This window comes from Sceloporus occidentalis, unplaced genomic scaffold (genome assembly GCF_023333645.1).
Source record: "Sceloporus occidentalis isolate IW3139 unplaced genomic scaffold, rSceOcc1.0.p SCAF_15, whole genome shotgun sequence".
Lineage (NCBI taxonomy): Eukaryota > Metazoa > Chordata > Lepidosauria > Squamata > Phrynosomatidae > Sceloporus > Sceloporus occidentalis.
Window position 1 is genome coordinate 8,993,967 of NW_028316995.1, and position 121,526 is coordinate 9,115,492.

Consider the following 121,526-nt stretch of genomic DNA (forward strand, 5'->3'; position numbering starts at 1 on the left):
CCCTCATGCTCTCTCTCACAATATCTCAAGCTCTCTCTCAATGTCTCTCTATCTTCTACGATAACTGCTTCTGTTTCCCTGTCTCCATTTATGCAGCTCTTCTTCTCTTGCCTCTTCTTGTTCTTCTAGCTTCTTTCTTCTGTCTTCTTTCATCATCTACTATCCGCTCCGTTTACCAGGCTTTCCAGGGTGCACCCCGCAAAAGGGCGCAGCCACGGTGGGCACCCTGTCCCACGATTAGAGGAGTAAATAGGAATAGTTTGCAATGTCAGTCAGCAGCTGCAAAGGCCAAAAAGATATTGGCGTGTATAAAACGTGGTATTGATTCACAGGAGGAGGATATCATCTTGCCTCTTTATAATGCAATGGTAAAATCTCAACTTGAATATCCATTGCAATTCTGGGCACCGGTCCTTAAAAATTACGTTATGGAACTAAAAAAAGGTGCAAAGCAGTGCTACAAAACGTTGATTGGAAAATCTTATAAAGAGAGACCAAAAACTCTGCATCTATATTCGCAAGAAAAATGGCATCTTAGAGGGAATACTATAATATTTTATAACTTATTATTATATTTTATTTATAATGCGCCGACAGATTCCGCAGCGATGTACAAGATTACAATTTTACAGATAACGACAAGTACAATGCAGCAATTGACATTCGGATACAAGAGGAATGAAGGGCCCTGTTCCCGCAGGAACTTACAATCTAGGTGGATAAGGGGTGAGAAACAGGAGGTGAGGACTGTTTGGTAGTGAATGATGTTAATGGAGGGCGAGATAAGGGTTGTAAGTGGGTGAGAGAGAAGTTTTGATGTTTATGTCAGTGATAGGCTTCCCTGAAGAGAAATATTTTTAGGGAGAGTTTGAAGGAGGGTAGAGTTGGTGAGAGTCGGACAGCACGGGGAAGAGAGTTCCAGAGGGTTGGTGCTGGCAAGAGAAGTCCTGTAGGCGGGCGTGGGAGGAGGTGATGAGTGAAGATGCGAGGAGCAGGTCATTGTTGGATCTTAGAGGGCAACATAAAGACCTCACCAGTGACCTGTTCATTAACAGAAGCGTACGAAGAACAAAAGGTCATCCTCTGAGGATGGATGAGTGAATATTTCATATACAACAAAGAAAGGGATTTTTTTACAGTATGGGCAATAAAGGTATGGAATTCACTGCAAAGGTGCAACAATGCAAGCCTTCAAAAAGGGTCTGGATATTTTTCACAAAAGCAGAACATGAAGGGTTATAAATCATAGAATAAACATTAATATTTTAGAGCTTTTTGATCCAAGGAGAAATCTGATTGTCTTTTGCCTTCTTTTGAATCAAAAGAAGGAAGGGTGAGTAGAAGGGTTGAACTTGATGGACTTATGGCTACTATTTTAATAAAAGCAACAAAATGCAAATGAAAATTTGGAGCTCTCTGCTTTGTTTTCATTTGTTTCACTGATTGTCTCTCCTCGTTTTCGGGATGTTCATAAGAATTTGTACTAATACAAATTTACAAGTCTACTAATAAATGCATTTTTATTGCATATTCTAATTCATTTTTTATGAAGTCCATTTTGGCTTCAATAAGAACTCACACACTTGCAGACTGAGTATTTTGTGGAGTTCACTGGGTTTCAAGTATACTTCCAAGCATATCTCTTGTTCCGTTTAGCTTAATTTCATGAGGCAAAGAAGACTGGAAAAACAAGTGCTCAGTTTATTGACAGTATGTAATAGCAGGTCTCTGATAGCTAAATACAAAACTAGAAACATGCATTTATATATAAATATATTTAAGTAAGTAACATATTTTGTACATTTTACCTTTGTTAAGCTATCCAGGATTTTGCCATAGAGAGTGAAAATGCTTCTTAAAAGTTTCTGCATTGTTTATATGTGACTAAAACAGCAGAAAATATTTGATTTCATTTGAAAATTGATGTTTTATCTAAGCAGAATATAACCCTTAATACAAAAGTCTGAAATAGATCTTCAGGAAAATCTTCACCCTAAGTTTATTATTTGTTTTATTGGTTAAACTGTATTATTATTATTACCATATTTGCTCGATTATAAGATGTTTTTTTCAGAGAAAATGCTCTGAAAAGTAACCATCATCTTATATTTGAGGTCGTCTTCTAATCAGACCTCAAATAGAGGTCTGCCTACAAGACTAAGATCCAGATGCAGGGGTCCCGTATCCTCCTCTCTGGCAGCACGATGCGCGCAGACAACCTCTGCTGCTGCCGGCACTTTTATGACGGCATGCCGGCATCACATGACCTTCCAGTGCTGATTCATAGAAGCTCCGGGGGAAGTGCCGGTAGCAGCAGCGAAGGTTGTCCACCAGCTGCCCCCACTAGTAACATAGTAACATAGTTCATAAGGTTGAAAAAAGACCAAAGTCCATCAAGTTCAACCTATATACATATTGTGTCCCTACTGTGTTGATCCAGAGGAAGGCAAAAAAAACCCTTATGAAGCAGATGCCAATTGCCCCATACCAGGGGGAAAATTCCTTCCCGACTCCAAATATGGCAATCAGAATAAATCCCTGGATCAACGTTCTGTCCCTATTAATCTAATATCCATAACTTGTAATATTATTGCTTTCAAGAAACACGTCCAGGCTCCTTTTGAACTCTTTTATTGAGTTTGCCATAACCACTTCCTCTGGCAGAGAGTTCCATAATCTCACCGCTCTTACTGTAAAGAACCCCCGTCTGTGCTGGTGTAGAAACCTTCTTTCCTCCAACCGTAGAGGATGTCCCCTTGTTATAGATACAGTCCTGGGTATACATAGGTCCTGGGAGTGATCTCTGTACTGTCCCCTTATATATTTATACATAGTTATTAAATCCCCCCTAAGCCGTCTTTTTTCCAAACTAAATAACCCTAATTCTGATAATCTTTCTGGGTACTGTAGTCCTCCCATTCCCCTTATTACTCTGGTTGCCCGTCTTTGAACACTCTCCAGCTCCACTATATCTTTCTTGTACACTGGTGCCCAGTACTGTACACAGTATTCCATGTGTGGTCTGACTAGTGACTTGTACAGTGGTAGAATTATTTCCTTGTCGTGGGCATCTATGCCCCTTTTGATGCACCCCATGATTTTATTTGCCTTAGCAGCAGCTGCCTGACACTGGTCGCTACAGGTAAATTTACTGTTAACTAAAACTCCTAAGTCCTTTTCCATGTCAGTCGTCCCCAGTGTTTTCCCATTTAATACATATTCCCAGCCTGGATTTTTCTTCCCCATGTGCATAACCTTACATTTATCTGTGTTGAACCTCATCTGCCACATCCCAGCCCAAGCCTCCAACCTATGCAGATCCATTTGTAATCGTGCACTGTCCTCTATTGTGTTAACCACGTTACAGAGCTTAGTATCGTCTGCAAAGATTGATACTTTACTATACAATCCCTCTACAAGGTCATTAATAAATATATTAAAAAGAATAGGACCCAAAACTGACCCCTGTGGTACCCCACTAGCAACAGTAACCCACTCAGAGTATGTACCATTAATAACCACCCTCTGCTATCACTGAGCCAGTTACTTACCCACATACACACATTCTCCCCCAGCCCAAGCATTCTCATTTTATGTACCAGCCTTTTATGTGGCACCGTATCAAATGCTTTGGAAAAATCAAGATATACGACATCCAGCGATTCACCCCGATCCAGTCTTGAGCTCACCTCCTCATAAAAGCTGATCAGGTTAGTTTGACAGGACCGATCCCTTGTAAACCCATGCTGATATGGAGTCATACACTTATTTTCATTGAGATACTCCAAAATAGCATCTCTTAGGAAACCCTCAAACAGTTTACACACAACAGAAGTTAAACTAACAGGCCTATAATTCCCCGGGTCACTTTTTGTCCCCTTTTTGAATATTGGCACAACATTTGCTATGCGCCAGTCCTGGGGAACAGACCCTGTCACTATAGAGTCCTTGAATATTAGAAATAGGGGTCTGTCTATTACATTACTTAATTCCCTTAGAACGCGGGGGTGAATGCCATCTGGACCTGGTGATTTGTCTATTTTGATTTTTTTTAGGCGGCACTGCACTTCTTCCTGGGTTAGACAGGCGACATGTACTGGGGCAGTTATCTCATCCTGCTGTATATTACCTGGCATTTCATTTTCCTCTGTGAATACAGCAGAGAAGAATATATTTAATAGATTAGCTTTTTCCTGATCCCCGTCTATAACTTCTCCCTCATTACTTTTTAAGGGGCCAACGCTTTCATTTTTAACCTTTTTACTATTTATATAGTTAAAGACATCAAGGAATCTGAAGCACGGGGGACAAGTCTAGGGATGCACTGGTAAGTCGGGGATGGTAAGAGTGGCATATGGGGGGTATAAGGGCTTTCTGGAGGCAGAGTGGCATATAGGGGGTTAAAAGGAATATCAGGGAGGCAGAGTGGCATATTGGGATATAAGGCATTTCTGGTGGGGGCAAAGTGGCATATAAAAGGAAATAAAAACAAAAAAACAATTTTTCTCATAATTTTTATTAAATATGAAAAAATTGTTTACATGTGAATTAATATTTACTAGTAAAACTTTTTTCTTATAGGGTAGTTATAGTCAGGCTTTTTTTCTTTTTTCCTAAATTAATATTCAAATTTGGGGGATGTCTTATAATCAGGGTCATCTTATAATCGAGTAAATACGGTATTATTATTATTTCCAACAGTTACTTAAGTTTATCATCGGAAAGAAAACAGCTTACCAAGGTTAATAGTTTTTTGTAATATAAGTAAAATTCTAAGTACAATGGTTCTTTTACAGCAATGTATGAGTACTATATACAACAGAATATTCTGCAAGGGCCTGAATTTAGATAGATCAACAGAGTAAGACAGCAATGTTCCCAACAGAACCGTGCATTTATTTATTGAGGTTCTTTTCCAGTGACAAGTGTTAGTGATTGATAATGATTCATTGTGAGTATGAAAACATTTCCAAGTCTGTTCTTCTCCATGTGCCAATTTCTTCAGCTGTGGAATAGCTGGACCTATGCCTAGAGTTCATCAAGATATAATACCATAGGGCTTATAAATAAAACAGTTACTTAACAATAAACTGTAGAAGATGTAAGAACAAGGTAAAGATTTCATAAAACTGTAATATTTTTTAAAAAATTAGCCAGCAAAGCCTGCTTAAAAGCCATATAAAAATCTATGCCCTGCTAGAGAATAACGTTTAAGAACAGCGGCTTGATACATGCATTTATCATTTGGCTATTACTTAAAGATATAATCTTTCTCAATTAACTATGAACTTTCTTTTTACTTTGATTTTTCACCAAATTTATCAAAACATAAGAAAAATATTTTTTGTATAATTTTTGATACTGAAAGGTACTTATTTTTTAAGGCATTTTTTTTAATGCATATGTATAACTGTACATTTTTATGTAATTTTAAGTTGTTTGAACTAACTTGTGTTAGCAATTGTAATGATTATTACACAGTTTAATGTCTATACAAACCTTATGTAATATTTCTTTTGCAGATGAAGCAATCTATGCCAGCAGTTTCCCCAATATTCTAAAGGGGCTGATTGAACTGGCCCTCAAATACTGAACTCCTATGTACTTTACTTGCCTACAACCAAGTGGTGCCCAGCAGTAAGGATAATTCATACAGTGCCCAAATTAAATTTAAAACAATGGATGCATTGTACGATCTCCTGGGCATCAATTGTCAATGTCACATAAATAACATATATATAGATTTAACCCCTTCGTGACCTTTGCCGGTTCAGGACCGTCATAACAAGAAGGTCACTAAATGACCTTTGACGGTCCTGAACCGTCAAAAAATTAAATAAGCTTAGAAAGTGATCAAGGATCACTTTCTTCGCTCAAACGGCCTTGCTGCAATGCCTCGATGTCGAGGCATTCAGCAAGGCCGAGATCGGCATCGGGGGCCATGTCTGTCAGTACAGACTGACCAAAATGGCGAAAAAAAGCGCACTTCCCAAATGTGGCATTTTAAATCTGAAACAACCCGACAAACCCATGCATGTCGGGTATCACTGCATTCAGGAGATGTTCCTGAACACACATTGGCGTGTTGTTTGACAGTGGCATATACCAGGACCTGTATATCTATAACTAAAGTACAATTTGTGTGAAAAAAAATAAAAAAAATTACTATTACAAAGTTTGACAAAGTGTAGTTCTATAATTGGTGCATGGAAAGGGTTAAAATAACAGCATTTGGAATACCCTGGGGTGTCTAGTTTTCAAAAATATATGGTTTGAATGGGTTAAATTGAGTTAACCGGCTTCAAAGATATTCCAAAGAGGAGAGGGAGGCACAATGACCAAATGACCACCTGAATTACGCATGCCCCAAAAGTAGCCTTTTACCAGCCAAACAATCTGACAAACCCATGCATGTGGGGTATCGCTGTACTCAGGAGATGTTGCTGAACACATATTGGGGTGTTGTTTGACAGTGACATATACCAGCACCTGTATATCTATAACTAAAGTACAATTTGTGTGGAAAAAAAAAATAAAAAAAATTACTATTACAAAGTTTGACAAAGTGTAGTTGTATAATTGGTGCATGGAAAGGGTTAAAATAACAGCATTTGGAATACCCTGGGGTGTCTAGTTTTCAAAAATATATGGTTTGAATGGGTTAAATTGAGTTAACCGGCTTCAAAGATGTTCCAAAGAGGAGATGGAGGCAGACTGACCAGATTTGTTAAAAAAGATTTGGAAATCATAAAACGCTGCTTGTACTTATTGCCCTATAACTTACAAAAAACAGCAAAAAAACATAAAAACATTGGGTATTTCTAAACTCAGGACAAGTAGTAGAATCTATTTAGCTAGTTTTTTTACTTGCTTTTTTAGTTGAGTAAAAGATTTTTCAAATAAAAGTCATAAAATTTGTTTTTTTTTCAATTTTTCACCATGTTTTTTTAATTTTTTTATAGTAAATAAGATGATACGATCAAAATAATGGTATCTGAAGAAAGCCCATCTTGTCCTGAAAAAAACAATATATAACTTATGTGGGTACACTAAATGGGTGAGGAGAAAATTACAGCTGAACACAAGCACCACAAAAGTGTCAAAACAGCCTCGGTCCCACAGGGTACAAAACGAAAAATGAGCCCGGTCCTTAAGGGGTTAAGCAGATAGCCTGGTAACCAGGTTCTATTGCAAACAGTTTTTGTAGGCAATGGGGATAGGGGGTCCTCTGATATACCCTGACTGGCCCAGGGAGCTGTAAAAGCAATAGAGGTCTGTGCATTTGTGGTACAGACCTAAATTGAAGCTCTTAAATGTCACCTTATGATGCTCTGCAGTTGAACCCAGAGGTTTGGCTCAGGTAATGTTTATGTTGAACTCTTCACCCACTTCCAGCACTGGCCTCACTTCTTCTCACTTCTAACCACAGCCCCCAAAACATGTGTCCCCAATTTGGACGCCTAAAATGTTGGGGGGTATGCTATTGCATTCCTGTAAATACTTACTGAGATCAGGGACATGACATTAGCAGGTTTAGTGATTTTTGGAGACAAAACGACAACACTAACATAAAATTCAATTGAATCTAACAATTAAAGCAGAAGAAAAAGACTCTTATTCAACCAATTCTCGCTTTTATTTTCTATTGTAATGTAAACAAAAATGACAATAGCATTAATTTGGTACGGCAGTTCTTCTACAAGTATAAAACCATATGATCACTCAGTATAAAGTTGAGGATCCATCAGCAATAAATATGCCACTTAATACATTTATCTAAATGATACTTATTAGTAAATAATTTTTCATGACACTATATAAAATTGTTAGTGTTTTGTTGCATATATCCTGGGTAATGATTTTAATGAGTGATGTAATCGGGGTTTATTCACTAAATTGATAGCTGTGAGGAGAGTTTGTAGGGCAGTTAACTGGTGTCATCCAGTGTGGGCCAGAGAGAGTTGTGCTGGCCAATGTATAATTCATAATTCAGTTTGTAAGGATACTCTGAAGCCATTTTACTGATAGTCAGTAACAGTGATACAACACAGCTCAGCACAGCACAAAAGTTATGTTTACTATCTACTTGACATGTGCATATGGGTCAACAAACAATTTGTATACATTTTTCAGTAAATTATTGACCCAATCATTTTCAGACAACAAATTATGTTTCCGTTTTAGCCAAAAATCAGGACCCATTTAAATTTCGGGAACGAAATAACCGCATTTATTCTCACTCTCTCACACTCTCTCAGGCTTTCAATCTCTTACACTTATTTTCATTCACACTCTCTATTATGCTCTCTGAATGTGTCCCTACCTTCTCTGCCGACCACTTGCTTCTGTGTCCTGCAGTTCCGCTTTTGTGTCTGATATCTTCTTGCTTTGCATCTTCTTGTTTTTCTTTCTACTATCTTCTCTTTTCTCTCTTCTTTCTTCATCCAGATCTCCGCGGAGATAACCTCCCAACAAACTTCAACCAAAATGGCGGAGTTTTCCAGTGACGTCCTCTCCCAGAGGATGTGACGAGAAGCCCCGCTATTTTGCTGGTTGTTTATCTAAGGGTAAAATGGCGGAGCTTCTAGTGATGTCCTCTACCCGAGAGGATGTCACCGGGAGCTCCGCCATTTTGGAAGAAGTTTGCCGGGAGATTTTGTCCGGTGACGCAGATGAAGAAATAAGAGAGAAGAAAGAAGAGAGAAGTGAGTAAACAGAAGAACAAGAAAATAAAAAACAAGAAGATGCAACACACTAGCAGAGCTCTGAGACATGGAAGCAGAGCTGCTGGACACGAGAGCTTAAGTTGTCGGCAGATAAGGTAGGGAGACATTCATAGAGTGAGATGGGGGACTGAAAGAGCCCACGAATTTGGATGGGGATCTGACCTCGATTTCAGAGATTTGTACAAATTCACAAAATCTGAATGCACAAGTCTACTATCTACAATCTAGAACTTGGGTAAACTATTTGCCATCATTCAGCTGACAACATTTAGCAAGTTAACAAGTCTATCCAAATCTCCATAAGCTAGCAAACCTTGGCATAGAAGGTTCTTAGGAAAGAGCCTCTAAAATGGAAATAGTAAGTGGGTAGTTATTAAAAATGTGTAGATCCTATAGATATTAAGATGATCTAAAGACATATGCGATACCCATCAGTGGAGCAATTTTCATAGAGTAAGATATACAGCCACATAAGCTTTCAAAGCCTTAGCGGTTCTTTCTTCATGTTGAAATGTGAAGAGATGACCTCTGAGGTCTTCAAAGTTTATTTTACTCTATGAATGCTGCTAATACAGATATCACAAAATTATTGAGACTATCTTCTATTGTATCAATTCAACAATATATATTTTTGTGATAAATATTGTTATTGTTATTGTATGATAACTTTTTTGATTGTAGCATATTATTTCCATTTTAACAATAACAGTAATTCTGCAAGTATTTGCAAAAACCGTCTGAAAAATATCCCCTAGCGGTGCATCTCAAGTTATTTTATATTATATTATATACATATATTATAGTGCAAACTAGTTTTAAAGTTAAATGTATGATTTATAAAACATGTCAAGTAGCTTAATTGTTTCTGTATACAGATTTATGTCACGTATGTATTTTCCATGAAAGCTGCAGAAAAGCTATAAATTAAAAAAAGAAGCATATGGCTTTTTGAAATTTGCTTAGAAAAATGTCCAAACTTTGGATTTTTGTAATTAATCATCAGACCATTCTGGCTGACCTCCCCAGTTTGTTATTCTGCAGAGGTATGACCACTAAATAAAATTAAATTATATGTCCTTTTACTCTCAAACTTGACATATTTTGTTCTCATTTATGTTAATTTCACTCCTTTATAGTATAGTTGATTTTAAAATGTTTTACAAATTGAGACTCACTTCATGTCAACCACAGAGTAATCGGTTGGTGGTATATTATTGTATTATTAATCTTGTTCGATTGTCTTTCTAGTGATGATCAATATTTTATGGGCTAACCGACCTAGTAATGTTAAACTAGTAGGTCTTTATTTAACTTTTTAACTACCGAGCGTGTTCAGCCTTGGACAAATATATGTGTGTGGGTTAGGAGTAAGTTTATTTCATTGATGAACTATATAAAAAAACGCAGAAAGAAATGTTCAATTAAAAAGAAAACCTCACAATGAGAAAAATAGCATTTTAGTCTGGTATAATAACTGTAGCTTTCAAATAAATCTACGTTAGATGCGGTTAAAAAAAATGAGATTGTTTAATTATTTCTGCTCAATTTTTAAATTGTTCTTAGTTGAATTTATAGAGAAGAGGGTGTAATTGACATGTTAGAGAGAAATATGTAAATAGTTTGAGATCAGATTATAGCAATTATGTTTCAGATGACTTAGATCCCAAGTGACTATTAACTGGTTCAAAACATAGGGATTGTTTTATAATAAGATATGATATGATAATTGTCTTCTGTTTACCAGGCTCGTCTTTGAAAGGGGGAGATTTGCATGTAGAAATCTACACATTGAACTTTTAACATACACACTTGGACTGATTCCTATAAGGGTCATGCCAGGTTGGCAACCCATTTGCGTTTTCTTCAGTTTCGCCTAGATGGGACTAGGACCATTGGCATGTCCATTTGTTTTCAGAAATTGAGTTTATGATCTTTATATATATATAAAAGATAAAGCATTGTTGAAATTATGTTTGTTTACTCATGTATCTTTATGCGTTATATGAATACAGCACAATAACAATAGCTCGGGCTGTCCTCTGGGAGCTCTTAGATCTGAAAGCACAGCTATACACTTGGCTGGGTCTGATTAAACAAATGTTCAATTTTATAGCTATGTACTTATGACACTTAATTATATCCTGCTATTGTTTGTGGTTACTTTCTAGTTCATTTATATCATTATTATGTATATTTCAATACAGAATATTAATGTCCACCAACCATCACTCTTTTTTTCTGCAAATAAATGTGTGCTTTTTAGACCTTAGCACCTGTCTATCCAACTATCTATATCTTTACAATGATGCCCACGGGGGTGGGGCAGAATGGGCTATAGTGGGCCTTGACTGTTGTGCTGAGGAGGGGTAGGTTTTTCTAGCTCTGGGTGTGTATGGAGTTTGTCACAGTCTAAGGGGTGGCAGCTTGCTAGGTATACAGGGGGTTAATGTGGTGGTAAGAGAACTGTTGGTAACAACCGGTGAGAGGTTCTTGGCTGTCAGTGCTGGGAACCTCAAATTCGGGTGAGACATCTTGGTATGGCTCTGGTACCTGGATTACTTGGCAAGCCTAGTGGTGTTGTTGTATATATTTACATGTTTGTGTTTTGAGTCATTGTCCTTGTTAACGCACCTATGTTTATTGTTTCAGGCTTTGATGTGACAATGACTCTAATAAATAAAATTGTCTGTAGCCTTTTCTTAGCCAAATGTAATTGTGTGTGTTGTCATTGTTGGTGTTAAGGGTGGTAAGCCTAGCCCGGAAGTCAAGGCTACAACAGTCAAGAAAAAGATAGTATAGTGCTTTTGGAAAAACTCTATACATGCTGGAGCAGCATAATGTACAGCTTGTCATATCCAGCCATAGGCCCTGCTTATGTCATCAGCCTTAAAATGCCAGGGCCAGCTCATTATCCCCACTCCGGCCCTCTAACTTTGAAAACACACACCTTTTTAAATTAACAGAAATAACTGTTTTAAAGGGTATAAACTGAACCATGTTCTACTCAGAATGACCTCATTTCATGTTGTGAGCCATTAATAAGCATTCTTTTAAAATAAGGTGGGACTGCTCAGCGGAGAATATGGTTCTCTAGAATTGTGGGTAGCCGAGGCACGGATAAGAGTCATAATATTTTTCTTTTCACAGATTTAATAATATCAAAATCGTAACCATAACTTAACTACAGTCTAAATAACTACAATATAGTGGCAATGTTATTTCATCATTTATATTTCAGTTCTTTTTTTTATCAAAATGGTTTCCAGAAAAATTAGCCTTGACAGTTTTGAAAATCCCTTTTCAAATGTAGCTTCATTCTTTCAGTCCTTTGATTATTTTTTTTCTTAAATTAATCTCTAGGGATCTTTGTTTGCTGACCTTATTCTTTCCTTGCCATTCTTTTTTTTTTTTTTTTGCTGAAATGAAAGTCATGGAAATCTTTACTGGAGACTTTTCTAAATGATAGAACCATTATAAACTAATGGTAAATATTAAAACTAGCAGCAATAAAGGTTGGTCAATTTATCAACAATCACATTGAAAAAAAAAAGAACCACATGCTAGGTCACGTTCAAGGCACCCCTGCTTCCATGTTCACTTAAACCTGGGAACATCTCAGGGCCTCCACCCCACAGCTTTCCTTCTCCTGATTTCTTTTATATAGCAGGAAGGTAGTGTGCCTGCAATAAAGAGGCAGTTCCATCATAAAGGGCAATGGATTGGGCAGAAGATGGTGAGGATTGTGTGGAACCTCATCAGGAATGGCGTGACCAGACACAACTCTGCCACCTGATGTGCACTGAAGGACTCTGGACCTTCTTTTCAAACTGTCACAAGGAAATAGCTTTATTTAGGGTGACCACATTTTTCTTCTGCCATTCAGGGACGCACTTTGAAGCAGATGAGATCACACACACAGGTGTATATACCGTATTTGCTTGATTATAAGACGAGGTTTTTTTCAGAGCAAATCGGGGTCGTCTTATAATCAGACCTCAAATAGGTCTGACTATGAGACGACTAAGATCCAGATCCCCTCGCAGCTGCAGGGGACCTGGATCCTCCTGTCTCCCCCCCACACCCATCGCGCAGACCTTCCCCGGCTGTCAGAGATCAGAGACAGTCGGAGAAGGTCTGCGCGATGGACGCAGACAACCCCCACTGCTAGCCACACCTCCTTCCGGCTGCAGCGTAAGTTGTCTACGCGAATTGCGTAGACATCTACACGCTGCCCCGGCTGCATGACAGGGGAGTCAGAAGCACCGGTAAGTTTGGGTGGGGGCAGGGGAGTGTTAAATGGGGGACATAAGGCATTTCTGGAGGCAGATTGTTCTATGAAATGCCTTTTAACCCCCTTAATGCCACTCTGCCTCCAGAAATGCCTTTTTTAACGCTCTATACGCCACTCTGCCTCCTGAAATGCCTTAAACCTCCCTATATGCCACTCTGCCCCATAATATGCCTTTTAACCCCCTTAATGCCAGAGGGGGTATAAGGCATTTCTGGAAGCAGAGTGGCACATAGGGGGTCAAAAGGCATATCATGGGGCACAGTGGCATATAGGGTTAAAAGGCATATCATGGGGCACAGTGGCATATAGGGGGTATAAGGCATTTCTGGGGCAGATGTGCATAACTGGGGGGGCAGGTTGGAAAATAGAAGGAAATAAAACCAAAATATTTTTCTCAATCATAGCTTTTATTAAAAAAAATAGTTTACATGAATGAACATTTACTGGTAAAACTTTTTTCCTATAGGGTTGTCTTATATTAAGGCTTTTTCTTTTTTTCCTAAATTAATATTCAGATTTGGGGGGGTCGTCTTATAATCAGGGCCGTCTTATAATCGGGCAAATACGATATATATATACAATATATATATATACACTGATTCACATATGCACACTGTCACATACACATAAAATACATTTTATATATACATATATATATATATATATCTATAAAAATGAGTAGATATAGAATGTTAACCCCTCTAATACCAGGCATGAGTAGATTCAGAGAAATAACTCCTCTATTACCAGACATTACACACACAGTCACACAAACAGACAAACATAGTCTGACAGACAAACACAGTGACAAACACAGTCACACCAACAGACAAACACAGTCACACAAACAAACACTGTGACAAACTGACAAACACAGTCACACACAGAGTCAAACACACATACCTGGTGCTGGCTGCAGCTTACTCTGAGATGGTGTGATGGAGGGACTCAGCCTATCAGAAGAGGCTTCTGAACTCTCAAGCAATCAGGAGAGTTGAGAAGTCTCTCCTGATTGGCTGAGACCTCCTTCACTCAGACTCCTCATTGCCTTGTCCCGGATTGAGGCTGCTCTGGACCCGGGACTTAAAGTCCCATTGCGGGACTGTCCCGGGCAATCCGGCACATGTGGTCACCCTACTATCAATAGAATTGAACACATTATCTACATGTATCCAAAATTGCATTTAAAGTGACACTCTATCCATCATATGCAATTTAATGCATATTATAGCTGAGAGGTGACTTTAAATGTTTGTGAGGTTCCCATTGCATACACATGTGAGACTCTGCAGGATAATTCCTTATTCATTCCCCCCTTTCCTCAACCCACAGCTATATGCCATCCAAGAGGTGTGTTCGGCCAAATATCTTCTGACAGATGACATAGTTACTGCCAGTCAGCTCCCACACTGGCTCAGGACCCCCCTGGGCAGTTTATATGGCCCCAACTGTCAGCATATGTGGAAAGCCGTCCCATTGATTTCAATGAGAGCACTTTCCTGCTACTGATTGGTTGCTTCCAGTGGCCAGTCAATGGCTCCAAACTTTGGACAACAGAGGAGGCAGGGAGTTGGAGCCTCTATTAAAGGAAATATTTTTTTTATTTTTTTGACAGGTGTAATGAATGCATTTTAAAGTATTTACAAAGAACAATGAAGTGTCCGTTTCACGTTTTAAGAATATAGAAAAGGAGTCAGAAAAAGGTTATTGTCTCTGCATCCAATAATTTTAAAACTTTGAACCATGTAAATATTAATAGGAGTCTTATATAGGTCAGCATTCTACCAATTAAAGCAAAGGGATTTATTGTATGCATTTTGAGATTAAAAAAATATATATAATAGGCATTTGAAAGTTTAAATTAAAAGTTTAAATCCATGCATTCCATGCTGAAAATCAAACAATATATAACAGTTTTCCCACCCACATTATCATTACATGAGCAGCTGTGATCATTAGCAACACAGCTTATAGCGTGACAACGTTGTTCTTTATCTTAAATATACATTAACAAATATATACATATAAGTATAGTATGAGCCATCTGGTTAGATAATAAAGCAAATCATATGAAATTAATTCAAACACTTAAAATACCGTTTCATATTCTTTGAGGCCAATTTAAAATGACTTGAAAGAAAATTGTTACCCAGTGTGATGTTGTCAATGGCTGTTATTTAAAAAAAAACATTGTGGTTTGCATTTAAAATCTGTAAAGAGTGAAATAAAACATACAATGCAATGCCTAACTCTAACTGAGCAGAAGATGAGTCAATGAATATATTTAGTTTAATTTCGATTACTGTCGAAAACTCCTTCTAGTTTGCTCTTGTCTTCTGGGGATATCCTGGCTTTTATTACAATTATTGCTCATTCTGTTATTTCTTTTGTAATAATGCTACTTGTCTACTTCGACAATGGATAGGTTCACCCTTGGGCTCTAGAGTTTTTACACCATCGCTTCTGTATCCATTATTACGTTTTGGATATTTGGTCTTAAATGTGTTACGATTGCCTGAAGATAGAGTAAAAATTATCCCTAGATATTAATCCAGAATTAAGTTTCCTAACTCCATAATATATTGTAATTAACCATGTTTTGGGCTCTCGGGTAACATTTTGTCAATATCTTTAAAAAATGTATATTAAGAAATGCAATATTAATTTGAAACTGTACAGAACCTCTTTAGTAATACTTTATTATGTATTTGTGTTACTGATAGAGGCCATACTATAAAAGTGATGTATTGTATACATGAGGAGTAACTGTGGTAGGTTACATGTGGTTATTACAGGTGGAAAAGATTCAACACAAAAAGTTAGAGCAAAGCGTTCAGGGCTAATTATATCAAGTGAGCTAATGTAGTAACCAAAATTGTTAAAGTTAATAATAATAATAATGGTGCTATTTCAGAATATTAAATAAAAATCCATTCACGTTGTGTGTTTAAAATTATTCATTGAATGTTACTTCAATGTCTACAACGTCAAAGATCTAGACAAAGAAGGTAACCTAAGGTGGAACTCAAAAGATTCTCTCTTACTAATTGACCTAGGCACCTTGTTTCCTAACATCTGTAATAACATATTTTTTATACCATAACTACCATTGTTTACGCTGTACTGCCATGTCATTAATGAACCGAACACAGTGGTAGACCTTATTAGTGGATGGACTACGGTATCATAGCATCACAATCTGTCATGACCGGGAAAGGCTTGAGTGAAAACATCAGGCAGTGAGTGATAGTAAGTATGGTCTAAGTGAGATATCCAAGGAGGAAATAATACTGTGCAAGATTTAAGACCAGGCAAAAGACTGGGGAGCTTTACCTCAGCCACTGCTCTCCCCTTGGGATTAAGGAACCTATTAGGGCAATCTCTATGAGATCTATTAAAGAAGCTACTGCAAATATACATGAAACAAGGGGCAATTGATTAAATCAAGGAAAAGGTAGCTAAATAAAGTGTAAAAGGAAGAGAAAGTTGCAAGCTACATAGAAATGAATATAATAAGACAAAATATAGGACACTAGGTTTTTCTCTCTGCTAGAAGAGAAGGAAAGAGAGACCAAGACCAAAGAATAAACGAGGGTCTCTAAAACAAGGTTGAGGCTAAGAAACCCGAGGCAAGGAATGGCTATTACCTCAGTTCAAACCCTAATAATCAAAGTAAAGACCAAGATAAAGCATGAATATGTTACAGAATAGCACTCCTGAAATGTGTTGGCCCCTGGGCTTTACTATTAGTCTAATGGCCCAAAATTGGCGATTAGCAGGACAATAAGGAAATGGCCTGCAATATATTGTGTTTTTGTTGCATTCAGTCCGAGCAGTCCAACTCGTAACCATATTAGTTTATTTTTTTCATTTTAGTGTTCTTTGTGCATCTGCGTCCACTGTTACTCAACCTGTCTTCCCATCAACATCCCAGACTTGTTTGTGGCACTGCATTAATCCCAGCACCCCATCCCAATAAAATATTTCAAGAGCAGTGTTTCTCAAGTCCTCAAGGACCACTAACACAACTAACACAACAATTCAAGTTATATTTCATACAAATGTGACCATTCGGAGACTGGAAAATTTGTTTTGCTATTTACTTACACACGTCAAACAAGAAAAAGGAAGGAAATCATATGATGAGAATGTCCCTTGGTACAAATAAAAGTACACATTGAAAAACAAGCTTACTTATCTCTAGGTTTAACATTGTCGGAGGGTGTTGATATTGTACTGAAGGACAGATATTATATGTATTGTATTGTAGTCACCTAGCCAGAGGACTAATGAACCTTTGTGATAAGCCACAAAATGTGTTACACAACTTATTGGTGATTTGTAAACTCTGCTGATTGTCCACGGCAACTTTATTATTAAAAAAAATACATAGGTACAATTTTTTTAATATAATTTCTGAGATTGGTCATTTTAATTTGCCTTTAAAACTGCCCAGTTGTGTTTACATTTAAAAACTAAAATATTTTGAAGATTTTAAAATGTCTTATTAGTAACCTTTTACAAGTGTATTAGCCATGCACTATGACCTCACTGCTCTTTTCGATGTTTATAAGTCTGTCGAAGAGGCTGAATTAAATAATGCAGGGTACTAGGTTTGTGTGTTTGTGTGCGTGTGTGTTTGTGTGTTTCTTCACTCTATTTCACTTTGTCATTTAAAGGTTTAAGTACGAGAGAAAGAGAGAAGAATGCAAATGAGAAACTACAAAAAGTGACCCACTTCAGTCTGGATGTGAGCCCTTGAGGTGACATTGGACCCCGTGTTTCGCACACTAAGCACATCACTACTTACAGCAAATCACCTGCCAGAGAAGACTCGGAAGGGACATCACACTCTGTCACATAGCTTGTATCATCAATCATTTCTTCATCCAATTATATTCTATTGACATTATAAGCCTCATCTTTTGTAAACAGACATGCTTTATATTAACAATATTTTTAACATTAAATATAATGTTTATATTTCCAAATAGAGACAAATTTAGCAATAACAATTTTGCTTCAAATAATTCTTTATTACATTTTTATTATATTAGAATACAATTATTAGGGCAATAATGAAAATTAATCTGTTCTTTCTAATTACGATAAAAGTCCATACATAACAAGTGGCATTATCTCCTGCAACACCTTATTCCTATCAATATTTCAAACGTACACAATGGAATTTTTTAAATGCCAGATACTTCAGAAACAAAAATGTCCCTGTGCCTTATGGGCTTTAATCTACTTTGAGACGGTTAAAAAAATCAATTATTTATTATAGGATATAAAATTCAAGAATAACCTAGAATCTTAATCTTAATTGAGGTGGTATACATTGAAACTATAATCAAGCTTACCTTTTAATACACTCATAAATTGTATTTTATTGCTGTTATTCTAGACAATTACATGTTTCTGTTTACGCTCCATGTTGGACACATTAATGTCCTGAGACAGATTTGTAAGATTCATTAATGCAAATCAATGATATGATCATGGCTTTTATTGGAAAATAATGCAGCACAGGGTCACTGGATACATTAAACTGATTATGTTGATGCAATATCAATGTCCATGGTTGCATCTATTAGGATATACTGGAGATTAGATGCATATAATGACATGTGCAATTAGATTGGATTCTAGAAGTGAATTACTGCGAGAAGCTACTATTATTGTATGTAAATCAGTTGCCTAAAATTAAAAACTTTGATCTGAGCTAATACTTTTTTGTTTTTCTATATACCAATTAGTTTAACCCCTTGATGACAATTGCCGGTCCGGGCACGTCACGGAAAATCATGTCGTTAACGACAAATGACGTGCCAGGACCGTCATTTGTTAAAACGGGTAAAAAAAAAAAATCGATCCGTGATCGATTTTTTTACCCAAACGGCATTGCTGTAATGCCTCGACCTCGAGGCATTCAGCAACGCCATGATCGGAATCAGGGGCCATGTCTGTGTCAACATCCGCCATACAATGTATGGCGGCGGACGCCCGTTTTAAAAGCGTTTAGGAGGCGATCAACGATCACCTCCTAAACTTAAATGGTGTCGCTGGAATGCCTCGATCAGGAGGCATCCAGCGACACCAAACACTTACCTCTTGATGGACTGTGACCGCTCCGGAGAGCGGTCACAGCCGCAGCTGCCGGTGATCTTCGCCATCAGCAAGATGGCGGCGGTCCAGGAAAAAAAATAATAAAGACAAAAAAGTTCGCTAGACGGTCTCCTGACCCTCTAGAGAACTCTGGCTCCACTTGCAGGTTGAATACAGGTACTGCATTCAACCATGCAAGTCAATGGAGCTCAGCTTTCTAATCACAGATTTGGAAAAAAAAGGCTTTGAAATAGCAAAACGCTACCTGTACTTTTTGCCCCATAATGTGTAGAAAAAAGCAAAAAAACATAAAAACATTGTGTATTTCTAAACTCAGGACAAATAGTAGAATCTATTTAGCAGGTTTTTTCATTACCTTTTATAGATGAGTAAAAGATTTTTCAACTAAAAGTTAGAAACAGTCATTTTTTTCTACATTTTTCACCATATTTTATACTTTTTTAATAGTAAATAATATGATACAATCAAAACAATGTCATCTAAAGAAAGCCCTTCTTGTCCTGAAAAAAACAATATCTAATGTGTGTGGGTTCAGTAAACGGGAAAGAAGAAAATTACAACTAAACTGTTAACTTTTATAACAATGTTAAAACGGCCATTGTCACAAAGGGTACAAAAAGTAAAATCAGCCTTTGTCACGAAGGGGTTAAACATAATGTGGCACCTTTATTTGAAATGAGTATCATTATATCAACACGTAGCATCTTCCTTTGGAATGGGTATGTTCAAAATAGTAGGCCCAGTTGGATTGGGCAGTTTGGCCAAGATCCATTTTCAATTTCTGTAAAAAATGTACTTACTTTCAGTAGGGTCAGACCAGCCTCGAAAAATGGGTCCCTTTAGACAACTTGCAATATTTGTATTTGAAGGTCGATGCAATAAGTTTTTATTGAGATTTTCAGAAAAATTTTTTTAATATAGGTACAGAAAGAAAAAGTATAATACAATATTAAATCCATGAAAAATATCGAAGGATACGAATACTGTTTAGTCAAAGAGAATAAAAAAAAAGAGAGCAAAGTAAAAAATAATAAGAGGATATGGAGAGGTAGAGAAGCCGAGAAAACAAAAACAAAAAAAGGGGAGGGGCACCAAAAATTGTCAATATTATATAAATTCCATAAGAATCCAATAGACATAACAGTATTTTAACATGTACGTTAACTGGTATTACTAACATCAAATAAATATTTAAATATTCAAACCATTTTGAAGTAGACAAAGAGCCAGTATAAGACATTGGTACAAATACAGACCTAAATAAATAGGTTATTGAAAATGTATTCAATAAGAAGATAAATACAGTGCATCCGTAACACTGACACGTATTTGAAGGTCAATGTCTTTCTTGAAACCTAGTTTGAGATTGAAATGTTCTCCTTATAATGCCTCATACCTGTTTCTACATGGATCATCATATAAGTGGGGAACATAAGCCTCATCGGGGCTACCCCAATATTGGGCAATCTGGCACCTTTTTTTCACGCAGAACTATAACAGAAAATCAGTCCTTCCAGAATGTGAAGACACTGACACACAATCAATGACACAAACCAATTTTGTGCCAATGCACAGTAGGCATTGACAGTGTCCAGCTGCCGAACACACAGAAAAATACCCATTATAGACTGTGTACTCCCTGAGCCTCTTCGTTCTCAAGTATAAAAGAAAATAAGTTCCATCATTCAATCATTCCATTGGTCTAGATGCATAGATGTGCAGAGAGAAGTGCAAGCAATAGTGGAAAAGGGACAATTACACCTGAACTCCACTGGTGTAAAAAAATCAATGACCACCAACATTTTTTTCCCATGTCAGGCAAGGGTAGGCTGGTCCGGGGAGCAGGGGGGTTGGTCCAAAACTCATTTAAAAGGGCTGGTCCAACATGGACCTGCGCACTCGCAGAGGCATGCTGTTACATGACCCCGCAGTAAAAGGCTGCCTAAAGTGAATTCGTTGTTACACACATCAAATTTTGCATCTCAGTACACATAACAAATCTAATGGTGCCTACAGATTGCAATGAACAATATTATTTATTATGACATTATATAAATATACACAGGGCCAATAAAAAGCTCTCCAGTGACCGGTTCACTAGCAGAAAGGTACAAAAAGAAGAGAGAAGATTTTACAGACAACAAAAGAAGGGATTCTTTACAGTAAGAGAAATAAAGGTATGGAAGTCATGAGAGGTCGTTCTAACAAATGCAACAGATGTCTGGGTCTGGATACTTTTTAGGAAAGCATAACATGCAGGGCTATAAATGATAAAATAAATATAAATTTTTTATGACTCCTTGAACCAAGGAGGAATCCCATTGCCTTTTGGAGTGATTCAATCCAAAAATATAGCTTAATTAGGGCCTTTTTTTTGCCTTCTTTTGGATCAAAAGCCTATAAAGATGGGTAGAAGGGTTGAACTGACTGAAAAACAGCTACACTGACTGAAAAACAAAAAGCATGTGTTGGGTAATTTTGATAAATATGTTTACTTATGCTTAATGCTGTGACAGCGACAGTTTCTCCGTAAGCTATTAAACTAGTGAAGGCTCTTTTAATTGCGTTTGTCATATACACCTTTACACTATTCTTGCCTGTCGTATGATCATTTGTGTTGCAGAATTCATTTGTTGTGGTTTACAGCTTCACTAACATCCATCCTCTTTTCACAAATATAGATTATATCTGTGAATATACAACAAAATAAGGAAAGTTTTTCAGTACCCATATATTTTGTCTAATGCAGGACAAAATACCATTAATCAATGTGAAGTTATAAACAGTAACAGACATCCACTACAAGACTGCAGAAATAACTGGATGTGTTCCAAAGAATATTGATGCTTTAGAATAGGTACCACATTTTATAATCTAGAACAAAAGTACGATCTAATTCTCCCCCATGAATATGAAGTCAATGTGGGGAAAATGTACCTGAAAGTAAACATTGAACCTTCGCTGTACATATTATGCAGCATAGGTATACAATCTATCAAAGGGAAACTATAATAAATAAAAAATACAAATTTAGATGGAAATTAGGGAAAACTAAATATCAATTATTCAGAGAAGGCTTTTGGGAACAGTAAAATACTCAATGGGCATGTCTATAAAACTGGAAAAACTGCAAATGTCAGTAGTTCTGCAACAGAATCATGCAAGCTGAACAAATGGGTTCAAATAAACAAAACAATGCAATTCCACTTCATCAAAAAGTTGCATTCTTGACAAAATTATCTATAGCACTGCAAGGCCAATTTGATGGCTTGGAAAATACATTAAAGAAATAATTTCCTGGTTACACTTACTGTTTGTGATTGCTAATCATTTATCTAAGTTATCAAGACTGAACATGGATGACCATCCTATACACATTTTTAAATATGAAGATTCCAACATTATCCTGCCCCGCATCGATACATCATCCATAAATTATCTGAATCCTCTAACATTTAAAAGGCAAATGGTACAAGAGCAGCCAACGTACTACTCTATGTAAAACATAGCAGTTTTTTTTCACAAAAAGGTGGCTTGGGCCCTGTTGGAAGCTGAGTGGAGTTGAAAGGGGGATCAAACTTGAAACAGAACTCCATTTAACTCAGTATGACTCATTGAGATCTATTCACTAAACTGCAAATGCTTTTGAGTTAAAAATGTGAGTTTGCAAATTCACTATTGCCAACACACATTTACACTTCCTTAAAATGACTTTCAACATGTATACTCTTGACTGCAGGAGAGTTGAGCTAATGCTTATTGCAACTGTGTGTAACAAAATTACAGCCGCACACAACCATGGCAGCACTAGCTCCCTGCGCCTTCTCACTCTAACTGAAACCTGGCTAACCTCTTGTAACACTGTTCCTCCTGCTGCACTCTCCTATGGTGGCCGTCGACTCACACTCCCAGACCTGATGACAAGAAGCGTGGTAGTGCAGGCTTCCTACTCCTATTCCTATACTATCTGGCTATTCAATCCCATGTCTTCATGCTTTGCTGTTGCTTACCATTCCTCTGACCACTTCTCATTATGGCTTCCCCACTTCCTCTCCCCTGATGTCCCGGCTGTCATCTTTTGAGACTTTAACATCCCAGTAGACAACCTTTTGAGTCCTGTGCTTTTTTGCAATTATTTTCCATTACTTCCAGCTTTGATGTGAGGTTTTTGGGTTTTTTCCCTCCAATTTATTTAATTTGGGGGGGGTGATTTTTTCACTACTACAGTTTGCAAATTTCAGATGAGGGCATGGAAGTATCATTCAACTTGCATGTACTCACCTAAAGCTACAAAACAAAGTTACAGGCACTCGCAAAACTCAAAAACCATTTCATATGCAAGTTGTTTTGAGAATGTTATCATCGTTAGTCCAGTTAACCCTTCATTTGAATGACCACTCTATGTGACTCAAAAGACTAAATGGCAAATTTGACAGGGACAAACTTGATCAACAAGACAGCAGTCAAAAAGAAGACTACAGCTCTCCAGTTAAAGAAAATAATACTGATATTGAAAAAATGATTAAAAAACATGGGCCTTCTAACACGAAAGGGTCAGTTTCATCATTTTAAACTTAATTAGGCTTCTTGTGAAGTTAAATTAGTCTATAAACACAATAATGATATGCACATTGCAAATTACCAAACACAATTTTCTTTGAGCTAAAATAAAACTAATTTACAACTCCTAGTTTGGTAGCAGAAATATTTTCCTTTTTATTTTAAAAACTGTAACATTCATTAACTCCACAAACTGATGAGATTGTTTTTTCAAACCCATCAGTGTGTATTACCATTTCAGAAATATTCTAAAAACAAATATTTATTTCTTGAAAAAAAAAAGAACATGTCACATAAAGTGCTTGGAATGACAATAGATCCATATGACATGCTCACCAAGAACAGACAGCTGCTTTATAGCCTGCCTTACAATGCATCCCCGCTCGGGAGCATCTCATATTTTAGCTCTCTTGTGTAATTACAGAGAAAAAAATCTCCATCTACAAATCAGTCTGATCCCACCCAAAATGGCAGTCGAGAATCCAAAGGAGATGTATTTTTCCTCTGCATGAGGGAACCAACAACCCCAGACTTACATTTTGGCCTTCTTTGGCCTACTCAATGGGCTATAGTTGGTATCCCTTTAGGCACAAGAGAGCAACAAGGTCCACATCTGGACTTACCTTTACACTTGGGGTGAACCCCAAGAGATCCCTTAATTGTGAAATGCCATACAAAAAAGATTCTTCTTTTTATGTGCTTGTTTTTATTATTATGATTTATTGATTTATGTACCACCATCATATTTTTCAGCAAATTGTACAATATAACAAGTAGTGCATAACTTAATAATTTTGTCTTTTAGAAACAAAAGGGGAGTAGGGCACTGCTAAATTGAGCTTACACAGTGTTTTAGGTGGACCAGCTGTATCTTAGTGTAGATATTTTTAAAATACATGTTATTACTAGGTATATGTACAGACTGACTGAAGAGTAAAAAAAGTATGATATGAAACACACAGGTCAGGTGGAAGTCTCTGTGCAGCAACATCTAAAGGCTCTGGATCCTTCACAGAAGAAGACGCAAGAGCCACTCCGCAAATGATTGTCTGCTATAGTTCTAGCTTTCAATTTGGGCACCATTTCCCTACAAGCCTCAGAACCAGTTGGACGAGGGGTTGGATGGATTAGGTCTTTAAATAGTCCTCTGTGTCTCTGGTTAGAGAGCAGGATTCTGCATAGGAGACAGTAGCAAGGGCAGATACACCACAGTGGTCTGTGACGGTAACTGTGAGACAGCAGCAGGAACAGCAGGGATAAAAACAAGCTCACTGTAGCACGGTCAAACACAGTGGAAGCCAAGACACAACACAGAAGGGTAAACGGTACGGATAATCAGTCCAGGCCTAAGGTCAACTTCTAGATGGTGCCAAGAACCCAAACGAGGTAACCAAGAGTAAAACAAGATTCAAAATTGTGGTCCAATCTGGGTCAAACAAATAGCAGAAAATTAAAAAAAATATACCAAGAAAGACTGGAGAAGTTGTGTTTTTTTACAGTAGACAAATAGCATCTTTAGAGAGGATAATATATCATTATACAAATGCAAATCCGTCTCTGATTATCTGTTCAGTTGTAGGACTATGAAAACAACAACCGGTCATCCACTCAGACTTGAGGAAAGGAATTTGGAAGAAGTAGAAAGCGTTTTTTTACAGTAAAACAATAAATATGTGGAATTCACTACCTACAGCGGATGTGCCAAATGTAATTCATGCCCTTAAAAACAGACAGAAGAACATACAGGAATATAAGACCCAGTAGTCGGAAAGGATTTTTTTTTTTGAGGTACACATTGGGACATTTCTTTACTGTGGGGTTTTCTTATGGATAAGCTTTTTCCAAACTAAATTACTTTTCTGGGTGTCAACTACTAATCCACCAAAAACGAGCATAGGGGGATGATCCAACCACCATTAAAAGTAATATTTTAACAGCTGTTTGTTACGTACCTGGCTGCTGGTCCCTCCGGGTCCTCGGATCAGCAGCCGCCGCGGAGAAGGGAGAGACCCCCCCGCCTCGTCACAGCAGCCTCAACCGCCGCGGAGAAGAGGGAGACACCCCGCCTCGGCACAGCAGCCTCAGCCACCGCGGAGAAGAGGGAGACCTCCCGCCTCCATGAGACAGCCTCCGCCGCCATGAGGACGGGGAAGACCCCGCACCTCTACGCGGCAGCCGCCGCCTATTGGAATCAGTTCCGGTCCTGCCGCGTGCACACGATCTTCTGCACGCCACCTAGTGGCGCCAGCCGGTACTACCGCTCCTTTTAGAAATTTGCGATCTCACCAATCACAAGATGGCCGCGGACCGGAAGTGACGTAACGGACTTGTTGAAAATTGGCGGGAGACTCTATTTTGGCGCCAAATTGATCCTTCTATTTAAGGGACTCAGAAACCTTCCAGCTGCGCCTTCTGATGGTCGTACCTATCTTGATAGTGTCTATTCCTCAGTAAGCGTTCCTGTTTTGATTCCTGTTACCGACTTGGCTTGTTCCTGTTCCTGTTTTCCTGGCATTGACTCTGGCTTCCTCCCCGACGATCCGGATTTCTGGCTTCCTGACCTCGGCTTATTCCACGACGATCCTGACTTCCGGCTTCCTGACCTTGGCTTGTTTTTCGACCATTCTGCGCTGGTTACCTCTGATATCTGTCTATTGGACTTTGCCCGTGCTGTTCTACCTGACTGCAGGTTCTATTGTACGCTGTGCGTGACACTGTTCCATTAATTTGACAAAAGATTGAATAAACAAAACACTGATGTAGTACCATTCTTCCTACAACGACCTGTAATTTTTAAGATGAGGCAAGAGACGTTTCCCATGTTTAGGTGCGGAAATGTTAATCCATCTCCTCATATTTGTGGCATGAATATCTGTAGATCACGACTGCTGAGTAGAAAACAATATTGAATGCAGCAGATAGCAGAGTACTTAAACCCAACGTTTATTTCAGAATATCTTGCTCATTCGTCAATATGGTTTAACTAGTTTCCCTAATTGTTCTAATTTCAAAAGATTGCTGAAAAGCTTGAATGCATGGTGTTTAGATCTAGGATCTATGCTGGGGTCCATTTATTTTAACATTTTAATTGGAACACACTGTGCCTTTTGGTATAAGGTTTTATAATAACATAAATATCCCACTGAGAGCAGAGTTAATGCAAAATTACTTTATTAAATAAAAAAAATAGACCAAAGTATTAAAAAGAATTCAATATGAAAACCTACACAAAAATAATTACATTTTTTAACAGAAGAAAAAAAGTTTGCTTAGATCTCACTTTCCTTAGATGTCCTGTTTGTATCTATTGGGTTATTTTACATGTTCCACCCATTAATTATAGTTTCCAGAGTGCCATTTCACTCTATAAGATGGCAGAATACTGTAAATACACCTACAGGCACAGTGTCTGGTTGTCAAAACAGGTGGGGCAATGTGGTGGTAAGCATAGCCCGCTGACTACGTGGTTTGGTCAATGTTTCTACAGGGCCAAAGAGATGGCTACCTAAGGTTCTGCAGTTGTCCCCGTAACCACTGTGCTATCTGGAGTGTTGTATAATAATAAGAAAATTCTAAAAGACAGAGGTAAAAGTATGAAACAGATGTATGCCACATCAGAATGGCTTTAGTGTCCATTAACTAAAGAGAGTATTTGCAGAAGAGTTCTGTTTAAGCCTTCACTATATATATTAGAAGGTCCAACTCTAGTGAAGGAAGAGCTTGGTTGGCCCTGAATAATCTGTAGTTAAATATGTGAGATTTCTTTCATGTTTCCTTACATATTAGCTTATACATTATACGGGGCCAGCTGAGCTCTTCACACTGGAGAAACTTGCTGGTGTTGGCTTTTCATACATAATGGTGTAGTGAAGAAGTTAAAACTGTAACTCTCCTGCCAACTCTCCTTTTAGCAAATAACCCCCCTTGGAATTTCTTGCATGCAGTGCTTTGTCTCAGAAGCCCAACTTCTGAAAGACCAGATGACTTGGTACCCTATCGTTATACAGTAATTGGCTAAAATAAATGCACACAACTACAGTCTCGCACTTTAAAAAGTATTTGAGAATGCAGTTTCAATTTATATATGCTTTCTCTTCCATTAAGTTGGAGATTGACCGATTGGGTAAATAAGGGTAAATAGTATTGCTTCCTAAAAATACACATATCACAGAAAATATAAAAATATACAATTCAAGACTCGAAATATGATAATTTTATCGCAGTGTATGTTGTATAGAGAGCTTTTCAATTTGTCTTGTAATTCCCACCATGAAACATTTACCACCTAATAAAAATATTTTAGCAAGCAAAATACAAAATTGTTTAATATTATGTGTTATATTTTATTTATAATCCACTAGTTATAAAAATGATGAAGGCTTCCTATGCTCAGTTTCAGTTTGTTTTAACAAAATCTCAGAATATTTATTTCAGAGCATATGGAAAGTTGAAGGTGACCGAACAAACACATCTCAGAAAAATAAATATAAGAAAAATCAATATAATTACATTTTTACAGTTTTATAATGTGTTTGATTTATATTCTTTCCATTGTGCAGAACTGCAATGTAGGTGTTTATACTCTCCCTGAGCTTAGGGAATACCACATGCCCTTTATAGCCAGAGTATATAACAATATATTTTATAATGTAGCATGTCAGACCGTGCTTTTTTAGAATATTATATACCTGTATTACTTTACATTGACCGATAAAGCAAAGCGTAATTCATATTCTCTCTGCGTTCCAGCCCAACAGAGTCTGCATTAACTCATCGAAAGTGTATTTCTATACATTATTGTGAATTGTGTTTGCTGTAAATAGAAATGTCCTTTTCGTCCGTAAAGGTATTTTTTCATGATTTGTAAATGCCTCAGGTTGATCAAATTCGGTAGCCTAAGATCAATAAAGCCGGCTGATTACTGAGTGCCATTAAGAGAAGGAAAATTCCTCCGTGAATCAGAATGATCAGATAGAGCTAGATACAAAGAAGAACGATTTCTGCTGCATGCCATACACCACTGCTTCCCGCAAGGTTGTTTTTGACAGCGATGAAACTGTCAAACAGGACAAAACTATTACAACTTAACATAGTATCTAGAGAATCTAGAGAGTCTGCATTGACGTTCCTTGTGAAACATATATATATGTTACTGAAAAAAAGTGAAATCATCCACTGTATACAATGTCTATAAAATCCATGAATACAGTGATTCTTACAATCCAGGCAAAGACTATTTTTGATCATTTTTTATTACTGCCAAATGTTTAAGCACATTCTAGTGACCTTTTTCGTATTTTACAAAATCTAAGAAACTCAAAACTCAAAAAGTCAGAATTACAGAATTTTACACTTTTTCCAATGATTTATTTTTTTCTGTGTCTTATACACTTGTTTGTGTTTAAGTGGTGTTTTGTTCTTTTGACGCCTACCCTGAAGGATAGATTTGTGTATCTACAGTACGTGTTTCTTAAAAACATCTTAAAAAGCATTTTTAAAGTACCATAAATCCAGTTTTTATGTTTTCGTGGCTTTTACATAACATTTAAAAAATATCAACTAGACCCAGTCTCAGTAAGCCGAGGACAATGGATATAACCCTAGACCAGGGTTCGACAAATCCCAGGCGCCAGGTTGCCATAGCGACTCAGAACAAGTGTGGGGACCTGACACAACACCCCCCTGCTGCCTGATCGCTCCATGAGAGCGAAAGTGCAGCGATAACCCCTTCAATGCCGCGGCATTTTAGGGGTTAATTCCCGTTTTGTACGGGGCTCTGCTGCTGGTGGTCTGCCTGGAAGCCCAGGCAGGCCAGCAACGGCAAAAACGAGCCCCCACAAGCCCTGTGATGACGCCTGTAGGCAGCAATTAGACCAGCAATTGCATCCCAGCTGCCAGAGGCAGATTCAGGGACAGGGGGAGAGGGTTCTTCGGTCTCCACATGAGTGTGGAGAGCAGCCCCAACACCCCCCTGATGCCTGATCGCTCCCTGAGAGCGACAGTGCAGCGTTAACCCCTTCAATTCCACAATTGTGTATAACACATTCGTGGCATTGCAGGGGTTAACATTTGTCCCCACAAGCTTGTGGGGACTAAATATCAGTCAATGCTGTGCTCCAATGGAACATCAGCATTGAAAGTGTTAAAAAAAATAAAAAAATTATAAAAAAACAACAAAAACCAGCACTGACCTGAAAGTCCAGGGTGCTTCCAGGTCAAATGCTGTGATTTTAGTAAGCGGGCTGATGATGATCAGATCACTCCTGACCAACTGTTAGTTTAAAAAAAATCCTGGCTCCTAACTTTTTTAGCTGGCGCCTAGATTCACAACAAATTTGTCAAGCCCTGCCCTAGACAATCACAAAATCCATGAATTTTGGCACTCATCCCATATCTAATGAATGTAATATTTTATTAACGAGGAACTTCACGCTATGAGTTTCATAGAACTGTTATAGTTTTCTTCCAATTCCCTGCTACAATTAAATGTTATAAATTCCAACTTCTTTCGGACAACTTCTTATAAATTTGGTTTACTCAGAAGTCTTCTAGTATGAAATGCTGAGCAGAATATACAGTCACACCATCTGTTCACATTAATTCTCCTTATGTTAGATTCTTATCTTTTAAAGAGGGCACTGTTGCCAAACAAAACGAAATATTTTAAATCTGTTTGGTGACCTCCTTCAATGATTGGGCCTATTATAACCCAAATCCAAGCTAGTTAATCATAGGATATGCATACAGAATCAGAACATCTTTACGGTTAATGTGTGCTGAATTGGGAAACTAAGAATAACCACAATTATGTAGGCTCGGATTTGGCAGAAGTAATTTATTGCAAATTGCATAATTCTGAACTAGCCATGGTCAAGAATGCTTGGGATAAAGGGATAAATACGTAAAACGTATTTAATGTGTTTCTTAATGTGTCTTACTGTGGTCAACTGGTGAATTGTAAGAAAAATTGTAGAACAATTTAGTAAGGAGCCATTCTGCTGCCATCAGAAAGCCATTTGGTAATGTATTTTAAATACGGTGTTTTGACTGTTCAGGTGAAAAGAGCTTATAAAAGTATCCTTTTAAATGCGGATAAGTCCAAACATCCAAACATTTATTAACATGTCAGTCAACAATTTTCTGCCAATCAATTACACACATTATTACTGGTCCCCTTTATAACTTATGAGATGGCACAGCAGTTCTTGATACATGGAAATGGAATACTGTGCTTAAGTGGAAATAAGTCATAATCAGAATGTCTGTTTTCTAGCCAACCTGAAGCATCTTTTGGGAAAAACACTACTTTTCCAGCAATGTGTAAACTTGGAGGTCACTGAGAACACACAGATCCCTGATTTATATGTCACTTTATGAGAACATGTCTATCCTGGACACATATTTCATGGAAAAAGGATCTGTATACTTCTGTTTATTTGTATTTCCCTGTGTATTGGAACGCTACAGCCAATTTGGTGATGGAGGGATGTCAATGTAAGGATAGCAGATCTTAAAAATATTGACCGCATGGGAAGCTGATAACATTCATATTGTCAAATTGTCTACTTTCATGCAGAAGCCTATTGGTTCCATCTGGGAGATGAAAAGAAATAAAATAAATAATGTGTGCTTACTAAAAAAAATCCTTTGTAAAAGAGAATATGTCTAGCATTACTTACATTATGTGCAATTTAATCAAGTATAGGTTGGCAAAAAGTAATTGAGAGGGTGGTAGGGAAGTGGAGCCCAATTACATTTGCACCTAATTAGTTGTGCGTTATTACTGGGCTCAACCAGCTCCCAAAGGTAATTGGTAATTTTTCACTTCATTACGAAGGACCTCTGAAAGGGCTACATTGGCCCTATGTAAAGTATATTTAAATCAGTGAGATGACCTCAAAGAAATACCCTCATATTAACTATTAACAATCCAAAAATGTGTTTACATATATATTGTGCTTACATTAGCCTATCTGTGCTTCTTTTTCATAGTTCAGTTATTTTATAGAAACATTGAAACGTAGAAGCTGGTGGCAGATAAGAACCATTTGGCCCATACAGTATGCCATTTTTCCCGTGTCATTTGTCCCTCTCATCTGCCCCCTTCATCTGTTCCTTGCTGCATAGCTCTGTGGCCGTGGACTAGTACCCTGTTTGACTTTGAGCTTGACCTCTGCTTGATATTCTCTTCTTCGATTGATTGACCATTTGGACTGTTCCTGATAGTGTCTATTGCTCAACCTTATGTATACATTTGATTAATGATGATGAAGTCATAATTTCTATCAAGCCGATGTATGACAGTGAGGGTACAAATATGTTTAAAATTGAATTAAAAATATTTATTTTTAATTGCATGTATCGAAACTCCTATATCCTTAAATACACAATTAAGATTGTTCGACACTACCTGACATGATGTAATCAATTTATACTGACAAGTTTAGAACCATAAGCAACACTTAACTGTATCAGTTCTCAGCACCAACCTGCTGCTATCAACTCAGAGCAAAGACAAATCTATTGGAGATTGCTGATGCACCAGTTCAGTATATAAAGCTACAGAGTCGGAATTAACTGCTGAATCTTTGAGGAATGCAAAAGTTAAACTTCAAGGAGCTAATCTATTTTACTACTAGTCCCAAAGCGCACTTGCTTTGAAATGAGAAACAGAAAACGCTGACTGCACATTGTGATACATTAAGGTCAGAAAACTCACAGAAAGCAACTTTCAAATGGAATTCTTTCACATACTTTTGATGGCAATAAAATGATCAGCCATATCGCAGCACACAAACACCACATAGTATTTGTGTTATATGTGCTTTGCATGCCACAAAAATTAAGTTATTATGATAATAATAATAATATTAATAATAATAATAATATTAATAAGAATGCCTAGCAGGCAAACATTCATGAGCTACCTGCCAGGCTAGAGAGTTGGCTAGAAAGTGGCAACGTGCATTCTGCCAAACTCTTCTGGACTCGGGGACAGAGTATTGTGCCACCTGTTCAGTTTGATAGTACAGCAGCAGTCAGCTTCTTTGGATTTGATAAAATATCCAGGCTAAAATCTTGGAGGTGATAACATTGTATTGTTTTCTCTGCTTTTGGTAGATTTAAAAGCACGGGAGAGTTAGGAGACAATGAGTCAAATTTATATTTCCTAAAAACATGACCAGCTGCATAGCGTAAAAAGGAAGCAAAGGTACATTCGCAATAAAAGTTTTGTAATTCAGATTTTTTTGCAAGTTTTCTCTCTTCTTAGTTTCTCACTCCTGGAGTTCCAGAAAAACATGAAACGATCTCACATGACCAAAACACAGAGCAACAGGAGAAGGCTTTATGCACTGGAAGGCAAAGGCCTAGACTGCGAGGCTGAGTAGGAATTTAAGGGGAAAGGTCAATGCCCATGAAACCGGGTGATAAGGTCATAAGCATGTGGTTCTTCTGTTCTGACATCAGATAAACACAGGCTTGCAAGGTGGAACCCTGACACCTCCTTATGTGCCGCCTGGGCACCGGGATATGACATCATATCCTGTCACGCCACACTGGCAGGAGATGCAGTTGTGAGGGAGGAAGTGCTTTGTGGGGAGATATGTGCCAACAGTTGCAGAGAACTTTAGGAAATGATGGCTGATGTTATATTTAGCAATTTGTTAAATTCCATTTTATAATAAGGACTCTGTCGCGTCTGCTACACCTGAGGCAATCACCGCAGAAGTTATTCTGCCCGGAGAACAGCTGAAGAGAGAGGGGCCCTCAACAGCGATAATCCAGGACTTAGATGATCCCAACAGTGAGGAGGCCTCTGTGTAGGCAGAATGTAGGTATGCACTGAGTTCTATGCAAGGTGAACAGCAATATGCGGTATACCAGCGGATCAGAACAGAAGGGGTTAATCCCAGAAGAATGGTCAGGGTAGCCAGGTCAGTAACGAATCAGGTAGTCAGACAAGCCGAGGTTCAAAACACGAGGAGGTAGTCAGCCAAGCCGAGTCGGTACACAGGAATCACGGGCAGAGGTACAGAATCGCAAGGCACAGCGTAGTCAGGAAATGCAAGGGTGAAAAACACAGATCAATTCGCAGCAAAACACAGGAGCACTAAAATAGACCACAACAGGGTGCCTGAGAGTAGCACAGACTGGCTTTTAAATCTGGCGCCACTCTCAAGCCCCACCTCCAGCTGACATCATGGCCGCGCCTCTCAGCCGTCCATCAATTCCCCGGGACCTGCCTCGCTGCACAGCTGCGCCCCCAGAGGAGTGACGGACGACCGGAGGGGAGGTAAGTGTAACTCCCTGGGAACTCGTGAGCTGAGGAGTTCCCCAAACAGCCCCTCCTTCTCCTGGCGGGAGCAACCAGCGCCTCGTGTATCCGTGCACCGCGAGCGGGGGAGCGCCCGCAGCCCACGGAACCCGGGGTTACAGTATCAGGTCTCCGCGAGCTGCGGACAGACCCCCGTCCGCCAGCGCCAGAACCCGCGGCAGAGACATCGGGTCTCCGTGAGCTGCGGACGGACCTCCGTCCGCCAGCAACGCGACCCGCGGCGGTGACAGACCCTAGATGTAAGGATGTTTTATTTATTATTACTGTATAAATTGAATTGTGCCTCTAATTAATACATTGAAAAATATGGCAGTTGTCGCACTAATAATGTGTTCTGCCCTTGCATATGGTTATTTTACATTCACCGTTCTTACCTTACTGTTTAAAGGGCCATATAACAGGCTCATTATCCTATTATTTTAATAATGATTGAATCACATCACACAGCTTAAATATTTAGATATATATAAACTTTTGCAGTTATCATTATTATGTTTTGTATTATATAGCACAGTTGTTGTTATGCTTTTTAATATTTTAATTGCATTCTTTTTTTCATGACAGATGGAAGAACAGCATTGAAAATATAACATCCAAGGAGTACTTCATTGCCTACGCTCCCACTCACAAACATCAGTTCTTCCACCTAGAAATAAATTCAAACCACTCTATCTTATTAGTTTTCCCTGTAATAAAGAATTAAATCTTCTTTTGATTAGATTTATTGATTTAATTGCCAGCAAACACAATCTCATGATTAAAGGAGATGGCTAGAGCTGGACTGTTAATTGAAATTTTCTCAAACTCAAATAATTACTTTTAGAGACAAAGTTTGACTTGTCCCTAAAGCTTCTAAGACTGAGGGAAAACCAACTAACATTGTGTGCATACATGTGTGAATTATAGATTCTAAAAACTACTGCTCATCAAACACCTTCCTACAGATTTATCTTATTTAGAAACTTAGAAAGTAGCCATAGTTTTTTATAACTTATATTTAGGCAATATGCCTAGTATATATATAGATACCGGTATATGGTTCTTAATACAGTGGGGCTGAAGAATGTTTGCAATAAAGCAATAAATCTAGAACAATCACCATGGAAACCAATTAGATATTCCTCCTTTATTTCAAATGTAGCATTTTGCAACAGAATAAGTCCAGATTTCCCTGGTTTAAAGAGGTACTGATCCAAGAATGGAGTATTATTTTTTAATCAGGAATTGTTGGATGACTATTTTCTTGACTTCTTTTACAGTATATGTATAAAATTCTTCAGTTTTTTATTAATTGATAGAAATTGAGAAAGTCCCCATGAAGATGGAAAGCTGAGATAAATCTCTGTCATGAAATTTTGCTAATTGTGATTCCCATAAAAATTACTTTTGTGTGCCAGATCAGTATAAGTACACACAGGAATATGTAGTCTATATAGAAGCATGTTTATTAAGCTTAGCCATGGCTTGTCTGTCTGTCGAGAGAGAGAGAGAGAGAGAGAGAGTGCTGCATGAACAATGAGCAGGTTAATGTATAATTGCCTTATCTGCTTCTTTTTGGGTTTTCCCTCATGGTATCATGGATTGTTCATCACATGTTTATGGCCTACAGGTTGTGACATGATGTGCCAATATAAGAATAAGTAGACTAATGTGGACCAGGATATTGCAAATCTGGACAAGAAAATATATATTACAAAGACCATCACTAGCTTTACTTTGCAGTAGAAAGTGTGACCCCATGAACCTCTCCTGTAAGAAAGGCCAAGTTGCTGCAGTATATTGAGGGGTGGCACCTTCTGGCCCAGGGGCAAGTAAAGCCAAGAGGCCTCATCAGCCTCTTGCCCCCCCCAACATACCCACTGGCACACTATGTACACACACTCACACTAACACCACTGGTTCAAAATTGTTAATAATGGGCCAGCCCTTAGTGAACTATTTTGGGCCGACCTGGTAGAAATGTGCCCCCTCCACCGGGGTACAATACCAAATGGCCAGCCCACCCCTGTGTATAATACAGGGTAAATGTGATATTTATAAAATGACATCTTACTGGTTTAACAATGCATTATACAGTGCCAATGCTGTTGATCTTACATTAGGAACTCAATGGCTTTTTATAACACACATTAAAGTTGATGAAATGAAGTGTTAAACAGTGTTGTTTGAAGAGCAACTATAACCAAAATCCCTGAATGATTCCCTGTCCAATCATTATCCCAAGTAGAAATGTCTGAAAGAGATCAATAAATAACATGCTTTTAGCCTCATCGTAAATATTTGCTGAATATAAACATATATATATATATATTATATATATATATATATATATATATATATATATATATATATATATATATATATATATATATATATATATATATAAGCATTCCTATCACTGTTGAATGGCTAGACTCTATCCTGGGTCACATCCTTTCATATGTAATATTTTATGATAATGTAAGATGTGATTAATGTTGAATAGGAGATATCACTTTAACCTAAAAGGATTCTAACATATGCAGCTTTGAACTTCTTTGCCCTGCAATGCAGCCAATTTTACCTGCAATGTCACTCTTTATGGTCATTACTTGATCCCAGCGTGACTTTTCCCCCTGAGTTTCACACTCATCTTGTGTTCTACTTCTTATTAAAGGAGACTGCACCCAGAGCAAAAATAATTAGAATGATTCATCCTACTCTTTCAGCTAGCTGAATGACAGCGGATTCTATAAAGGCAAGAAATAATTGGAATCCCCTTAACTTTTACTCCCATCAGTCATGTTATACTCAATTTTCAGTTGTTAAAATGTGACTACTTCTGGAATAGTGCAATATCTAGTTATTAGTCTGCTGAAGCCATATACCGCTATGTGCCTGGGGTACTATTCATTCCATCATATACACAATTATGAAGGAAAGTAGTGTCAAAGTAATAAAGATTAAGTTATTCCAGAAAGGGTTTACAGGGTTAGATGAATCGGAATGAAAACGTGTACTAACAGGTATAAGGGTGAAACGCATTTCGAATTTCACATGGAGAGTCAGTTATTCCTAGTAACGATGGTATATTACAACCTTTGAGGTGTAATGTGTTACAGCGATTGACACAGACCACCACAAGGTATCCAATCTGATAATTCCCATGCACCGAGAAACATCTGTTGGCAATTTAACTCCTGCGGCTCTCCAGAGCTACAAACCTTCGGTTAATAAAGATACGTCCTGGCAGACAGAGCTGCAAGCAGACAACTGAGATACCGTTATACATAAAAAGAGCCATTATAACCGTTCAAAGGGCTAGTGGATTTATGATCGCATCCTGGTTAAAATGCTATTATTTTTACAATTATTGGTATAATGTTATCATTTTCTTTTTAAGTGTAGACTTCACTAGCAGTAAGTGTTACCAGCTTTATCGTCATAGGTTTAGGATAACCAAAGCTAGGACCACTATTTTAATAAAGATAATTAAAGATCCACAAATGCACAGTTCTTACAAATCGGCAAATCTAGCTCATCTTGTAAAGTCCAAATTTACAGAAACATCCACAAAACTTGTCTTACTTATTATACATTAATACGTCGAAATAACCATGTTCTGCAAGCAACTTAATGCATAGACTTCCATAAGTGCGTGTGCATACCACATAAATCATGTAATGTATAATTAATATGGTATGTAACTATATAAAAAGATGGGGGCAGCAAGGGGTACTGACACAGTGGAAATGCTAGTATATCCATGAAGATTATGCTACACTCTTTTACATAAGATTAAGTAGCACACAACGGTAATAAACAATTTGCCTTGCTACAAGCCACTTGCTCAAGGGGACAATACTAGTTAATGTCAATACTCTCCAGTTATTTTATGATACTGCTGAATTTTAGAATAGGTGAATACATAATCCTATGTGAAATAATGTTTTCTTTTACAGGAGACTTTACTGTTCTTTCGCTGTAAAATAATAGGTTATGACAACAAAGATAAATTTACCATTGCATATAAATGAGTCAAGGTTTCAATTCACCTACTTCAAAACCGACTAGGGTTGCATTTCAAAAAATGATCATTTATATTGGTATTTGTGAGACATCTAAAAGACATCTAAAATGATATTTTTACACAATAGAATTAAAGGAGAGTTTATTTGGCCTATAGGAAAATTTATATGTATAAGGTTCAGCATGAAAACAGCTGTTCCTACAACCTCAATATAGTGGGTTAATTATTAAAGTAGAACGTTTTAAAGTTAATGAAAAGTCACTTTTTAGCGAGGCAAAAAAAAACATACTAAAACGTTGAATAGCAAAGTAAAGAAAAAAAATCAGAAACCAATGAGGAGCAGTAATCACCTAGTAGCTTAATAATGAACTTATGCTCCCAAACCTAGCATGTTTATGTATATAGTACACTCTTTGGGAAACATAATGTCCCAAATTGCAGTGTATCATCAACACATCTTGTCCGCCATGAAGGCTGTGGCCACTGGACCTTGATAATGCCATAGAGACACTCCAACTACACAGTGAGTAAATAGAGCACACTTTAATAGAACGTCTATAGCCAAAAAAGGTGGACCCTCAGTGCTTTAAGAAGATGACAGACAAGAAACCAAATATAGAGAAGGTAGCATAGTAATTAATAATACAGACCATGTTGTTGTGATTGATGGTAGGAAATGCATAGCAACAGAGGCATATATCTATACATTTCCATATTTGACAAAATACTACTACAAGCATGTTGATTTAAATTTTAACATTTTGATTAAATTAAGAACAAATAAACACATGTATTTCTTTATCGTAATTGTATAAACCTTTTCGAGATATTAACATTCTCCATGACTAGATATCAAAAGCATAGGATTGAAAATCCAACACTTCTAAAATTCATCAACATGGTCAAAAGATGGAACACTTTATGATATGGATCTGACAAAATAAAAGAGACAAATGAACTATATATTTATTTGCTGGCGAGACGGTGGTATAAATATATATCACTGCTGAAGCAATTTTAAAAAGCTCAGCCTGGGGCTATGGCTCATAAACCTCACACCTCAAATAAGCAAATATTTCACTACAACAAAGGTCCATTCTAGGCAAAATGGAATTGATTGCTCTCTCAAAAATGTTTCGTCTGCTGCAGCTAAAATGAAAATATCTTGCAACGTTGTAAAGTTTAAATGCTAATCTTGATATTCAGAGGTGACCAGGCTGCGGTGTCAATGAGTTCTAGAACAGTGATAAATCCTACTAAGCGCATTCAAGTAAAATGTATGATAATAAAAAGTTTATTCTAACATCTCAATTGTTTTAATATTCTGTAGAAGCTGATGTCTCTATATAAACCAATAAATAATAACGATGGTTGACTTTTTGTGTACAGATCATAAAGCACAGTTCTGGATTAATCCTCCCAAAGGCCAATAGAAACATGGCTGCCCCCAAAAACACTCACAGATTCCACTTACACAAACAACCTTCCACTTATCTGAGAGGTGTCTTACACTACTTCTCCTAGCATGTGGTGCAATCTGCTGTGAGTGGCTACTTCAGCTGCAGTGTTAAAGTATGACCTGTACATGGCTACATTTAATAACATAGCACCTTACTCAAATCTGCAAGCCATGTATGGGTGCTGGTGTTTGCGTTGACAAATTTCGCTAAAATTTAAATTCACTCTGACACACTTTTCCATGCTCTCTCACTCACTCTCTTTCATACTCTCTCAATGTCTCTCTACCTTCTTCGCCAACCACTTTTGTAACTCTGTCTCCTTCCACGTAGCTCTGTTCTTCTGTCTTCTTTCTTTGCCCACTTCTTTTCAGTATCAGCTTTGTTAACCAGGCCTCCCGGATCACTCCCACAAGAGTTCCACAAAAGGGCAGAGCCATGAGGGCAGCCTTTTGTGGAAGTCTTTTGTGGAATAGGCCAGAATAATGCACAGATCTGCAGAGAAAAAGAAGTGCAGAAATGCTTCTTTCTCCTTAAATCCATCTTCATTATTCTGTCCTCTCTGAATACTTTCACGAAAAGGTGAAGCCATGAAAACTTGCGGCAGAAAGGGTGTGGCTGGAGGATCTGCCCTTTTGCAGAAGGGGAGAAGCAGGTAAGAAAAGACAGGAGAACAAGAAGAAGCAAGAGAAAAAGCAGAGCTGAGTGAAAAGAAGACAGGGAGGCAGAAGCAGTTGGCAGAGAAGGTAGGGAGACATTGTGAGAGAGTGTGAATGAGAGTGTGAGAGAAATATAGTGAGAGAGCATGAGAGAGTGTGAGAGCGTGAGTGAGGTGAGTGACAAATTTATTTTCCAATGAAAAAACCTTTTTTTGTCTTAACAGAAAGGGCAGGACGAAATTTGAATGGACCAAAAACAAAATCAGACCTGTGCAACATTCAGGATGAATTTTAGAAGATTCTTTGTTACAAAACTGCTTCAGCTTAGCCACATTAGGATGTCTGGTGTGAACGGTTCTCTTGAGGTCATTCCACTGCATCTCCACGTTCAGGGCTATAATTGGGCCACTCCTACATTTTTTCCGTGTGATATTTTGATAAACTTGGGAATTCATTGTCCCCTTGATGATGGCAAGCTGTCCAAGCTCAGAGGCAGCCCTAAATCATGATGCTCCCTCCATCGTACTTTACCGTTGGGATGATGTTTTCATGTGGGTATGTGGTGCCCTTTTTATGCCATACATAGTGCTTCGTGTTCTTCCCAGACAATTTAACCTTAGTTTTATCAGTATACAAAACATTTTCCCAGGAGAGGAGTGTCAACGTGTTCTTTGGCAAACTATAGATAGTTTTTTTGGAGAGCAGCCAGGGGTGTGGTGTCCTGCCAGGGACTCTGCCTGTTCAATGTTTTGCGTACAATAGACTTATTAATAGAGATATTAATCATTTCCAATAACTCCTTTAAGCCTTTAGCTGTTACTCTAGGCTGCACTTCAGCATGCAAGCAGCAAATGGGGGCCCCCTGACACCAGGGGATATGGGGCAATTGCCCCATTTTTAATCCACCCTTGGCAGTAAAGTGATCTAAAGTCAAAATATCGTAATTGACGCAACTATGTGGCATACTGGAAATTAACCACAAGAGGTCAGTAATTGTCCAACATATATTTAAGAGGGTTTTATTTTTTATGATAACATTAGCATATATTATAGTAGTCTCCTTTATCAGCATATGGTAAAATGAATGACGTTTTGGTAAAATTCATGCAGAATTAATTTTTGTTGCATATACTGATTTAGCCATGTTTTGTGACTATAATAATAATAATCATGACTACAAAGAATGTATTAAAGTAAAATGATCTTGGTCCAGTCAACTAAATCTAATGATCCAGTCAACTAAATTGAATGATGTGTTAATAAGGAGGATAAACAGTATAAGCTATATATATTTGCAATTAGATATACATACTGTATGTATTTGTATACACATCTCCCATAATATACATTATATAGTTGATCTGGGCAGCAGTATGTTTATTTACATGTCAAAATCAGCAGTTCTGCTTTCTAGATCCTCGTAATGTAATAAAGCAAGGTCACTGCTGTGTGAATAATGGCGGACAAAGACTTTTGTTTCAAGTTACAACTATTGCCACTCCTCATTTTTTTCCTCATGTGACATCTCCTGCATGGGTGACAGGTACAGAAACAGTGCATGTGTAACAGGGTTACAGGGTTACAGGCCCTAGCTACTCTGTAATAGATACCAACTCAGTAGCCAGCTCTGCATGCTATGTAATGATTTACTATTTCCTAAATAGAAGAGGTGAATGAACCTGAATACCTGTAAAGTAAGAACATTTAAACAGCACCAAATGACTCAAGGGTTTTCAATAAAACATTTTTATTTGGTTTAGCTTATCCCATATACTGCTATTACAGCCTGCTGGCCTGCCATATTATTAGGATTAGGAACTTTGTGTCGGAATTAGCAAATTTACCCAAGTGCCTATTACATAAAAAAAAAAAAAATTCAAGCAACAATGCCCACTGAATAACTTTTGTGGATTAATACTCCATATTTATATGGTCCTATAAGCATACCTGGGAACTCTCCAGATTTCACCCAGAGACTCCGGATTAAGAGCTGCTTCTCTGGGTCTCCAGGTCACTGCAGGAAATCTCCAGGTCAAGGGAGTGGCATTTAGGAACCCCCCATCGCCAACCATTTTCCTTCCTATCTCTTATTTTTTAAATGCGTTTGGGGCTAGTCCTGGTGGGCAATGTTATCAGCCCCACCCACTCCCATCAGATGGCCCATCTATTGATGTCAATGGACCTGCCCGCCAGGGAGGGCTCCGAGTTTGCCAATAAAGTGTAACTGAACAAAGTAATTCACACAGTTAGTAGGCCCTCAATCTTAAAGGGAAAGTTACAATATGTTCGCCGGGGTATTTTTCTTTAATATTTAAAGTTCATAAACGTCATCAAGATCCAGTTTAAGCAATGATCAAATTTAAGGGGCGGCTTTGGGGTTGGCTTGAGCACATTTTTAAAAAGATTAGCACATTTTTTTTCACGCTTTTATGATTACAAAAATTTATAGAGGATAAAATATAGCTTTTTAGGAGTTTAGCTAAATTTTTCAATTCACATAAAATGCATGACAAAAAAAACTATTTAAATCCCACAGGCTGGTTATGCAGCAACAGAGCTTAAGTAAAAGAGAGAGTCACCTCCAACTGCCAACAAAACTGCTAAACCCTAAACCAGCTCATCCGTTATGTGTCACATATACGTAGCATGGCCATGGGTAGGTAACAAGGCACAGACAGGACTTCTGTATCGCAAGGCTGATTAAACACTCGTACTCCATATCCTTAATGAAAATTAGGAAGTAAGTACATTTTCCCAAACATTTTAAATGGCTCAAGAAGGAAACTTTTGTTCTAAATGTTTGGTTTGAAGGGCAGTTGAACAGTGAGATGTTTTTTGCAACTTGGTGACTTATTGAAATCTATATATAATGTAGGGAGTTATTAAGAAGCATATCATATATATATATAATGACATGGAGTTAAATGAAAAGGGAGATAGCAGCTCAAACTTGACACTAAACTGCTAACCACTAAATTATCCATTATGTTGCCCATGAACATAACATGGCCACCCATAGGCCCTCCATATCGCAAGACACGGACAGGCCTTTTGTCACACAATAACAGATCCTCTGTATCTGGAAACACTCAAATCCCGCGCCATTCTGTGTCCAACCATTGAAAATGAGGACCCTAGTCATTTCTTCCCAACATTTCAAATGACATGGGATGGACGCTTGTTTGGTTTGAAGTGTGGTTAAAGAGCTTTACTGAAACTTTGTATGCCTCTTCGTAACCTATTGTTATCTATATGTAAAAGGAGTGAGGATTAAGAAACATTATGAATTTTATTTACACATGTACAACAGACACATTTTATGCTGTTTATATATCCTCTGTATAAGATATAAGCATCTATTCAAGCCCTCCATATATCACAAAATAGAAACATAAAATTTCAGGAGAGCCATATACTTATCCCATGCATGTTTAAAGACAATTGTGATACGCAAAACCTTTAAGATGATTTATACCCATCATTTTGTATGGTGCATTTTAAAGTAAAAATGTTTCACTTTTATTAAATTTATCCTCCATACAAACATTAAGAGTTTTCTCTTAGCTCTGATTAAATTATTATACTTGCAAAACCTGCATAACTGATTACTTCCTACACATAACTTCACCACTTTCTGCTTACTGCCCCCTCCTTGGGCTGCCAAAGCCCTAGCACATAGCCAGAAGTTGGCATGGAGAGGTATAATCTACCAAATCTTTGGCCAACGCTTAAAAAGGCTAACACTCGCAGGCGTACATAGATGAGGGATTTCTAAAACATGCTTATTGGTTGTTAATCCACACGCAAATACTTAAGTTTATTATGCATATTAAAATGAGGAATTTAGGACTATGACCAAATTAACTGCAGTCATACAATGCTCCTTTACCACAGTGGGATGCCTCTTCTATAGTCTGTTTAAGGGTCAGTGTTCTATGTGTTCAGAAATAATAGTCTATGAGACATTTTCCTCAATGTGGTATATAAGTAGGGGTTTGCAGCTTCACCTTCATTATTAATTATAACCAATCCCAGTGAGCTTTTCCAGTAACCTTGGTAGGTTTGGTCTTCCTCTGGAGCCGCAGATCCCAGAAAAGGGTCTTTACAAGGACAGAGAAAGTCGGATTGCTGCCATTGAAAAGACTTTTGAAGACACCAAGAAAACTGTGAGTACACCGGTGGTATGGAAGCAATGCGCAGAATTCAGTCAGCGAGGTGCCATGGAGGGGTTTTGCAATAGGATTGGGGGCATGTTGCTGGGAGTGAGTTGCAGGGTATGGATGAATGAGATAGAGTGTGGTATGTTTTAACTCTATTTATGTCTTTTCCTTTCCAGATTACCAGACACTACCAAAAGCCTGGTGTCACCCCGGTAGAAGTACTGCCCGTGTTCCCAGACTTCAAGGCATTTTCTACATACTTGTAACTTATTTGACTCATCTATATACATTTTGACTTGGTGGATGGACCAGAATTGTCCCTCAAAATATATTTTTTCCTCTTCTGCAGAATTGGATCAATCCATGTGCCCATGTCATGTTTGCCTCCAGCTGTAGAGAACGTGAACAAATCTACGTTAACACAAATGATGTCCCAAGCGATTAAAAGGTAACATTTATAGACTTGGTGGATTCCCATATATAAAGTGCCGCTGGATGGTGTGTATTTTGCAAATTAACCGAAGGATTCCTATAGCTGATTGTTGCTCCAAGATTTTGTCTGTATTTAAGCTGTAAAATAACACAAACATGGCACCAAATCCTGTTAGATCCCTTCTTGTAACCAATTTTTCTTAAAATATGTTTCTTGTGTCTTCTGTTTTGACTCTTTCAGGAGTATGACAGACAAAAGGGGCAAACAGGTTGTAGGCTACTTCCTTTCCCGTGAAAAGACCATGCAAAAGCGAAAAAGGGATCAAGACGAGGGTCTGGATTACACTTCAGATGAGACGTGAGTGGTAAAAGCTGTAGACTAATTAACAACCCTTTCTCATGAAATATTCTGCAGCAAAAGGGGGAGGTTGGGATAGTTTCTAAACATTGTCCAAAAATGTTGTTTACTCCCTTGCTCTGGTCAGCTGTCCACTATATATGCACTTTCCCCAAACACACTATTTTTTCAGGTTTTCAGGAAATCTTAACTTTCCTTTCCTGCTTTACACAGATATGAGTATTATTTAGCAGGACAGTACAGCTGGTTAGGTGGAACATAAGGGCATGGAGGGATTTCAAACCAATTATCTTTTCAACTTCCGGGAGGGTGATGGCGTGTACTACAATGAGCTGGACTTCAGGTAAGATGCCTTCATGATACCTTCCAGTCAACACCTTTCTTGACTGTTAACCATGCCTTGAAAGCTATGCTTCATCCTCTTTCAAGATTGCGCCTTCGTAAGAAGAGGGTTAAGATCGAAGATGGGGCTGAAGCCAAGACTGTGTTAGCGGTGAAACACAGAGAACCGAATGAGAAGGAGCTAGAATATCAGGTTAATAATCAATAGACAACAGAAGGTGATTTCCTCCATATTCCTATAATATAGAATGAGCTCCGTCGTACCCTCATGCCACATATCTGTCTGACTTCTTTTTGTACATAGCTGGCCATGTTTTTGTTTTGCAGGAATTCTGCAAAGATCGGCTGAAGAATCCAGAGCCAGAGGAGGAAGAATAACTGATTAGACTGGATTTGGTCAAGCAGTGAAATAGTGTGATGATAGAGACTTAAGCACCCCTTTTTATCCCAGACTTCTGCTTCCGATAAATACATTGCTATAAAATATCTAATTAAAGAATGGTTATTTTTTTTCTGTGTGGATTGGTATTAATTGACTCAATGGCCTATCCAGTCACTTGGTATCGGCAAGTGGATTGATATGCTGACCAGTACCTAGATATGTCACAGCAAGTGGCTCAGTAGTGATTATTTTTTCAATGCCCTGACCAGTGCTTCGGTATTCAGTAGAAGCTCAATGTGCTCTATACTCACCACCAGCCAGCTAATGTTTTGGCACACAAGAGAGTTGAATATATCTATATATACATATATCTAAAAAACATACTAAAAACATGAGACATCATTGATGCCTCCTTCTAATGTATGTCATGTTTGTACTGAAATGTTCTTAGAAACTAAGTTAGTTTTGGCATCCAGGCAACGGATGTCCTCAAGAATACAAATTGACACAGGTAAAGAAAACAATATATCATTGTTATTATAATTGGAAGAATAACTGAGAATCAGTCATTAATTTGGATATAAATGCTTTTGGTGATCGTCTTGAGGTTACTAAAATATTTATATACCAGTACCAGTATATATCAATGTGGTTAGCCAACAACTGTGAAACAGGACAAAACAACATAGAATTATCATGTAGATGAGTTTTGAGATATATTATATACCATATACAAAACAGATTGCCATATGCCATATTAAGGCTGCAGATCTGGAGCTGCAGCTTTTCCTAGAGGAAAGTTATTTATTTTTATTACAGATTTAACCAATGCATTTTTAAATACTGACAAAGTACTTTAAAAAGCATTAACTTGGCGACTTTTCATCAGACATCAGTTTTAAAAAAAAATCATGATTTACAAAATATTAAAATGCATTCATTTTGACTGGTTGCTGGGCTCCAGCTGGCTACCTACACGGCCACATCCACATTGTAAGGGCGCCTGGAGCTGAGTATGGAGGCTCTGCTGGCTACACACAGTCCCTTATAGAGTAAAAAGGGAGATCTCCCTAAGAACCCATGGAGCAGCGGCACATCAGCTACCCTGATCACCGAATAGGGCGATTTGTCCCTGGTTGTGAGACGGGGGTCAGCCCTGAAAATGTGAGTGCAAATTTCAGTTGGTATACGTTAAATAACATTAAAGCATTTCATATACTATCCTTCTGTGAGGCATTGGTCATTGGAACGGGTGCATGATTCTGGGGAAGTTATCACCGAGTTACACCATTTTTTTGGTTATAAAGATCCAAGCTTTACTGCAAAACTCTGAGGTGTACTCAGAAAACCGGCTTATAAATTCTAAAAAAAAGAAAAATTGTAATTTTGTTAATTTTCAACCAACTCTGTGAATTATGTATCATGAATTATTTTAAAGGTCAGAGTTATTAGCTGATCAGTAAATGTGTTTGCCATTTCACATAAATCCAAGTTTACTTTGAACTCTGAGAACGCTGCTTTCTACTAACTAAAGCCATAAAATAAGGATGATCTTTTTTGTGCAACATCTTGTTCTTTGAAAGGGACGCCTTTTTGGAGATAATTGAATAACTACCTACCTGCTGCTAGAATGGAATGCAGGCTATATACGCCTCCCATAAAAATTGTAATAAAATAATAAAGCATGTGATATTTACGGCAGCCACTGTAACTCCAATTTTAAAACATTACTTTTTTATTCAAAAATATTTACATAAAGTTTGAAGCCACTTATGAGATCGTATTAAATGACATTGATACCAGATCTCAGCATAAATTATTCTTCACAATGAAAGAGTATATGTAACTTTTACCCTGGCGAAATTTCCCTACCAGGCGAGCAAATCATGCTAAAACTAGTAATTAATCTACAGTGCGTAAGTATAAACACCGGAATCAATGTTGTTTTATATGCCCATTGTCCCGTTTAGAACACACATAGGTTCCGCTACTTCACCAATTTGTCTAAAATAGTCTGGCAGCTACAAAATTTGCCACATTTGGATTAAAAGAACCAGTATGGAAATACCCTCCTTATTTTAATGCTGGGGCAGACTAGCAGGGCCTAACGGTTTGCATTTGTCGTCACTTTCTATGTAAGAAACACGCACTAGTAGCAGAGGAAATAAATATTGTATATACATGAGTATAAAAGCATAGCATGTGGCCACACATATCCAGTGGGCCACCTCGTCATTGCCAGAATGGCTCTGAGGAGAACTCTCCCAGTTTAACATTGAGTCTCTGAGCCACTTCTCCCCCTGTTCCAGGCAGGAGACCAGCATGTGACCATGCACACCATTTGCCCATGTTCTACCCAAACTCCCCTGACCCCCCCCTCCCCGTTTTCCCCACTAAATGCCTTCTTTGGCTTCTACCCCATCTGAAGCCACTGACGAGGGAGACCTCGGAGCCTACCATGGAAATTCTGAGGTATAGGAATTGGAGAGTTATATAGGAGAGTTGTCACCTGACGTCTATGAATATGCAGGGGCAGATCTCAGGATAAGGGAGATTGGGCGGAGGTTTTAAGATTGGGCTTTTTAATTTTTTTTACTTTATTTTAACGAATTAGTCTGTTGAGTGGGGTTGGTAGGTTGATGAACATTGGGGGGCTTCACCAAGACTGCAAAACAGAAGGAGAAAGAAATAAGGAGAGGGAGAAAAAGAGGAGAGGGAGAGAGAAGCAGAGGGAGAAATAGAGAGAGTGTGTGTGTGTGTTTATTAGTGATGTCCGGATCATGAACGAATCGTTCATTTGATCCGGTTCTTTTTAGTGATCCGGATGAGTCGGTTCACTAGACTGAACGATTCGTTTGTAGCGGTTCAGTCTGTGAATCATGCAGCTGTAACCTGATCCTAGAGCTGTGAGTCATCTGCAGAGCACTCTGGGGTCAGGTTACAGCTCATTAATTCACACAGGAACGATGACTCATAGAGTCGTTCAAAGAGTCGAATGATCCGAAGAGTCGAATGAACCGAAGAGTCGAATGAACCGAAGAGTCGAATGAACCGAAGAGTCGAATGATTCGAATCTTACAGGGATCCGGATCTTACAAGGATCCGAATCTTACAGAGATTCGAATCATTCAGAGAATATCACTGATACCATACTTTTATAAATAAATACATTAATAATGTTCACACTGCCCCCAGGATTTAGATTCCCCTGAGTTTGCCCCCCTTTACCTATAACTGCACCTACAGTTAACTTTATTAAATTAATGAAATTAACCCTCAGTCATCAGCATAAAATTAACCCTTATACCCCATCAACCATAACTACCCCTGAAATTAACCGTAAAGATCCCATTAACCATAACGGCCCCTGAAATTAACCCTAAAGACCCCATTAACCATAACGGCCCCTGAAATTAACCCTAAATACTCCATTAACCATAACTGCCCCTAAATTAATTGCATGTACTCCAGATAAATTACCTAATAAATTGGTATGGTTGATGGGGTCTTTAGTGTTAATTTGGGGGCAGTTATGCTTAATGGGGTGTTTAGGGATAATTTAGGGGCAGTTATGCTTAATGGGGTCTTTAGTGTTAATTTAGGGGCAGTTATGCTTAATGAGGTGTTTAGGGTTAATTTGGGGGCAGTTATGCTTAATGGGTCTTTAGTGTTAATTTAGGGGCAGTTATGCTTAATGAGGTGTTTAGGGTTAATTTGGGGGTAGTTATGCTTAATGGGGTCTTTAGTGTTAATTTAGGGGCAGTTATGCTTAATGAGGTGTTTAGGGTTAATTTAGGGGCATTTATGCTTAATGAGGTGTTTAGGGTTAATTTGGGGGCAGTTATGCTTAATGGGGTGTTTAGGGTTAATTTGGGGGAAGTTATGCTTAATGGGGTCTTTAGTGTTAATTTGGGGGCAGTTATGCTTAATGGGGTTTTAGTGTTAATTTGGGGGCAGTTATGCTTAATGGGGTCTTTAGTGTTAATTTGGGGGCAGTTATGCTTAATGGGGTGTTTAGGGTTAATTTGGGGGCAGTTATGGTTAATGGGGTGTTAAGGGTTAATTTTAGGGGCAGTCATGGTTGATGGGGTGTTAAGGGTTAATTTTAGGGCAGTCATGGTTGATGGGGTGTTTAGGGTTAATTTAATGGTGAGGGTTAATTTAATTAATTTAATAAAGTTAGCTTAAGGTGCAGTTGCAGGTAAAGGGGGATGTAAATCCTGGGGGCAGTGATTATTAATGTATTATTTATAACAGTATGGTGACATTCTCTGAATGATTAGAATGCCAATGAAGGCAGAGAGTCGTTCAAAGATCCGGATCTTACAATGATCCGGATCTTACAATGATCCGGATCTTACAGTGATCCGGATCACTGTAAGATTCGGATCCCTGTAAGATCCGAATCTTTGAACGACTCTCTGCCTTCATTGACATCACTGGAGGCAGGGGGGAGGATTCATAATGAAAGGGGCGGGGCCAATCGTTAGTGTGCCTGCACGGAGTTACTGGAAAACAGTAACTCCGTGCAGACACACTGAGTGATCCGAAGATCCGGATCATGAATCGGATCATTTCAGTGAACGAATCGAAATGATCCGATTCACTTTAATGATCCGAACTTCCCATCACTAGTGTTTATAGACGACACATTTGGCTCGCATGTAACTTCCTCATTGGTTACTGCCATGCCTGTATGACATGGTGAGTATCAGGCAGACGTGTTCCATGGTGTTGCAATATCAGCAACCAGGAAGTGAGTGTGATTGTGACATTACTTGTAGTACGTGTAGTGCTCGTTACCGTCTATCAGTATGTATTATAGGAGAGACCGGAGAGCTACCGCCATCTGCAATATGTGCATCAATCACACAGTTAAGAACCTGACTCACTCTGCGAGTAAACCTTTTCTATGTAGAGCTCTGGCTGCATGGCTGCCCCCGGGTACAGTGCTGGGGTTACAGTCGGTCCAGGGAATCCCTGTGTCCGTTTACCTTCCAGCAAACCCTCCGCGCCGAGCAGACGGCTGGTGACTCAGTTGTTGATGGAGTCAGTCCGTTGCCAGGCAATCTGCCTTCCGGAGACCTAAAGGTGTGCAAAGGTGATCGTTTTAGGCAAGGCATGAGATCTGGGATAAGGAAGGGCTAGTCCACCTCCTCCGGGTCGCCCCACCCTATTCCCCTGGCTGATCCTGACATACTGGTTAGATACCTGGTGCTCTGGGTGCTTTTCTCTCTATCTGCCCCTGCTTCATGACTGCAGCCAACTCTCTGGCCCCGATGGCCGATCCCAAGCACGCATACTGCAATGGCAACCACACGGTGCATGCGAACCACGGCAAAAACGGGCTGTCCACAAGAAACGGGCTGTCAAAGACGATCCAGGTACGCGGGGCCCCGGCTGCTTTTAACCCTTTATGTGTTCGTAGGGGTATGATCAAGCAACAGCACACCAAGGCTTTGCTTTCCCTCTGGCCCCCGTAGCACTTGTATTCGGAAACTTGTATTATTACATTTACGGCTAGATCTGGTAGCAGCAATGTTTAGAAACAGAGTCACGTATAAAAGTTTCAAAAGTGGAACCCTTCTTGCTATGGTTGCTATGGAGACTGCTCCACTTTTAGGACTTGCAATATACACAAGTGAAAAGTGTTTACTTTTTTGGCAAGTGTTTCTTTGTGAATCTCATAACCTGGTACTGATTTCTTCTATAATTAAATGTTTGGGGTTCCTGTATTTTTCTGGTTTAGGTATTAAATAATGAAGTGCTCATAGAAACCCCCTGGATACCAGATAGGGCTGCGAGATATATTCTTTAAAGACCGGGGGTTGCGAGATATATTCTTTAAAGACCCGGGGCTGCGAGATATATTCTTTAAAGACCCGGGGCTGCGAGATATATTCTTTAAAGACCCGGGGCTGCGAGATATATTCTTTAAAGACCGGGGGTTGCGAGATATATTCTTTAAAGACCGGGGCTGCGAGATATATTCTTTAAAGACCGGGGGTTGCGAGATATATTCTTTAAAGACCCGGGGCTGCGAGATATATTCTTTAAAGACCCGGGGCTGCGAGATATATTCTTTAAAGACCCGGGGCTGCGAGATATATTCTTTAAAGACCCGGGGCTGCGAGATATATTCTTTAAAGACCCGGGGCTGCGAGATATATTCTTTAAAGACCGGGGGTTGCGAGATATATTCTTTAAAGACCCGGGGCTGCGAGATATATTCTTTAAAGACCGGGGGTTGCGAGATATATTCTTTAAAGACCGGGGGTTGCGAGATAGAATATATCTCGCAACCCCCGGTCTTTAAAGAATATATCTCGCAGCCCCCGTTCTTTAAAGAAAGAATATTTCTTTAAAGAACGGGGGCTGCGAGATATATTCTTTAAAGACGGCTTGTGTTTCTTTCCAGATTATCTATAAAGTTACATAAAATTCATACTAAACTTTTTGAATCTTATACTAATTATTAAATGAGTTGACAGTGTCGGCAGGTGTTTTCTTTGGTTTTGTAACAATTAGCCATCATATTCATTATATCTAGGTCTCGAGTAAAAAATACGAGTCTTCAGGGAAATAATCTAACTACAGTTTTACAATTTTGCTAATTAAAATTATATAAAGCAAACAATTTAAGGAATGATTTAAATGTGAGATTAAAAATTTTGTGGCTTTAATGCCCGGCAAGATCTACTCTCCATATTCTAGGCCAAAGCCTGACTTAAAGTAGTGGCACGCATTTAACTAATGGCCGTTGCCAACGTTACCATTTTATGGCTAAGTCTTTAAAACCTATAAAAGTTAAGACACCAAGGCTATCTTCACTGGAGATCAGTGTTGTAAATGAGAAAGTATCGACATTTACGTTTATGGGAATATTAATGTTTAAAGCTGCAGCGTTGGAAGTATTTTAGTGAGTTCCCTCTCCTACATTAACACAAAGCTGCGTTTAACAGATGTATAGATTGCTATACAAATAGGACTCACCAGCAGCTGGACTTCATGCACTCACACTCACCGTCTTGAGGTACAGTGGCACACAAGTCTACTCAACAGGCTAGTGTGTTATCAGTGTAAAGGGAGCAGAGCTTTTCAGAGTATTTCAGCATTCATTATCTGTTAGTTCTATATGTCTGTCTTTGGTGGGAAGGGTCCTTTTGCTGGGACGCCCAACTCTGAGGTTGACCAAGCAGTCCTGGCACTCGAAGGCTGATGGGTGCTACGTAAGTGCCTCCAATGGCTGTATTTGAGAGGCAGCACGTTGCGTTTTTATGCTGGTGGCCGCACAGTGTGGAACCAGATCAGCATATAGGGAGTGTATAGCATGGTTTAGTAGCAGAGCACTCCTGCATTTGCTTGTGTGCCAAATGTCCAGTCCGGGTCTGGCAGTGCCTGATTTTGGCATTATGTATGCACGCGTGCCAGCAGTCCTTAATACAGGACTCTCGCCGGAACTAAAGTCTAGTTTTTGGGACTACCACCGTAAATTTGGGAGTGTTAGTAGCAACTGTTTACTACTGCAACTCAGTACACTATACTTTTGATGTACTGATCAAGGCTGTTTCCGAATGTTTTAGTATATATAAAATCTCTTAAGGACTGATGTTGGATCCTGTTTGGGGATGTCTAGAAGTGTTTGTCTCTGGTAACTGTTACCCGAGATACTTACTGGAAACATGTGAACTGCAATCCAGTTGAACCTGCTTGATGATCTTAAAGCTTTCCGTTGGCCATTGTGATTTACTGGCTTTACACTAGTCATTATGCTGACAACAAAGGCCATTGTCTTTTATATGGAATCCACCATGTTATAGAACAAAGGGCCATTAAATAATGCGATATGTTTCCTATGGACATGATGTCCACCAAAGATAACGTTGTACCCCTGATCACACAACAATTATTGTGAATAAAGAGTAACTTTTTATACTGACTTTGCACAGTCCTTCATGAATCGTTTAATGGAAAATCTAAACAACGTATATAAAACATATATCAAATCTAGAGAAGGATTCCTTGTGATTCTTGACGTTATCATGAAATGTGTATCTTCTGACATCGGGCTGATTCTGATCTGTACGGTAAAGCTAATTTTAGATTAGTGTGACACGTAAAATAGAAACTTTCGTAAAATAGAAAGGTGTGATATTTTTCTGTTTACTTTAAACTTTCCCTTAGGTCAAGGGTGTCCAACCTGCGGCCCTTCAGTTGCTGCAGGACTACATCTCCCATACTCCTCAGCCAGCCCCTTAGCTGAAAGAGCATTATGGGAGATGTAGTCCTGCAGCAGCTGGAGGGCCGCAGGTTGGACACCCCTGCCCTAGGTTTATAGAAAAATACAGACCCTCATACTGAAGCCCTACTTGTACTTTTTGAATGAAAACTCTGTAAACTATTTTTCTAGTCAAGTATAGTTTGCATACTATGGCACACTTTTTTTTAGTTCCCGCAGCCTATTAAAGGACCTTTTGGGTTTCATTTTTGAGCTTCCTTGATGTCCAGATGGAGTAGCCTGGCTGTAGGTTTCTTCTTCTGGATACAGGACGTCTAACGGGGAACCGTGGCATTAATGCTGACAAGTTCTTCCTTACACATGGCAAGAAAGTTTTAACTGGAATGCATGGAATCCCTTCAGGTTTATTCTCGCCAAGTATACTGTTTGCCTTTGCAGGTCACATTGAATGTGAGTACTACTCTATAAGTACTCCTGGTTATTTGCATATTCTCCCACCTAAGGTGTTTTGGATTAACTGTGCTGAGAAGGACGCTCGTTCAGATTTAAGTAACCCTTATATTTTTTTTCCCTGGAAAATACAATAAAAAAGTCTTGACAGCCAAGTGCCCAATGTTTATAGAGTGTAGTCTCAAAAATGGTGTAGAACAAAAATGTCTTTTGAGTTACAAAACATAAGGTGACAGGTTTCAGAACTGTTTGCAAGATGTGTGCACATGTTTGTTATTGTGCATATGTATGTATGTATGTATATATATATTTACTAGTAATTGGTATAAATCCCCTTGAACTATATTGACCATGAAACTGACCGGGTTTGTTTCTAAGAAAGATAAGACACAGTTTCCGTACCGTTTCTAGTGACAGATGTAATAACGATTGTTGAACAGAAATGAGTGTGTAAGACAAACACAGAACGTATGTCACTCATTACTTCTGAGGTTGCTCCCTTTTCATATTAGGATGTAGGGCTGCAACTAGCGATTATTTTAATAATCGATTAGTTGGTCGATTATTTTTTCGATTAATCGCATAAAAAAATTATTTTTTTTTTTTCAATTTAAAATAATGTAATAAAAAACGTACAATTTACACTTTCATCTCTTTATCGCAATGGCCTCTCTCTATTCACCTTCTTATTTTACTGACATAATAATAAAAGCTACAAGAACCCAAACACAGTGTTTCTAAAACTAGGTTTTAATACAAAGTTATTAGTAAATATTAATTCATATGTTAACTATTTTTCATATTTAATAAAAACTATGAGAAAAAAGCCTTGTTTACATTTTTTTTATTTACCAAACTGCCCCCGGTTATGCACATCTGACCCCCAGCTTGCCACTCTGTCCCCATATATGCCTTATACCTCTTATATGCCAGTGATATGCAACTGAGCCCCCTGATATACCTTTTACCCCAGATATGTTTTATGCCCCCCTGATATGCCTAATATCGATATGCCTTATACCCCCTATATGCCTCTGAGCCCCCCTGATATACCTTTTACCCCAGATATGTTTTATGCCCCCCTGATATGCCTAATATCGATATGCCTTATAATTCATAATACCCCCCACACACCACTATAACTCACCCATACACAACTCTGGCTCCTCCCCCTCCCATACACCACTCTGGCTCCTCCCCCTCCCATACTCCACTCTGGCTCCTCCCCCCTCCCATACACCACTCTGGCTCCTCCCCCTCCCATACTCCACTCTGCCTCCTCCCCCTCCCATACATCACTTTGCCTCCTCCCCCTCCCATATACCACTTTGCCCCCTCCCATACTCCACTCTGCCTCCTCCCCCTCCCATACACCACTCTGCCTCCTCCCCCTCCCATACACCACTCTGGCTCCTCCCCCTCCCATACACCACTCTGGCTCCTCCCCCCTCCCATACATCACTTTGCCTCCTCCCCCTCCCATACATCACTTTGCCTCCTCCCCCCTCCCATAATCCACTCTGCCTCCTCCCCCCTCCCATACTCCACTCTGCCTCCTGTCAGCCACGGAGGTTCACAAGACACCAGGGAGCCGGGTAGAGAGGCAGAGTGCCGTATGGGAGGGGGAGGAGCCGGAGTGGTGTATGGGAGGGTGGCTCCCATACACCCCTCTGACTCCTCCCCCCTTCCATACACCGCTCTGCCTCTCTACCCGGCTCCGTTACTGACAGGAACTTTCACTGCTGCTTCATAGAAGCCTCAGCGTAAGTGAAGGTGAGTATCGGAGGCTGTCTGTGCGATGCAGACCCCCACCGGCTGACAGAGAGGATGATCCTCTGTCAGTCGGTGGGGGTCTAAACGATGCGCACAGACAGCCTCCGTTACTGCCCTTCACTTACGCTGAGGCTTCTATGAAGTCAGTAACGGAGCCGGGTAGAGAGGCAGAGTGATGTATGGGAGGGGGGAGGAGTCAGAGGGGTGTATGGGAGGGGGAGAGAGACGGAAGTGAGAGACCGGCCGACAGTGAGGGGAATCCAGGTCCCCTGCAGCGTTGCGGGGGATCAGGATTCTAGTGTTATAATCCGATCTCTGTTTGAGGTCGGATAATAATTTTTATAATCGATAAAAATTGATTCGATTAATCGATAATGTAAATCGTTGACAACGATTTTCATTATCGATTATTATCGATTTTATTGATTAGTTGTTTCAGCCCTATCAGGATGACTGATGTCAAATGTACTAGAAATCAATCTGCTGCCCTCAACTTTAACTCATATAGATAATCATAAACTCAGCAACGTCAGATGGAAGAATGTTAAACGATTATGTCGAGTCTAATGTAGGAACAGATTTAAGACAATGAAAATAACCCAATAATCACACATGATAACAAAAAGAATTCAACTCCCACCCCTGTGTTGCCGTTATTGTGTTGGGGAGGTTAGAATGAATGTATCGCTGTAACAGGTTGATGGAGCTTTATTAGCTTTTTATTAAGACAAAAGGGCAAAGACACTGCAAAGGACCAGAAAAAAAACTACTAAACAGGAGTACTGACTATATTCATCATCCTAAAATATAAGGTGGGCTGTTGGAAATTATAAACCAAATGGCTGCCATTGTCTTTGGGCTCAAAATGATGCCAGTTACACATATGCATTTTAATTAGACAGTGGATTGGCTCTTTATTGGCGTTGGATTAAACATTTGGCCAACACTCTACGTTCTACTTCTCCTTGCATATCAAATGCAATGGTATGAGTCGAAGAAACTGACTAACCCCCGCTCTGTTTATTATATCACTGTTACAAAAGAAACCTGGTTATTGAAGAAGTCCTCTTTAGAATTTACTCTCGGAGATGTTTTTGTGGCTTGTGAAAATAGTCAACATATTCTTTAGTGGTTCAGCAAAGAGGAATGGGAAAGAAAAAATATGATTTGTTTTGAATTCTCTCCATTTAAAAGATTAGCTGCCATGGGTTCCCAAGGAATGCAGTCTTGATGCTTGATGTTACTGAGACTTAATAACATGATATAATTAAAGGCATGGTATCACATGATTATTTAAAGCTCTGTTAATTGACTTTTCATTGGAAAAGGAAAATTTAAGGTTTACCAAAAAAGCTAATGTAAGCTTTGGTCAAAAAGTCGATCGGAATTTGACTGGGTGAGATCATAATGTAAGGAATTGTGAGATGACACACGCATTGTGATGTGCTCTTCGGCTTAAAAAGTTTCCAAACGTTCTCAAACTATTATTTTAACTATTATTCTAAAGTACCGTATTGGCTCGAATATAGGCCGCACTTTTTTCCCCCACTTTAAGTCTCTAAAGTGGGGGTGCGGCCTATATTCGGGGTCTAGCGCCCGACGCCCGGGACATACAGTCCCTGGCGCCGGGCAGGCAGCGGGGTTAGGATACAGATCCCCCGCAGCGGTACAGGGGACCTGCATCCTACTCTCCGATACGCTCAGACAGCCTCCCCTGCCAGCACTTTCCACGCACGTCGTGCGGACGGTCACCGGCTGCGGAGGTTGTTTACCCGCATTGCCGCAGCCGGTGACCGTCCGCACGATGCGTTTTACCTCTGCCCCCAAGACCTACCAGAGCAGACTCCCGGGTGTCTTGCGGGGCCGGCGGGGGACACCTACGCAATACGCGTAAACAACTTCCGGTGCCGGCACATCCGCTGAGTCCCGGCACCGGAAGTTGTATACGCGTATTGCGTAGATGTCCCCCGCCAGCCCCGCAAGACACCCGTGAGTCTGCTCCGGTAAGTCGGGGGGGGGGGGGGGCAGAGTGGCAGCATATCTTGGGGGGGGGGCAGTGGCAGCATATCTCGGGGGGGGAGGACAGTGGCAGTATATCTCGGGGGGGGGGAGGACAGTGGCAGCATATCTCGGGGGGGGGTAGAGTGGCAGCATGTTTTTTTGGTGCTTTTTTTAAAGAAAAAAACTTTTTTTCTTTAAAAAAGCACCAAACTTTTAGGGTGCGGCCTATATCCGAGCCAATACAGTATTAACAATGGAGGAAAAGAATCACAAGAGTCTTGTGTTTGTAGGACAACAGCTGTAAAGTAGAAGTAGGATAGAGCGATTGTTAAATGTTCCATGGACAACTGAGGGTACAAATCATATGCTTTTTGGTAGTGCCACCATTGATCTCCTACGATTGTCAAACATGCAATGGTTTGGCCATTTTATTTGTATTATCTACTATTATTACAGTTTGTGATTTGGTTTTGGTTTGGTATAGCTAAATACTGCCAGTAGAGCATCCAATCGTTTCTGTATTTAAAAAAGTGGCAGGCTTTAGAACATTAAAAAAAGCTTGTATGGTCTGTAATTAACCACCGGCCATCATAACCGGTTAGTTACGCATTGAGAGGAGTTTAAGGATTTATTTTTACTACATGCTTCCTCATCTCCCTGTTACAGATCCTTTACGGAACGATTACGTTTTCATTCAGCAAATAGTAGTGAAAGTCTTAACAGATCAGGTAGATCACGAGGCCTTCTATCAGGAGACTTGCTTTTGCTAAGATATGAGTTCCACTGGAGATGCAGTGAAAATTATAACAAGTCGGTTTCTGTGATATGCTTATCAAGGTGTCTACCTGATATTTATTGCCTGGAGCAACCAGGAGGTGACCTTGTTATCTGTATATCTTTATAACTTTCCCTAGAGCTAATGATCCATTCCTGGTATTTAATATAATCGCATGCTTACTGATTATTAAAATTACTACTTGTCACAGCATTCAGTGCGATCATAGAAAGAATAGTGAATTAAAGGGCCAGGGCTTTCTTAACACTAATCAGGCGCTACCTCCACATAACAGATAGTTGGCAAACAGTCTTTACTAACACTTTAAATATCTTGATCTATTGATAGCTATTTATGTAAGGTCTTTCGAAGCAGAATAGTGTATTTCATTTAAACAATTACCGTATTTGCTCGATTATAAGACAACCCCCCAAAATCTGAATATTAATTTATGAAAAAAAGAAAAAGCCTGAATATAAAAGACGACCCTATAGGAAAAAAGTTGTGAACAATTGTTTGTTAATAAAAGCTATGATTGAGAAAAATATTTTGTTTTTATTTCCTTTTTTTTCAACCTGCCCCCCCCCAGTTATGCACATTTGTCCCCAGGCTTGCCATCCTCTGCCCCAGAAATGCCTTATACCCCATATATGCCACTGTGCCCCATGATACGCCTTTTAACCCTCTATATGCCACTGTGCCACATGATATGCCTTTTGACCCCCTATGTGCCATTCTGCCTCCAGAAATGCCTTATACCCCTATATGCCACTCTGGCATTTAGGGGGTTAAAAGGCATATTATGGGTTAGAGTGGCATATAGGGAGGTATAAAGCATTTCAGGAGGCAGAGTGGCATATAGAGGGTTAAAAGGCATTTCTGGAGGCAGAGTGGCATTAAGGGGGTTAAAAGGCATTTCACAGAGCACTCTGCCTCCAGAAATGCCTTATGCCCCCCATTTAACACTCCCTCCCCCTCCCTCCTCCAAACTTACCGGTGGTTCTGAGTCCCCCGGTGCATAGTCCGGGCAGGTTGTAGAGCTTTACGCGATTCGCGTAGAGCTCTACACGCTGCCCGGACTAAGCACCGGGGACTCAGAAGCACCGATAAATTGGGGGGGAGGGGGCATAACACGGGAGGATCCAGGTCCCCTGCATCGCTGAAGGGGATCTGGATCTTATTCTCATAGTCAGACCTATTTGAGGTCTGATTATAAGACGACCCCGATTATAAGACGAGGGGTATTTTTCAGAGCATTTGCAAATACGGTACATTTTTAAGCCTACTGTTTCTACACTTATTGTGATTTTTTTATGTCCCAATGAAGGACTGTCCCTCTCAGCGACATTTACCTTGGAAGCTGCCCTAGGCCTAACCCACGGCAGTGCCCCATGCCTCCACATGCACTGTCTGCATAAGATTATGCTGTCATATCCTCCACTCTATGTCTTTAAGTCATGCAGTGCCTTATAATGCATCCTAAGGAGGCAGTGCAAATGGAGCAGTTGGGGAGGTCACAAATGGAGCAGTTGGGGAGGTCACAAATGTTCCTTGCAATGGTCCCACTGAGCAGGGCAGCAGCAGAGGGCAGATTGTCCAAGATCTATTCTCTGGTTTTTGAGCAAGGGGACTGCCAGTCAACCCAGAATAATTTGCTGGTCCCTCCTAAAGAAGGACACTAGGGAGGTATGGAGATGGATATCCTAGGTTTTTACTCGCAATAAAATTGTTATATCTTTTGTTACGACACCTTTGTATGTATGGCTTACAGAATAATCTTGACTATCTAATGTCTACAATGATGTTTTTTATTTATTTATTTTACCAGATCAGCAGGTAAAAATATATACGATTTGCTGTATCAGATGTAGATATTCAATAAAATTCCTAATATGTGTGAGGATTTAAATATATATTTTACAATACATTTTCTGTTTTTTTGTTTATTAGTATCATCATCTATCTTTCCTGTTTCAGCAGAATGGAACTGCAAATGGCGGCACCCTCTATAAGAAGCCCTTTAATGAATCCTTTGAAGAAGCACCAATGTACGTTGCTGTACTTACCTATATAGGCTTCGGAGTGGTCACGTTATTTGGTTACCTACGAGACTTTATGAGATCATGGGGACTGGAGAAGTGTCATATGGCTGCAGAAAGGGAAGAGCAGAAAGTAAGAACTCCTCTGCTTTCTTTAATTTAAATGTATTTCTCATATACATGAGTAAAAGTTACACTGAGCATCAAAGTATCCTCTAAGTATGAATGTAAAAGGGTTTATGTTATGAAAGTCTGCTTTGTGATTTTAATTTATAAATATATACACACACATGTTTGGTAAATTGGTGCAGAAATATAATTTTTTTTAGTGTTTATGTGAATCCAAGTGCACATTTATATAAAAAAAGTGATAAATAAAGGATATTAAACAGCATGAATTAATGTGTTGTTTTTTCGTATAGGATTTCGTGCCACTTTATCAAGACTTTGAAAATTTTTATACAAGAAACCTCTATATGCGAGTACGGGATAACTGGAACCGCCCCATCTGTAGTGTGCCTGGTGCCCAATTTGACCTAATGGAGCGATTGACGGATGACTACAACTGGACATACAGGTAATTCAAGCAGTCGTGGTTACTACGCCCAGAAATGTAGGTTTAAAAAGAACTTCTAAGGGGGTCTTTTTAGCTCAAGGCAGTCAACCTTTATTGGGTTACCATATGTATTTATGAGTTTATGCACATTTGTCATGGACAATATTCAATTTAAAAAATCATTGTAGGAATAGGTCATTTTTGGTCAAGAGAGGAATTTCCTGTAGCAGTCTTCCCACAAACTTTGTATTTCCCATTTTTTTACCATAAATCTGCTATATTGCTTTCCTTTCAGGTTTAACAAGGGACTCTGGAAGTGTCAAATGCATATGTAACTCTTTTTTTACTCCATGAATAGGTTGGCTGCATAAACATTATTGCTATTTTTTTTAGGACTCTTATGTTTTATGCTGACCTCGGCACAGCTTATAAAGAGTCGACTTGTACAGGGTGGATCCATGCCAGCTCAAACAGCTCCTCTTGTTCTGGGTTTTGGTCCGTTTGACTCTTCTTTCTGTAGCGAGTCATGCTTGACCTCCACGCAGGCTGGGACCAGTTGGTCCACCTCTATTTTCTTTTCTGTGGCCAATATGGCAATATAGATTTCTGGGCTGTTGACTGAAATTAGAAAAAGAATAAATACCTGCCATTGATAACTTTCTCATCTGCTTATTTGTTGTTCCAATTCTAGGCATACGGGGAGAGCCATCAAAGATGTGATAAACATGGGATCTTATAACTATCTTGGCTTTGCAGAGATTGACGAGGAGTCATTGGGTACGGTGAAGGACATGGTAATTAGTTATGGAGCAGGAGTATGCAGCAGCAGACAGGAAATGGGTAAGAATTGGGAAGTCGAGCACCTCTGATTGCGTATGACACATGATAGATTCATGGAGAGCTCTGTATGTGTTTGTTAAATATTACACCTTGATAGCCGTGTTTTTAAATGGATATGCTGGAGGGTCCAAAATCTAATCGCCGCTCATTTAAGGAATAGGCAGTAGCTAGCTGAACATTTATATTGCTTTTGGTCACTAATTAACTTATGACAAGCAAATGCATTATACAGGGCAGAAAACATGTTGTTCACCATATGCCTATAAAAGCTCAAAATGCAAGCAAAGATAAAAAAAAAAATTCAAAAAATTTTTTACCAACTGATTAACCATCTTTACCTACATATTTTTGTATGATGTCTGTTTTACTGATGTCACCTCAGTGACTCCTTTTTATTTATGATCTTGCTTGTTTTTGCATATACTTTTACAACCAGTTTAATGTTAACTCAGTAACAAATTTTTCAAGTTTCTTATGGATGTAAATGGAGAAGTAGCATTTTATATCTACAATGCTCAGATTAACATATCAATAAAAACCACATGGAGTATTAACAGATACAAAACTATTGGGGATTAGGTATTAAAAACTATCCTGGTGCAAAGTCTGAAATATCACCTAGCAACCAATAGAATAGTTCAGAAGGAACATTTCATTGATTAATCTGGTAATAAAACAATTTTTCAAACTTTGTGCCAGAAATGCTTTTTTATACATTATCCCCCTATACATCTGCTAACTCTTCAAAACATTTAGCGTGAAATCTGGGTTATAATACCCACCTGTGTAAAAGTTGACACTCAGTTTTGTAGGAGAAAATAAAGTACTTGTGTATAATACATGCTCACCACATTAGGTCACTGCTGATCACTGATCAGTGACCTATAGACTCAAGCGTAACCCCTTCAATGCCCCAATTGCATTATAGACGTGATCACAGCATTGAAGGGGTCAACGCTACACAATCGCTTTCATGGAGCAATTCTGCAGAAGTAGGAGGTTAGGGCTGGCCCCCCAAACTTCTGTGAGGGCCAAAGATACCCTGGATTTCATCCCAGAAGCTGCCTATGGCAGTTAACGACTGTTAAAGAACTAAACAGGTGCATTCAATGGACTAAGATAAAAGTTCTGGCTACTTGAATGTTTAACAGATGTAGATGGCTTTCTTCTTATTTAGGTTTAGTAACAATATAACTTTGAATATAGTACTCGCATCCTTGTCAGATTAACCACCAGGAAGGCAAAGTGTGGTGTTAAATCGAGCCTTATTCAAGGTTGAGCTTGCAGAGCTGTGTATGGCAGACTTGTTACAGTATTCGTGTCTCTAGGACAAGTATAAAGGGCATGGAATTGACTAGTTTGTGTCAATAATTATGCAGTCCTTTGAAGTAGGTCTTAAGGTAAGTATTTTAAAATAATATACACTAACTGGCTCAGTGACTGATATTGTAAAATGATTTGTACTATATTAAGACCCGAACATCATATTTTTAATAACGTTTTATACTTTAATTGATTACTTTCCAGGTCATTTGGATAAGCATGAAGAGCTGGAAGAGCTGGTTGCCAAGTTCCTTAATGTAGAAGCTGCTATGGTGTTCGGTATGGGCTTTGCTACCAATTCTATGAATATCCCAGCCCTGGTTGGCAAGGTAAGTCCCAACTGCATTAACTATACTGGAGAAATTACTACAGTGTAAGCATTGTCTAAGTCTTTATTTATAAATTTAACATGACTTGTTCTACTTTTCCCTTAAAAATTAGATTGTTTTCCTTTCCTGTTACTGCTAATTAATTGCTGTTAACAATGAAAGGATCTTTATTTATTATTCCTAAAACGCTGTCATTTTTCAGTAGGTTAAATAACACAAATTCTAGATGGTGCTTAACTGGTTAATTTTTACGCCATCGTATGTTTATCGTATAAGACAGTGTGACTCATTTTCTTATGATTATGTCACTGTACTGATGGAATATGACACCATAGCATGTATAACTCCCAATGACCTGATGAACCAGGTGACTCTCATGCCCTTCGCTTTAAGTTCAAGTTGCACTTCCTGAATAAGAGAAAAACTGTAATTTTTTCCCCTTGTCACGTGGCTTTATGGCTTATCTGTGTCTCCTGTGCAGTGTATTTCTCCCCAAGCAATGCGTGGCCCTATACAACATGCGCCTTGTCTTGCTTAAACAAGGGTCAGTATCTGTTTACTGATTCTGATTCAGAAAAGATAAAGAAAAAAAAATAACAAACTAAATTGCACATCTATAGATTGAAGAGCTATTAACCCTTTGTGTAATGAGTAGAAACTGGTGTTCTAGACATGTTGCATGGTAGAACATTGCATGTAATGCCATTTTTAGCTGAAGTTTGGCGAGCGCTTACTTTGTAGTATGAAGGGGTAAAATATGTCATTTCAACCCTCTGCAACAGAGAGTTAAGTAAAAGTTTTAGGTTTAGGGAAAGTTTTTTTCCGTCAAGTCTGGGAGCTACAAGGCTGGCGAAGAGGCAAATACAAATGAGGCTGGAGTGTCCCTCCTTACTCAACCCTAAACCTAACTCTATGGAACGAATCCCTCGCTAACTATCCACTGACCACACTAACTAGAACCAATTCAATATCTTAAAAGGGAAAAAAAAACAGCCCTTGGACTTGGTACACAGGGAAACACTGTTTTCTTATAGTCCCCGGTCACAATCAGAATGAGGAAGGGAAAGGCAGAGACAAGGGTAATTCTTGCAAGCGTTGTGATTCTCTACTGAACTGGTTAAATACACGGAAATACGATGGATCAGCTGTAGACTGACTGCATGGCTCTTTCGATGAATATTAAAAAAAAAAAAAAACAATACAACCAACTTAAATTGATTACTGCTCAGACACAAACATGTATTTTGCAAAGTAAAATAACTTATTGTGTTATTTTAATGAAACCAAGTATTTTAATCTGGTATCATGCAGATATTTTGGATGGATTAGTATTTGAGCAAACATTTCCTGCAGAACATTCCTGCTGCGGATCCCGTTGCCAGATTTCCACTAATTGTATTATTCTGAGAGCAGTAATAATGTTGCACTTGGTTAATGTTACTTGGTGTGTGATTTTTATGAATTTGCTGAGCACACCAGCAAATATTTTATTGCTAACACTTTGTTATATATGAATGCATTTTTATTGCAATAGAGTTAACCATGCACAGTTTTTCATTAAATGACCAGTAAACAAAAAAAAAACATATAAAGCTAAGGTTGGGTTGTAGAAGTATTTCAATCCAAACACACCCAACCTTTGAACTACAAAGGTTGTGTCATTTACTGAGATAACTTGGATCAATGTTCATTTATTTTTTCCCATTGCAATCTATGCTGAATGCCTTGGATAAAATGTGTTAAGCTGCCCTTTAAGCATAGACGTTTCATGTGGAGTAAAAATGTTGGGGTGTTTAAACATTTCACGAGTTGCTACTTGCATGGAGGCATACACACCGGTGGTTCCAATAACATGGGTCTATTAAAGTCCAGATTGACCATCGAGAACACATGGGGCCTTTTGTATTGAACACTAATGTTCAATGTTCTTGTTATGTTCTTTACTACAAACTAACAAGCAACGTTATTATGGAGTTTGGTAAATGCTTAATTCAGGATGCGGATGCAGAGGTTTTTATTTGAAGACACATAATTAAAAAATACTTGCTTTGGGACACATTCTGCAATATTTCCTGGTCTTGGAGGGGAGGAGTAGTAAATCAATGCATAAACCCCTAGACCCACAACATGTAGGCTGTCTTAGACCCAAGTAAACAGTCTTGAGTGGTGTTCATAGAGAGAGAACGAGGCACCGGCATGTTAGCATGCATGGTTACAAGACAAACCTGTCCGACTTGTCTGACGGTGGATGGAAAAAAATCCAGACATAATGATCACCAGCCTTAAATACACTAAAATGGTTTTGATGTGTATATTACATTTTATAAAGCTTATTGAGCACTTGTATTTACATGTCTTTAACCTCCTCCTGAAAAATAGCAACTGGTTCATTGGAAAACCATTTATTGTGGCTTTGCTTAAAGTGAGATTTCTGATGTAAAGTGAAAATATACCGGATTTGATCATATAATCAGACAGGGAGAAAAGGAGCCATTTGCCTTGTGTTTGATTATCGTACTGATGCAATCTTCTCTCTTCTTTCAGGGTTGCCTTATTTTAAGTGATGAATTGAATCATACCTCCTTGGTGCTCGGGGCTAGACTCTCAGGGGCTACCATTCGCATTTTCAAGCACAACAGTAAGTTTGGTGGAGGCTCAACGCTGGAGGGCTCTGCTATTATTAAGCAAGCGTGGGATAGGCATAAGGCCAAGCTAGATGTAGGATAAGTACTCAGAGGTTGGGCAGACTGGATGGGCCTAATGGTTCTTATCTGCCATCACTTTCTATGTTTCTATTCTTCGTTCTTACTGCTTACAGTTGCAGGATTTTTGGGTGGGGAGTTATCCTGTTGCACCATTTGGATTTAATGTCTCTGAGTCTCTTGTGGACTAAATCAACTATCCCATCTATCATTCTGGGGGCTCTGAAGACTGCTTTACATGTGGTAGCTGAGTAATCTTGTTTTGGAGGGCTGATGTGCTTGACCTAACAAAATGAGCAGTGTAGCATATCCGCTAAACTGCCATTTGTTGATAGGATTATTTTATAAGTCACTTATCCATACCATAAATGTTGACCTTTTATCCAAAATCTATAAATATACGCTGCTCTGTGTTCTAAAACACACCGTGTAAAAACAGATTTATCATCAATGGGAGCTTCTATTTCCCATAGATTTTAATTATTTTGATTAGCTATAACTTGTTGATTTGGGCTAGATTTATTACAAAAGAAGTTGTTAAAGTGTGAAAAGTCAAAAGAAAAACTAAAAACTGTTCTGTGCCTTTCCATTAACTTGATAATGGGTCTACATGGAATAACAGGATTATTTATTCTTTCAAAAGATTGCTTTTTACTTGTGGATACTCCTGAAAGCACGTCCTTAAAATGGAGTTTTAATCCAACAAAAAGGTATTATTTTATATTGCAGTACTACTGCTGTGATATAATATAAATATATATATATATATATATATGAGTATCTTGAACGTACTAAAGGCTCAAGCTTTATCTGAAACAGCAAGAATACCAAAAACATATTTTTTTGAATAATATTCGGTGGGTGTCTTTATTGGTCTTTTTATGCTTTTTAGGTTGTGCAGTTCCTTTTTTGTGTATTTTTTTCAAGCTTTACGTGGTCTTAACAATGTCCCTAGTTAGACCGGTCTTTCCGTCTGGATTGAAGCTGTCCTGCCCGCTTGTTTCCTATTGTTTTTCTTTGGGAGGGAAGTTTTTGGAATGCAAACATCTTATCAGTGTCCTAACAGAGCGATCATTATGATTGCAAACCTCAAACTCTACAGGATACCCAGCATTTGGCAGACAGCGGAGACGTCTCCTAAATTCTTACTTTAATGTGGTATAATATCAGTATCTCAAAAATATATTTATTTTTCTGTTCACATTTTATTTATATATATATACCATATATTTCCCCCACAATTTTGCTTTAATTTTTGTTTTGTAAGATAATATTTTGTTGAATTTTTAGAACTGGCTGGGCCTGGAATTTTTTTTTTTTTTTATTATAAACAGGAATGCTTTGGCTCAGCTAATATTTGCCATTCATTCTGGCGTGACTTGAAGTATTAGAAATTTGAGTCAATCTGCTTCAGTATTTGCACATGATAAAGGTGGCCGAGAGTCCTGATGAACTTGTTTCTGCATGGACAATTACACTTTTTTTGTTTTGTTGAGTTTTGTTTTTTTTAATAACTTTTATAAAACTGCCAGTGATTTGCAGTATGGGCACATGCAAAGCTTAACTAGACTTTCTGTAATCAGACCAAAGATATTTCAAACGGTCCAAATTGTTGTCAGGATGTCTGGGAAGCAAAGTTCACATTCTGTTGCATGTGATATGATATATATGATATGATATGTGATATTTTTTTGCTTGTTTATGGCTCCATCATAAGGTGCCACGTCTACACGCCATCAACCTTCTGGGGAAGGAATAAACTGGCATATCTGCTTTATTATGTTATATATATACTTTTTTAAGTTTATGTGCTTAACAAGTGGATCAAGCTCATTTAATGGCACTTTAGATTTGCATTTCAAAGTTATGTTTGCCTCTATAAAAACCGGTACTGTATTTGTTCTGTGTCCGCATTGTGCCCCAACTTTCATCTTTGTAGGTTCATAGGGATCTTGGTTGAAAGAACCAGACACAAAAAGAGGAAACCTGTGCTGCTCATTAACCATTTGAGCAATGCTCTTGGTGTAAGATGTACCTTTTCGGGGGCTCGTGTATTGTTGTCTGTATAATGACTCAAAAACAGGCTGCATAATATGCGGAAGATAACATTACTATTGTAATGATGTATGCAAAGCAGAGATAAAACAAACAGGGAACAGGGTTCTCTAGTGTTAATGAAACATTATCACCAATTAATTGCAGTCAATGTAAAACATTTCATTGGCTGAGTAGAATTAGAGTGCAAACTTTCAAGACAACTGATCTTTTTCAGACAGATCTGTCACTGATACAAAGTATAAGGTTTCAGTAGGCTTACATGCCCTCTAACATTTCAGGTGTCCAAGTTGCGACACCTGCATTGGGAGGGTTTGACAATAGGCAGGAGGGCTGGCACTGGAGGTGGACAGGGCATGGCAACGACCCACCTTACACGAAGAGCCACCTTGAAGCATTAAGCTGCTGAGCATTGTGAGGTGGCTTCATGGGGGCTGCAATGGAGTTCTGTGCTGCGATGATTTTTATATCAAAGTATTAACCAGCCCACAGCAAGGTAGCTACCCAGGACAGCTGTAGAGTGCCGCAAAAGTCAGGACTGTCTCATGAAAACTGGAAGTACGGGGAGGTATGGGCTTATGAGATTGAGTAAGAGTTACTCGTTGCATCTAAACAAAGTCCTTCCTTGTAATGTGAACCGTGCCTGGCTTATGTCACCAAGAGGAAATGTCAATGCAGAAGCACGAGATACTGACGTTTATATCACTTCTGCCTGTTCATATACTGTCATTAAACCTGTTATCTGAAGTGCGACATTGCTCACCGCACAAAGTCTCCGAGCTGATAACCTCATTTTTCCAGTGCGTGTTTTACTGGTAGTATGCACCTGTTTCTGAACAGATTTTTAATATTATTTTTAAAAATACATACCAATGTCATTGTACGATAATCAGGTGCAATACTCCATTAGGGGTTTAATGTTTTCTGTGAAATATCAGTTATCAAAATTTACCAAGTGAACAGCTCTACTTTGCATTATTGAGGCCCAATACCAATAAGCTTCTTGACGGTCACCTTACCATGCGACATATGCATTAGTGTCCACAATCGTATAAACAGACCAGAGTGAAAAATCCCCCTCTCTTCCTCTCCGTTACTCAATATTATTAAAAAGAAAAGAACCATATCAGCTGTAACAGCTAGAGCTGTGTCCAAGTTTTGTATACTTTGTGATTTTGAGTCACTGACATGCGGAGCTGGGTCACCGAAGACTGCTTTCTGGTGGTGGTGGGGCTTTGCTTTTGGCACACTTGATGACTTTCATGGTCCTCTTTTCGAGAAGATCCAGCCCTCTTTAGCTATCAGCCTGGGATGAAAGGAAGGGGCTGCGTGTCCCCCATTTGGGGAGTGTGTTACCAGAAGAGGAAGCCTGCTTTCCACTGTGGCCTTACCACTTTGAGAGCACCAATCCACATTTCTTCATACGATGAGTTAGAAGTATGAGTCCCTTGGGCTTCACTTATGAAAATAAATAAAGTTCTTTACTAGTCTGGGGCTCCAGTGATTGATATAAAACAATAATAGTGAATATTTTTTAGTTAAGCGGCACTATCACTATTAATCATTAAAACGATTTTCCTCACTCTGTTTAGTGCAATGCAAAACATGATACTAACTTTTTTTACTTTACTATATATTTTATGATAAAAATTATAGAAAATACCTTCAAACGATACCTTTTGTTGATCATTTCTTGACATCAAAATACATTGATAATGATGTCTTAGAAACTAAAGTTGTTTTTCTTGGATCGTATGGCTTGCTTAAGTGTAATGTTTTTTTTATGGTGCTATGGTGCTTATGAATTACGACAATGCCAGTCTTCAAGTATAACAGATACATTTTTTTTGTCCTTTAAAGAAAGGGAGGGGGTACCACTTTTTCAGGCTGAAATGCTGGGAAATTGATAACATTCTCTTTTACGTTATCAAATATTCTGTTGCATCTACAAGTAATTAAGCATTTTCATTTCTTATATCCTAGCTTGGGAATTGGGAATTGTTTGGTTTTTAACTCTTGACATTTACCGCCATCTAGAGGCTTTGGCGAGGACACATTTACTGAGTATGGAACCAAACATGTTTTGATAAGGGTCTCGTCTTGCTCTCATGTCAAACATATGAAGGGTAAATATGGTTTGGTATACTGATTTTAGAAGTTTGTGTTACATGTCCTTGACCTATTCAACAGACTAATGCAAGGGTGGGGGGGTTTTACTATCTTTATGAATACAGTGCTGTAATTTAACCTTTGTTTAAAATAAGCCATCTACTCATCTAAAATTGAATAAAGGTTCTGCATGGAGTTGCCTCCTCGGGATTGAAAGGGACTTTGAAGCCTCAAGCAGTACTAAAAGTTGTTTTATTTAATTCTAAAATTACCATAACTACTTGTTGAGCTGCCCCTACATCTGGTTGTGGCGGAGTCTTCACTGGCAGGATTTACTTATGTCAATGTGGGTTACTCTGTCTGGCCCCAAACTTGCTATTTGTAGAGCTGTGTTAGTTTTGTTGCAATGGGCATCCTCTCTCACCTTTCTCACACCTGGTCATGCTGTCGGCCTTGGCCTGAAAATTGGCTTCCTTTAAGTTAGTAGCTTACTTGGAAACTGGCCATGGCTGGTCACTCAGTGATCCACCACCTCCTTCTTCTTATGGGAGGCAGGACAGAGTTGGGTCCAAGTCAACAATCAATATATGGTGTATTAACATGCCAAAAACAACTCGACCACTCAAAAGTTGATGGCTTCTTCCAAGGCTAGGCAATCAGATATGGTTCCTGCAAAGGTACATAAAATCTGAAAAGTAAGAAAAATAGCAACTTCAATGCCTTTTTTTTTTTATTTTTTTTTTTTTATTTTTTTACCTATTTAGTCTTAACTGGTAGAATGCGATCATTAATTGCTTGATGATCATTAGCTCTGAAATAAAAGCATGCTGTCCTCTGACACCAAGGAGCAGCCTGTTGATCACCAACAATTGGAAGTGATATTAGAAGTAGATGCAGTATAGTTACTCTCTAGTTTAATGATTTTGGCTTTGCAACATTGGCTTGTGTAAATTATACCATACTTCCTTTCTATAATGTTTGCTTTTGGTGTTTTTGGAAAAGAATGTATACTTGTATAAATATGAGGAAGGCAAAAATCTTTCCTGCCCTAAATCTAAAATGTGCAAATACACGCAGCCACATGCTATGCTCTGTGTGCATCAAGCGGGCTGCCGACATTGGCCACATGAGGCAATAAAGGTACATCGAGGCATCGAGAAGTATACTCAGTAGACTGTAGCGTAGACTGAACTATAATAAGAAAAGCATATCGGTTTCCTTTCTGAATTGTGTGTCAAATGTTTAAATATATATATGTGTATTTGTGTGTGTGTGTGTATATATATTATTTTTTTTCTTTCACAATTCAGAGAAAAATGTTTTCTCCTATTTAATAAATATTTAACTATAAGATAATTCTGGAAGATTGATATATATATATATATATATATATATATATATATATATATATATATACACGCACACACATTCCCAGCACGCAAGGGGAAAAAAAGGAAAGAAGAAGAAAAATGCATTTTTTTCTTTCTGATCATATGTCACACAAGCATCATATGGATAACATATATACTAAGATAAAATAACTCCGCCAGTCAAGTGCTCTGTTTTGATTATACCCAAACATTGTTTTATTAATTTGCCATCCAAGCATCCTGATCAAAGGCCCCCTTTTGATAATTACAAGCAGCTGAAAACGTGGGAACGAGCCCAAATCATCATCCAATAAATAGAACTTCACAAGTCAGTATTTTGTCTCTGTCTAACCAGATGTTAAACAAACTAAACCTAATGGCCTTAAATGTGGATGTTGTAAAGTTTCATCATAACACAGATTATTGCAGTTTGTTCTGCTTGGTATCGGCAGAAATTGTTTTCATATAACATTCCATGTGTCTATCACATTCATCTAGAGGAATATAGATTTTTGTCCTAGTGGGTAAAGGAATATTAAGATAGACTTACAAGCCTGGACGTTGACAGAAAACAGAACCTTGGAGTATACCCAACGGTGTACACAAGCTATTAAAGGGGAAGCACAGCAGAATTCCTAGTTCAAAAGGCTGTAGAAGCTTTGAGAGTATGTCAGGGTTCAGCTACAGCCCGGCTACGTGGAGAAACATAATATTCCGCTATGTTATTTGTGTTTATGCATAAAAACTGTACATATGATTTGTCATTTTGATCTGCTGTGGTTTGGTTGGTCTAAACTGGAAATAGTCAACCTTCAGTCATTTGCCTCTTCCTGCTCCTTTCAAATGTGTCATTCTAGCAAGGTCCTAGCATGCATTATAAGAAAATTACACCCCATTTCATGGCTTTTCATTCATTGTTTTAAAACCCCTTCCTCATAATCCTATCACATTTTCAGATTATGTATCTAACTAACATGTAAGGTTTTACACAGTAAAGCAAGAAAGCTACATTTTAACATTTAAAGAGGAAAACTCTCTGAAAATATAAAAGGGTGTTAGGACTGACTTGTTCACATACAAATACAGAAGCTTATGATACTGTTTTGTGAAAGATCTTGCATATATAAATAGCACTGACAATCCTTTAAGTCCTTAAGTGTATTTATTAAAACTAAATGTATGGCTTGTACTTATTATTTTTTTATTTTTTTTTTAAGATTTCAGCATAGATTTAGAACTATTAAACAGGTAGAAGAGTTGGGGAGTAGAGACTTTAAGTGTAGCGCTCTGAAACTTTGAAGAACTGTATTCAGAAGAATAACTTCTTTTGTGTTTTCTATATTAAGATATGCAGAACCTGGAAAAGTTATTGAGAGAAGCCGTGATTAATGGTCAGCCTCGGACACACAGGGCCTGGAAAAAAATCCTTATTCTTGTTGAAGGCATTTACAGGTAAATTGTGCATACTGCATATGATTTTATTTTATACATATCTTATCTCACTTGGACACTTAAGAACATCATTTTTGTATCATAGATCTACATCTTTGGAAATGAATGTGTAAGGAATGCTAGCCAATCGTTAACATTTTTGTCGTTGTTAAAACGTGCCTGTGATTTTTGCCCAATTCTGTCATAAATGTCATATTATAAAAGAGCCATAGTGATATGTCACTTTGGGGGAAATATACTGCTTCAGATCAGTTTCACAAATTGCTATTTTGCTAGAAGACAAACTTCATTTGGTTTAAAATAAATGGGCTCGTTCAGACAAAATGTACTTGCATATAATGTACCGGCACCCACAAGCCAAATCAATTGTCAGAACCAAATCAATAACTTTGAGCCAAAGAGAGGGTAGATGGTCAGGTCATCATTATCCCCAAATCTGAAAGCAAAGAGATCCCTACTTTGTGCAGCATTGAGATGCTTGTAAATGCAACACAACATGCAAAATGATATGATATAAGTATGTACACAGTATAGGATTGCACATGCTACATAAATGTACCAGAGACTGAAGAGCAGTAATTCCGCATATTGACAATCCATTTGCACATATTAAGAATGCATGGGTAGTTTTTTTTGCTTATATGCCAGATTTTTCTTTGCTATATAAAGTCATAACAAGAAGATTTAATCGGAGCTGTACAGATGCACCATGCACAACCCTGTCTCATTGGGAGGTATAATTATACAGTACACAATCTCATGTGAAAAACATAATCCTTTTTCTGAGTTCTGTATCACCTAGTTTTACAGAAAACAATGTTGTATTGCATTCCCCAAGGTTGCAATGCTTTTTATATGAAGTACAAATGTAGAGACATTAGGGGAAAGCCCCAAAAAATATTTATGGGATTATATATCTTTATCATATTATGCACTGCTGTACTATAACTGACACAATCATTTAATATTATTATTTGAAGCATTCCTAGAAATGCCATATATGTTATCATAAAACATGGGCTCTACCAGATTTTCCTGATTACACATCTTCATTTGGCGGGCACCCCCCACCCCACTTCTTTCACCTATAGACAAACTCACATTGCGTCATTGGAGTCTCACTGATGGGCGGCATATTAAGGAAGAGTTTCTCCAGGCTTCTCTACCTCCTTAGTATCCATCAGGGTTATCAGAGTGTTATCTACTTCAGACAAAAACACAAATGGATCTTTTATCTAAACATCTGTCACTCAGTGTCTCCAAAGCAGAGTTTCTCCCCCTAATCAGATTAAAGGCTATCTGAACATCATTTTGGACAACAGAGAGAAATGTAAGGTTTTAAAGAGCTTTGATCGGCAAGAGAGTCCGAGGACCACCAACATACTGTTAGTGTTTAATAGCCTGTCTTTTATGTGGAGCGCAGATACCAAAGCAGCTTCTGGGATGTTTAAGGAAGAATGCCTTTTCACTAATTGTTTGCTCATAGCTTCTTAGATATTGTTCCTAAACATGTTACAGAATAGGGAAACCTCAGCTCAACTCTTTAAAGAAGCCGTGTTATTTTCATTTTCTTGCACACAGGTATTAGTCTAGAGGCAGGGACAGGCTGGCCGGTGGGGGGTGAATTGTTCACAAAATGTGTGTGTGGTAACATGAATGTGAATGTGTAAGCATTTGTGTAAGCAAGAAAGTGTAAGTGTGTGTTAACATGGATGGGTAAGTGTGAGCAAGGATGTGTATATGTAAGTGGTATGAGTGTGTGTGTTAGTGAGTATGAGTAATCGTGTGTTAGTGTAAGTATGTGTCAGCAAGTATATGTGTGTTAGCTTGAGTGTGTAAGTTGGTGTGTATATATATACACATATGTTGGGGAGGCAAGTGCATATATTGGGGGAGGGGCCAATGGGATCCCTTTGGGTTATTTCCCCCCCAGGATTTTCTACTTGTAGAAGTGCAATCTTCGCACTGGCAATCGTACATCTGGTCTTTGTAATGCCCTTTTTTGTAATGGAGACTATAATGAATTTTATGGAAAAGGCTATGATGGGAATTGGTCACATGCCACACATTAACCAATTTGTTCCTGGTCAATCTATATCATTACAAAATCAGAATTTCGGTGGGATTAGTTGACAGAGCTGCGTAATTTTGTTCTCATTTTGAGTTTTTCTTTCTTTCTACAAGTTGTTGATGAGAATATAACGTGAATGATTAAGGTCTTTAATTGATCTGCCAGGAATCTGCGTAAGAATTTGGTGATAAATTCATTGAGTTAAAAATATTATATTACAGAATAGAAACCATTTGTATTTTTTTGTTTTAGTTCATGTATGTTTTCTTCTTCTCTCCTTTCTTAGCATGGAAGGTTCTATTGTCCGTCTTCCTGAAATTATTGCCTTAAAGAAAAAATACAAAGCCTATCTTTATCTGGACGAAGCTCATAGTATTGGTGCAGTGGGAGCCACAGGCAGAGGAGTGGTTCAATACTTTGGATTAGATCCTACAGATGTTGATGTCTTGATGGGCACATTCACCAAAAGCTTTGGTTCGGCTGGTGGATACATTGCTGGAAAAAAGGTACAGTGTTTCATTAAGAGACAAAGTCCCATCTGCCATGGGGGGGGGCAGAAAAAAAGGGGAAATGCATAAGGGGGCCTCGTGGAAATGTAAAAGAAACTCTCAGCTATCAAATGCATCAAAGCACATATGATGGCTGGGCTGTCCCTTTAAAGGATAGATATTTTAATATTTGAAGTGTTCTAGTTAATATAACAAGAGTATGCCAATATGTTGTCATTGGAGATAACATCTGAAGTTAGTAAGTTGCCAATTTCAATTTTGTTTGGAATCACATTTTAAACTTGTCGGCTTGTTTTGTTGTCTGTTTAGGACTAGGGAGATTACTCATGTGTTATAACTACATATAATGTTTTCCATGTTGAGTTTGGTTTTGTAAATATGTCGTAGAGCTTAACACTTTAAATTCTGCACTTTACAATTCAGCAAGCTAAGTAAATTCATGCATGTGTTCACAGATTGAAAGTTAAGAAATATAGTATTAAAGGAAAAAAAAATGTATACCATGTGAAGCAGCCACGTTAACATCTGTGATTATGCACTTCCCATAAAGTATTGTATTATGTGTCGTTGCTTCTCCTTCCTTCGTGGAAGCTTTAAATGATGTGGAGGTTGGAACGGAGAGTGTTTTGCATTTTATGTTTTCTGGTTATTTATTTTACAACATTTACCACAGAGCTCAGATCCCCCAATTGACTAAATATTGATTTAGTGTTAAAATAAATGTAATGATTATAAGGATTCTTCATTCATCATATAAAAAATTGTGACTCATTTCCAGGAACTTGTGACCTTCTTGAGATCCCATTCACACAGTGCAGTTTATGCGTCATCCATGTCTCCACCTGTGACCGAACAGATCATCAGAGTGATGAAATGCATAATGGGACGCGATGGGACGCTGATTGGTAAGACTTTTGGTTTCCATAGACCAATATTAATAGAATATTTTATGCTGAGACTGCTAGATGGTTGAGCAATGCTTTCTGGGCATTGAAACATAGAACTTGACAGCAGATCATCTAGCTATATTATTTTTTCTACAACTGCTATAAACTCTTGAATTTGACTTGGTCCTTGGCCTTGTCTTATGGTCAGGATAGCCTTATGCCTTTCAAATATATGCCTAAACACTCGTATTGTATCAGCCTTTAACACTTCTGCTGTGATGTCCTTGAAAATAATTTAAGGTATGTTATGAGTGCAGCTAACTGGCCTGTCCACTAGTACCTGGATGACATTTTGTTTTATTATTTTTGGCACTCTGTCTGCTATACTACATCAATAGCAGCTAGCAATCTGTGCCCCTTTATATTTCCACTGTATCCAGTCCTAATCAGCATCTGGTTTACTGGTTGTGCATTGCCCAAACTGTGATGTAAATTGGGTCGGAACATGATGTCACAACATTGCTGAGGTCATGTGATGAACTACATGTACTTGCGTACTGTCCCTATGCCATCCCCTCTATCTAATATTCACCCCATTGTGATTACAACCCGCCATTGTGTGATTGGTCCAAAGCCATGACATCAATATAACAAATTATGGGACTTGTACATTTTCTTTATTAGTGATCCACAAAATATTTTATAAGTTTGTTGAGGTGGTGAGAATTTGCACCCTGGTCTAAAAATCCAATTTCATGAAAGTCCCAGCACAAGATTTCAAACAGATGACATCAAGAAGAAGTGTTTAAAATACAATGTGCCCAATTTGTATTGTATTTAAGAGTAATTGTGTGGCACTTATAACCTTTTAACATCCAGTAGCACCCACTACTGCTTTTAGAAGCATCCCACGTATGTTTTAAAACAGCTATTGCTTTAATGTCTGTGTGAAGCTCTCCGCTAATCAGAATGGCTTTATTTTAAATTCTAAACTCAAAACACATGTTCCCTTTAGCCTGGGGTTGTTACTGATTTATTAGCAATGGCTGCAACTACTAATCTGGGGGGAAAATGACAGTAGTTTTCTTCACCGTTGTCGTGTTTTTAAATGCAGAAGTGCAGACTTGAATGTGACAACCGCAGGTGCCTTTAATCTTTTATTGAAGGATGAAAAGGCAGTAGCTGTGATCCAATTAATTGTTATTTTGTTATTTTTATTTATTTTATTTTAGCTAATTTTATTTTTTAAGGACGGGCACTTCAGCCTTAGGTAGGTACGTGCAAAACCTTGTAGTAGGTTGACAATATTTGGGGGAAAATACTATTTTGCCTCTATGTATTAAAACAAAAAACTGCTCCATTAACCACAGAAGGCAATAACAAGACCTAAGTGATGTCCCTACAGTTGTATTATTAATATTTCTGAGAAATAAATGGCAAAAGCAATACTAAAACATTGAAATTTTGCAGTGAATGACCATAAAAAAAGTGATATTGTTGTGATCCATAATCAAAATATGCTTTAGTTTTATTCATGTCACCGCATGAAACATAACAGTGCCATCAAATTGTTGGCGTCTTTTATATTTCTCGAAAGAATTTGTCCTTTCCAAAATTTGATTTTGCAAAAACAACATTATTAAGAGTCATTTTATATTTCTTATAGATCGGTGTAATCAAAGAGGGCAGTAAAATCAATTAGGCCAGTGTGAAAATAATGTAGATGGGGGAAAAGAGGAGAGATGGCAGAGTTAATGAAGAGAATGGCACATTGAAAAAGACCAATAGCAAAGAAATAAAAGGAAGGAAGGATGTTTTGTTTTGATGGCAAACATGAATTAAAATGTTTCTTTGGTTGTTATGATTACAACTTCCAACAGAGGTCACTGTACCATAAGCAGCTTCTCTCCTTTTCGTCTTGATAAATTTTCTTACATAATCAAATGTAAAGGTTTGAATTGGATAACCCAGGATTAATATTTGGGACACTGATTATATAAATAACGAAACAAAACCAAATTTTGGTTTGGTTACACGAAACTGGAATTACAACATCGCACTCTGTGATTTTTGTGATCAAAGGGATAGGGGTTACACGTTACTGGTTTTATTTACAGAGAGCACGACTATATTTGTCACTTTAGCTCACGTGGACTTTCTGCCTTATGGGAGTTATAGTCTAGATTTTTCTAGCTGCACATAATTCTGGCCATTTCTTATTACATTACTGACCCAACATTTCTCGTTACTCAAAATCCAAGATGCATCAATTTAAATGTTTTTATAATGCAGCTCATTAAACACATTTACAAATATATATATATATATATATATATATATATCTCAATTGAGCGTGAATAACTGCAAAATTTATAAAAATAAATACCTTTTTTTTTTTTTTTTTACTAATTTCCACCCTGTGTGTCAGCACTTCCAACTATTGTCTTAATAGAGCACAATGGTGTGGGTCAGAGCCACAGTCACTGTTCCCTCCAGATGTCTAAGGGACATCTTCAATTTGCCCCAGTTTGTCCTGAAAATAATAAGAAAAAACTGTTAAGCATCTACATGTTGAGCAATCTTATGTTGAGCTGGCACTGATAAACCTTAAAAACCTTAAATCCAGCTGGCAATCTGTTATCAGTTTAAAAAATAGAATCTTGGCATTTCAAAAGTTTGTAATCTGTACCAGATGGAGAGCAGCATGTACTGACCGTTTTTTCTGCCGCAGAGCTGACATGCTCGGTGATTAATCACCTGTCTGTGGCAATATACATATTCCAGGAACCTACTATAGGAGAGTAGCTTTTATCAATATTTGATATCCATTCAAAGTTGGAGGATTTTTGTTATTTTCTTTATGTGCTGTATCTACTACTATGTCTTACACATGTCCTTCTGCAATATTAGTGGAAATGTGCTCCTTGGAAATCTGGGGAGATCTACACACTAAGTCATGACCATGTTGGTCCTAGTTATGATTCTGTGTTGAAAGAAAGCAGTATTAAGCAAGATAAAACCGCTTTTCTCTACTTCTTCAAAATGGTGGTAAGCTGTCGTATGATGGTGTTATTGGTGTTGGCCAACTGGTGCTTTCCAGGACTCGATTCTACATTTGTTTTTGTAAGGCCTCTTACTGTAACACAACTGGCCATGTTAATTTGTTATATTACAGGTTAAAAGGTAGGTGTACCTCTTTATTACAAATGTGTAAGTGTTTTTGATTGTGTTATGTATTTGAAGTATGGAAACATTTGGAAACCAGCACGGACGTAACGTGTAGATGGAGTGCTTGATGTCTATGGAAGTATACCAGATTTCCAACTGTTTTTAATAGCTATTTTGTCTTGTTATTATAGAAACTCTAAGTGGAAGAGTGGAGTTTTTGTGGAAATATGGCATGCCAAAATTATTCTTTTAAAAACACCACAGACCTCTGCTTGTATTAAGGATTGGAGCGATTTGTAGTGGAGAACTTGACTTCATTTGTTTCCTTATGTATAGCACAGATGTTTTGTTTTAGACAAAGAAAGTTACAAAGCAGTTGTGGCCTCAACTCACCCAGTATATTGACGATATGAATTGGTTAAACCAAACTGCTGGTTGCAGCCAACTATTAGAAGTAAAATGTTATTCTCCACAAATCAAAGCACCTATTTGCCCACCCATTTAATCGTCTTATTATTCAAATTGAAAAAAGTCTTAACTCAGTTGACGGTTGTGCCAGTGACCATAGACGTGCGCATTGTGGATTGGAAGCCTAAAGCTGTTGGTCAGCTAGCTTCATGTCACGTTTGCCCAAACAATCATGGCTGTGGCAGCAGGGAGCCTTGTCAACAGAGTCTTTGGCTCTGAAGGACTTGTGAATCATATCACTACAGATCAGATTCAGAAGAGAGATGAGATGGCAATTATTAAGACTGCATCTTTCACCCATCTGCTTATCAAGGATAGCGATCATTTCCTCGCTCAGGATGGCGAGGCATCCTGCCCTTCACCACCATTTCCTTGTACAGGCCAATAAGGTTCCACTGCTTTGTATATAATTTGGCCGCTTGGCCTTCGGGATCAATGGTGTTAGTGATACCAGACTGGAACCCATTAGCAGCAATCAAGTCTGTGTCTTTGGGAGAGTAGGAATCCCTGTAGTAGTCAATGACCATCTTCTTGACCTACTGCTTTCCCCTGTTGTACCACACCTTGGCTGTCTCTCTCTCTCTCTCTCTCTCTGTCAGTAGCATATTTTGCTGAAGGGCAATTCTTTAAATGTTTTGATTTATTATATGTAACTTTAACAAATGATGGTATGTTTACCTGGGTGGTGACCAGGTAGTACAAACTACTCAGCAATACAAGCCACGTTTTGGCTGTCTACATGCAAAGGTGCAGTTAGGAAAAAAATGACGTTAATATCAATGTACCAATGACATACAGATATGAATCCTGATACCTAACCCAACTCTTCTATAAAGTTGCTAGCATTTAGGCCACCATAACTATGGCACTATGTATTTCCGACAACAGGGTGTAATAAGCCTTTGACTGAAAAGTAAGAGTGTCCATATCAGAGAAATGAAAAGATTTATCGTATTCTGGGAGAATATTATACAAAAAAATGATGGTTAGGTTGCCATGCTCTCTGTATAAGATGGAAATGTAAGAGCAGTAACGAGAAATATATATTTATAGACTGGGGGAATTGGGTCCATGGAGGAAGAATCCACCAAAATACCAAACTGTTAGATTTAAATAACAAAAGAACAGAGACTATATAGAGAAATGGTAAACTAGTGATATTGGCTCACATTTGTTTTCTTTCCTGATCATTGTCCTGTCAATTCTGAAACTGTTACTCACATTTAAATTAGTTTAAACATCAGGAAGCTCAGTGGAGAATATTTTACTGTTTAATTGACTGAATGAGTTTCTTTACTGGATTTATGAGTCTTTCTTAGTCTTTCTGAGCCAAGCATCCTAAGAGCGAATGTAAAGGTTCTGCTCTTACGCACATGCATTTAAGTTGTTCTATTGGAAGCAAAAGGATACCTTATATGTATTAAATGGAATAAAGAATGCCAGTCTCTTTATACATTGAGTATAGTCAACGTGCTGGAACATCCTGGAACAGGAAATGCCTGGAGCCGTTGGCCTGTTCACTCAGCAAGGGGTCCAAACAAAGCCATTGTTGGTTTTCACCTATGGGTTCTGTGATCCATAAAATGCTATGACACATTGCAATTCCAATTAGAGTGACAGGCGTCTGTGCACTCCCTGTTGTCTCTGTTGGTTCTTATCAAGAGAGGTTGTCTGTCTTTTAATCAAAGAAATTGGGAGGGTTAAGAAAGTCTGTTTTGTTTAGTCATCTATCAGTTTCCGGCATGACTTTTTGGAATCGCTACATTTCCTGTCCTCATCCTATTTGATTAAAGTGATTTTGTCCCTTTAAACAAAAAGTAAAAATACATTGACCTGAATGAATAAAGCAAAACAAAAATTACAGAGCCATTTTAATTAATGAGTGTTACATTTGCATATATTTAAATACTGCTTTTGATCTGCAAATATTTATAGGGCTAACCACTGTAAAGAAAAAAAGACTGGATGTGTTAGAATTTCAAATTGTGACAGATGGTCACAAATTCACACATCTAGATCTTGTATATATTTAAGTCATTTAATTAGTCTAGATTTATGGGCTTCTATGTGAGTCACAGTTTTTGATAATTGATAAGCTGTTTTTACACAACTTTTATACTTTGAGGAATTAGATGCAATGAATTACATGGTGTGTGTCGTGCTACTTAGCAGGATATTTCACATTTGATGTTAGGTGGTCATTAATATAATATAGAATGAACAAGCTTATGTGTGATTATTTCTGTGCCGTACTACAGTTAATTAACTGCATACCCGACTGTCCAGAATTGAGATAGAAGTCCTGCCATTCACAGTTTTTCTGTTGCTTTGAGACATATTGCTTTATTTAGGGCTGTCTTTAATCATAGTGGTGACTGGGGTGAGCCTCATCACTGGGCCCAGAGCCCCCTTTATCTATCTTGATGCAATGCGATGCAGATCTGTGGAGCCACCAATGCTTACCTCTCCATTAGTGTTCCCTTCTTCACTGTCCTTGGCAACATCAGCAACTCTAGCAACTGTTAGCTGGGCCCCAAGGTTATACCCTGCCCTTAGGTAGTTGCTCTTTTTGCCCTGTGTTAAAGCCACATGTCTTTGATTGGTTTGCTGAGTTTATTCAAGGATGGAGATGCCGGTTGGCCTCTCCTACAACATTTGTAACCTGTTCTATTTCTAAACAGAAACAGACTTCGGCAGATTTACAGATATTTTTTTGTGTACTCCGATTTGGATGAAACTCCAAAGCTTTACGTGCTTAAGTAACAAGCTTCTCATCTTTCTGGTACTCAGACTTAAATACCAGGATTTTTATAGAGGCCTTTCTAGCTTCTAGGGAGTGTTTCCCCTCTTGCTAAAACTGAATTGGTTGGAAGACCAATTTTTATTTTAAATGTTTGTTGTGCAAAAATGCATCATTTGAGCATCATTTTGCTTAAAAGTCTCGGAGCAAACTATGCAAACAGTTCACTGCTCGTGCCAGTAACCCGTAGAAGGGCCATCATTATAATACCAGTCATATGCTGTGTATGTAAATAAAGATAAAACTATGGAGCTTGTACTTGAAGATTATAGATACAGATTGTCATAAACTCAACATGAAATATCCTGCAGTACGTACGTTGAGAGCTGTTGAATTATTTCATGGTTTATTATTCGGGGAAAGGCTAATTTCATTATGGTCTCTTAAACCTAGGAATGCAGAGAGTGAATCAACTTGCGGAGAACACCAGATACTTCAGGAAGCGGTTGCAGGACATGGGTTTTATCACTTATGGGAATGAAGATTCACCTGTTGTCCCCGTTTTATTGTACATGCCTGGAAAAGTAGGGTAAGTCCTGGGATGCTTTCTACATAATGAAATGTTACTTGTTTCCAATAAATCCTGATACGCAATGGATTATTAAAACACAGATTTGCAAATGAAAGCTAAACATTCTAGACTATGGCCCAAGTGGTCTATTGACCCCTTTCTGGGCCACCCCAAACAATAGAATAGCTTACACAGCATGCATCTCTATTCATCTTCATAGTCTGGAACAGATGTCGACAGGGTACATTGATTTCTTCCATGGATTATTTGCAACCAAATAGATACTTAAATTGTTATTACATGGTATCTTGTACCCGGGTTAACTCTAAGCCTTTTCTTGTTGCTTCCTCTATAGGGGCAGATTTTCCCTCTACTCTATTTCTATATTTTTTCTATAAATGGTATAAAGTCACATTTGAACCCTGTGCTGTCTAATATCTGGATATAATCTTTAGTCTCATGGTACTTACCTGCACAAAATTAGTGTAATTTTATAGTAAATAATTGCCTTTTACAAAGCAATCTGTTTTATACCCACCACAGTTTTATTCAGATTTTCCATATTTTTGCATGCCATATTTTTGGCACCAATTGATTTAAATGTCTCCAGCATGGGTCATTGCGGGCAAAAGTTTCACTAAGGCCACATCAGCATCTAAATATTTTGTCATATGTGTCCATGTCCATTGCCACCATCTCTTTCTCTTTTTTGTGCTTTTAGACCTTATTTACTTAAACTATGAGTTGCACCAACGAGAAATATAAGTGCGTCTAGCCCTTCTTATTGTGTAGCTCAGTCGGCAACATTAAATATGCATTATGCAGGGCAAGCTCTGAGCTTAAAGCAAACCAGTCACTGGTGAATCCCTTCATAATGCATAGTGATGTCAGTAAATTCATTTTTTTGCTGTTAACTGAATTCCATTAAAACTTCTCAAACGGTTTTTCTTGATTGCAACCTTCAGCACTCACTATGTTCTTTTTTTGTACGTATGTTTTACATACATACAAGTGCAGGCATGCAGTTACACAAATAGCAGTGAATAATCGGAGTGCATTAAGTAATGAAGCAACATATATTAGGCATTGGAACAGATGGAGAGCCATTCAATATGGGTCTGTACTAATCCCTCCTTGTTGTTTTACTAAGGATGATTAAGTCCCTGGAGATTTTCTCTTATTGGCATCAGTAAAACTAATCAGAGTCATCTCAGTTATGCATGTCACCCCATTAATTATACACTATGTTATTTGCCACGGCAAAGCTTTCGCATGATTCGCAAGCTTTAAAGAGGCCAGAAATGCCATCAGTCTAGATTGGTTCATGAGCTACTCAACAACATGATAGAAATGCTGTTTAATCTTCAATACTCCCTTTAAATGCATTCCACAGCTAGCCTTATCTAAAACATAACATATTGACTCTTTAATCACTCTAATTCCAGAACTTTTCATTATCAAAGGGATGAAGCGTTAGGAGGTGGGCTAAGGGGCAATGATTTCCCAATAATGGCATTTTCCTTGTCTTTTTGTTCCCTTCAACTATTCATTGTTCTCTGGGAACTATCATCTTTGTTCCTGGCTGTATAAATATATATTACATTATTTAAAGTAGGGGTAAAGACTCCACAACTGAACTACTTGACAGCACAGAAAAGTACAGAAAATGTGAGAAATCAGGCCTTTATCCCATTAATAGCAATAAAGAAGACATAGTGCTCTCTTCTGCACATAGAAAGGTCTGCACACTATTAGCTCTATTCGTAACATCATGGAACAAAAGCAGTAAGAGGGAATCTGTCTGAAAATGTTAAATTCTGTAGAGAATTTTATCCTGGAATGTACCGTATTTGCTCAACTATAAGACGACCCTGATTATAAGACGACCCCCCAAATCTGAATATTAATTTAGGAAAAAAAGCCTGAATATAAGACGACCCTATAGGAAAAAAGTTTTACCAGTAAATGTTAATACATGTAAACTATTTTTTTAATAAAAGCTATGATTGAGAAAAATATTTTGGTTTTATTTCCTTCTATTTTCCAACCTGCCCCCCCAGTTATGCACATTTGCCCCAAAAATGCCTTATACCCCCTATATGCCACTGTGCCCCATGATATGCCTTTTAACCCTCTAAATGCCACTGTGCCCCATGATATGCCTTTTAACCCTATATGCCACTGTGCCCCATGATATGCCTTTTGACCCCCTATGTGCCACTCTGCCTCCAGAAATGCCTTATACCCCTATATGCCACTCTGGCATTAAGGGGGTTAAGTCATATTATGGGGCGGAGTGGCATATAGGGAGGTCTAAGGCATTTCAGGAGGCAGAGTGGCGTATAGAGAGTTAAAAAGGCATTTCTGGAGGCAAAGTGGCATTAAGGGGGTTAAAAGGCATTTCATAGAGCACTCTGCCTCCAGAAATGCCTTATGCCCCTCATTTAACATGCCCCCGCCCCCCCCTCTCAACTTACCAGTGCCGGGAACTCTGATCTCTGGCACCCGGGGAAGGTCTGCGCGATGGACGCAGACAACCCCCGCTGCTAGCCACACCTCCTTCCGGCTGCAGCGTAAGTTGTCTACGCGAATCGCGTAGACATCTACACGCTGCCCCGGCTACACACCAGGGACTCAGAAGCACCGGTAAGTGGGGCGGGAGACAGGAGGATCCAGGTCCCCTGCAGCTGCGGGGGATCTGGATCTTAGTCGTCTCATAGTCAGACCTATTTGAGGTCTGATTATAAGACGACCCCGATTATAAGACGAGGGGTTTTTTGTCAGAGCATTTGCTCTGAAAAAAACCTCGTCTTATAATCGAGCAAATACGGTATATTTTTGATTAGTGAATTTGTGTTCTGGAATGGTGATGCTAAGAACACGAAAGATTAAACCTCAGGGATATATATAAATAAGGGACTTCTGGGCATCTGTGCTTCATGGTTGAGTTTGAGTGTATGCATGGAGAACTTCCTTCAGTAGGCTTTTGAAGGACACAAAGATGTTTGCACCAGGTAAAGGTGATGTCCCTTTTTTCATTAAGCCACATAAAAAGGAATGAAAGGTGGTTCTAAGACATAGTTTGAAAAGTAAAGCAACCTGTGAAATGGTCCCGTCAGCTGGAATGGCTATAAATTATGGTTTATCTTATGGTTCCTCTTCTTCTTATATAGATCAATCCAAACCAAAAACTAACTTATATTTTAATTCCCACCATCCCCAGGGCTTTTGCAAGGCATATGTTGGAGAAAAAGATTGGAGTTGTTGTTGTTGGCTTCCCAGCAACACCCATCACCGAAGCAAGAGCTAGATTCTGCATTTCAGCTGCTCATACACGAGAGATGCTGGACAAGGTAAGTCTTTGCACCCACCTTCACCATTAGGTTTGTTACTGATGTCACCTTGGAGGTTTTGATGGTTTAATTACAGGTCACATAGCTACAAACATGTAGTAGCAAAATAAAAATCTAAAACAATAATGTAAACGTGTTTATTAAAAAGTGCTTCCACTGACTTTCCCAGAGCAGCAATAAGGAACCTAATATATATCTGTGGTAAAAAGTCCGATGTAATTAAGAGTGAAAATGAAATTCCAGCTCCTCCTCAGTGGTCATTCTACACCTGTTTCCTTCACTCCCGAATTCCCTTAGTATAACGGTGATGCAGTAGTGATAGTCCATGTTACATGCCTGTACAGGATTTCTTTTATATGCAGATAAATTTATGTATGTATTTGCATTGAGGACAATCAAGCAGAATTGGATCCCTACAGGGCAGCATAGAATAGATAAAATTACCATGTGTCAACATGTAGATTAGCTGACATGTAACACTTCATACATTAGGTATCATGTTGATAGTTTAAACACCCTCAGGGTGCTGGTAAACCTTGAAGATACATGGGTGTGTGTATATATAATATAGGCTCAATAGGAATATAGACAACCATTAATTATTTCACCAATCACGTTTAAGGGTAATGACTGCACCCCCAATGAGTTGCATGGCCTCTTGTAGTATGCCACACAATAGGTATATAGAAAATGACCATGCATATTGTGTCTTGTTCACTAATGGACTGTGTATATTCTCAATTTCACTGGGAAATTTCTCTTCTTTATTAATGTTACCCAGTCAGGCATTACGTTGAAATTACATTTCTCTCATGGCCATAGTTGGCACAGTGGGGTGTATCCATCCATTTTCAAAACTGCTTTCTTCTTGTGATACCTTTGTGTTTGTGTACAAGGGTGTTTATGTTGCTAGAAGATTGCAGATACTTATATTGATGACTAAAGTACAGTAAAGTATAAAGCCATCTTAAAATCACGTTGTCGTGCTCTGGAACGTTTTTAGAACCTTGGATATCTGTAGTCCATCTGAATTATTCTATAGCAGTTGGGCCACCTCAAAAGGCCTCTAGGCTGTGTAAGCAGAAAACACTAAAAGAGTTAAGGTGCGGAATGTTGGGGGGGGGGTTTGTCTCAATTTGCATATTGCACAACAAAAACGTGCTGTCCTTAATATGGCTTTACATTTTGGTGGTTGTTTTTCTTTAAAGGTACCGCTTGTTGTAAGAAATTCCCAGAAATGTACCCCATGATAATCCATTGCATGACTTGCATTTCAGGGTTGTTTTACAACAAACAGACAGGTCTCTTTACTGCGGTAGTCATGTTCTGTATTTTTAGAATTTGTTGGGCTGAGTTTAAACTTGGGAGAGATCACACACCGCATTCCTCTAGCCCCTTGTCAGCTTTACATGTCCTCTCGAGCTATACATTGATGGGTTTAAAATGTACAGATGAAAAGAGGCCATCTCCCAGTGAAATGAGAGCCCTTGGAATACATGTCAACAACTATGAGCATAATATACATGTAATGAACTGTAAGTGCTTCAAACATGATATTTTGGGGAGTTGTTTAAAGTACTTGAAAACATTCTTTAGCTCCCATTTTTCTAAATGAAATATACAGTAATTTTGGCCTCCCCCCGTATTTTCTTTTAAGTGGTATGTTAACATGTATATGTTAACTAAATATTTATGTTGATTACTAGGTGCAGCTGGTAGATTTTAAGTTTTAAAGTCCTTTCTCTTTGTAGCTTTTTATATAACAGAATGGAGAAACTAAATTTTAGTTTGTGCTTGTCTAATCTATAGTATTGTTTTACATTTATTTACATTCTCACCTTTCGAAATACACAAAGAGTTTAACAAAAAAAAATAGTTATTTTTTGTTGTTTGCATTATGTGAGTGGACCATTTGTTGTAAGTACAATGGTTGCATTAAACATTTGGGTGTATTCGCTAATGGCAGAGCTTTCAGACGAGTTGTGGCTTCTACTCTTTGACTTTACTGTAGGAAGAGCTTGGCTGGCCTTTATAATGTATAGTTAGATCATTGAGAACTCCGCAATGCCTCCTCACCCATTGAACAATGCATTACGTAGGACCAGCTTCTCTGTGAACCAGCCCTCCCAGAGCACTTCCTAGAGGCCTGGAAAATGCATACAGATTCGTGGAGAAAGAGAAGCGTTGCTGCACCTCTCCCCTTCTCTGTGAATCTGTCTGGATTATTCTGGCTTCTCTGACTACTTTGCAGAAAGGGTGGAGCCTCATTTTCTGTAATTTCTTAAAAATAAAAATGCTAGCAGTCCGAATGCACAAGTCTACTATGCACTGCGAAGGCATGTGCTCAGGAATGGCCATGTTGACCATGAATTCAACATAATAGTTAATGCTAGGATCTGCAATGCTTCATCTCACAACAACTTACCCTTTTTTCAGCTTGTTTAGGGCAGTATGGCACTGGTCCTCAAATATAACACACAGGATGTGGAAATGTCTCCCAAAATGGAAGTACTTCTGTTATGTAGGACAAAGAAATGTCCAAAACCTTTTGTCAACCAGTTTTCATAAAGTACGTTGTAGAGTCATATGACTCTTCAAACTATTATTGACTGGGCTATTTTTTTGCTATCTTCAGTATGGCAATACCATCATTTGTGTGTTTTGTAGTCAGTGAGAGGTAAATTGGTGGATACTAGAAAAATAGAACCAAAAAAGTGACTTGATGTTCCATAGAGCCTGGAAACTGGTGGCTTACCTGTTATTGTTTGAACTACCTGACTTATAATACTTGACTCCTAGAAACTAGGGTACAATGAATTGAGGGAACATACAAAATATTATGTAATATGAGATTTACTATAAAACATAAAACCAATCCATGCTTTTCAGCATATTTGCTCAACTATTCAAAGAAATGTTCATCATGCATTTGCCTCTGGTTGCTAGATTCCAGATTAAACCTAGATGTGCAGTATCCCTCCACATTAAAATAATGAAATTAAAATTGCAATGGCTGTTCCCTAAAACAAAGACCTGAAATCGGCATAATAAAGTATTTTTTTTTAAAAATCTGCTAGAGGTCCACAAGTACATCTGGGTTTAAATTAGCTGGACCACCTAGGTATATGTAGATGTTTATTTATCACAGAAGAGAGAGAGATTAGATTGTTAGCTGATTCTTCAGATATTAAAAGGTAACACCTTGGCTGAAGAGCTTTAAAGAACCGTTAACACCCAACAGTAAAAAGAGGTCAGATGTATTTTAAGAACAACTTCTTTAACCATTTGGGTGTATGTAATCAGACCTAAACTCTATGCTTCCTCTGCATGTAGAATATGCGTTCTTCAAAACAGGGAAACATATAAAACCACTTACATGCACAGAAAAAGCTGGGGGGTGGGGAATGGACAAAAATATAAGGAAGGATTCTGCAGAATTTTCCATTTGCAACCACAGAAATTTAAAGTGGCAATACCTATGGTATGTAAAGTCACCTGGGCAGTTGTGTGGATAACCTGAACTGTTGAGGGGCTTGTGGACCAATGGTGACAACCCCTGATCTACAAAGCTTCTGGCTTGCAACCAGCACTATGGTTTTCATGAGGTGTATCTGAAGCAGCAAGAATGTGCAAAGAAGAAGGCCTGCGTTATAGTATCTAAAGGTAGATTAGGTGGTGCACTGATATGCAAGAACATAATGGAATCTAGAATTAGTGAAAGCTTTGTATTTGACAGCATTGGAAACTTTTCAGGGTTTAGGTATGGTGTGAAGTCCCTTTCTTGATAACATATAGGTGTTTTTTATTAACGAGATAGATACAAAGGGAGTTAGGAACCAGTCGAATTAATGTACTCATTATTGAGGTGCCACTGTTTTCCTCCCAATAGATACCATTACATAAGTTATCTTGGCTACCCCAAGCCTCAAGTATTAAGCCAGTATCACAACCTCATGCTGACGAGTCCCATTAAGGATGAAACAGCTGTCCACGAGTGGTGATCTGGCTATTGCACCTCTTACCCGAGTTATTTTTGAGGGATCCATGTATAAAGTGGATATAGAGGCAAAGGTGATAATTGTTAACCTTATTTGCATGCGCCTACCCAGAATCCCTTGTGGTTGTGGCAGCACCATGAGATTTCTGAGGGAAAAACAAGCCTTCTGGCTTGTCTGGTGTCTGTAGATGAGTGTTTAATAATACTTCTACCATCCCAATAGATGAAACAAAGTGTTATGTACATTTAGTCAGAACCTATACAATTCCTCATGAAGCTATTTTTAACACATGAAACATGCCTTTGGAATGCAGTGGATAGAACCAGGGTTAAAAAATTCTGTCTATTTCAAACATTTGTCACAAGAGCCCTTTGTGACACATGAGCCCAAAGAGACAAGGTCTACCATTTTGTCTACCATGAGAAGAATTTAATGCCAATTATATGTCCGTGAGTTTAAAATAATTTATACTATTGCTAATATTTTTCCCCCTTCCACATAAACAAGCACAGCTGCCCTTTTTGCAGTAGGCTCCAGTTTGCTGATGGGGCTGCCATGTAGTTGGATGACATTTGTTTACCGACATTGAAATGTTCAAATCTGATAGCATGCCTGTCATGGTTGCTAAAATCTTGCAAGTTACCACTGATTCCCCAATTATGTCCATACTGATTTTACCATAATCTGCAAATGTAGTTACCCTTAGTAAAATATGGGTACATTAAGTCTGTCTCATGTGCATTTTACACATATTATTTCTTTGTGTTACAGGTTCTTGATGCACTCGATGAGCTGGGAGACTTTCTACGGCTGAAATATTCCAGGCACTCCAAATCAGATCGGTTACCGCCGTCTGATGAAACAGACTATGAACTTGATGCCTAAGCTTGGGTTTCTATATTTCTACTGATGTACTGATGACATGAACCTTACAATCCCCCGCTTCAGAGAACATTACACTTATGTGTCCTTCATCACAGAAGACCAAGCAATAATATGTACCACTGAAACAAAGGGATAAACCAAATAACTTTTTTTTATGGCCAGTTCTAATGGAGTAATTCAAGTCCATTCTACATAGGGACCATTTTTATATGTTCTTTTCCATGTTAACATTGCTTGATTTGCACACTTTCAATTTTCGTACTGAAAACTGGATACTGTGAGGTCATGTAAGAATGTAGCGAGAGAAAAATATGAATGCACATTTTTTATATTACAAGGACACAAGGACAGTGAAATGCTAAACTTGGTGTAATATGGTGTGCATATATATTCTGTATTGTAAAAAAGTTGGTATTAGTGCATTATGTTTCTTTGGAGCATAAATTCTGTGAAACTTAAGCAATGCACTGATATGATTGGTGAACAGACTTTGATTTCAGTAAGTAGACCGACGTGGCAGTCCACTTTTAAGCAAGAACATAAAGAAGATGCAGCGTTCCTTCAATCTCATTGCTACATTGTATAATGTGTTCTAACAAGAAACCAGATCCTCCTTTTGAAGCGACATTTGGTATATTTGGTAATTCCAAAGATGTTCTACACTGTAGAAGAAATATGCATTTTCAAGTGTGTGTGTGTGTGTGACAAGAGGGTAAGCATTTTATCAAAGCTGCTTACTATTCCTTGAGAGTATTTAGGCAAATTGGCTAAATTCTGTGTAGCCAGTGCAAGAGTGTTGTCTGCTTCTCTCATCTTGGATTAACCCAAAACTTCTATATTATAATATTAATATGCAGATAACGTTTATCCTTTTATATATACAGATAAATAAAATAAAAATATGTTTAAATATATAGTTATATACATGAGTGCTTTTTTGTATAATATGGTTTTAACCATCCAAGAAAAATAGATAAAAATGTCATAGCTAGCCAGCTGTGATAACCTCTTTAAAATGTGTGATTCTTCTTCAAGGAGCTGTCAAGGGGTTTAACGCAGAGCCAACATTCTTCTCAAAGAGAAGGCTTCATGAGTAAAAGTAACGATGGCGTGAAAAATAAGACGTCTTGTTAGAAGAAAAACAACATTTAAACATCTCCCCCTATTTAAATTCAAATTACTTGTATTTAGTTTAAAAAAAAAAATTATATAAGAAAATATAACCCTTAATTAATTTTTTACATTGTCAATATTGATTCATTTCAGAACACCAAAATGTGACAGATCATATATTTTCAAATTAGTAGATGGTATTCTTTCTTATATTAATTACTTTACATTTATTAGCTATAAACTTGGGTAAGCCTGAATGGGTTTTTTAGCATTTCTTCTCATTGCCCATTTTATCCCTACTTAAATATTATAGGCATACCTTATGGCAGGCTGCCTGGGACTCTCCCAAATCTGTGAGGGGGTAGGACAAGCCATGCGCCTCCTTGGAGCCCTGTGCAAGGATTGGGACTAGCTGCTGGCCAGAGCTCAGCTAGAAGGGAATTGGACAGGGAGTGGGCGTGGCCAATTGCCACTCCCTGAGGCCACTCCCCTGCCCCGGAGAAAGAGGAGATTGAAACGGAGTCCTGGTGATGCAGCGCTTCACCCAGAGACTCTTGGTGAAATCCAGAGAGTTCCCAGGTATGGTCATAGACCAGAATGTGTCAATGTATGATAAGGATCTGTTTTGAAGAACGGCAATAGTAATAATGGAGTGGATCCAATAGCCAGAGATAAATCTATCACAAGTAATTGAATGGACGTTCTCCCATTGACTGACATCCAAAGCATGGAGATAAAGCACGTTCCTTTTTATCTCTAGTAATTAATTTAAACAGATATATCTATGCTGTTATACTGGTTATGATGTCAAATGTATGCCACGTCAAGCACATAGAACTTAGTAGATCTGTCAATTTAATTCTTTACTCTGGATATCACAAAAACAACTTAAAAATTGTTTTCCAATTTCTATGGTAACATCAAATTAGAGCCTGCATTGATGTCATATGACAATTAAGTGTTCCCAACAAAAATAGAAATTATGGAACATTTGATTTGATTTAACAATCATCTCTAAGAATGCTTTCCTACTAGGAATAATGTTTCTAATGTTGAATTTAGTTACAAACGTTATAAATTCAGCAAAGGAGATGGAACATTCCCTTGTAATTTGAATTAAATATGCTTTCTCAGTGGCTTTCAACATATATTGAAATGATGTAAAATGCTTCTGTGATTTTGTTTAAATTTGTACTTCTACCTCTGAAGACACAAAAGTAAATGTAAATACTTATGACAATTTGATTGTGGATACATTTTTATTTTTTAATGTTTTGGGCTTCATGGAAGAATTTTTTTTATAAAGCACGTAAAACTTTTGAGCCATTAATAAAATATAAAGAAATCGTTTAAAAATAAAGATGTCTTTTGAGCTTAATTTCCAAGATACTTCCCTTATATATATAAGGGAAATAAAAATGGAGATATTACTCTTAATAAAGCTTCACCCAGAGGCCTAAAAAATCTGATCTCTTTGGACTAATCGGCTCTTATTGACCTCAAGGAAAAAAAACATGGAAGAAACTATGTAGAGACTGAACTACTAAGGACTTTAACCACACCAAAGGCAGCCTCTAATATCGTCTTCATTACATGCCTTGTTCCCTTTAAGCATAGCTACTATTTTGTGGATTTACCAATAAGCCATGACAAGCATGGCAAGTATAATTTAGATATGTCACCTTGACATGTGTTTAATGTTCTGCTTCCAAAAAATGTACTACACTGTATGTTTGTATAAAGACTGGTTCAGATTCAACCTCTGCCCTTTCGGGGGATTTAGAAAGGATCAACTTTAATAGCAGAGCGCCAATTGCAATGGTTATTGACTGCTCGTTAAAGTAGTTTTATGTGATGCTGAGACATAGGAACTCACATTTCACATTCAACTGCATCTGATTTTTTTTCGTTGTAGTCTGGAGTTTTGAAAATCAGGTACTTTGCATTCCATAGTATTGGGTATCGCTATGACGTGCTCACTTCAAACAAGTGGAGTAGAATTCTGCAATAATAATACCAGCAGTTGCTGATCTGTACCCTTGGAGAACCAGGGGATTGAGCAAAATGTTTCTGTGTTTCACAACCTTCTAGCTCAATGGATAAAAGACTGAGGAAATTGGGAGTTTAAGTCCACTATTCTTCAAATGATGCTTGATTAAAATATGCAGAGACAATACATTGAATATAAAAAAATAAGTGATATATTTTTATGGTGGTATCTGATTGGGTGTATAAATGTGTAGTGCTTAGGGGATAAAATCCATTTTGGGGGGATTGTTTCTGAAAAAAATTCTGTCTTCAATTGCCAAAGTGGATCAGGCAATATTCCAGTCTCTCTGGCATGCCAGTTTTGCAAGAAAAAAACCAAAAACGATGTGAGGAGATGTTGAAACCTAATTTATAAAATGTGCGGTGTTATAGGGATTGTGTTTACAGTATCAAATATGGTCTAAGCTTGTGCACATGGACCAAAAAGTTTTCATTTAGTGTTTCGTTTTCTAATTGTTTGGACAATGAATTTTATTTCCTTGCCCTAACAAAATTCAGAAGGCTTTTTCAATTCAGTTGTCCTGCTTCTGTCCACTGTGTTGCCCAAGCCTCCCGAAGCACTTCTGCAAAAAGGGCAGAGCTTCTGCACACACCGCTACCCTCTATTGGAGGAATGGGGGAGAGCCTGTCCCCGTAGGGCACGCAATGGAACTGCCCTTTTGTGGTAGTACTACAAGAGCCCAGGATTATGGAGACAGATTCACAGGTGCAGAAATGCTTCTCTTTCTCTGTTTGTTTGTGTTATTCTGGCCTGGTGGTGCAATAAGATGGAGCTTCTCCCCCCATTCCTCCATTTGGGGAGAGGGTGTGCATCTAGGCTCTATAGATAGGGGTCTGTAGCCTTGATAACAAACACTGTGGCAAATTCCATTAAATGCTCTTTAAATATAGACTTGTGTAGTTATTGTGTTGCAGATTTTGATGAATGAAGGTTAACCTATCGAATGACGGCAAAGAACAAAGATGCATCGATTGGATTCATGCCAATGTATAAAGGGAAATAAAAGAGAATTTATTATGATCCTATTCCAACAGACTGTGGGCTATGAGGCAGGCTGGATGAGGATATACTGGCTGCTGTCATGTAAGCTTGTGCTAAGTAAAAATTTGGACTCCCTATATATATATTGCATTTTCGCTGAACCTCTAGTACAGGGGCGTCCAACCTGCGGCCCTCCAGCTACTGCAGGACTACATCTCCCATAATGCTCTTTCACCTAAGGGGCTGGCTGATGTGGATGGGAGATGTAGTCCTGCAGCAGCTGGAGGGCCGCAGGTTGGACGCCCCTGCTCTAGTAAATGGTTATTTTCCACCCCATACCATAAACACAGGGCTCCAGAAATTCCTTGGCAAATCATGCTAGGCAGATAAGAATTAATAGACTATTTTGGAGTTATTGATGCTTTATCATTAGCCTCTTATAAGTACTAGATGAATAGAGGATGTAGTAACAATTGAAATCCCAGGGATCCATTTAAATATGAATTCACAAGCCTTATAATTTCCTAAACTTTTTTTGCAATTAGCCATGGTGGACGTCAACATACTTCCTCATCTATCATCATTCAGTTCAATAAGTTTTATGGATGAGTAATTCCCACAACCAGGAATCAACAATTAAATTCTAAATTTAGACGGGACAAACCCTATGTGGTTTAAAGGAAAATCTAACTTTAAAAAACAGCTTAGAATCATCCGCAGAATTAACCACCCAAAAAACTCTGATACTGCTCGAGTTATGATTGTCAGTTCTACACGCTCAGCTTTATCTGTTTTTCCAGGGACACTCCAGCAATCATATGCACTTTTTCATGTGGTAGACGATTGCTCTTTTCCCACCTGCCCAGCTCCTTGGCTTGCAGGAGATGTGTTCACTGGACACATCTCCTGCTGCCTGAACCCACGTTTTATACTCACCACTAGTCACCTCCAGTGCATAGAAAATACTTTTATATGCATTGTTCTTTCATTAGACTGCTAGTCACCGGGGTGTTCCTTTATTAAACATCACCAAATTATTTGTTCGGCACTAGGTATAAACCTCAGGCATGGTTGATCAAAAGGATAATGCAACATTACTGAACTTGGTCATGTAGTTGGACAACATGGTAAATCGTCACTAAGTTTAATATCTATGTTTGGCACTAGCTTGCACTTCAGTAGAAGGTCTGTGTACATCCACTGAAATAGTGCTTCTTTGATCAGTGCTGTGACCAAAGAAAGGAAACGGCTTTGCAGGCCATTATGTCACTTTTATCACCTATATGCTAGTGATGTGGTGTGCATTAGCACGGCGGTATTATCTTTCCCACTAAACACATTGTTTGGGAGAAGCTGAATTCTGGTCAAACGAACCCAGAATGTGTGAGTTCTTTCTCCCTTCTCTGATCATGTCGCATGTGAGTGCTCGAAGAGACAAACATTTATTTTATCCTCATTATTCCTTATTTTAATAGGAACATCAATACGTGTGTCTCGGCTCTTTTATCAGGAGCAGATGTGGGGCCCCATAATAGTGACATTCAGTGCTTCCTGGAAGAAGGGTTACAAACAGGACACGTTTGTTATTGTATTTGGTTTGGCATTCACTTCTTTTTTTATCGTTTAATTACTTTGTGAAATTGGAGCATTTTCTACATTCTCATTTTACTTTCTTCTAACTAGAAAGCGCTGAATGTATTATCATTCTATTAATTAACCGGAGAGAGAGATTTATACATGAACCGTAACATACCAGCAAAAGTTATGGTAATGTCCCTTAATGGTTCTATCAATGTTTTGGAACATTGCTAATTCTCATTCTTTTAAATGTTTCATTAGCAAACAAGGCTGTAGCTCTTAATACCTTAGGCATCCCCCTCTGTCCATTTCAACAAATAAACCTCTGACAGATAGGGCCATAATTCTTACTAGGTAGTCTACCCAGTCCTGGACTAACGTCTCCAAGCCCCCAATATAAATAAGCATTTATTGTCACTTACTTATATTTTCAGACACCAGCCGGATGAGCCTCTAGCTGTGTGCCATGTTTTAGAGAAGGAAAAAATGGAAGCGGCTTAATGGTAACCCACCTAACAAAGCATTTTTCATTGTGACCAAGCTCTGCCTGCTTCCATGCCCTCTGCGAGAGGATAAAATATATATATTTTTTAATAATATGTTGGGCATATCTTATGATTAATGGGGTGCTTTAGAGACTAGAACAGTTTAATAGATTCACATATATCCCATGCCTTGCTTTAACTGTTTAAGCTTCACATTTCTGCATGGACAGGCATAGGTTAAGAAGTTCATGGGCAAAAAGGTAGTAAAATGCATGGATGACACTTTCACTAAGTGGAAGATTTATTCATACGATCACACCATTATTAACCTCTTTGCCTCACGCTTTTAGAGTGCAGTTGCATTAAATGGCTTTATTTCCAATGACATGAATAGAATAGATTGCATGCATGAACTGTAAACGTCTGAAAATGAGGAACTATTGGAACAAAATATTTAATGTTTTGCCAGAACTTTAACTTTGATGATACAAAGATCCAGAGGTTACATTCCAGCCAATATTTCATTTTTTTTCTTTGACGTCATTTTTAAGATTAGAATTTTCTTGGTGACATATTTTACCTTTTAACTTGGAGTATGTTCAATAGGACTTATGGAAACTGCATGATCTTTAACGGATGTTAGGCCATGACTCATTCCAGTAATTCTTTTTTTATTTTACTTACATTTTAGGAGAAAAAAAAATACTTTTTTTGTCCAATATCCTTGCTTTGAAATGCTACCAAAAGTCCAGTAAAAATATTACGTGTCAGTCTTTTTACATTAGTTCTCCAGTATTAGTCAAAAATGAAAATGCGCCTGAATCCAGAACAAAACGGAGGAATTGTAACACGTTGGTTGCTCTTGTCATTGCCTATAAAAATATACTATGTAATGGTTGGAGGGTGAGATCACGATTAATGGGAAATTGTTATTAGTTGACAGGTCCACTTTAAATTAAGAAATTATTAATCGTGAGTTAAAACATACAATCTTTTAATCAAATTAAATGTATATATTACCGTAAACATAAAAGGCAGCCACAGATCAGGACTCATCGTAATCTATAAGATTACAAAAGGATTTGGAAACAATCCAACACAAAATAGAAACCCCAGCAGCTGACCATGTTTTATTAATGATGATTTATTAACTTTGACATTTATGGTATAGTCTGTGTATTTACCAAAGGTTTTGAGATGTTATAAACACAGACTAATATAATAAGGGCACTTAAAATAGTCAGTATAATTTACCTCCCAGCTGTTTTCAGGAATGGGGGGGGGGGTAGTTACAATTTGGGATTCCATTCTTTGATGATCTTAAAGCGCCCTGGCTCCTTGGGGACATTGGACAAAAGAAACTTCATAGCCATTAATGTGTATTTATGAAAGGACCTGCGCACGCATCTGTGAAGCATATCAGGGAGACGCCTAAATGAGCTGACGCTGAGAATCTTCGAGTACTGACCATTTCCACCCCAAAAAACATTTATTGTAGCAGCTCCCTATTATGGTGGGTATCAAATGCTCCATTCACGGGCCTTATGAAAATTATAACTTGTCGGGAGGTAAAATATTCTTCATTAACTCTGACTGATTTCTGGCAGGACTTCAACTGGGATGTAGCAATGGGAATGCTCATTGAACTAGAGTGGTATCCGACGGGGTCAGTTCCAGGAGAAAATAATACAGCCGAGATGGATCGAGAACTTAATTGGTCAGTGATCTTATGAATAAAGAGTGTCATGTGACCTATCAGGGTGTGTATTTATTACTTTAGTTTGGCATTGTTAATCGCCCACCTTGAAATCGGTCAGAAATATCTAACAACATTAAGGCAACTTTACTGAGTAGAAGAACGTGCTACGTTGTTGACTCCATCATTTTTTGTTGGATATTCTTCATCATGATTTAAGTGGAAGTGCCTTTTAGGATTTACATTGATACTGTAGATACATTTGTATTGAATATGTACTGAGTTCCTCAGTTTATGCAAGTGTAATTTTATGTCTATTACTTTGTTGCTCCGGGCTGAGTGGAACTCCATGGCACTTTGTCAGTTTGTATTACCTATATAGAATTTTTGTCCAAGATAAACATTCTGATCTTAAGTACGGTGGCAGTCTGTGACATAGGTGCGGTTGAAGGATGGATGTTAGAGGCTAGACAACTCAATGGGCAGCCACCTATTGAAGGGCCAGGGCCACCTCATTGTACCCAGTGGGGCCCTGTCGAATATCGCAACAGGCATGTCCAATGCCTATTTTATAATGAAACATGATTTGCACATGTGCGGTGGCAAGGTCGTAGATTAGGTGACATATAGTGTGCTGCTAAGGGTTAATCTGAACATTACATAACCCCTAGTATAGTATATATAGCGCCTTTCTGCCAGTGGGGCTCAAAGGACTTTTAGCGCAAGCTCTCGAAATTAACCGAATTGGCAGCTGAATAATAGTTGTTATTATTACTCAATGAATGGTACTTATTTCCTGACCTCGGAAGGATGAAGAGCTGAGTTGAGCCTGCTTGGATTTGAACCTGCGACCAAGTGTCTTGAATAGGCTCTGCAGTCAGGGACAGTTACCTGACATCATGAACCACTATAGGGTAATCAGAAATAAACTTTTTTGTTGTTTTATTTTATATTATGCGTTATTTGTGTTGATGTTAAGATATAGCTAGGGGATGCAAGAAAAGAGTGGCTCTTTTTGTATAAGTGCTCCGGGGCCACAAAACTGGCCTTGATAGCAACATTGAGTTATAGTGGAGAAAAGCTGAAGAGTTATTCCTAGAATATGTAAGCTTCTGATGATTAATATGCTCTGTGGAATCCAATAAGTGTTTTCACCCCTTCATAAATCTAACCCAGCATCTTTTCAATGAACTCTAGCGGACATAAAGAGCATCACAGGACATCACAGATATAAGAAAATGTGCAAGGTATTACATACGTTTGTGCAAACTATAATGGAAGCCATGAGATATGTTTATCCAGAGTAAGAATGTAACAAAGCAGTATGAATCCAAGTCAAATGTTACATGGGTTTATGTGATTTGACAGTGTTCTACTCGGTGTTACTATATTACATTGTATGTCAGCAGATTCAATCTCGCTATTATAGTAGGGGAGCGGGGAAATGTAACAATAACATTAACAATGTAAAACGGACAACAACATTGATACATGTTGAGAACTACCAGTAGAGAATGAATCTTACAATCAAGCAAGCTTAAGTATTGTTTTGGTTAGATTTTGTACATACGTTTTTTGTATGAACCGAAGGTTGGAAATGTAATAAAATTCACAACCAAGTAAACTGGACAGATTCTGCGGTGGGGAAGAACACATTTGTTATGGACCTCTGTGGTTTCATGTCTGGTGACAGTGGGGAAAAAAAGCTTGCAAACTGTTTAGCTCTGTGCTTGTCACGCCTTAAAAACCCAAGACTCCATAACACGGTGATGGTTGTGTGTCCAGTAGAACATTTTGAGGGTAATTACACTGGTTGACGTTTGCTACAGATCCTCTTTGTATCATCCCATTCCTACTTTCATGGGTACAATTGTCTATACCCATTAGACAATAAGTTGTTCGGATAAGTAGTTTAGATCTACAGGTTTCAAAGAGACCAAGATATTGTGATGGCTACAAAGCTACACGAACATCTGACATGAACTCCAAGGATAATATACCAAGCTACCATCCTTGGCTCCTTGTGGGTTCCTTAATCTGATGAATTTCTTCAAATCTAAAAGTTTAAGAACTCATGTTGACGTATATGACTAAACATATTATTTCTTTATCTAAACGTAACACCAAAATTCCAATTAAATTCTTAATCCTCATTATTCTATTATCCTCCACAAGGAAAAGTAATACTTGAAAAGTGAGGGTTATACCATAGACAAACCGGTAACCTTTTTTAGTCATGACTGTGTCTGTTGAAGGAAAGACAATAGATTAACAGAAAATTTGAAAACCAGCTGCTGTCCAGGTGCCGTTGAACCACCGTTTGCAACAGCTTGATAAGGGTTATGGTCCAAAAATTGTTTTAAGACTTCCAAGATCCTTATAAATCAACTTATTTGAGCAAAGCAGAGAGGAATGTTCCTTACTGTAATCTGGCAAGGCCACTTGGTAAGTGTCTTTAACACCTTTTTAAGAGCACTTGAAACCTGTCTCTGTTCATATTAATTGTCCAGGTGATGATATTTTATTGTCAACACTTTCTTCTTCTGATATGTTATGTGTATCTTATAAAGCATGATATCCTGCTGAAAGAATTCTTCTTTACATGTATATCTCAAGAATAACATGCAACTTACTCTAAAACCTCTAAAGTAACTGTAAGACTTTCTTCTTTGTTTTCATATCAGATAAACCTGACAAGTTAGTAGAAACCCGCTAGTATGATGTCATACCCCTAAAATTACAAGAATGTTCTTAATGTACATGAAACGTACAGTCAGATGATAAAACTTTATGGTCCACATACGTATTCTGTGTGCTGCACCAAACCATCTGAAAAAGACCATATGTAGTCCTATATTACCTGTCTAACAAACATAAATTACCAACATATTAATCAAAAATAAAATAAATTAAGCTGCATATGCATGTTTTGTTGGGTTTTGTTACATGTATAGATAAATCATACCTACATTTTTCTACATGTGTCCTTAGCTGGGAACCCAGGGGTAGCTGGAACTACTGGTGATCAATCCCATGTGTAAAACCATGTAATCAGGTATTATTACTGAGCCAAAGTTTTTTTTATTATAATAATTTTTTTTACTGGTCTCTTGGGTAAAAAACAGCGAAGGCAACCCTATAGGTATACCATTACACAAAAACGGTTTCTAACAGCTATTATCAATATGATGAGCTATCTCAGCTGTAATTCCAGAGTATACAATATTTGACGTTATTAATTAGAATTTGTTTGTGGTATTGTTTGCTCTGTGTCACTCATTCTCAAATATTTAGCATCTAATGACCAGATTCACTGGGATCTCTTACTATGTCATTTCTGTTTTATTTATCTTTTAATTCAAAAAGATAAGATAAATAACCATAATGGTTTAAATAAAGTCTCAAAAAGCTCTAATTAAGGTACCCCTTTTTCTGCTATCACAGGTACATTTTTATTCACTGCTATTTGGAAAAATAAATTGCTTTGTGGATTTTGCAAATGTCACTTCTTTCTTCTTCTTCTTCTTCCTCCTTCTTCTTTCTTCTTCTTCCTTCTTCTCTTTATTAAGCGGCAACAAATTACTCAGCTGTTCAATTTCAATGGGGTGGTTAACACATACATAACAATATACATTAGCACATACAATCACAGCAGCTGAGTTTGGTCACATTTGTTCTTATTTTAATTGAATCTTCTGTGATCAATAATTAATTTAATTTATTTATGAATATGCAAAAGTACCAAATCTATGGCCACATTGCACTTGGCCACGCCCACTCCCTGACTATTACTAACCATTTCCAACCAACTAAAGGCCATTTGGGGCTAGCCACACCCTTATACATAGCTCCACCCTTTCAGAAAGCCACACCCATAACTGGAAGAGCTCTGTGTAGTCTACCCCGGGAAGTTCCCAGGTATGTTAATCACAGGAACATTTCATTGGTTTTCATAAGGTTAGAGATCATGTATACTATGCATTTAGAGGCAATAACTAAAAATAACTAACAACCATTCACAAACAAAAGTGATCATTTCCTCTGTGATAATTTCCCAAAGTCCACATTAAGTAAGCAAATGTGTGCAAATTCTCAAAATTCTAATATTCTTAATATTGATTTTGCCATTTTTTTTTTGCACTTGTTTTATAAATACGTTAGATTTTACTCTTCTGAATATCATGAGACATATTGACTAAGGACAAGCAAATATGACGTCTGAAGAGTTATTACAAAGAAGAAAACGCTAACAGAAGACAGTAAAACCATTACTTCAAATGGCTTTTATTTTATTTTCTTTCAGTCACATTGGTTGTGTTTGTCTTTAACATCTTCTTCCTAGCAAAAGGCCTCCATATATTACTTAGCATGTCTAACACCTCAAGCCTAAAGCAGTTATGCGTTTCATCTTTAGGTTTATGGAGCTGTCTGTATGCAGGCAGCACTATACGTTTTACAAACTATTGCAAAGCGTTGACAATAGACATTTGGTATTTTAAAAGCACAATGAAGATGACATATGACATAATCATTAAAAATAACATTTTATTGTGTGGGATCTGTTACCCGTTGTTTAAAGTTACTGTTCCATCTAGATATAACACTTAATTACTGGTCCAATCTGGTCTAACATATAGATCTTTATTTACACAGCCTCCATCGTTTACTTCCACACAATGTTGCCCATCAACCCAATGCAGTATGCTGGGATATGACATCATATTCTGGCACTCAGAAGAAGAACGGCAGTCCGGGCAGCCAGTGGGTTTTAACAAGCATACCTGGGATCTCAAAGGGTTTGACCTTGAGTCTCAGAGTGAAGCACCACTTCCTTGGGTCATAGGGTCACTCTTCTCTTTCTCCAGCATAGGGGAGCATTGTTTAACCACATACCCTCCCCCCACCCAATTCCACTCCCATTTGGCTAGGCTTTAAAGGTACTACCGTGACTCTACACGCTAGGTATTAAAGTAGTTGTACATTGAAGCAGCAGTAATGAGACTTTCCTGTTCCTGAAGTCACTATGAAATAATAGTAATGTTTGTATATCATTACACGTCTCATCACACACTCTAGTGCTGTACAATTGTATTAATTTCATCACATTTATTTATTATCCATAATTATGCTGATGTGGGTGTAAGAAGGGTTCACAATAAATCACAGGATTTTGCTGACTTTAAAGAGTTAGCTGATATGCATTACCACATAAAGCATTAATTTTGTTCCAGAAACCTCAAAACATCACACTGGGAGCTCAAAGCATTCCAGTTTTTCTTACCCCCCAATTCCTCAACTAAGTCTTTTATAGTGAGCAATAAATCCTGAATATAGTTTTTCAAGGTTACAAAGGGTCATACACTGTTGTCTACAGGGTATTATATAATTACCCCAATAATTGTTCTGAACTACATTTGCCTGGCTGAACACAAGAGATTAATATTATTCACACATGAAATAATGCAATAATGCATACATTAATTTCTTCTATTTTCTGCATTATTAGGCTTTGCAATTAGGTGTTGTGGGCAAAAAAAGGAGATCTTTTTAGTGGTAATTAAATATGCTGTTAAATAAATCCACCTATTACACAAAGAGAACACATGTCCATTTCATGCTTTTGGGGTCCTCCGAGTCCCCTTAACAGATTAATCAAGGAGTATCTTAATTTATTTCTCCTAAAAGAGATGTTTTAGCTAAGGCTCTGTCTTCAACTGACCTATAGAGCTACCAGATAATTTATGTTAATCTCACTTTTTGCTTTTCCGTTTAATTTTTGTTGTGCTGATGGACACAAGTAGTCTTTACGGCTAAAGGTGCCTTGGATGTTTGCATAGCTTTGTTCATAGATAGTACTTATTATATAGCATCAGACAAATATATATATATACTGGGCATTGCTGTAACAAAGACAAATGGGGAAAACGGCTCGGAGGAGTGTAGTCTGTAAGAAAGTACCAAGATAGCACAGCTAAAGTCAGAAAAAGGCAGGTGTCCAGTTTAGTGGCGTTATAGGTAGAGTTAGTAAGGAAATACAAGAATTATAGAAGTCTCATATGTTATAGGTTATAGGGGTCTCATAGGTTACCAGGACCCAAACTGGTTTTGAATGCCAGAAATATGGGATTTTGGGAAATAAAACAGTTTTAACAACCTTCTATTGCACAAAATGTGAGACGTGCTAGACACCAACATGCACATCCAATCCAGGGTCATCTATTTGATTCATGGAAAGATGAACAGTGCTCATTTTTTTTCAAGCTCCTGATGCATACGATGAAAGGATAAAAGTTCACATGCCTTGAGGTTGACGTCATCCCCCGACAACTAAATTCTATAAAGATTCCATAACGTTTACCTGCTCTATCTGTTCCTTTTCATTCCAGTCCAATTCTCATTCTCTGCTACATGCAGTAATCTTTAAATTACACTTCAAAACCCAACAGGTTTTCATTTGCCTGATAAAGGGAAGATAAAAAGGACTAAGGAAGTGTATCCATATGTCACTTGCAGGTTGCTCGAAGTAGAAATTATATTTGCCTCACTTGTGGGATATGGCACAGATTCAACAATCACTCGACATTTGTTATGCATTTACTTTGCTGGTCATTTCAAATGTTTCTCTTAATTCACCAGGTTCACAGTGTGTTTGTGTATGTCTACGTAGGCCAGTTTTATGCATTATATAAATCTACAGACGATATAAAAGGAGGTGCCATGAGTCAAGATATCTTTTTTCTTCATTATAAGGAACGTATACAGTAATCATGCAAAAGGTACTAAATGTGATTATACAAATTATAGGGATTATGAATTAAGTAAAAGTAAAAGTAAGTAAAAGCAAAGTAGTTCTTGTGCTGCAATCACCACAGCAGCTATTGAAATTTTACTGTATTTTGCACCAAAATCCACTCTTTACAGATAAACTGTAAACTTGGGTAAGCTTGCGCGCACGTCACTTTTTACCGAATTAGTCTTGTCTTAACCCTTGAATATATGTATTGTAAGAAGCGCTGCATACAATTTTGGTGCTATATATGTAAATCTGAATAAAAATAATAATAATCATTATTATTATTATTAGTAGTAGTAGTAGTAGTATCAATGTTACAAATGTTTTCATGTCCTGTATATCGTATATTTAAACTTGACCTGCTTCTGACCAATATCAAAGGCTAATTAATAATATTAAAATCTGTAATAGTTGCCAAGCCTTTGTAGGCCCCGATTGCACAACAATGCATTTAGTTTATTACTATGCTTTATTCCATCCCCACAGCAATTTAACTTTCACCATGTAGAGTTACATGATTTTGACTTCAAAGGGAACAGCATCTGTAGGATTTTAAATCTTTATCTGTCTTTTATTTACAGCAAAATAAATGTGCTCATTTTGATTCATCTATATTTCCCAAAGTTCAGTTTTCATCATGGAAGAAAGGGTATTGTTAATTTACAGAACTTGCTTTTGAACTCACCCCAAAATTGCACATAGTATGTTAGAAAAACAAAAAGATTGTTGCATGGTTCATATTTCTTTGTGGTATCATACTAATAGTCTGGGACAATTGCCATACATGAAATATATTGAAAAATCAAAGGTTATTTTTTTAGATTTATATAAAATCCATCATTCAGTTTATTTTGAGGTTTCAAAAGAATGTTTTAGTGTGGTATTTATTCAAATATATATAATCCAAATGATTTGTTTTAGTACATTTCTTTCTGCCACAGAGGTAGATAATTCATTGCATTAAAGGAGACAGGGCAAAGCCATAGGTGCTGGGACACAAAACAGAGTAAGGTGAGGCAAAAAGGTGTTAAATTAGAGTTGTTACCGAGCCATTTCCTTTTGAGATGGTGTGACTAGGTTGTGACCACAGGCATATTTGTAGACGTGCACCTAAAATGTTAAAAAGCAGAGCGAGGAGAAACAAGTGGGAAAAGAGAAAAAATAGAGCAGTAATGAGTATGATGGGAAAGAGCGAGAATAAAGAGAAGAGTGAGAAAAGAGAAAAGAGGAGTGAAATGAAGGAATCCAGAGGCATGAGAGACAAAAGACAAAAGGAAAGGTAAGACAAAGAAGATAGAAAAAAGAATGTAGGTGAGAGATGTGAGAAAGGAGACATGTGAGTAAAGAGAGACAAGAAGAGAAAAGAGGAAAAAAGAAAGCAGAGAACCAAGAGAAAAGAGAGAGGAGAAAGAAAAAAGAGAACAGAGAAAACAGAGGAAGGAGGGAAGTTGAGAGTGGAGGAAAAAAGAAAGATTATCTCATCTTTCTTTTGAAAAAAAGAAAGAAAGTAGAGACGAGAGAAAGAGGGTAAGAAAAAAAAAAGTGGAAGAATGTAGAGAAGAACAGAGCAAAAATGAAAATTTTAAATGGATGAGAATGATGTTTGGAGCCTCCAGCACATGCATCAGGAAAATATCAAATCTACCAATTGCATCTTAAGAAAAAGTAAAACATGCAAGTTCCAGGACCCTGCAAAGTGTGAAAGTCAACATTTTTCAGTTGTCCAAAGGCTACCCAGTGCCCCATCTCTGCAAAATAATGAATAACATGGCTACCAGTCCAGCATTTCTTGGGACAGAAAGATGTAAATCCAGTACCCATCTCTCTATTACTGAACAGGCGGTAGCCGTATGGAGCAGCGAGGGGTGGCTGTTAAGATTAATCTAGTCCGAGGGATACTTTTCAGAAGCGCTTCCTGCCCACCCACAATATTTAGAGTGTTTTGCCTTCAGTTAATGTTGCTTCCAAAACGTTTAACATAAATTAATGTATCAAAACTACTTGTCGAGTGTGCTGTTAGAAAAAGTGAAATTGTTTTAGCAAATGGTTAAAACTAAGAGAATACTAATATCAACATTCGGCAACTTAACAACAAGGTAGAGGTAAGATAATGGGAAGGATATGTATGTTACACGCTGCCAGGCAGTTCAGTAAGGCATGCATCCATTGATATGTTTTTATAAAGCTGAGTGATGCATTCATAAGAAGAATATATTCTATTTATATATTTACATTTTTAACACCTTTCCGTGTACATTATTGTGGCATTTCTGGCTGTAGAATACCATGATGCATATAAACATAAACTTCCATGGCAGATGAATTCAGGCCATCTAGTCTGCTCATTTTTATCCTTGGTCTTGTTAAATTCAGAACGGCCATGTGTCTACCCCATGCATGTCTAGATTGTAAGCTCCTCTAAGCAGGGCCCTCCTCACCTGTTGTTTCTGTAAGTCAAATTGTTATATTATTTATGACTTGTTATGTCCTGTCCAACCATTGTACAGCGCTACGGAATTTGATGGCGCTATATAAAACAATAAATAATAATATAAAATTCCCTAGCTGCACTAACTCTAAGTTCCTACAAAAAAGGCACATGAGAGGACAAAAGAGAGAGAGAGGAATTTGGGTCAGAAAGAGCCTTTAAGGATGGGGCAACAGTATTTTTTTGTTTCCATTTGCTGCTGCTTTTATATTCTATCACGCCAAAGTTGAAAGGGAAAGCCACCACTCATTGTAGGAGTTGAACAGCCAAAGATGTGCAATAGGAAGGCATCATTATTTATTATTATTTATTGTTTAATTATAGTGCCATCATATTCTGCAGCGCTGTACAATGGGACTAATTTATAAGGAGAACAACATATACTACTCCATTACCTCTCTTAGTGTCCCACTAACAAGAGGTAAGTTGAATATTGATGTGAATTAGGGGAACTTGTCATGTTATGGAAAGAGAAGTGGACATTATCACTGAATAGTTAGGTGGAAGAGAGAATGGAACACGATGACTGTATAAGTAAAGGGGACACAATCGTTATACATGTTGATGGTGGGGTATTAGTCTGAGCGATAGGAGGTATGGATGAAGACAAGGTAAGGTTGCTCAAATGGTGCAGCTACTGGAAATGTATTTAGGGGAAAATAGCTGAAATAGGAACCTGCTATGGGGCTCACAGAAGCTCACATTACTATTTTAGCTGGGAAGGTGTCCACTCTGCCTTACAAGAAGTCAGCTATTCAATGATATGGCTATTCTCAATGCTCTGCTGTTTGGTGCGCATGTTCAGCACACACGGTTTTAATTTTTTTTCATTAAATGCAGATTTTCGTGTTGGTGAGCACCCTAAAATAACTTTGTCAATTGAAATTAACATTAATAGATGTCCTAATACCTAATAACAAGTTATTGTGTAAACTACACCATATATGCTTTCATTTGTATGGATATTTATTTGTGAGTATGCTTTTTTAACCCCTTCAATCCCAGGGGTTTTTGGTACCTCAAAGCCCAGAGCAATTTTGCCATTTTTGGGGTATGTCGGTTTAGCGATTATTCTCCTTTCCTGTGAATAGTGTACCCATGTAAACTATATATTGTTTTTTCAAGGAGAGATAGAGCTTTCGTTTGATACCATAGTTGGATGATTAGCTGAAAATTTAGAATGAGAAATTTAGTAAAAACTAGCGAAGATTAGAAAAATAAACTAATTTTTTTTTACATTTTCCCTCTGAATCCTCACAAAATTAGGTAAAGTGATGGAAAATCCCCTCCAAGTTTATCAATTCAGGTGTCCTGATTTCAGAAATACCTAATTTATATAGATTTTCCAGACTTTCCCAGCACCAGGGAGCATACTATTAGGTGTACAATTTATTATCTTTTTTGATATATTTTTTTTAAATTTTTTTTATTTTAATTTTTTTTACAATTTTTTTTATTTTTTATATATTTTTTTTTTAAACAGTAATGGTTAGAGGTCCTCCTAGGGACCTCCTGAACATACCAGTGATGTCACAGTGACATCACAGCTCATATTATAATTTTTTTTTGTATTATTTATATTATTATTTTAATGATTTTTTTAATATTATTTTTAAATGGACTAACGTTTTTTTTTTTTCTGCTTTTCTGTTTCAGGACGGGAGGGGGAGTGAGAGAGATGGTTTCTCACTCCCCTCCCCGCGATCCCCCTGCACCGATCACACTGTGATCTCTATGCAGGTCCTCACAGACCTGCATAGAGATCGCAGCGTCTCTGTGCCTCATCGGAGGGCAGGATATCCCCGCAGGGGATATCCTGTCCTCCGATGACCTTCCGGGTTACGTCAGCAGTGACGTAACCCGGAAGGGAATGCCCGATCGCGCGTTTGCAACTGCGCGATCGCGCGATCGGGCAGTTTACCGGTAACAGCTTACCGGCTTTCATGCCGGAAGCTGTTGCGGGAGATCGGACAGCAGAAAGCCGGCAAAGCCGGCTTCTGCTGTCAGTGGGGAGTCCAGGCTGTCAAACGACAGCCTGGTCTCCCGTGCAGCGGCAGGGATGTGTCCCTGACGCTGCACGAAGGGCTGGACGTACCGGGACGTCCATAGGGGTTTCTTTGTGGGCGTTTTTTGGACGTCCCAGTACGTCTATAGGGGATTGAAGGGGTTAAATTCCCATTCCTTTAATCTAATCTCATCTGAAAAGAATACCTTACATTTATTATTTTTATTTTGCATAAATCATTTTATTTTTTAATCTTATAATTTGGGTTAGTATATAAAAAAAAAATCAAATTTAGAATCTGTTTGTCAAAGCAAAACATTTGTTAAAAAGATTTCCATTCATATAAATACACGATCACGAAGAGTATTTGGACAAATGATTTATCTGGTCACAAAGCCATTATATTTAATCTTGCTGGCTGCAATAGTACACGTTACCAGACCATCTGTTTTAACAATGCATTATTTCTTTCTTGCAATCTGGATTTTTTGGTAGGATTTTATTATGGAAGCACTATATCAAACGGGGATAAACCAGACTACCTAATATTGTAAAAACATGTGTACTAGTAATAAGGACATGAATTATTAATACATGAAAAGCTAATGAGGTGACAGGCTCCTGGGTCACAAGTCATGGCTCTTTCAAAAAGGCATCAATCCTACACATTAAAGGAAAGTGAAGAAGGTCTAAGCATCTGAATAATTTGTAAATACAGAGCTAAAATACTACCTTGGGCTTTAGAGCCTATTTAAAAATAACTTAAATATGTAAATCATCTAAAATATATAAATATAAAAATATGAAGAATGGGGGGTATCTTTAGTCTCAAATGATTAAATTATTAATAATTGTAGGTAAAGCACAAATATCATGTGCAACGAAGAATAGACGTTTTCACAAACCTCCTAGGGTCCTGATAAGTGAACCAATTTTTGCATAATGGAAACCACCTTATAGAGTCCCTGAAGATCTAGAGAAAAGGGCTACGTGGCTGTACTTGCCCTCAGGCCATAAGGTGCCAGCCCTCCCCTATCATTAGTCTTGTGTTATGTTTAAGATCATTCAAATGTGGGGGGTAGTCAGGGCTGGACTGGGGATAATAAGGTGGCCCTGACATTTTAAGGCTGGTGGTAACCTAATGACCGTACCGGGAACTCTCAGCATTTGACGTGGAGTGTCAGGGTCACAAAGTCTCGAGCTGATGCTACCATATTCTACACTGCTCTGATCATACGTAAAACTCCCAACTCGTGCTTTTGCTACCAGTATGTTATGGTTGAATTCCCTGCATATCTTCGAACAATGACAAGACCATGTCTTCATGAGAACCGGTATTTGAGGCAATAGGTTAACACTTTAGCGAGTCCCTGCATATAGGGTTATGAAAGGGTTAATATTTTAAGCTCACGTAGTGTGTGGCGGGGTATATTCAGTTGGGGGCCACACACTACGGCACCCGATCTGCAGCTGGAGCGGCAGATGGGCTGTGTATGGAGCGTTGTCATACAGTGGCCCAACACACATTAGCCCAGTGTGCCAGATGGACAGTCGGAGCCTGGAGGTGGTCACTGCGTTTGCACACGTTATACAGTATATGTCTTTTTAAGGACGGAATAAAAATGAACATTAAAACTGCAGACTTCTGCTGTATTCTTCAACATTTCTTAAGTGCAAAGATGGAAGCATTTTTTGTTTAAGATAGCCTAATGCCTTTCACAGGCATGTTTAAATTCCTGCACTCTATTAACATCTATCACTTCTGTTGGAAGGATATTCTATGTATCCACCCCTCTCTGAAAAGTAACACTGTTTACTTTACATTTGAGAATACATTTAGTCCATGATTTATAGGCTTACTCATTCTGTTCCTTCTATGTGCTTTTGAGACACATTAGAAAATTATTGATTATTATTTATATTATTATATAAATATTATATATATATTATTATATATCTCATTGCCCATTCTTCTATATAAATAAATAATATTTAAGCCCAAACCTCTGTTATTTAAATTGGGTAAAGTGGGTAAATGGTCTCTCTATAATCCCAGAACCCAGAGTGTGCCCTTCTTTCCCCAGATGTAGACTAAAACTATCTATATTTAATTTTCCCGATTAGATGAAGGAACACAGGGACAAGTGTGTACTTTACCTTACCTTCTTGTCCCACTGAATTTACGGTCCAGTGTTCCTGGTAGACTGATGAGAAAACCACTGTTAATATCATACTGCAATGTACCGTATTGGCTCGGATATAGGCCGCCCATATATAGGCCGCCCCCTAAAAGTTTGGTGCTTTTTTAAAGAAAGTTTTTTTAATAGACATGCTGCCACTCTGTCCCCCCCCCCGAGATATGCTCCCACTCTGCCCCCCCCCGAAATATGCTGCCACTGTCCTCCCCCCCGGAGATATGCTGCCACTGTCCTCCCCCCCGAGATATGCTGCCACTCTGCCCCCCCCCGAGATATTCTACCACTCTGCCCCCCCCCCCCCCGATTTACCAGAGCAGACTCCCGGGTGTCTTGTGGGGCCGGCGGGGGACATCTACGCAATAGATGCCGGAAGTTGTATACGCGTATTGCGTAGATGTCCCCCGCCGGCCCCGCAAGACACCCGGGAATCTGCTCTGGTAAGTCTTGGGGGCAGAGGTAAAACGCATCGTGCGGACGTTCACGGGCTGCGGCGATGCGTGTAATCAACCCCCGTTGCCGGTGACCGTCCGCACGATGTCCTTTAACAATCTTCCTTGCCGGGACTCCCCCCGTGGGAATTCCCGGCAAGGGAGATTGTTAAAGCACATCGTGCAGATGTGCCGGCAGCGGAGGCTGTTTACGCGCATCGCTGCTGCCGGTGAACGTCCGCACGATGCGCTTAGACAACCTCCCGTGCCGGCACCCCCCCCCGTGGGAAGTGCTGGCAGGGGAGGCTGTCTGAGCGTATCGGAGAGTAGGATGCAGGTCCCCTGCACCGCTGCGGGGGATCTGTATCCTAACCCTGCTCCCTGCCCGGTGCCCGGAACTGCATGTCCCGGGCGGCGGGCGCTAGACCCCGAATATAGGCCGCACCCCCACTTTAAAGACTTAAAGTGGGGGGAAAAAGTGCGGCCTATATTCGAGCCAATACGGTATATAAAGTATGTAATGGTACAGCTCCACGTAACAATTCAACATACACCCAAGCCACAAATATATGTGAAAACCCACAAAATCATGGCTCATTCCTTTTACAAATGTTGGTTGTACAGTAGCGGTAGCCAACAGGCATCTCTCCAACTGCTGAACTGGAGCTTCCATTATACTGATATCTCACCCATAATATGACTAGACTGTGGCTAGCTGTGGCTAACAACAGTTATCTCTTGACTATGACTCTTGTATGGCACCAAGACCAAAAATTAATTGTACCTTATGGCGCATTAAGCAAATAAACCATACCAGATAGGAAATTTTATTCTTTGCACTGAAGGTTTAATTATAGCATTTTCAGTTAAAAAGCAGCAACAAATCAGTGTCTGCTTTAGTGTCACATGACAATTTAGTGTCCCTGTTAAAATATGAATAAGAACATTTTTACTTGTTTAAAGAATTATTGCTGGGAAGGGTTTGGGCATGATGCTATATTTAGTTGAAGTATTAAAAACAGCAAATACCTTTAAGGTTTGTACTTGAAATTCACTTTTTTATTGGCAGTGTGAGAATGTGGAATAAAAATACTCTCAAACGTTTGAAGGATTAGGAGCTGGATTTACAAAACTGAAACAAGAAATGCTGACATCAAACTCCGTTTCTGTGGTTAGCCCAACCCTATTGTGCTGGAAATGATTGAAAAGATTGGCTGGTAAATGCTGTGTAGAGCTATTCTTTGGAAGACTTAAACAAACATGTATTATTTGAGTGTTTACTGATATCCCAGGTGTTTATTAACGGATGTGTAATATGTGTTGGATGCATAATCTCTGACTTCCTCTGTTCATTTAGCCTTAGTGTTGCCATGCTGGCCAGTTTTTCAAGGCCTATTCATCAATGAATGCCCACTCAATGAATAGATGCAATGAATCATTGCTATTATGTGACTTGTTAAGACGCTGAAAAGCTAGGATAGCTTTTTGGTTTCCGAAATGGAAAAAAAATTCTGAATGGTATATTGAAGACTAAAAATAAAAAAATATATATTTTAATAAAATCAAAACAAAAGAAAGGGGATACTGCAGGGGAGTTGGAAAACCAATGGTCATCAGAAGTCAACTTTAATCCCCAATGCCACCTTTATAGATTTTCACATAGATCTAGTCAATACATTTTTCTCCTGTTGATCTCGACCTATGACTCTCATGAAGCTTGGTAGCTGAGCAGGCTCTGGGATTTGAAGTTCATGTACATCTTGTTTACTTGGAAGAAGTAGCCGTATGTAAGCAGGGCCGCCATCAGGGTAGTACAGCTGGGAGCAGGAAACGCAAGGTAATGCTGGAGATGTGACACGCATTACTTAATTATTACACGCTTCCTGATGCTGGGCCCTGTCCAAAGCACAGAGGTGTATGGGGACAGGGAGGAATTGAAACAGACGGTATTGGCACAGTGTGGTGTTTGGCGCAGGCATAAGGACATTAGGGGGCTAAATATGTGTTGATCCATGGGAAGAGAGGGGCATACGGGTGTGGACACTGGTAGGAGAGGCTGTGACACCGAGTGGACAAGAAAATGAAATTAGGGGATTGTGAGGGGTTGGAAAGCTGATGGGGGACCCAGGCACATACATCTGTATTGGGCCCAAACATTCTGATACCAGCCCCCTAATATTGCTTGCGTGGCAAAGCCACAAAATACACTGTTTCACTTACAACACTCTAGCGTGTCCTGCTGTGATTTGCTATAGCAAGAGGACAACAGATTTATACAATATGTTAGCTACAAAAAATGTTTCTTTTAACATCATCTGGAGATCCTCGTGTTTGCCAGTGTTTAATTATCAGCTTCAAGTGAACGTGAGTGAAAATCAAGATCTTTTGTACAAAACTCATAGAATTACTGACCCAATCCACCAATAGCTTAAACATAAAATAAAATTATATATGTAATAAAATATAGAAGTCCACCTTATCAATATCAGTAATAATAGATATGTAAATTAAATGTACCGGGGTTTGCATTACAGTTATTTTTCTTAATAACTAGACAAGATCTGACAGCATCAGCAGATAGTGTAAGGAGAACCTGCAGAGTAAACCAGGCATCTCGAAGTTTGCTTCCGCATAAACTGTTATTTGCTCAGAATGAGTGATAGATGTGATAGACGCTAATCATACATCTGTAGACCCAGAATAATGGAGAACCATATTACCACAGTTATGGCACCATTCCACTGCCAAGAGTCTCAGGGGCTGGCATACCTCCCAATACTTCACATAGCCTTTTTTGCTTTAGGGGATATGGTAAGTGGTGTGGCCTAGGGGAGAAAGGGTTTTACCAAGACAAGTTTATAGCCCATTGATAGCTATTTAAGTAACTGAGGTATTCAGAAGAAGAAAACTAATTCATTCTATGTACACACTTTAATATATAAACAAATCCTCTACTATTTTGAGGATTGTAGAACTTTATGAGCGCCTACAAAAGATAAACACAAGGGGAGGAAATAAGAACAGATGGATTTGGGTCATAAAGAGGCATTTTCTCTCCTAAACAGGGATACTTGAGAGGTATGCACCAGGTTCTGAGTACTAACCCAGGGCTTTTGATGTATCTCCATGATGTGTGTGGACCACCAGGGAAAAATGTTGGCCAGCTGGGACTAAACGTTTGCTCCCCACTTCACTTCTGCCAGTTAAAAGTTCCTCCAAATACCACTGGCAAAAAAGCAAGGGGAAGACCATTTTATGAAAAGGCCCCAAACTCTTTAAGACACTGGGCTCCCCAAACAATAGATAGACCAGTTTTAATTTTTATCAATCTGTTTGACCTCTCTCTCGTAGTAGAGAATGCAACTCATCATTACATGATGTTCCTCGTAACTTACTTTGTTCGCAGAAATTCTATTTTCAACAAAACTGGAAAAGGTTAATGAAAAATAATACAATTGTGTTTCATTATTGTTTATTCCAGACTGTGTCACTGTTGGCAAAGAAATGGTAACAGAAACTCTTTTCAGATTGAATGCTGATCATGCAGTGGCGTAAGCACAGTAATTTAGCTGTGCAAGTACATTTTTCAAAGATGTAAAAGAAAAGTATACATTATCACATATGCTATTGGTTATCTTCTACATTAAGATTATATTGAGCATGTTTAGGGTTATATAGACTGAGTATATATAGAATCTGAATTAAGGCGACAGTCAAGACCCCATTTTAATGCATATTGTCATTGATTTTATATGGACTCCAAAGCATCTTAATTCATAGACTCCAATTGCATGTTAATTGGTGGAGGAATTATTTAGTTATTGGAGTTAGAAGATGAGATATCTCTAGTCAGTGGCAGGTTGGCCCAAGGGGGCAGGGGTTTATTGCCCCTCTAGGCTAGTCAGAATTCCACAAGAAAGGCTGGCAGACACTCAGCAAGGTCATTGACGAACTTGGGAACTTCCCAGAGTAGGCCACTCGGAGCTCTCGCTCTTCTAGGGGAGCAGCTTTGTGTGTAGGTGGGGCTAGCCCCAAATAGCCTTAAATGATGGGGAGTAGTAGAAAGTGACCTGGGGAAGAAGCATATGATCAGGAGACTCTGGGTTATTATTATTATTATTATTATTATTATCCTTTATTTATATAGGGTTAAACCCAGAGTGTTCCCAGGTATGGTCGCTGAATGTTACCTGGCCCTACAAACGTAGGGTCAGCATTCATTGAGTAAGAAGGGGTCTGTGTGTGGTTGGTTTTTTCAATCACATGGCATTGTGGAGGAAGTTGTAGGAGATGGTGGGTTGCAACGAGAGGGGCAGAGGGCAATTCGCCCCCTGCCTCTGGGGCTGTGACTCGCCTGTCCCCCTACATCTAGTGACAGCAGGAAACAATCCATGATATACTTCTTACATATGTTCAGCAGAACAGCTCTTTTAGTCAATCAAAGCTAACCACAAATTGAAATCAGTTGGAATAGGAGCAGTGAATCCCACTTATGCTATATGAGCACTGTCATTTTCCCACCATACATGCAATTGGCTGCTGCTTGAGCGACTTTAATGGCAATACTAACCAAGCACAAGAAGTTAACTTACAAATGACTCCTGGTTTCAGTAGGGGGAGTCGGGGGGTTCACCGTAGCACCTTGAGACAGAACACTAAGATATGGCGCCATATCCCAGTATAATGCTTTAATTCGTCGCAAGGGAGCCAGGTGGGAGCTGTGCTGCAAAACCATAGACCTCAATGAATTTTACAGTTCTTCTGATCTCCCTAACATGCCCATGATTCCCAATGCCAGCGACATTGGGAGAGTGGGCAGTGCCCGAAAATAGTTTTGGAGACGCAAAACCAACAGAAAACCTGAGATGCAGATTAACCTCTGCCATGGAGGATGCCTCATTAGCTGCATGTTTGCCACATATTCGCTGATAATTCACTGAAGCCATTATCATTAACTTCACATGGTGAAATTGAACTCATGGGGTCTCTTTAACACACAGCATGAAATACACCAATAAAACCAACAGTTTCCAGTATCATACAAATGCACTTAACAGGTACAGATTCACCACATGCCAGCTCCAAAGAAGAAAACATTTACAGGCAGGGAAAATCTGAATTCCATGCTGTTCTCTCTCGCCATTGAACAGACAAGCTCACAGCGGACCCGAGAAAGAATTGATATTTATTATGTTTACAAGTTACTATGAGCTTTTTATTTTATTAAATGGAGCGCAAAGTATATATCTAAAAGTGTATAGCTAAACAAACTTAAGTACATCGCTGTACAATAAAATAGGAATTCTGCTCCTAATCTATAATAGATTTTGGGAGACTCCCAAAGAATGCCTGGGAGGGGTTAGTCTGATCCTTTTTTTTTAGATTTTATAGAAAGGAACATATGCATATTACTTTTTCTGTATGGAACAGGTCGTTGTCGGTACTCGGAATATGATTTTTTTCCACCGACCGTGCACTGGGCATTCCTTTGTTATGAGTTACCATGTTTGCCTGAATGTCAATTTCGATTACTCAGTATGCCTAGGACATAAGAGAACCCACTGCTTTGGAATATAATGCCATTTTGGACCAAGCACCATCTGCAAATCCTTTTACAATCTTTTAGAACAGGGGCCACATTCCCATTTCTTATTCATATTTCCGTTCCTATAAAGGACGCCCACAGAACTCTTGGAGAGATGATAGTTACAAAGCATGTGGCAAAAATTAGAGAAGCCACAATGAGCCTCCTGTATGCATGCTGCCCAGGGTGGACCTTGGTAACCTTTCCCACCATAGTTTCCTACAGTTTATTTTTCTTATACACTGATTTCAAATATTGTGTGACCTTCTGTCTCCAGTCGGGGTGTACGTACTGTATGCAGGCACAGGCTGTCAGTTCTTATTTGTGCCTGAAATTGAATCTTCTCTTGTTTTGAGAATATATTAAAGAGAAATCCTTAGCTCCTCTATTCACACCGATTATCCGGGACCTCTTGCAACCTATAAAAAGAAGACACGAAAAGTCTGTGTCAACAGCATACGGTACAAATAAAAAAGGAAAAAGGTCTTGTTTCAGTTGAGATAAAGATTAAAAAAATAGAAGATTTTTTTCTGTTTGTAGAGAGGTTACTAAACTGTCGCTTTTTGAAATTATAATGCTTAGCTGTTATTTTAAAAATAATAATAATAATACTGTAGCCCTTTACATTTTTGAATATAATTTTAAAAAAATGACAGAATAATAATAAAAAAATAACAGGGACACATCATTTATTTACAGTAAATTGATAAAATTATTGGTTTACATCCAACATGTCAAATCTTGACATCCTATATAAAGCTATTGACATCTTGAAATTTTCGATAACCTATGATTGCCTATTATCAAAGCATGATTTACATAAATTGCTAAAAAGCTATCTATACATTGTGTTAGGTGTACAAAGTTCCAAAGGCATTAGAGTGATGATTTTAATCTAGCTGTGTAGTTGCTTATGAAGCGTGGATTCCAGCCACTCACCCCAATATTTTCCAATTATAAAGCATTTTAAAAAGATGCAAACTGGCCAATTTTGAAACGTTATGACATTTTTTACATTTAGGTAATGTTATCTGCACTAAATCTGGAGTATTATTGTAAACTTAGGTCCAACCCTGACATGGGCATCCTAGACCTCATGGCTCCTATAACTCAGATTCTGCTAATATTTTATTATTGGAATTGTTTTAAATTATACTTCTACTGTAAATGTATATAATTGAAATTAGCTACATTTTGGATTATTTGTATACCTAATGTTTAGGGTTCACTTTTTCTAGCACCAAGAACTGTCTCCAAATATCTCTCTCAATATATATATATAAATATATAATGGATACATGGTTGAAATTGGTTTGTGGGTCTGTAGAGAGTGGGTGTCTATTAATAATAGTGGGGTGATATGCTTTCCCTGTCTCTTCTCCTGATGTCCTTCTTTATGTGTAGCTCCACAGTGCCTATATTTGTACATTTGCTTAACATTGAATTAAAAGCATATAGTGAATACTGATGGGTTTAGTTTAGGAGACGGTGAGAATTTATTAGATTCGCAGAAAGAGGCGTTATGCAAAAGAGAGGAAAGAGAAAACAGAAGAGTGCAGGTCTCCTTGGGGAGATTAGAATTGATTTAATTGAATAACACATTTTAATCTGCATCTGGAGATC

General features: G+C 38.3%; 1 protein-coding gene across 1 annotated transcript; it reads left to right on the forward strand.

Annotated features, from left to right (window-relative positions):
* Positions 1-51,120: 51,120 nt before the first annotated feature.
* LOC149303217 (serine palmitoyltransferase 3-like) lies at positions 51,121-92,504 on the forward strand. The gene is made up of 12 exons (XM_089481580.1): positions 51,121-51,225; positions 61,057-61,251; positions 61,541-61,695; positions 62,366-62,514; positions 64,042-64,166; positions 66,711-66,804; positions 73,749-73,854; positions 76,212-76,431; positions 77,213-77,339; positions 84,151-84,286; positions 87,492-87,621; positions 92,391-92,504. Exons 1-12 carry the CDS (start codon positions 51,121-51,123, stop codon positions 92,502-92,504), a joined length of 1,656 nt encoding a protein of 551 aa, XP_089337706.1.
* The last annotated feature ends 29,022 nt before the right edge of the window (positions 92,505-121,526 follow it).

Excerpts from the sequence above, each read along its gene's own strand:
- LOC149303217 (XM_089481580.1), top strand. The coding sequence starts at position 51,121 with ATGGCCGATCCCAAGCACGCATACTGCAATGGCAACCACACGGTGCAT. Across the intron at positions 61,696-62,365 it reads GACTACAACTGGACATACAG|GCATACGGGGAGAGCCATCA; the intron begins GTAATTCAAGCA and ends TTCCAATTCTAG. Across the intron at positions 62,515-64,041 it reads CAGCAGCAGACAGGAAATGG|GTCATTTGGATAAGCATGAA; the intron begins GTAAGAATTGGG and ends ATTACTTTCCAG.